This window comes from Cuculus canorus, chromosome 16, assembly GCF_017976375.1.
Source record: "Cuculus canorus isolate bCucCan1 chromosome 16, bCucCan1.pri, whole genome shotgun sequence".
Lineage (NCBI taxonomy): Eukaryota > Metazoa > Chordata > Aves > Cuculiformes > Cuculidae > Cuculus > Cuculus canorus.
Window position 1 is genome coordinate 17,863,419 of NC_071416.1, and position 117,612 is coordinate 17,981,030.

The following is a 117,612-nucleotide window of genomic DNA, read 5'->3' on the forward strand; positions in this document are numbered from 1 at the left end:
AACTACAGTGCGACATGTGCCCACAGGAGGTTCTTGGCTGTCAGCGGCTGTCACCTCATATGAAGATGGAGACTTGGCTGCGTTCCTGCCTCTCATAAGGCTTCTTCAGGATTGAGCTGCAAAGTGACAGCTTCTTGGGGTGAATGTAGTTTGCTAGTGCTGCGTCAGGAACCTGTCCTGCTCCTGCTCCTGCCTGCTTTTAGATGATATTAGAACATCCAGATAAAACGCTGTGCCTGTCCTGACTACTGACGTCTCTTTCAGCAGTGCTGCCCACACCCTGGGATAAAGTCTTTATCCCTGTGTCTGTTGCTTTGGCTGCAGAAATGAGCTTTCTGTGCATTTTCATTAGACTAAATGAGAGGAATATTTGCGTACTGGACCCATTTGCAGTAGAGGCTCAGAATAGCCAGAGATGCAAATGACAGGATTTGATTGAATCCATTTCCCAGGCAGGGTGGGATACTGTCCACTGAAAGTGGTGTAGACTTGCCTCTATTCTTAGTCAAAGGTCATTAAATTAAGATTTCATGAGACCCCATGCTGTTATAAATGTTGCTGAGCTCATTTCCCTCACTGGGCAGTAATTTATCCCACAGGCTTGATAAAATGACTAAGCTAAAGATTGTCACCCAGCACCACGGAGTTGTAAGTAAGATAGAAAGAACAGAAGGACATGATGGATTTTCCTACCAAGGGAAACATTAATAGATGGCTTTTTCCTGATGTTCTCATTAGTCCTCTCTCATTCATTCTCAGGACCTGCTGAGCACAAATGACACCACCCATTCTGCACCAGAACAGACTTTCCTGCCTCCAAACCCCCTTCAGATATCCATCTCTATCTCACTCTGCTTAGTAGCTGATGTATTCAAGAGGGATGAAACAAGAGATCAGAGTACTTCAAGAACCTTATTCTACCACATTCAGCCTTGTCTCCCAAACTTTTTGTACCTTCTGTCAGGGATGGTTTGGAGGAGCCAAGTGGCAGCACCACAGTAGTAGGACATGGCCCTTTTTCCCTCCTCATTCAACAGTGCCACGGGTAGCTTAAAAAATTATGTCCTATATTAATTTGCCTTCCTCTCTGTCTGTGGGTAGGTTGCAGACTCCTTTACTTTCTCCAATCTAATCAGGAATATGGTTTTTTTTCTTTAATCCTTACTCCCAGGAACGAATGCCAAAAAATCAGCTTTGTTGCTTAATTGTGACTGATCATGAATCACATTGAATTGCTTCTGTTCCTTTATTGGACATATTGGCTGGTTCCTGGTATGTGTTATTGAATTATTACTCTGGCAGAGAAGAAACAGGGACTGAGTGGCAACTGAGTCCAGAAGATCCAAGAAAGAGGCAGGTTTGGGTATATCACAGGACCACACTCTTCCTGGTTCCCCTAATACTCAGAAAAAATCAGAGGGTTTATGTGTGGGAGTGTACTTAAAGCAGGAAGTTGAGCAGTGGGATTTTGAGGCTTCTCTTGATTTTTCCCTGACAGATCCTCTTTTCCACTCAGATATTTCAGTATAGTGGGTGAAAGTGACTATATGCAATTTTGCATGGTTTCTGAGCACCCCAAAATCCCAACCATGTGTTAAGGGAACATTCAGAGCAATCCCAAGGTACGTGTTCAGCCCATGTGCCAGATCCCAAAAAGGAAGGGTTGTATCAGATATACGATGAACCGGCAGAGACCACTTGCAGGAAAAAATGGAGAAGAGAAATAGGGGAGCCCTAACACAATGCTCCAGCATAGTAGAAGGCTTCATACAAGAAGAGATATGATTTCAAGGCATCTATCACCATCAACATTGTTCAGAGGAGAAGAACTAGTGAAGAATGGAAGAGTAGAGGCAGTTAAACATGGGCTGAAGGAGGCCTTGTGGGCACTAGGACATTGGAAAGTTGTTTGTTTCTAAAACACTTTTGTGTGGAAGGATCATGAGGCATGCTTGAGTCATTTTCTGGTTCTTTCCTCTTAGGAAGCTGTTCACAACTTTCTCCTGGGTTGCATGCAGATTCATAAAACCTTCAGAACACTACAGCAAAGCAATTGAAGGGGAAACAGCAGGCACAAGATGGTGTGTATGTGTATAGGAACTGGCAGCTTGCTGAGCAAAGCTACAAAACCACAAATGAGGAACAGGAAAATAAAAGCAGCTTGACATTGCCCCTTTATATGACCCACCACATGCAGATCCCATGGTTACACAAGAGCAGAAACACTTCTGTCTTCTGCTCGTCCATATTGTTACTCTGAGGATCTTATAAATGCTGGTTTTCCCATCTCACTTTGCTTTCCTCGTGGTAGTAGTGTTGCTCTACCCCAGTTTAAAGTAATAATAAATGAAGCCAGACCAACTTTGGGATGCAGAAGCCCCTCTTCAGATTGATATGTCTAGATTCCTTTTTTCTTCATACCATCATAGCTACAATACCACCAAGACAACAAGAGCTTAAAAAAAGGGCATATGTGCTCAAAAGCTTGTCATGTGCTTCCAGCTAGGTCAGTTAGTCTGCTAAAAGGTATTCTCTCTCCTGCAAGGCTGAATTTGCCGTTCTGTGTCTCTGCAGCTGATGGGTTCGAGTGCAGCTCTGGGACATGTAGTGGCTGCTAGCACTTGCAGTACCGGGGCTCACAGCAATTTTGCAATGCTTCCTGCAATAAATCTGGCAGAAAACTGATTTAAAACAAAAAGACACACTCTGTCTCAGTTCCTGGGGCTACAGCTACAGATGACTTGACTTCATTTCTTGGTATATTTGTGTTTGCAGACTGTTTAGGTATGTGTTTATGATGGTTTTGTTGTCCCTTTGCATCTCAAACTTGCCCAGCTTGGGGAGCCATCTTCTGCTATTTTCCTTTCATCATTTCTTTACCACAGTCGCTTCTTTATTAAGGGCTTTTTGTGTTCCAAGACAGCTGGCATAAACACAGATAATTAGATGTTTTGGCAATCCAAGGGTAAATGCACTGACACATTCCCATGTACTGTCTTGGCCTTTGGCTGATCTGTGAGTATTCGATAAGTGAATCAGGCCTGAAATAAAGCTGTTTTGCAGAATCAGGCAGATCTTTAATATGAACAAGGAAATATCAACTGGGTTTTTCAAGAAAGCCTAAGGCTGTTATGGGCCCCAATGCTTATTCCTGTGGCATGAACTTAACAGAGTCAAAAAAGAAGCAAAACTCCTCATGTGTTGTTCTGAATCTGGACAGTCTTGTATTAGCTGTAGCCTCGTGGCCAGGAATCTGGGGACAGCTGGTGGCTTTTGGGGAATTTGAGAAAAAATGCAACTATATCTCCTCTTCAACCAAACTAACGGCACATTAAATTCCAAGGTGTCCTGTGTTCTCCAGAGCACGCTTTCTGAGGGAGTAATACTGTTTTGCCCACGCAAATGCTAAGAAAAGGATGAATTTTCTGTGATTCTTACCTAGGAATGTTTCAGTGTGTTCCTGCCAAGGAAACCCAGGTGGCCCATGATCAGGCCCACCGACTTTTTGCTTGCTCTCCTCCTGGAAATAGGGGCTCACCCATGCTGGAGAACAGCACTGATGGTGTTAAGCAGCTTCTTAAAAAGGTGAGTGTCAAAGATGACTCATTTGGAGAGTTTCTTCCAGAGTCAAAGGGTAGCTTAAATTGTTTCTTAAAAAGCACAAGTGAATTTGCAAAAGGCTGACTTGGACAGAAGACAACCCTCAGGCCACCTCAACTGCCCACGTTGCTCTCATCAAGAGACCACCATGAAGAAACTTTCTGGTCACAGTGTTCTTCGCTTGTGCCGGAGATAAAAATATCGTCTGTGCTTGGAAATCATACACTGATTTCCAACCGCTTGCCACTAGGTAAGCCTCAAAACCAAAGTGAAACTTGGTATTACGTTCTCTTTTTTGGTTTGCCAAATCAGACAGTCTTACGGTTCAGCAGGGAGACGACATTTTGTTTTGCCAAAATCCATGGACAGAACTTGAGATTTCCCTGGAAGGCGTTACAACTTTGTGGAAAAGTAGATCAAATCTAGTAACATATTGAATTTGGTTACTGAAGTGTCAGGAAGATCAGTATGATGGAATGTCCTTAGTTTGCCCTTGGGAGAAACTATACCCTCATTATAACAAAACAGCTTTTTCATATGGAAATAGCAGGTGGCAGGAGTAAAAACAGACTTCAATTTTCAGAGAAACAGACGGAACAATTCCAAGAAAAGTGGAATAGCAGAGATAGGTTGGAATTGTTCACAGTTTTATTCTGCAAACCTTGTCTACTTTTGCCATGGTTGAAGAGAGGAGGTGTCACCCCATACCCTCTGCGTTTATCAGTCCAATAGGTATACCTCAAATAAAAGAGTTTGCTGTAAGGACCACAGTTTAAACACAAATTAGGAAGAAATCTAGTTCAGCTTGCTTGGGAAAGCTCTAGAAAGCCTGTCCCAGAGCTGCACACAGAACTTCTGGGAAGAGAAAGCAATTAAGAGCACTGAATATATGAAATATAGCTCTCGGTGCTGTGATTTATTAATCCTTTTATCAGGCCTGTGCCATCCTCAGAACTACTTTCCAGCTCTGGCTGCTGGTAAGCATTTCCTTGGAAGCTGTGGACTGCTAAACTCTTAATGGTTTAGTGGAGGTTCTTATTAAGAAAAAGACATCCTGAACCACAAACCAGAATAAAGAACAGATATCCAGCTGGAGATAGGCTTCTTCAGGGCTCTCACTTCGAATTCCCTGAGAAAAGTGAAGACTTTAAGAGTCATTTGTGTGGGGAGGTGGAGGAACAGTCACCTCCTCTTCTCCAACTGATTCATCACACACCGGAATTTGAGATTTGGGGCAAAAATTGAAGGGGGGAAATTATCGTTCTATTTAAGAGCAGATAAAACTCCACCCTATGCTGTAAATGTTTTGAAAGTCAGTGTCTGCACAGGATGACGGCTAAATATTTCACACATTTATTCTAGGTATAAAGAAACTTCAGAACTCTAGTCAGCTTGTGTAGTTCTTTAAGCTTCAGGTTTTTAGGCCTTCAGATAGTTCCAGTTTAAAAGGGGACAAACAAACACCAAAACCCTGGGCTGGGCTTGAAAGCATGGCCTGAAACAGATATACACTGCTGTGAGAGAAGGTGTCCTCCCCCAGAGACATTCAGAGAAAATATCACACCAGACTCCCCTAGGCTTTATACCAAAGAAGCAACTCCATCACTCTCTGTATTAGGGAGAAATTTCTCCTATATTTGCCATACAAGGTCCAGACTTGTCTAAGCTGATCTCATCAGACCCCAAAGGACCCATCTTCCTGCCAGCTGGAGGTTTCTCCTTTGGCTGCATCTCCCCATGAAGAAGTCTAGCTTACCTGCACCCACTGAGGATGGAAACACTATCAAAATCTTAACAGACTTAACAAACTCTGGTTACAACAGGGAAGTATATTTTTCCACAGCTATTTTTCCAGCAGAAATCACACTTCAAAGGTACATGGGAGATAGCCGGTTGTGAGGGAGCTGAAGTTCTGCAAGCACCAGGCAGCCAAGCCTTGGAACTGACACGGGCTTGGAAGATCTGCACAGCAGACTGGTATTAAACAGCAAGGGAGAAAAAGAATGAGAAATCAGGAAAGTTAGTAGTACTGGTGTTTCCTAAAGATCAGAGTTTCCTATAAAATGGATGCTTGCCATGTATTTTCAAAATATCAAGACATTTGTCTTTCTTTAGAGCTTGTCAGAAACAGCTAACAAATAAAGATCAAGGCTTGGAAAGCTACCTTTTCAAAACTCTCTTAGTATGTTGCTTGGAAAATGGATTATCTTAAGGTCACCGAGTTGGCAGCTTTGAAGGGCTTGCTATGAGTTTCTTGGCTTGATTTTTTTCTAGGCATTATCTGGCGTCAGATGTACATGAGAACTCTACAGGTTTTGAGGGCTGCAAAATTTACAACAATATATTTATTCTCTTACATTTCTACTTGGTTTTTTTGCACTTTCATTATTTATGAACCAAACATAAATTACCTTAGTTTAATGCATGACCCAGAGTTTAGTGCATTTCCCCAGAAATAGCATTCTCAGTTTGGGACACCACTGACAAAACCGCATTCCTAGAGCTGAATTCCTATCCCATCCAAGACATTTGTTCTACCCATATTCCCCACCATAGTATTTTATACTATTTAGGTTATTTAGATTCTCATGCTTTCATAGTTTACTTCTTACATGTTGCCTTGTTACTTTGCAATTATGTTTTTAACTCTGCTCTCTGAAGTCACCTTCAGACATTTAAACATGTTCAAATTAAAACAGCCATTTGACTTCATTTCAAATTGCATTTAATAGAAAAGCTGTACCAAACCACTTGCATTCCTTGGACAGGATGAAGAACTGAAAGATGCCCAAACAAAGTATTATTTAGTCTAGCATTTAGCTGGCAGGGACCATGAGGAAAACCTGCTGCTCTTTGCTTTAAATGTTGCTTTAATTAAAGTTAATAATAATGCTAATATTAATACTGTCCTAGGCAGATGTTTATCCCTAATCCCAGTTTGGTTGCAAATTTAATTCTGACTAACATAATTCTAGATTTAACCTCATCACAGCTGCCTGTAATGTCACAAGCAGCTTAAGTACTAAGAAAACATAAAAACATAAAAACAAAAAAAGACACAAAATGTAGAAATTCTTCCCTTGGGGCTTTTTTTCTTTCCTGTTGCAGAATTATTCATGGAAAAAAATACTGATTGTTGTCTTTTTTTGTGTTCCACATTGCTTCCTTACAAGCCTCCTTCTTACCTCCACCACACACCATTCAAAGCAGCATCACAACAGCACTGACAATAATGAAATCCTTAATATACTGAGCAGACTTCAGCTGGACATCACAGCCACTGGTTCCAGCCGAGCAGCCATGATAGCTGTCATCAACCACTGCTCTAATCCCATTTGGGATCTGTCACCTAATACATTATTTAGTATATTCACTAAATTCAGCTCTGGAATGAAACATTCAGGCTGTAGACTCACATACATAGAGCAGAAAACAAAGAAAATTAGTAACAGAAGAATCGAGAAATAAAATGTACTTAGTAGGTAATGATTACATTTTGTGAGTGTTTTTCTTACATCATGGAAGTGCAACACCTTCCCTCTTGGTTCAGAGACATTCAGAGGCAGACTGCTGGGTAGCCAGGGAGACTTCAGGAGCGGTGATGATGATCGTGTAGTGCCATCAGCCGTTTGCTGTAGGAACCCACACCCTCTGACACCAATTTCTTGGGAAAAAAAGACCGGAAAAAAATACAAAAGCTGAGCAACTCACCAGGATTTTATTTCTGAATGAAAGCTTATCAATTTAAATACATTTTTTTCATTCTCCTTGTGCAAGAAGCCAGAGCCCTGAGCACAGGCATCTTGCTTGGAGAGCAGCAACTTAAGCAGCTCAAGCTCTTGTGCTATCTGCTGGGAACAGCCTCAGCATTGCTGTTGGCACAGGGAGCAGACCAGCACTCCTTGTTGGGCAAAAGGCCATCTTTGGTGATGAGGCTGTTCCGCTTCTTTCAACAATTATTGATGCTAAGTAAACCCAGTGCTAGAGAAGCATTTTGAAGACTGAAACCCTCTCTCTGTAGCAAAAGCAGTGGCACTGCAGGACATAGTTTAGTAGGCACAGTGGTGTTTGGCTGACAGTTAACTCGAGGATCTTAGATGACTTTTTCAACCTCAATATTCTATGATTCTATGAACAAACTGCCCTTGCACACCTCAGCTGCCTGCAGAGAGGCTTGTTTCAGTGCTGAACAAGTAATATGTACTGAAGGAAGAGCACGAGTATCACAGTTCTCGTACTGTATCGCTTCACTAACAAGGGAACTCCATTTCAGCCATGGGTTGTCTCCTTTTTCAGAGCAGAATCCTGTGATTTCTATCCTTGCAGTTTTACTCTACACCTGCCTGCAACTCGTCATGAGCACATCAACAAGTGTACTCTCAGCACAGCCGTTTTGCCATCCCCAGAGCAACAACCAGCGGCTAAAACTTTACAATGCTTGTCTACCTGAACTGCATCACTTTGGGAAGACACAGGACAATGTGTTTTCTACTGGAGAGCCAGGCAGTCTGGTCTCTGCGTTGAGCTTGTTTATTCATAGATCGAGCCCGTCTCTGAGATAAAGGCTGTGCTTTCAATGTTTTGGATCTCCTGTCTAGGATCCTTCAAGATATGTCAAGCTGATGTGCGCTTCCTCCTCTGAAAGGTCACACTTTGACTTGCTGCTGTTGCAACATGTTTCAGAGCTGAGGTTTGGTGTTAGTTCCAACCTTCACCCTTCTGCACCTGGAGAAACTGCAGGATGTATCACTTACCTCTTCCACTGAACTAGGCATAGAAGGAGTAGGAAGACCCCAGGGTACAAAGAGCTGGCAGAGGAATCAACTGTGTTATTAACACAGTTATATCTTGGTAGTCTCTGGCCATGCAGGGGCCAAGCCACAGGCATGGCAGCATGCTCTGTCAAACAGAGAGTGGTACTTCCACCTCTGTGACTATATGGTGCTGAATTGCTGCACCCAGATAGTGCAATGGAGAATGCACGGTCCAAAACCACCACCCATGCAAGCACTTCAGAGGTGATGATCGGAATTTGACCTGGACAAACTGGAGGAGTGGTATGAAGGGAGCTGGGTGCACAGTGCTGGAAGTAGGAGTGATGAGCTGTGACAACACGAGCAGGGCAGTGATGAGCGTGAACGTGGACAACACGAGCAGGGCAGTGATGAGCGTGAATGTGACCTTCCCAGCAAGGTGGGAAGGTTGAAGGAGGTGGCAGCAGGTGACTCAACGAACAGGCATCAGCAGTAACCTTCTACAGACCAAGTATTATACAGGATATATGTGAACTGAGTGTTGAATCTAAGTAATTCCACCGTGAAGGCCTCAGCAAAAACATTGGGAATGGCCTAGATGGAAAACGGGAAAATAGAGGCTATGGAGATCAGAAGAAAAAGCAAGTTCTGCCTAGAAAAATAAGCAAGAGAGATGACAATAGCTAATCTAGCTGAATCAGTGTTTGCAGCTTAAGATAACTTGCAGGTGCCAAGCAATTTTCCTCATGACTTTCCAAAGTAATTAACCTTTGGACCGATACTAAGGAAGAAACTAATGAAGTCCTCCCGTCACCGAAAAGGAATCTGACAGTGACTTTGACAGGACCAGAACTGTATCTGAAACTGTAACAGAGAACTGGGCTCCAGCATAGTGTAGTTGCACAGAGTTGCTCTCAGCCCCAGTAACTACCCTTAGTGAGTAGTGCTGCTGTAAACTTGAGACTTGGGAGCAGGGGGTTGTGTGTTCAGTTACTCCTTATCCAAAAGGATTACATAAGTGATAAAATTGAACTCATAGTAACATAGTATAGTTTGGGTTGGAAGGGACCTTCAAGATCATCCAGTTCCAACCCCCTGCCACAGGCAGGGACATTCCACTAAATCAGGCTGCCCAAGGCCCCATCCAATCTGGCCTTGAACACCTCTAGGGATGAGGCATCCACAATCTCCCTGGGCAACCTGTGCCAGTGTCTCACCACTCTCACAGTGAAGAAATTCTTCCTAACATCCAGTCTAAATCTGCCCCTTTCCAGCTTATACCCATTCCCCTGGTCCTATCCCTACAAGCCTTTATGATAGCCCTTAGCCAGCTTTCCTGTAGGCCCCCTTTAAGTACTGGAAGGTCATTATAAGATCTCATCTGAGCCTTCTCTTCTTCTGAACAAGCCCAACTCTCTCAGCCTGTCCTCACAGGGAAGGTGCTCCAGCCCTCCAATCGTTTTTGTAGCCCTCCTCTGGACTCGTTACAACAGCTCCGTATCCTTCTTATGTTGAGGATTCCAGAACTGGACACAGTATTCCAGATGAGGTCTCACAAGAGAGGAATGGAATCACTTCCCTCAACCTGCTGCCCACACTTCTTTTGATGCAGCCCAGGATACGGTTGGCCTTCTGGGCTGCAAGGGCACGTTGCCGGCTCATGTCGAGCTTCTCATCGACCAGCACCCCCAAGTCCTTCTCTGCAGAGCTGCTCTCAAGCACGTCATCCTCCATGGTGTACTGAAAACACGGATTGCCCCACCTAGGTGCAGGACCTTACACTTGGCCTTGTTGAACCTCATGAGGTTCTCACAGGCCCACTTCTCCAGTCTGTCCAGGTCCCTCTAGATGACATCCCGTCCTTCCGGTGTGGCAACTACACCACTCAGCTTGATGTCATTGGCAAACTTGCTGAGGATGCACTCTATCTTGCTGTCAATATCATTGATAAAGATATTAAAGAGCACCGGTCCCAGTACGGATCCCTGAGGGACACCACTTGTCATGGATCTCTATCTGGACTTCAAGCCATTGACCACTACTCTTTGAATACGACCATCCAACCAGTTTCTTATCCACCTTACCATCCACCCATCAAATCCATATCTCTCCAATTTAGAGAAGGATGTTGTGGGGGACTGTGTCAAAGGCTTTACAGAAGTCTAGATAGATCACATCTGTCAGTTTACCCATGTCCACTGCTGCGGTTACCCCATCATAAAAAGTCACCAAGTTGGTCAGACAGGACTTGCCTCTGGTGAAGCCATGCTGACTGCCATTAATGACCTCCCTGTCCTCCATGTGCTTTAGTGTAGCTTCTAGGAGGATCTGTTCTGTGATCTTCCCAGGCACAGAGGTGAGGCTGACAGGTCGGTAGTTCTCAGGGTCGTCTTTTCTACTCTTTTTAAAAATGGGCACAACATTACCCTTCTTCCAGTCACCAGGGACTTCTCCTGATTGCCAGGACTTTTCAAATATCATGGAGAGTGGCTTGGCAACCACATCTGCCAATTCCCTCAGGACTCTGGGATGCATTTCATCAGGTCCCATGGACTTATATATGTTCAGGTTCCTCAGGTGTTTGCGAACCTGATCCTCCTCTACTGTGGGATGGATTTTCCTTGGATTCCTTCTTGAAGACCAAGCTAGACTTTTCCTCATGCCCCAAAAATGCTCTCGCTAGCCATTTCTCTAGTAATGCCATTTATTACAGTTGCATAAAACTTACCTAGCTGATAGGGATCTTGGGGTTTTTTTGGTAAAAACATGCAATTTAAATTGCAGGGGAGAGCCACTACTAAAACAGCATTTAAAAGTGACCTTGTAATTCAAAGCATTTGTGAACTTTGATGGCAGTGGCCAGGATAGCACCCACTGTCTGTGGTGTGCAGAGATGTCCCTTATTGTGAGGTTCAGCCACAGAACAGAAGTAAGAAATGTCGAGGAAACCCAAAATGCTGACTTCTTGTTGCTTTAGAAGTTACTGTGCTTTCAGCCAGAGCTGCTCACTCCCTTGGATACCCACCCCACTTATTTATTGTGGTCAACTTTGACTGTAGACCTTGAGGCCATGAGCAGCCTGGTCTAGTGGGAGATGTCCAGTACCTGAAGGGAGCCTACAAGACAGCTGGGGAGGGTTTTTTTTACAAAGGTAGTGATAGGACTGGGGGGAATGGCTATAAATTGGACAGGGGCAGATTTAGACTAGACATAAGGAGGAAGTTCTTCACAATGAAGGTGGTGAGGCCCTGGGACTCAAGCGTTGAGGGGCTCACGTGGCTCAGGGACTCATGGGCTCAAAAGGCTCATGGGGCCAATGTCGTGGGGAACACGGACCCAGAGGCCAAAAACAGCGCTAGCTCCTACACCCCCCCACAACCCCGCGCGCCGCCGGAGCCTCTCCCTTCTCCCCGCCCAGCGGGCGGGGCGACCCGGCCCCGGAAGGGGCGTGGCCTAGAGCCGGAAGCGGGGCTGCAGCACCGTAGGGGGTGTGTGCGTGCGCCGAGAGGCCGCCGCGCTACCAGTCGCCTCGCCCGCCGGGATCCAGGCCGCGCCGCCGCCCCCGACAGGTGAGAGAGGGTCTTTGGGCCACCCACTCGTTTCCTCACCCCCTTCCCTCCGCCGCGGGGCCGTAGTGGCCCAGCCTCGCCGGGGGACGCCGCCCCCCGCCGGCAGGGCCCGTTCCCCGCCGTGGCGCTGGGGAGGGGGCGGTGCAGGCCGCACCGCGGCGCTGCCCCCCCACCTCCTCCCCTCAGGCCCGGTAACGGTGTGAGCCTCCCTCGGCCGCCGCGGGGCCCGAGCGGGCGGCGCCGCCCCCGCCCCGCCCCGGTGAGTCAGTGGCGCCCCGGAGGGCCGCGCACACCTGCGCCCCGGGGCTCTGGGGAGGGACGGCAGCTGGCCCCGCCGCCATGTGGGCCGTACCGGCACGGCCCGACGCTTCACGGAGCCTCCTGCGCCTCCGACCCCGCACCGGGAGAGGGGCTGGGGGCTCCTACGAGCTGCCAGAGCCCTGTGCCCGGCCGAAATGCCAGGCCCTCTGGGGCTGAGAGGAGAGGTGCCGGTGATGTGAGCCTGCTCACGTAGGAGCAGAGGTCGTCACCGAGGTGTCGAGAGCGCTTCAGAAGGAAACAGAATTATTCCAGTATTGTTTTCCAAATTTTATTATTTCTGCCCATTTGAGAATAGAAATGGGTTTAGGGAGGGCTCCAGAGAGAAAGAATCATAGAATGGCCCATCCACTTCCAGCCCCTCTTCAGTGGGCAGGGACACTGCCCACTGGATCAGGCTGCCCAAGGCCCCATCAAGGCCTAGCCTTGAACACTTCCAGGGATGGGGCAGCCACTGGGCAGCTTCCCTGGGCAGCCTGTTCCAGTGCCTCACCACCCTCATCATGAAGAACTTCCTCCTTATGTCTAGTCTAAATCTGCCCCTGTCCAATTTATAGCCATTAAAGGTTGCATCAAACCAGTCCCGGCCTATAAAAAGGCTGGCCAGTGCCCCCAAGCTAACAGTCATAGGTTTTATTTGAGGTATGTATAATGAGATATTAATTGGAGTGATCAAATGTCAGTAGCACACAGTCACTGTATCACCATATGGTAGCAAAAATGTGTCAAGGTGTCCCAGCCCATGGGGGAGGTTGTAACTGCATGATCTTTATGGTCCCTTACGACCCAAACCGTTCTGTGATTCTATGAAATGCATGTAGTACAGGGATCACAATATAAATTGGTTGTTTGCAGCTAACCTCGTTTTTAGAAGGTAAAATAACTTTTCTGGTGTTAGGAAGACAAACTGCACATCATGCAGCACCACAAAAGCTAAAGTCCTGCATAAAAATATCAGAGACTCTGAGAACATTTGTAAGGGTTTGTAAAGTCAGTAGCTGTGGGATCATTTGTGTATTTACATGTTTACTGCTGCAGGACACCTCAGTCAGAAATTTTAATACTTCTTTATGAGAAGAAAGACTTGCATTTATTTTAAATTAAAAAGGGACATAAACTGGTCTAGAAAAGGAAACAACTAAGAGTGCCAGTGTCTTTTTTGAGACATTTTAATATGTCTTCATATTAAAGGACTGCAAAAATATATCCTGTATAATACTTTGTTTATTAAATTGGTACTGATAAAGTGATAGACTCGCTGCACAGATGGGCCTTGCACAGTTTTCTCATCCTCATTATGTCAGTACCGCATGTTCTGATCTCTGCTATTTTGATGTTGAGTCTTTTTTTTCTTTTTCTGAAGCAAGCCTATGCCATTATGCAGCTTTTTGTGCTGCATGTGAATAAACTCCGATGAGGAGGAGTTAAGTAAATAATGATTTGAATAATGAGGTACTGGTACTCTAATCTGTCTGGTATCCTGATATGTCCCAGTAACACTGGGTGTTACAGTAGTGGGTCTTTTATACAGCCACACTTTTCGCCCCACCCTGTAATATAAATACTCTTAGTTTATTATTAACAAAAGCGATTTACCTATGATATGAGTACGTTAGTTTGGCATGAACTTTATGCCCGGGGAAAGACTTTTTGGGATAACTCACTGTTTCCACCTGGACTCTCGCCAAAACCAGTTCTGCTAGTTGGAAGAGAAAGGTGTTACCACGTAAGTATGCTGTACTTTGGAACTGCGTGCCTGTCTCCGCCTGCAGCTGTCCTGTGTGAAATGGTATAGGTACCGAGCATTGCTTTGCAGCCTGCAGCCCCTCATTTAGATGACGTTAAGAACAATAAGGCTACTCTCACTGTATTTAAGTTGTCCAGACAAAGTCAGTATCCCTGCACGCTATTGGTACTTGCTGTAGAAGCTTCATAATTGTCTCTGGAAATTGAAAAACACTGAATGTCATTGTATTCAAATAAGCAATAAGAAATTATGGCAGAAGATGGCCAGAGCAGGTTTAGGCTTGAGTGTTAATTTTATCTGACCATTTGCATAAAGATTTGACCTGAAGGCCAGGGCATATGGTTTATCAGTAGATGCAGAGGAAGCTAAAGTTATGTACTGCACAAGGTCAGCAAGAATATCTCAACTAAGAAGTAATTTTCTTTTTTCCCTCGCTATGATTGCAGTATATTTTACTGAGCTTGTTGTTCTACCCAAGGTTTTGACAGCTGGGGAAGATTTCACTGTTCGGATCCTACCAGTAGCGTTCATTTTCTAATTGGTTATTTAACAATACATTATAGCCTTTGAGGTAACCAAAATAGAGAAACACAACTAATGAAGTCAAGTGCCTAACACTGGAGTAGAGCAAGGGAGGCTCCTTGAGCTCCGTTTAGAGAAAGCTGATTCCTTTCCTATAAGGAATATCTATTTGGAGTGATGTCTACTTGACAGTGAATGCCATTAACATCATGCAGATACTTGTGTCAGCATGTGTGTACCTGAATTATGGAAACGAATTTTCTGTTTTCTTTAGGAATAGTATCTCCAAACTCCATATTATCTGTAATTATGGAGCTGTAATTTGAAATACCACTTACGTCTTGTGAATGTTTAATTTTGAAATGAATTGCCCATCAAGAAATCAAATAAAGTACGTTCACATATTGTTGGAAGATTGAACTATAAATTCTGTACCAGTCTGCTGCCTTTCCTGTTACAATTTGAGTGGACTTAGTTTGTGACTGAGAGGTACAATTGCATCCCACTTCATCAACCAGGTTTTACATTCATTTCTCACAGTGATATGTGCAGGTCTGTTACCCTGCCTCTCTACTTGACTCATGAGGGACCAGTACAACGAACCAGTAGCCACATTGCTTTCTCACCCATTTTTTCACAAAGCGGAAGTGTTTGTTTGACAGATTCCAATGCTTGCAGTACAGACAAAACCAGTGCACACAAATCAATTACTAATTAGCGTCAGAAGAACTGGTCATCAGGAGCAGCAGACTTCAGGCCAATGTAAGCTTATTAGTATTGTCTTGTCAGTTCAATACATTATATAAGCCAGTCTTTTTTTCAGTGTCAGTTTTCATTTGATTTCTATAGACTTTAAACACAGTTACTTCTTGTCTGGGTTGGCTTTGTCCTAAACAGCTCATGGAGACTGGGAACAAAGCAGATGTAGTAACTGCTGAGCAGTAAGATGTGGTGATCAGGCTTCTGCATTCTTCTGAAGAACATTATCTCTGTGTTTTACTCCTCAGCTGTTAACTGCGATGTAAACCTCCAGTTCTGGGTGTCCATACTCTCTTGAAAGATCTGTGGGTGCACTGACCTCAGGTGCTGTTGCCAGGATGGTCGCACCATCCCCTTCTTACTGCATCTTCCACTAAAAGTAGCAAGGCAGTTACAAACTCGTGTGTTTTACAGGTTCTGACCTTCGATTCTCTACCTTTGATGCTTTGTAATATGTTTCAGTCTTCTTTAGAGAAGCTTTCTTGGGGGCGGGAAGGAAGCACTTGTAACCTTTAGTACCTGTGTACATGCTATTCTGCATTTTCTAGGAGAGATCGGAAGAGCTTGGGCTGTATGGGAGATAGAGAAAAATAATAATAATCAAAAAATTGTTTTGAGTATGGTTCATTTTCCTGGCAGCTGGTACTAATGGCTGCAGCTGCAGGCTAGTGGTCAGCATTCCTTATGCAAAAAGTGTTCAGCCACGTCTTTTTGGAGGGCTACTAAGTTGTGGTTTGACCTATTCTTAAGAAGACAGAATCTTAAGAATTTGAAATGTATTAACGCATCTAATATGAGAATCTTCTGCTTAGAACGGGTAACTGTCAGGATTCCTCCATGGCTGTGATCTGCACATCTCTATTCCTTTTTCCATCTTCTCTCTCTCCCCCTTGCCAACATGGCATGGCTTCATTAGTGCTAGAACAGATCATTCCTCTTGGTCTCCTGCTCATCCCCTTTGTGTGTTTTGCTCCTAGTTGCAGGTAACCTTTGTTAGATGGCTTCTGTTTGTGACCTAGGATTATTTTTAGCTGTAGGCTTTGCTTGTTTCGGACTGTGGCACACTGATCCCTTGTTAGAGCGTGGCTTTCATCTCCTCTGTGGGAGGAACCAGCTATAACTGATAGTTGCTGCTCTGCCTTTTCAAACATCACTCCTTTCCTTGTATCTTTTTTCCTTCTGGCAAACACTTACCTCTCTTGGAGCTCAAGCCAGCGTAGCTCTGCCAAGCTCTCTCCAAGCTTCTACAAGGTAAGCAATGGAGAATTAAATAAGGATTTTAAGTGTTCCTTTGTGCGGCACTCTGAACAAAATAATGATAGGCTTACTGTCAGTTGCAGATGTTTTGGTGTGGGAAATGATTTTCTTACTGCATTTAAATACTAACAGTATAGGTATTAAGATAAATTAACTCAACTACTCAAACCCCTGTATACAGAATTTATATGTCAAAACTAAGCCAATGACGTTCTGAGGAACTCTATCTTCAGTAACCAGTTTGAGTTGCATTTATGATGTGCATAAATTAGTTACATTACTGAGGAAAGCTGTGTGATGATGAAGATTGAGAAACAACATTCTAATGCTTTGTGCTGCTATTTTGCCTGTGTAGTTGATACATTAAACTGGTTTCTGGATGTCTTTTATTCACTAGGTTTTTGTGCCCTTACAACTCCCTCTGTGATTTTCTTTATATATCCTTACATGAACCCATTGACTGCTGTGAACTGACTTGAATCTAAAGATAAATATGTCAGTGGGCTTGATAAAACAACCTCTGCACCATTTCTAAACTGAACTCTGTATTGTTTGTAAATGGAATTCTGTGCTAATGACTTGTCCACAAATTAGACCACTGTTGGCAAAGTGCAGATCAAAGATAAAATTGACCTTGCAGTACCAAAATGTAAATTGTTGGAGCTGCTTGCCTCTGGACTTCAATAAGCAGGCTTTTTCTACATAATAATCACATTCCATTTGAAGAAGGGGAAAAGATAAGACTGTTGCAGTAGTAATGCTCCTAGAAGCTATGCAAGCTGAGAGGAAACTGGAACTGCTCGGAAACTGTTTTGTTTAAGTGACTGTTATTTAAAGCTGGCTCTTGTAACTTAAAAAGCATTCTTCAGGTGTACTTTGCTCATGTTCAGATTTTAGTGAATGGGTAGAGAAATGCCACCCACAAATTACTTCCTGTGTTGAGCTCATAGTCTAAATTTAGTGCTGAGTTAGGGAATGGTTTACAAGGTTTGATAGACTCAACAGAAAAATGTGGGATGGGTTCTCAGTGATCTGGTGATTTGCTTAGGTGTCTTCTGCATTGGGACTGTGATACGCTTCAGAGCAGGGAGAGAAAAATGCACATCACAAATTCCACTTATCCCTTTCCATCCTCCAGAACTATCCTCTTTATAAATCTGCAGATGCCAGTGGTAATGCAGTGTATCCCACGTGAGGAAGAGAGGGAGAGATTAATCCTGCCTTACAAGAACTTGTCACACTGCTACCCACAGCCAGTCTACCCTGTTGAGGCCTTTGATCTGAAGTCTATGTGGCACCTTTTAGTAGGTGCCAGAGCCCACTAGTTTAACCACAGTATTTGAAATGGGACTGAACTGCAGCCGAACTTCACTTGCAAGTCTGCAAGATGTCTCTTTCCAGGAGGCTGGTTTTAGCATCAGGTGTCCTTCCTGAGTGCTTGATGTGTATGAGTGTAATAGGCTTGGTCTACAAAGGACCACATGCAAGTAGGAGTGTGACTTGCAACTGTGTAGCAGGTAGGACTTTTGATTGCTGGGTTTACTTCACAAGCTGTGAGGTGAGATAACATTATTTGATTTGATATCTTGGGTGGATTTTTTTTCTGAAGTTTATTATCTTGAGCTGGAGCGATTGAATACAGTTATCCCAAATTTTGTAGTCATAACTCCATCCTTGGCAATAGGAAATTTTGAAACTGCTCATACACATGATGAGAATTTAGATCTGCATCTCATTGTCCTGGTTGAGGATTTAGTATAGGGACCAGTTTCCCTGTGTAGCAGTGTGGTGGGTGATAATTGGATTAAAAAACAAATGGAGCAGTGTTTGTGAGATTCTGTCCATCAGGAGCCTGTCAGACTGAGAGACAGGGAGAAGGCTACAGCAATCACTTTCAGCCTGTTTTTTCTAATAGTACTGTACACGCTTGTCTAAACAGAAGCCTGTGAGTGACAATTGTAAATTTATTGTTCTTGTTTGCTTTTTTAGAAGTCGTTTTTAGGCTGTTACGTTTCTGCCTGAAAACTTCTCATCTGGACAGTGAGTGAGAGTCCTGATGGGGATTTAGGGAGTAGGAGAGGGACGTTATTGCTCAGTACTGACAAGAGTAAGAGATCTGGGTCTGTCCAAAGGTCTGTCCTATGCAGCTGGAGAAATGTTATAGATGAACTTGCGGTGTCTGGGAGTTTGAGACATTAAGGCCCACTTGCTTTGGTACCTAGCCCTAGGTGGTTGACTATGACTTTGGTAGTTCAATGTCTGAGTTAACTGTGTGTTAGCATTGTCTCATAGCAGCAAGCGAAACTCAGGCTGCCTCATTGACACATTCCTTACCTACTTCATTTTCCATTGCTTAAGCTCTTCAGAGGCCTTGTGGTCATGTGATGAGGTTTTCTTGGCTTCAGTTGCTAAATGCATTATCAGAAATGATATAAACCAGTTGTTTCCATATAAGCAATTAGTTTTGCAGTAGTGACCATCATGTAGGCCACATACTATTCAGTTTTTGTGAATATCGGTGTTATTTAAAAGGTCTTGAAAACCTGAGGTTGCAGCCACCCTTGCTATGTAGAATTGTCCAATACATTAGATGTATACGTTGTTGCATGTATAAAGAAAACAATTTTATGGCAGAACAGTATAAACGTAGTTTCCATAGTTGCTAACAACTATGGTTTTATTTGGTATGGTTTATTTAAACCCTCAGAATCCTGTCCTGTAATGTGCAAAAACTTCCCTGTCAGGAGGAGCTCTCCAGTCCTTCGATGCTCCCATGTCGTAGATGTTGTGTAATAGTAGGGGGAAACAAAGACCACCCCAAACCCAACCGGAACTGGTGGTTTCTGGGTTAGAACATGCAGCATCTCCCAGGCTGAGCTAGCCAGTAGAGGAAAGGGAGAAAGATTTACAGAGGGAACATATTGATGTGCTGTGCTTAATGCTGATATGAGTTTTGCTGCATTTTAACGAATAACATTTACATGTCTTCAGGCTTGTAGTTAGTCATTTACACATAGAAATCTTACATATTTGGTAAAAGGTCAAATAATTTTTTAAAAACAAACCCTTGGTATTCCTTTTTAGAGTTGATAGATTTCCCACTTATTAGTGACTGTACGTTCTGCTTCACCCTTCAGCATTAACTTCCACAGCGCAGACAATAAGAGATTTTTTAAGTTTATTTTTATTCCTGCTAATTACAGGAGAGCCATGGATAAAAGTGAGTTGGTACAGAAAGCCAAACTGGCTGAACAGGCCGAGCGTTATGATGACATGGCTGCTGCTATGAAGGCTGTCACTGAGCAAGGACACGAACTGTCCAATGAAGAAAGGAATCTACTCTCAGTTGCCTACAAGAATGTGGTTGGTGCCCGTCGCTCATCTTGGCGTGTAATTTCCAGCATTGAACAGAAAACAGAGAGGAATGAGAAGAAACAGCAGATGGGAAGAGAATATCGTGAGAAAATTGAGGCTGAATTGCAGGATATCTGCAATGATGTTCTGGTAATAATCCAACAGCAAAAATAACAGTAGTTAGTGCTGCAGCCTTCTTCAGAGAGGCTTAAGGAATCTTAGCAGTAGACACTGCCACACCTTAGCAGGAGAGTAATTTTGCATAGCCACATACTTGGGTCCAATCCTTGCTCCTAAGTTATCCAGTTTGTTTCTTAGGGAATTTGTTATAAAGAGCATTTGTTTTTTTAATAGAAAGAAGCAAACAATGCAATGTTGAAGACCACTAGGGGTTACTGTGAAAAATGTAGATCTGGTGCACTGGTGTGAGCTCTGCTAAAAAGCCTAGCATTTAAATTCTTTCATTAATGAATGCCAATGTTCTGAGGCTTGTTTAGTGCCTTTTTGGGTTGGAGGAGATGCGTATTTCTTCCTCCCAGCTGGTTTCACTATTTCCTTCACTTAGACAAGAGGGATTCTTTTAATTGCTTTTCAGTTTGCTAAAGCTCTGTCAAGAGCAGTTGTTATCGGTACTCTCAGGCTTTGCATCTCTTTCAATGCGCATGTGCTGACTATGCCACTACTCGGCTTTCCAGCTGGAGTTGCAGATAGGATCGGTTTGTTGTGAATAATTTTACTGCTCTGTGTAGAATTCAAGTTTATGGCAGCAAAAGCGACCAGACTTGTGCCAACGTCAAGCTAGTGCTTTTCCTCAGCTTGGTTGTGGACATAAGTTTGCAGTGTATTTCAAGGAAAATCCTTGTGGCCTTAAGCCCTGATAACCATTGGATTCTGCAGGAGTGAGCTGTGGAGAGCCTTAACACAGCAAGTTTACTTCTTTCCAGACATTAGGATACAAGTAGTTTCTCTTTTTTTTTTTTTTTTTTATCTCCTGAGTTTAGACAACAGTAGGCAAAGTGATTAACACAAAGTGTTAATAAGTCATTGTTAGTGCTTCAGCAGTTCATCCTTGCCATTGTAACAGAAGTTTTGTGTCAGACATTGTTTTCATGACTTGGAAAATAACAAGTGATGCTTCCTTTCTCAGGAACTCCTGGATAAATACCTTATTGTCAATGCCACGCAGCCTGAAAGCAAGGTCTTCTATTTGAAAATGAAAGGCGATTACTACAGATACCTCTCAGAAGTGGCATCTGGGGACAATAAGCAAAGTAAGTAGGGATGAAAATCTCTTATTCTGCTGGAGGCCAAGCAGGATAAAGTATAAAATAATATTGTGTTCTTTTCCCCAAATTTGAAGTATTTATTTTTTTTGCTACTGCTCTGTAGTATTGCAGACAGGTGCAGTGCAAGTCACTTTTAGAGGACTTCACTGGAATGAATAGAAGTCATTGACTGCCACTCATCAAACCAGTTAAATTCAACTTGCAGCCCTTGACCCCAGTGGCTGATTTCCAAGCATATTTGGCAGCATAAAATCCTTTTTCCAGAGAATGTGTTTTTTCTCATGGAAAATGCTTTGTTCCTATCATCTCTTGTTTAAACTATGAATTTGGCTCACAAGGCTTCATTGTTTGCAAGCTTTCTACATGCAAATATAGGAGTGGGTCCTTAGCCAGTTAATCCTGAAACGTCAAAGCAGTGCTAAATTGTGCCTGAATTCCTGGTGAAGGTCTAATGTGGTCCATGTCATCTAAGCTTAGTTTGATGCCATTCTGGAGCTTATTGTTACCCATTAGCCAGGAAGGGACTATTGTCTTTCTTTTTTCAAACACCAAAATGAAATAGAGTTCATGACCTAGCTGGCAATGTTTCCTTCAGTTTAAATAAGTAGTTTAGATATCTCTTCTTCCCCCTGTGCTTTTGTCTGAATTTATTATTTCGAACTGCTGTTGCTTCAAATAGGCTGGAAGTGAGTGTTTAATCACAGTACACTTTGGCTTAGAGTTTGTCTGTATTCAGGTTGGTTGGAATTTATTTTTAATAGATTTTGTTTTAAGGCTATTAAAATGTTGAACTTAATTTCTGTATGTCATAGCTCTATCTGAACAAATATTTTTGCCTTAATAGTTCAGCACTGGTAGGCTTTTACATCTCTAAACACTGAAAGAAGCAGTTGTGCATATGTAATTGTGCCACCAGAAATTTATACTGTATTCTAGAGAAAGAATAGTTTACCCTGTGAAGTACAGTAATGTGCTGTGCATTAATATGGTTGTAATTGCTTCTTGCAGCAACAGTAGCAAACTCTCAGCAAGCTTACCAGGAGGCATTTGAAATTAGCAAGAAAGAGATGCAGCCAACACACCCTATTCGACTCGGTTTGGCTCTAAATTTTTCTGTCTTCTACTATGAGATACTAAATTCTCCTGAAAAAGCCTGTAATCTGGCAAAGACGGTAAGCAGACTCTTTGTATTACCAATTTTTGTGGAAGATAAGGACATAATTACATGGTTGCAGTAACACTTTATTACGCTTTTTCATATCAAATTCCTTAAAAGTGCTGTAATCTTGAAACTATTATCATTGTAGTATATTTTCAGGTAAGTTAGCTCGACAAGCTTAGCTATAAGTAAAGCTAATTTGCTAGTGCAGTTGATCTAGTGAAAGGGAAGACAAAGTGCCTGTTCCTGTGTCCATGTAAATTCAGTTAGGTTGTGCTTGCATCAAATTTGAAAACAGTTGGATCAATTTAGCTCTTCTAAAGTGAGATATTTGTTTAAATTTGAACACTTAGCAACACGTGAAGTGTTGTCTTTGTGACTACAGTCATAGCCCAAAGTGTCTTTGTGTATCCATGTGTGCCCCTCTCTCTGGAGACCAAAAAGAGCTTGTGTGATGGATTGTGCCACACGAATAGCGAGTCATTTTTTGTTTTAGCCTTCTCCCTGAAATAGGATTAGAGCCTTCTAAATGCAGCCTTTTGCATCTGTGCAAGTTGTCTGGTAGTAACTTGAATAATATGGCATTAGGGGAATCTTTGTGTTCTTAATACCTGCTTCAGTAATACTTTGTTACAAAGTGTGTTTTGCTGCTGCTTATTTAGTTAATATGCTTAGCATCCGTTTGAAAAACAAATAAAAATAGCACTTATTCATGATGCTCAGCTCTCAGACTTGCAGCATGAGCTTTCATGTGTAACAGATTGATAGGAAGAATGGATTTATTAATCTCTAGTGGAACTTGCCTGATTTCATGTGCTGTTTTGAAAAGAAACCCCTCCCACTATCAAAAAACCCTTGTATTCCATTTTCTTTCCTACTTACATGTAATACATGTATCATTTTAATGGTGCCTTTGTTTTTTACTGCAAATTTTGGCCAGTGAGGCCTTCATTTTTAATGAAAGTATTGCTTATAAGTGTTGCTGTTAAACCTGACTGCAAGCTGTGAGAATTAGTCTTCAGTATGACAGAGTGCGCACTTGCCTCTTCAGTACTTGGTACTGGCATGGCAGGAAAGTTGTTCTGGGCTTTCCTCTTGACCCTCTGAAGACTTCTGTTTTCCCACTGGCTGTCTAGTGATGTGGTGCTCACTTGGTCTGTTTCTCCTCGTGTTGGAAAAGAAAAATATTGGAAGCTTTTGTCACAGAATTTGAATAGTGGCATGGCAAATTTGTAAGCTGTATGTAAGCAGAAGTGAATTAGGAGAACAAAGTGTGAAAGTGCTTTTTCTTGCCTATCTTTAGGCCTTTGATGAAGCGATAGCAGAGCTGGACACGCTGAATGAAGAGTCTTACAAAGACAGCACTCTGATCATGCAGCTGCTTAGAGACAACCTCACTGTAAGTATCGCAGAGCAAACTGCTGTTCCTGAGGCTGTGGGACACTGCTAAGTGCGGCTTGACAGCTGAGGACTTAGGTAGCCTGTGCCATTAAAAGCCTTTTTGAGGCATTCACTGCATGCCTTAACTGCACTGCTTTTTCTAACCAAACAAATTAGACTTGCTTGTTTAAACTAGAAGTCACTTGTTAACCATTGTAGCAAACTCAGACTTTTTTGTAACACAAAGTGGAGTTTGTCTGTTCTCAGCAGCCAGCCTTATGTTGAGTTTGCAAACTTGTGTTGACTTCTCACTCGTTATCCTCTACTCATTTCCTAGTTCATTATTCTTTGGCTTTACTGTGAAGTTCAGTTTTGTATTGCTCTTAGCCAAGAAAATGGCACAGCTACTGCTAATTATGCTGTCTTCCTTCTCCTGACAATCCAATTGTCATTAACTGTGTGTTTTCCGTATAAACATGTGTTCATCTTTTCTTACAGCTATGGACGTCGGAAAACCAGGGAGATGAAGGGGATGCTGGGGAGGGAGAGAACTAATGGCTGTCACGCTTCACTATATGTTCAATGTCACCCTGTATCCTACACATATATCCCTTTGTGCGACGAGCAAAAAGAATAGTACATCGACTTTCACAACCTCAGCGTAGCAAAAGCTGTCTATGGGTTAAAAACGGTTGGTTGGTGTTTTGTGTACTTAAAGCGGAGGTCTGTTATTATAATGGCATTCCGAACTTTCCTATTATGAACATTTACAGTTACGATTACCGTGTTTATATTTTTAACTGAACACTGTGATTATGGGTTTTGTGATTGCAATTGACTTTACAAAACTCTCACCGGTAGAAAAGTAGACATCAGTTATGTAACTCTGAGCTTAATTTGGCACCAAAATAGTCGAAGTACAATTCTGTTGTAAAGTTGTACAGAAAGTTATAGTGATTCTATTGTGACACTGGGGCATGGAAGGAAAACAATCCAATATATGGCATTCCAGTTAGTGACACTGCTATGAGTTAGTTGAACAGGCACACTCTGTAGACATTTGTAACCCAGTCTGAGGCACCGCTTTCAGTCAAAAGCTCACTTTGTCAATCCTGTCAGGGAATGGGGTTTGTTTTGGGGAGGAAGGTAACGAGGGAATTAGCAGCTTGATTTCCAGACTCTTTACACTGGCAGGTAACTGGGATTTGACTTCTCAAAGTGCATTCATCCTCATACAACATGCATGATGAAGCCCCTTCCCACAGCAATAACGTACCTAATTACACCTTAGATATTCTTCAGTAGTGAGAATTTTGGTTCACTACCATGGACTTGCAATAGGAGAAAATTCAATTTTTTGAATGGCCTTATTAGTTTGGATGATACCATGAAGTGGTCTGCCACTTTCATATTACTTTACTCTTAGGTGAATCAACCTTCATGGTATTCCCATTTTGAATTGATCTTGAAAACTTCTTAAGTAGTCCACTGAGCCACCTTTAAGTTCACTGTACAGAAATTTTTCTCCCATTGGATTCTGTTCACCTTTGACCCTCTCACCTGTTTAAACTCCATTAAAGCAATTCTGGACTCCCACATATGCATCATCCTTTCTTTGGTTACGGGTGATATCAGGATGGTGGGTGAGACCCAAGTCTGCTTGAGGCCAGGTTTCTTGGATGTTTGAGAGTTGCCAGTGCTGTTGCTGTCTTCAGCTCTTGCCTGCCGTTTTGGTAGCACCAGGATCTGGCTTAAATATTCAGGATTTCCCGTTGATTGTACCGGAATGCAGACCATTTGTAATGCTTGTAATATTTGAGCTCCAAATGTCCTCACCCAGTTATGTTTCAAACATGTCCCATTAAATGAAACCTTATAAGAGTTGCGTGAGCAATGCAGTGGAAAAGATTAGGAAATAGTCACCTATCAGTCTCGCAGTATCATCCCCCTGCCTTCACATTCCACTTAGGTATAGGATCCATCTGTTTGTCTGTCCATCTGTCTGCTGAAGAGAATTTCATGCACTGATTTTAAAACTCCCCTCTACTAGCTGAACAAATTGTGCAGTTAATACTTGGCGCTTGATAAATGCAGTAGTGAATGTGGAACCGAGCCTGTCTGTATATCTGGTAGCTCTTTTCGCTTTGTTTTTACTGACCAGTATTCTGCCTAAAGTTTGCTTCTGTGACGGTTATATTGCCTAGCACACACGTGGTTGTGAGAATAGTATAGCAAAAAGAAATACCTGGTTATTGATGTACTAGATTTGTGTATGTCTTTTAAACAGTTCTAGTTTCACCTTACACAAAATAATCAGGAGAGTGTAAAAGAATTCAAAAGTGAATAATAAAAAAAAATTTTATCAGTTGTTTGTGTCTGTTATCTTTGCCGTACGAGTGGCAAAAAACTTGCAGTAGTAAAATCACTACTTTATTAAATGCTCAGATCTTGGACTGTGTGAGTTGATTCATGGTTTCCACATGGTACGAATACGTACTCATTCCTTTGCATAGAGGCTTCCCCCTACACCCTCCCAGATTTGCAGCAGAGAACACTTGTTCTCTGTATTAAGGGCACGCTTACAATGTACATTGTCATGGCAGGACTTAAATAGATATTTATAGTTGTATTTAACTTGCCATGAGTCACTGCAAGTGGTGTGGTCAAACACCATGTAGGTGAGAACAGTCTGTTGGTTACATGTAAAAGCTTTTTCCTCAGGGAAATGCACACTGAGGGCAGGGGTAGCTCCTCAGGTGGGCTGCTGTTGTTCACTCACACATGCCAGATAATGCCACTCATCCCAGCTGGTGCTGTGCAGAAACACTACTGGGAGTGCAAACACGGTCTAAGTGGAGGTGGCTTCCTGGAAAAAGAGCATGTGTCGAGGCAGAGAGGAGGTTGGCTGGGGCCAAAGCAAGCACCTTTCCTGCTCTGGGAGCTTCTTTCACTCCTGCAGTGTGTAGGTACAGAAATGTGGGTAATGTCACTGAGCGCTGCACAGGTGCTGGGCAAGCACTGATCTGTCCTGTGCCCTGGCTTTAAGTGGTGGTCCCTCTGTTTATGTCTCGTTGCTATTTGGTCATTTTCTTCAGCCTTCATAGACAGCCTTGCTCCTAAGCGATCTCAGTCTACACCAGCTCCCAGCTTCTAGATATTACCAGCTTCTAGAACAAACCCTGGGTCCTGCTAGTTGCTCCTGTTTACAGAGCAGTTGTCCTGCTCAGCTCTTTCAGATCTCCTATCCTTAGTGTCTCTTTCTGGGGAAATTACAAGCCTAAGAGACCAGGCTGCAGCAGTGATGAGTTGAGAGAATACCTTAATTTTTCAAGTAATTGTACAGTATTGCAGCTGGCCCAGCCACAGTAAGTCTGAATGTACTCTGCATGTTTGAGCTGATCAAATTTGTGCACTGAAGCTCACCTGACCTGTGGGTGAGGCAGTTCAGTATAGGAAATCACCAGGAGGCTTTTGGGAAGGCAAGGTGTCTCCTGACCTGCATTGAGACTACGCGAACAGGGTGGAGGTGAGCAACCACACTTGGATGAGCTTTGGGTTCATGTGTGGGGCTGTGGTGCTGCATGGTATGCACTGCCTGGAGCAGGCTGGTGTGTCTCCTGAGCAGCGTTCAAGGACTCCACAGCAGCAATTGCCTTTTTTTTTCATGGAATCCAGCTGAATGTTCAGCTGAAGTCAACATGAGATACCTGGCCTGCTGCACTGGCTTCCCTACTGAAACATGCGGAAGCAGGGGGAGTATGGCCATGAGGAATGGCTCTGGCAAAGACGCAGGTGCTGGTGACTCCAGCTCAGCACAGTCATGCAAACACAGTCATGTTGTGCAGCTGCTGGTGGAATCACCCTGCTTGCTGCCCTGGGCTCCTGCACTTTCTCATCCCATGTTTCAGCTGCACCACAAGCTGTCTAATGACAAATCACCTCCCCTTATACCTAGAACCATAGAATCATTAAGGTTGGAAAAGATCTCTAAGCTCACCCAGTCCAACCATCAGCCCAACACCACCATGCCTGCTAAACCATGTCCTGTAGTGCCCTGGCTGCACATTTTTTGAACCTTTCCAGCAGTGGAGACTCCACCACTTCCATGGGCAGCCTGTTCCAAGACTTCACCACTCTTTAAGTAAAGAAATTTCTCCCAAAATCTGATCTAAACCTCCCCTGGCTCAACTTGAAGCCATTTATTCTCATCCTAACAAACACTTAGGAGATGAGACCAGCACCTATCTTGCTCCAGCCTCCTTTCTGGGAGATGCAGAGAGCAATGAGGTCTCCCCTCAGCCTCCTTCAGGCTCAACAACCCTGGGTCCCCCAAACTTTCCCAGAACCCCTGTGCTCCAGACCCTCCCTGTGCCATTATGGCCAGCTCAGAGCACTGGGATCACTGTGGATGCAGGTGCGTCACTTGGTGTCATCCAGACTCAAAGCGATGGCAGAAGTTCTGGACTCTGCAGGATGTGGAGGGAGCTCTGGAGTTTCCCTCAGTGCCTGATGATGAGGGACCCATACTAAGCTGTGCATGGCTTACCTCCTCCAGCTTGGATTTCCTAGCTTCAGGGAATTCCTAGCCAGAATGTGGGTGAGTTCCTAAGGTGGGTGGGCAAGAGGTGGAACACCATTCCCGTCCCAGGACCGGGAAACGCGGGCAGCTGCCCCAGCTGCACCTTGACGACATGAAATGCGCTGGGTTTTTTTGCAGCTCGGGGGGCTGGGGCTGCCCGGGGCAGAGGGCTGGGGTGTCAGAGAAAGAGTCCCAGGGTTGGAGTGTTGGGACGGGGGTCCCAAGGCGAGGTCTCGGGGCTGGGGCTGCCCGAGGTGGGGATCCTGGTGCTGTGGTCTTGGAACTGGGGTGTTGGGATGAGGTCCTGGTGCTGGAGTCCCAGGGTAGGGATCTCAGGGCTAGAACCTTGGGATGGGGGTCCCGGGGCAGGGTCTCAGGGCTGGGGTCTTGGGATGAGATCCTGGTGCTCAGTTCCCGGGGCAGGGTCCCATCGCTGGGGTCTCAGAACTGGGGGTTTGGAGTGGGGGTTCTGGTGCTGGGTGTCTCGGGGCAGGAATCCTGGCATGGGGTCCGGGATGGGGGTCTCGCGGCTGGGGTCTCGGGATGGGGGACCCGGGGCTGGGGTCTTGGGACGAGGTCCCAGGGCTGCGGCTGCCTGCGGTGGGGGTCCTGGGGCTGGGGTCTCAGAACTGGGGAACAGGAATCGCGGTGCTGGGTCCTGGGACGAGGTCCCGGGGCAGGAATCGCGGTGCTGAGGGTCCTGGAACGGAGGTCCCGGGCAAAGGGACCCGCGACTGAGGCTTCCGTGATGGGGGCTCCCAGGGCGCGGTCCTGATGCGGGGCCGCTCGGCAGCTGTCGGGGGCGGGGATGGAGACAGCGCCCGTCCCGCCCCCGGCGCCGAGGCTGCAAGAGGCGGCGGCACCAGTAGCAGCGCTGGGAGTCCCGCGGCGTGAGTGCAGGACGGGGCAGAGGTGAGTCGCTCCGTTCCTCGCTGCTCCTGCCGGAGCTCGGGGGACGGGGCTGCTTCGGTCGTGGCCGCTCGCCCCCGGGCTCCTCCGATGCAGGGTCCCCGTCTTGGCTCGGTCCTATCTTCTTTTAACCCCTTCCCTCTCTCTTCCCCCCACCTCCCCGCCGGTGCAGAGGGTTGCTGTGTTTGCACAGCCTCAGTCTGTTTTGCTGATAGTGCTGCTGGGCGGGTCTCGGGAGGTAACGGTTGGTTGCACGGGGGTTAGGGATGTCTCGCAGGGCGGCGCTTCCATCTCTGCCCTCGGGGGCGACTCGCCTTGGGCTGAGGCATTGCTTAGTGCATTTGTTATAGGCATCCGCAGGGTGTCTTAGCAAGTGTCTTGGGTCTTTTGAGCTGTAAGGTAAAAGCCCCAGTGATGGGCTTATAAACTTCTAGGGCAGGAGCTACGTTTCTGTTATCCCAGGCCGTGCCTCGAAGAACTCAAGCAGCAAACAACACCTTCGCACACAACTTTACTGAAAACAATGGAAGAGTGACCATTGCTTTTCCTGCTTTGGGGGTCTGGTCAGCAAGCTGAGGCTTGTTTCTCTGAGAAGGGCTGGCTAAAAACCTGTGTTTGCTGTGTTGGAGATAAAGGTGGCTGCTGGGAACGCTGGCTGCAGGGCTGCTCCAGGGAAGGCACCTCTGGGCATCAAAGCAAATCCCTGCTCTTTTTTGCAGGTTTGCTCTGGCTGAGGAGCTGGCTGAAGGGGGGTTGTCAAGAAGGATTTAAAATGGAAGTCTCTGGTGGGAAAGGGCTGTTTACCTCCTGAGAAATCAAATTCCATTTTATTTCTCTTGGGGTTTGAGTGTTGAAAGGAACAAATCTGTGCGTGCACTGTGTTGTGTCCCTCCGGCTGCTTCCCAGGATTGTGGGGGGACTCTCATGTTTGCAAATCACCCCAGATTGGCTTTTGCACACTGAAAAATCTGGGAACTACAGCTTTGGATGTGTTTTCCTCTGCAGCTAAGCTTTGTCGTTGACCATGAACGCCAGTGGCCCTGGCTATCCATTAGCCTCTCTCTACGTGGGGGACCTCCACCCAGATGTGACCGAAGCCATGCTGTACGAGAAGTTCTCGCCCGCTGGGCCCATCATGTCCATCCGAGTCTGTCGAGACATTGCCACACGTCGATCGCTGGGCTATGCCTACATAAACTTCCAGCAACCTGTGGATGGTACATTCCCTGTAGTGCAGCCCTGAGGAGCCGCCTCCCAACGGAGGCTTTGGGTATACAAGAGAAGGAAGGGCAGGCAGTGGAAAAGGGTGAAGCTGTTGTTTGAGTGGATGCCTCAGGTGTTATAGCTTGGCAGTATTCTGCTGATGTTGGGTTTTGGTTTTAACTAATTCCAATTTGCTCTCTTCTGTGGTGGAGGAGGTAACCCATCCCACTTCCATCTCTGCTTAGAGACTGGGGGAGGATGTGGCGGATGCGCTTTGGGCTTGTAAGGGAAGAAAGGGGCTTGCAATACTTACCTTCTTCCGTGAGCTGATGGAGAAGGGCACCAACACCCTGAGGGTAGCCGACTGGCTGGTGGTGTGGGTAAGCAGGGCCACTTCCCGGCAGGCATTGCTGTGCTACAACACTACAACCAAAAGATGCTTCATTTTGAAGCAGCAGTGGTGGGAAGGTGTTGGGTTAGTTGCCCTGGAGACTAAAATCCTTACTGGGTAAGTGAGTTGGGCATCTGCCAAACTGGAGTTTGTGGTGAAACCAGTGATCCCACAGGAGTCAGACACATTTTGGAGAGGGGAAAAAACATATAAAAAAGGAAGGAGTGGTGTGGCTGGAGGGGACGAGAGCAGACCAGCCCCTTGCCTGGCCCTGCTGCCCTGGGAGGCAGAGCTGCCTGTCTCGTTAGGGTTAACAAGCCCGTGCCCAAGAGTATCCCTGATTCCTGTGCCCACCTCAGCTGCTGTCAGACATGGGAGGGGATCAGTCTCTTACCCTTCTCTCTCCCTCTGTGTTTGCTTCTTTGCCAGCCGAGCGAGCCCTGGACACCATGAACTTTGAGGTGATCAAAGGCCGTCCCATCCGCATCATGTGGTCCCAGCGGGACCCCGGGCTTAGGAAATCGGGGGTTGGAAACATCTTCATCAAGAACCTGGATGACTCCATTGATAACAAAGCCCTGTACGACACATTCTCCACCTTCGGAAGCATCCTGTCATGTAAGGTACATATGCCCATGGGCCCTGCAGGAAAGGGCTTGCTGCAGAGCTGCCTCATGCTCTTCGCAGCCTGCTGCAGCAAGCTGGAACTCACTTTCTTGTTCCACTTCCCACAAAGTTTCCTCTAAATTCCCCTGTGCTTTGAAGCCAGAAGGCCCTGCTGTGTTTCCCTGGGAATGGGGGCTTTTTCACCCTGCCCCTGAAAAATAAGTGTGGGTTTTCTGCGACTTAACTGTGTGCAAGGGTAGAGAAAACCAGTGTCTGTCTCTTCCCCTCCTTGCTCTGTTTGTAGGTGGTTTGTGATGAAAACGGATCCCGTGGCTATGGTTTTGTTCATTTTGAGACTCAGGAGGCAGCAACTCGGGCTATTGAGGTCATGAATGGGATGTTGCTCAATGACCGGAAGGTGTAAGTGCCAAAGAGGAGAGTCTCCTCAGCTCTGTGCTTGGCTCTGCCCCTGGCTTGCTTTGGTGCGTGCTTGGGAGCAAACGCCTGCCAAAGCGAGCAAACGCCTGCCCTGCTTTGGCTCCCGCCTCCTGCTGCTCTCTTTCTTCTCTCTTCCTATCCATCCCCTCTGGGCATGGTGGCTTTGCCACTCTCCAGGGCGGTGAGTCACTTGTGGTCAATGCTGTTGGAAGTGTGATAGTGGTTTGGAGCTGTTTGTGATGGTGAGGAAGGAGTCCAGCCCAGGCTGTGTTTTGTTGTTGAGGCAGTGTAGCAAGTGCCCACAAAGCAGGGGTGGTCATTGATCTCTGCTGTCAGCATCAGACAACCTGGGCAGGAAGAGGTTTCATTGTTCTTCAGCTCTCTGCTTGCATTACCTACTTCCCTGCCTCAGAAGAGACAAGTGGCTCCACAGGGGGCTCGGGGATGCCTTGAAGAAAGAGAGTTGGCCCTTGGTCACATCCTTTGGGGTCTCTTGGGGCCTCCTGAGGTGACACCCCAGTTGCACTCTGTCTTCCCATTTCAGTGGTGCCAAGTGGGTTCTGGGTAGGGGAACAAACAAGTGGGAGATGCTGAAGTTGCTGGATGTGAAACACAGGGTGGGTTTGTGGGTGAGTTTATGGCCTAGGGTGAAGGTTTCTCTTGGCTTGTACCAATGCAGATGTTTCTCTGTCTATCTCTTCTCTGCACTGGATGTGGAGGGTTTTCGTGTCCCTTTCCTTGCTTCCTACAGGTTTGTTGGCCACTTCAAATCTCGCAAAGAGCGTGAGGCAGAGTTTGGGGCTAAGGCACTGGAGTTCACCAACGTCTACATCAAAAACTTTGGGGATGACATGGATGACAACAGACTGCGGGAAATATTCTCCAGGTTTGGTGAGTACAGTTGTTGAAGCAGAATATCCTCATAACTGGTAAACTGGAGACAGGGAATGGCAAAGAAAGCTGGGGAGAGTGCTTGTTTGAAACACTGAGCCCCTTCTCTCAATGGGATCTGACTTGCTTTTAAAAACCACCTCACCAAAGGACTGCAGTGACTTAATCATCAGGACACTACGTGCACTATGTGGTGTAGGATAACTTGTATTAGATGCTGTCCTGAAGAAAAAGTTTTTTTGGTTTTTTTTTTGGGGGGGTGATAAAAATGAGGAGGGGGTGTTTTGTTAGTTTTTGCCATTGTCTTGAAACCAATGAGCTGCCTGGTGGTAGGAGCCTTGGGAACAGGAGATGCTGAGTGTGAATTGAAAGCAAAAAAAGGCTTTTCAGTTCAGTCCGTTGCTGGAGGATGCACCCTGTTGACAGGGTTTAGTGTTGTGCCAACTGTTGGACTATTGTGTCTGTGCTTCACCAGTGTTAGCTCAGGTAATTTGTGAATACCCTTCGAACAAGTGCAATATGTGTTCGTATATAAGAGGTTAGAACTCCTGGCCAAAGAAACTCTGTGTATTGACTGGAGAAACTAAAAAGCCAAGAGCAATGTTAGCAGCATCCAAGGTGGCAGCAATTGCCCTCACCAACATGCACAGCCTCCTGTTCCCACCTTGCAGCAGGGATCTTGCTGTCTTTCTTTTTTGTGTCTTCTATGCTGCCATGGCCATCCAGTCACCTTGCACGGTGACTCCCAAGCACAATGATGCATGCTATCAGCACTCCTTCACTGGGCACCCTTTTTCAGATGGATACTTTCATTTCCTCTTGCAGGAAAGATGCTAAGTGTCAAAGTCATGATGGACAGCAGTGGCCGCTCAAAGGGCTTTGGGTTTGTCAACTTTGAGAAGCATGAAGAAGCCCAGAAGGCAAGAGGCTCCTCACTGCCCGTCTGCTGTCTCAGCCCTGAGCTTGTCACCTGCTAATGTTCCCACCTCTCCTTGGGGGAGAACTTCATTAGCTTCATACTTGCCTGTCTGGTGGCACTGGCAGGCATGCCTGGATGGGCAGGACCTGGCACAGGGGAGCAGAGCTGCTTCCCTGCCCTTGTCCAGGGAGCTCCCTGCTCGTGGTGGGGCTGGACTGGGATTGTGGGTGAAGAGTAGAGCCATGGCCACTGGCTTCTTGCTGTACTTACAGCCCTTCCCTCCACTGCAGGCGGTGGCTGACATGAACGGGAAGGAGATCAACGGGCGGATGGTGTATGTGGGCCGAGCCCAGAAGCGGCTGGAGCGCCAGAGTGAGCTGAAGCGGAAATTTGAACAGCTCAAGCAGGAGCGAGTGAGCAAGTACCAGGTAAGGGGAGAGTGGGATGCTCTGTCTTGCAGGTCCACACTGGAGGTGTGCCCAGGGCGTCCAGGGACATCCTTGGCTTGGGGACAGAACAGGACTCTCCAGAGTCCATCAGTATGATTGGTTGCTTTTGTAATTAAAAGACCTGCACAGTCTGGTAATGTCCTGGGAAGCGGCATCAGGAAAGGGGAGAGAGATCTAAACCCAGGATGATCTTGGCAGGTGAACAAATGGGTCTGCTCTTTTCCAGAAATTAAAATATTGGTCTGGAAATTAAGTGGTTTCCTGAGGTCTAGGAGCAGCTTCATAGTGATGGCCTGGGCACCCTCTTCGCTTAGGGTATCTCGTCTGTGAGTGAAGTACATGTGTGGTCCTGGTTCCTCTCCATGTTGCCAGTCCCATGGTGGCCCTGGAGATGACATGTTTGTGGGGTGTTCCACCATGCAGCCAAACTACTTGTGAAATGCTCATCCAGCTTGAAAAGCTGCTGTAAGCTTTGGGATCCCGAAGGCCATGGTCTCTTTCTGCCTGTTTGCAGGGGGTCAACCTGTATGTGAAGAATCTGGACGATGGGATAGACGATGAGAAGCTGAGGAAGGAGTTCTCTCCTTATGGCACTATCACCAGTGCTAAGGTGAGGGAGTGAGGCTGTTGCTGGGGCTCCTGGGGTCAGCCAGCCAGTGCACTCGGCACTTGGGAAAGAATCCAGGTTACCATCCTGTTGAGCTATGGCTCCGTGCTGATAGCTTGGATCTCAAGACAAGTGTGAAGGACATGCTACTTGTACCTTGTGCTGTTCTGAGGAGCTTCTTGATTCAGCAAATGTTTTATAGCTTTGCTGAGTTAACCCAGCCCTGGTGAGGTGCAGGGTATGGGACCTTAAAGCCACATCATTCTGTACAGTGTGCTGCTGCTCCATGGTTGGAGAACAATGTGATGTTGATATAAATGGAAATGACCGCAAGCCACCTTACTCTGGGGAAAACGGGGTTTGCCTGGCTGATAGGCGAATCTTTTGCCTTTTGGAAAAACATGAGTGTCAGTCTTGCCACTGGTCTTGGTGTCAAGTTTCTCTTGAAGGTTGTGCATATGGATGCAGAAGGATAGTCTGGCTTTAAGGTCAGATACCTGTAGTCTGCCAGCTGCCAGGGACAGATGCTGCCTGGCCCTTGGGCAGGACACGGTGTCCCACTTGTCCCCAGCCCTTGCTTGCTCCTGAGGCACTGGACACTGGAGCATCGCCTGGTCCTGCGGGACTGGGGCACAGGCCCCCTGGAAGATCATGAGCTGCAGATATCCAGTTGGCCCAGACTCTGCCATATTCATTTTTCAAACCTGGGTTTGCCTGAGTAAATCTTCCCCTTTCACAGAAAAACCTGTCCTCGGAGCCCTATCGGTAGAGCGCCACCTGTCCCACCCTGGCCATGGGGGCTGCAATGGAGTACCTGCAGCTAGCAGGTCCTGCATATCCCCCTGCTGCATTGTGGGTGCTGCAGTGGTCTGTAGACTTAGCTGTTTTGTTCTAATTCCATTTTAGGTGATGACAGAGGGCGGCCACAGCAAAGGGTTTGGATTTGTATGTTTTTCCTCCCCAGAAGAGGCTACCAAAGCCGTCACAGAAATGAATGGACGGATCGTCAGCACAAAGCCTCTTTATGTTGCGCTCGCTCAAAGGAAAGAGGAGCGGAAAGCAATCCTCACCAACCAGTACATGCAGAGATTAGCCACTATGAGGGCTCTGCCTGGCCCTCTCCTGGGCTCCTTCCAGCCCCCTCCAGGGTACTTCATACCCCCCATCCATCAGGTGAGTCTCCGTTCCCAAGCAGCTTTGTACAGGGACGCCAATTTGCCCTGAGCTGGAGGAGGTGGGTGGCAGCTGGGCTGAGAAGCATGTCTCAATTTGCACAGACCAAAGTGCATGCTGGCGTGGGATCAGTGCTGCGCTCCTGTGTAGGTAGCCAGGCTTGTCAGGTGCAGGTGCAGATGCTGGGGTTGGCCACAGAGGTGAGGCGCTCCCAAATTTTCCCCAGCCACAGGTAATGAGCTAGGTATTTAAGTAGCCGCTGACTGCTCCTCAGAGGAGGGAACCAAGGAGTTTGGCTGGGACAGTGAACATGAAGAACAAGTCTCCAGAGGAAAGGAGGGGAAGGAGAAGTGTTGTAGAGGTGCAAAAACTTGTGGGGAGGATAGAAGTGTTGCGGCTGGAGGATGCACAGGCAGCAGACTGGTGGCCTTGAAAGTACTCTGGCATGCTGCAGAGCCTGGTTTTGGCTCACTTGTCTGCGTACAACAGCCGGCGAGTTGTTCAGGGTTAGATCTGGCTCAGCTCCCAAGTCACCTTGGATAACGCATTTTCATTTTCTAGCCACAAACCAGAGCTGCCTTCTACAGCCCCAGCCCAGTTGTCCCAGTCCGTCCTGCCACTCGCTGGAGTGCGCAGCCCTCCCGGCCTCCCCGTGAGTCAGTCTGCCCCTCCCTGGCACTCTCAGCATGAGCTGGGCCCTGATAAGGGACTGAGTGTCTCTAACAGCAGTATGAAGCATGTAGCCACAGGGAGCTGTTACCTAGAGAAACATGGTGGGGTTTGGTGCCGGGGTCACGATGGTGAGCACCTGGGGATGAGATGTTGGGGTTGGCCACAGAGGTGAGGTGCCCCCCGATTTTCCTCAGCCACAGTGACTCACCCCCACATTTCCTTCCATGCCTTTGCCACCAAGAAGCTTCGTTAATTGTGCTCCATCTCTACAGCAGCGTATCCTGCAGCTACCCCCATGATGAGGGCTGCTGTACCACCCCGGCGCCTGCTGTCGAACATCAGCACCATGAGGCAGGCCTCTACCCAAGTGCCCCGTGTGCCCCCCCAGTCCCAGAGAGTGGGTGAGTAGGAGAAGAACTTGTCTTGGACATCACCATAGTGGCCTCATGTTAGCAGGGGTGCTTGCTGCAAGTTTGGGTCTGCCTCTGAAGATGGACAGGTTTGTGGGATTGCTCATGAAGGAGTCCAGATGGACTGGATGTGACGGGACTAGAGTGTTATCTGTAGTAAAGAAGTATGTAGCTTTGAGGAAGCTTGTGGTATTTCATATAGCGGGACAGATCTCTGATGCGCAGATTGGTCTTGTTGGCCACTGCTCCTTGAATGTGTTCATTAAAGATGATGACGATGATAGTGCAGTCACAGCAGCCTAATCTTAGTTCTCATACTAAGGTGGAGGCTGGGACCTGTTGGGAAGAAGCAGAGGTTCTCACCAGCTGTAGCTGAACTGCTGCCAAGGTCAAGCCTCCAGCGAAACGCACTCCTGTTAAAGGCTTTTGGAGCTACGGCCTGAGAACCAGACCTTGCTGGTACCCTCAGTGCCTTGCTGTGCTGGAGCTGTCCCTGTGTCCCATCTGCCTTGCCAGCATGACACAGATGTGCTTCTGGTGGGGAGGTGACCAAGCTGCTGTCCTGTACATGGTGCCCAGAACACACCTCATCCCAAGAGTGCTTCAGCCCAGTGTCTGTCCCATCACCTCTCTGCATTTCATGTTGGTGAGGAGGAGGAGGATGCTCACAGCATAGCCCTCTCTGAGGCTCCTCCAGGGGTGGGCTTTGAGTAGAGGCATGAGTAGCATAGGGTGGAAGTTGCCCACCTGGTGAGAGTGGGTGAAGGTCTGAGGTCCCCCAAAATATGGGACTGTCTGATGGGGCAGCGTCTACCTACAACCTACAAATAGCATGGCTTCATGCTGTTTAGCTGAAAGTGGTCTTTGGCGTTGAGTGTTTTACTGCTGAAGTGAGCAGGAGGGCTCTCTTTGGCTTGTCACCTCTGTTTGTCCTGTCCTCTCATTCCTCTGCCCTGGCTTCCTGCAGGAGGGGAGCCAGGGTGAGCCAAGTTCTCTTTTTTTCTTGCAATCCACCCTCCCCAGTGCTGCGCCTGTCCGCTGCTGATGCAGACAGGCATTTCTGGAGGAGAGACAAGAAGGCATATGTGCCTTTGCCAGCTCTCCAGCCCTCTGCACAAAATCAGACAACCCCAGCCCCGTGGGCAAGCTGGCAGTGCCCTGCCTGTCCCAGCAGAGCTGCCTTTGACCTGGAGGCTGTTTTGAGCCCATGGGGAGATTTTTCAGCCCCTTGTGGCTTCAGCCTTACCTATGTTTTAAAAGGCTCCTCCTTACAAACGTTCCCATTCCTATTGCAGCCAACATCGGGACGCAGACGGTCAGTGCTCGGGTGCCCTCCTCGCCCACCCTGCCGCGAGGTCCCCCACAGTACAAGTACTCCTCAGCTGTCAGGAACATCCAGCCAATGGCACACATGCCGTCCATGGTGGCCCCACAGGTAACTGCTTCCCAGGGTCCCAGCTTCAGCGTGGCCACCACGACGTGCATCACTCCGGGGTTAATGCAGCCGCTGGCCGCAAGCAGCCCCATGGCTCCGTTTATGACAAGCGCTATGGGGAATTTTCCTAGCAACTGCTGGGGTAACTGGGGCTATGGATCCAGAAGCCACACAGCTGTGACACCTGGCTCTGGCTTTTCTGGAATGTGGTATTTGGATATAAACAGGCAATGCTAGAGTCTGCATCAGCATCTCGGAAGGATGAAACGCCCTGCTGTGTTCAGACCAGCACCATTCCCACAAGCCAGGTAACTTACACATCACTTCCAGCCTTTGATTACTGCTCTTCTCTGGTTTTGTGTTTTTTTTTTTTTTTTTTTCCTCCAGATGAGAGAAGCTGCTGTGCACATCCAGGGACAGGAGCCGCTGACTGCATCCATGCTTGCAGCAGCCCCTCCTCAGGAACAGAAACAAATGATAGGTGGGTGTCATGGCTGCTCTGCTGGATTAAACTCTGCTGTGGACCTGTGTGTGTGGACTTGCATGCACTGGGGAAAACTTAACTGCTAGAAAAAGTTGTGAGCATTTGTGGGATGGCTCTGATACTGTGCAACTTTAAAAATAAATAATTGGAGTGGTATTGAAAGGGTGTAGAGGTAGCAAAACCGCTCCATGGTATTAGCTGCCTGACAGCGTCAGCATCTGGTGAAGCTCTGCAGGAGAGGCAGAGCTCCATCCTGCCTGTGCCACCAGGCTGCATCAGGGCGTTTGCGATTCCCCTGAACTCTGAGCTGTCCTGCATCGCTGCTCTCAGGTGCTATGAACCAGCTCAGTGTTTGTAGGAGCTGGCATCAGCTCTGCCAAGGAGAGGGCTGGGAGCAGAGTGATTTGGGGAAGGAAGAGAGAGGCATGGGCACAAGGCTGAGGCTCCCTGGAAAAAACTGTGGTGGGGCAGTGAAATAGTCAGTGTGCTGGAGGATGAGATGGAGGAAGGAGGGCAGTTAGCATTGTCCCTGGCCAGTCAAAGGTGGCTTTCTTCTTCCACACCAGTTTCCTTGTATGGCTTTCCATCCAAGTAAGCATATCCCAGTTGTATGGAGGCTGCCGCAGTGGCACTGGGAGTGCTTTGCCTGCTAACACTGTTGCTGTGGCGTGCTGGAGTAGTTTTGCTTGTGAGCAGTGATTTTTTTTTTTTTTTCCACCACCACTCTTTTATCCCCTTTCAGTTGAACAGGCAGAGCTGGGAGGGGAAGAGGGGCTTGCACTGACTTTGAAAATGCTGGAGGTCTTGCATAGTGGTGATGTCCTCTCTGGTGTTCGGAGCAGGTGAGCGCCTCTACCCTCTGATCCACGCAATGCATCCCTCGCTGGCTGGCAAGATCACTGGAATGCTGCTGGAGATAGACAACTCGGAGCTGCTGTTGCTCCTGGAGTCCCCTGATTCCCTGCACTCCAAGGTAGAAGGAACCTGGTGCCCACGTAAATGACATCTGAAAGGGCTAACTATCTGCTGCTGCAAGGGAAGGCCATGATGGCCGAGAAGACAGGGCAATGTCCACAAGGACATTGATAGCCATGAGAAGAGCAAGTAGCTGCCTTATTTTAAAGTGAAAAATGAACAGAAAGGGCCTTGGGTTGCTGGCACCACATCCAGTGCCCCAACACTTGCCTGTCCTCGGCAGAAGAAGCCTGAAAGGACAAGCCAATTTCTGAGGTGGTTTGGAGGTGTCTGGAGAGAGGGGAGAAGCAGGCTGTGTCACTCCCCAGAAAGAGATGGGGGAAATGCTCTTTCCTGACAATAGAAACCAGATAAATGCTGTCTCTTGGCAGCGTTTTTTGCTGTTTCCTCTTTAATCCTGGTGAATATTTAACTTGGTTGCCATTAAAACAGTGAGTTGATTGCACCTCCTTGTTGCTCATGGAGGCAGGATTCACTCTTACCCTTTCACTGACATTATTTGAAGGAGCCTGGGCTCTGTAGGTGGAGCTGCCTGACACCACCCAGCAGTTTGATTTCTCTCTAGTGAGTTCAGAGTACTATAGAAAAGGAGCAGTGCCCTAGCATCTCTGCAGGGAAGGGACAGAAGAGGTCTGTGTGCTGATCAGGCTCCTGCAAAAGCAGCATACTTGCATGTGTAAAAGCACACTTTTAAAATTATTATTATTTAATTCTTTTACCTCTTGGAAGCGGGTTTGTACCAAGGCCAGATCAGGACCTGGAATACTGCATTTCTTGTTCAGTGCACTCCTCTGTTGAAGCAACACAACTTCTCCCCCACTCTCTGCTCTCTTTTGTTAGATTGAAGAAGCAGTTGCTGTTCTTCAAGCACACCAGGCTACTGAGACGTCACACAAGAGCAGCGTTGCAGCATTCCTGCAGTGACTCTGGGTAGGTGTGCAGAGCTACTGCAGGTGTCAGTGTGTGTGTGGTGTGCTCAGGATTGCTGGTTCCTGAGGCCCTGAAACTGGAGACTGGATTTCTTGTCCAAGTGAGGCTTAATGAGCAATGTAAGAGTCTTTGACTGCAATATTCCATTTCTTAAATTGCATCTTTCATTTTCCAGACATAATCGTACTACAGAGGCATGGTTCTATGTGGGGTTTTTTCTTTGTTGATAGGGGAAACTAGATGACTGTGCAATTGAAAAGGAAGATAGGAAAGGACCTTGCTTTTCTGTAGGTCTGTTGGGCACTAGTGCAGTCTTTCCTGGGACTTTCCAGTGTGTTTTGCAGAACCTTGTCAGTACCCTATGGAATGTTAGCGGTGCTGTGTGGGCTTGATCAGGAGAGCTGGCCTGGCTGCTAAGGCTGGGACAGACCCATTAACAAGCAATGTAGACTCTTACCTGCCGCTTTGAAGATAATATTTTCTTGACATGTGATCTCAAGGAAACAGTTAATCTAAGTCCTGGTGAACTTCATCTTGCCTGGATGAAATTCTTCCTCTCGCAGCTGAAAATTGCATATGTGGGTTCTCTGTTTCTTGTAGGCTTCAGGACTGAGAGCAGGCCCTGAGAACACTGCCTTTGCAGAACAGCAGCAACCTTGCCCACTGTGCTTTTGAAATTGTGCCCATACAGTGACCTTGGCTTGTCTTCTTTGCCCCATCCTAGGTTTTCTGTCTATTGTAAACCTTGCAGAATTGCTTCCTCCTGCACTTGTGAAACCCCCCATGTTAATTCTCTTCTCACCACTGAAAGAATCTTGTGAAATGTAGTGTGGAACCCAGTCTGGCTTAGTTGCCCAGGAAATGACAAGTGTTGTTGAATTGTCATTTTTAGTGAATTTATTGGGTTCTGTAGTTTTATTTGTTCCTGTAGCTGACACTAATAAAGAATTGATGCTTCCACCCCCAAAGAATGGGCTAGTTCCCTTTGCAGAAAGGTAATAAATACTTCTTCTGTTTTATGAAGGTACAGGGATGGACTTGGGTTGGGCTGCTGTGAGTGGTGTTTGCAGCTTGTGGTGCTGGCAGGGTGGCAGTTCTGAGTGCTGGTTCAGGGGCTGGTTCAGGGAATGTACAGGATTAAATGAATAAATGGGTTCTCTAAGCGCTTTCCAAGTCAGGAGGATGGCTTTATGCAAATTTCACACCACTTACCTGGATTTTGTCCTTCCTAGCTAGCCATTTTTAACTTCCTTTGAAAAGGCATCACTTCCCTGTGATTCCTCTTTTGTAATGGGCTTTGTATGCCTGCAGGAGTAGTGGCCCTGAGTGTCTGCTGCTGGTCACCACACTGTGTGTGTGTGTGTGTGTCTGTGATGGGCAAGACGCAGCTTTTGAGGTGTTGTGGAGTAGCTGTAAATGGAAAGCCGCTTTTCTGATGCGTGTTCCTGATCAGTGTCTTCAAAGAGTTACCTTCATAACTGTATTGTGTGCTACTGGGACACTCCTTGCTCACAGGAGTAGCTGGGACCCATTATTACTGTGTTCTGTTGTAGTCACCATGGCCTCAATGGTCCACCCTTCCTATTTAGGAAAGGGATTTCAGTCCCTAGAAGCTCCTCGGTACTTTAGACTGGCATGTATTGACCTTACTTCACTGTGTCCTCGAGCTGAACTGACAGGTGCACCCCTCCGGCAGCACCACCTAACTTCTTTCCTTCTAACTGGTGTGCTGGCATTGCTGTCTCGATCTTCCTTCTGTGCCGAATCATCTCTCGCTGCAACTTGCTGCTGAGTCATCCCTCCTACCTCTTGTTTTCCTTCCAGCATTTTAATAGAATTGCTTACACATTTGCCCCTGATCAGTGTCTGCTCTGCTCAGCTGGGAGTCTTCCCTGGTGCTTTGCATAATTCCTTTTTCTCGCTTATTTTTCTTGGCAGTTCTTCCTCTGACCTCTTTTCCTCCTAGTGGATGCCTCAGCCTGAATTGTGCACTATTTAAATGAAATGCTTATAAAGGACTTAAAAGAAGGTCCTGTATATTAGCTGGATTAAAGTTGCTATTTCTTCCAAAGTGTTTTATGCTTTGTCTGTAGAAGAAAAATGTATACTTGCACGAGTGTAATGTGTACAAGATGCTGGAACAGAACGGTCTGGGTAAACTTCATTCTGTTGTTGGGTAGTTTGTCTATAACCTTTTCTCAAGTTAACAGGCCAGTTTGAATGTGCCTGTGACACTACCTACAATGCCAGATGTCTTGGCTTGAGAACGCACTGTAAATCTAGGGGGAATTCAGAGTGGGGCCGAGGACCACAGGGACATCAGCAAAGCCTGAGAAATGACATGAACCAAGACGAGGGTCGTCAAAATCTGTGTCAGGAAAGGTGGATTTTCATCCCCAAATATGCTGGAGGATCCTGGAAAGTTTTCAGAGTAGCTCCCCAGCGGAACTCCTCAGGGAAGTTACCTAAAGGCTCAGACTTCATGGCTTTTGAAAGGGGTGGATGAAGATGTGCCTCTGACAAGCACTTTTCAGCTGCCCAGGTGGACAGCATGATCTTTGCATGCCTGGCAAGTGTTCTGCATGGACAGCAGCACCATTGCTGGAACAGAAGTGACCCCAGGGTTGAGGGACTGTCTTGTTGCTGTGCTTGATCTTGCTCTACCTGGTGGTTTTGCTGGGGAAAGTCTTAAGAGGTAAGATACAAAAATGCATTGTTGCTGCAGAGAAGTGTTGTAATGAATTGTAGATGAACAGTGCAGGCATCTGCCACTCCATATAGCAGCAGGGTTCTTAGTTAAAAGCTATCCTTTTGAGTGAAGTCAGTCTTCCTCTTGAATTCTGTCACCTTTCTCTGCTTATCTTTTTACTGCTGGCCTGTGCTCCACCCTGAAATCCATCACACGTGCTAAGAGCTCAGGCAGTGCTGGCCACAGGATCAATGGAGCTGCAGTCATTAAAAGTGGGAGTGGAATGAATAGATTTCATACCCCTCAGGGAGTTGTTGTTTCAAGGCCTGACCCATTACAGCTGATGAAGTACAGCCCTGGGACCTACAAAAAACTACTTAGTGTCAACCTAAGAGAGGAAGTCTTTGTCTTCAACAGCATTAGAGGGATTGTCTGCTTTCTAAATTCATTTCAGTCAGGTACCCACTTGAAACGCTGCCTGTTGGGAGAAGTAAGGGGGGGAATTTGAACCCTGACTTATGGGGCTAGCTTCCGCCTCCTGGTCTGTAGTGAAAATTGGCTCAGGTCTAGTGTCATCCAGCATCTTGACTCACTAGTGAAAGCACTATACCCCTGTACAGCATGCAAGGGCGAGCCAATGGTTAAAGACCCTGATGTATCATCACTATCTAACAGCTGGCTTCCAAAGCAAGGCTTTGTACAGCAGTGCTTGAAATCCTCTCACAAAACTAGAGGGACACTATGAAGTAGAGTGGTTAAAGTGTTCTAGTTCCCCTACACCATCCATCACAGAAAAACCACAGCTCTAAAGTGAAAATAAACATGGCTTTAATGAGAACCATTTTTAACGCTCCACAGATTAACTCCAACTATCTCTTCATCTCCCTTTTAAGTCAGTGCCATCAATACCAGACAAAGAGGAGATCAAAAACTATAAACATGCATTGAAGTAGTAAGCCAGACCTCAGCTGCCACATCACTGAATACCCTCTGCCCAGTAACACCCTGTAGCAACTGCTCCAAAAGGCACAGAGGAGCTGAAGTGGTTTTTAAAAAACAAACCAAAGATAAAAAACCAACACAAAAAACAAATGTAAAATTCTTAAGCACCCAGAATCTGAAAGAAGTGCACAGTGTCACAAGGCAGGCTTAACTTGCTGCTGTTTTCTTAAATGTGCAGAATAAGTAAAAATAAAAGAAAGCTGCTACTGCAAACATCTGCCCAGTCTCACTAATGAGCAGAAACTCAGCTAAGAGCCAGCAGGCATCCAGGGAGAGAGGGAACAAGTTGGGCCCTGTGCAAACAACTGCCTCTGATGCAAGAATGGCATGTGGTGCCAGGACAACTGCAGCAGATCCTGCAGCAACCTTAGTTAAGTAATAGCAACACAAATGCAGCAAAACAGTCACTGGAATAAGGACAAAAAAAAACCCTCTAGCTCTTCAGAAAGTGAAACCAATGTGGAAAGAGTCCCTGAGACGAATAGTTACAGGCAAGTTGACTTCAGCCAGGGAAGTTTACCTATATGCCTCTCGGGGAGGGTCATTAAAACTGAATGATCTTAGAGCCAGGTAATAAGAGTTTGATACAGATCGTGTGTTTTAACATCTATTGTGCTGGCATAGAACCTCTTACATCTTAGCAGCAGTGGAAGATAGATTTCAATACCACTCCTGCGTTAAGATTGGTCCCTGTTAACAGCATCAGAAGGGAACAAGCTTTCTTCCATGGTGGAGAACAAAGCTTTCCTTGTTGCTTGGTTACCCTACGTTCTGTTCAGTTCTTGCAGTAATCTCAGTGCAGCTGTGTTCTTTGGTTCAGTTTTCAACAAGCTCTTGATATCAGCAATACTTGATTTGTAATCCTAGAAGGAGAATATTTTTTAAGCGTTAGTGCATTAGTAATAGTCTAAGGCTGTAGAATTACTACCCAGCAACAGAGGCAAAGGAACACAAATAAGCCTGTGACTCCCTCTCTATAATTGTTTAAGCACTGGCATTGATGTAGCTGTTCTAAAACATACTTAAACTAGGGCTGAGAAGACAGTTTCATCACTCAGGTGGATTCTGAGTCCAACACCAAGCCACTAAGTCATCCAGTACTGCCTAGAGAATCTCTCACCTGGCACAAAAGGATAAAGCTCAACACGCCACATAGCTGCTTTGAGCATCTCTAGAGACAGAACCCAGTGCTGAGAAACTCATGAGATCCAAAGAGCAAGCAGTGATGTGAAAGAAAAATTTCCCCTCAGCCCAAACAGTTCTCAGCTACCGGATAGCGGATGTTGTCTAGAAAGAAAAACATTCTAAAGGGCATCTCTCACCCCAATCATGCATGAACAGACTTCAAGTCCTAGCCTAAAACTATTCAAAACCTCCTGACTTACCTTCAGTTCTTTAAGTGCTTGAGCACGTCTGTAGAGCGCCTTAACGTTTTTAGGATCTAACCTCAGAGCTTCTGTGCAGTCCTGTACTGCTTCCTTGTATTGCTTCAGAGTCAGGTAACAGAAAGCTCTGCAACACAGACACCTGGTGAGAGACCTTTAGCTAAAAGCAGCATCTACTGCTGCAACATGCATTGCAGATCTCAGCCACTCCCTGCACAGCACAAAGCTGGACTATAAAATCAGTCTTACTCCTTCTATGTTATGTGATCTTACTTCTGGAGCTCAAACTTGTTTCAGTTATAAGGGAAAAAAAGAGGAAAGAGTTTTTCAGACTGACAAATAAAGAGGATTTTTAGAGAAACCTGCTCTGAAGCTAAAAACCTGCACTTTAAGGACACAGGTTGCTAGCTGTACCAGTCCATAATATGCTCTGCTTGCTGCAGTTGCTTTAGAAGTAAGTTTGAGTCTTTAAGAACAGCAGTCTGCCAGTTGTGGTTTATGGGGCAGCAGGCACTACTCAAAACACCCCAGTCCTGGCAGACAAGCACTAAAGGGAGAAAACCTTTAGCAGCCTCAGCTGAGTGTCTGCAAGAGTTTTTGCTGTACTTGATCAAAGAACATTATACAAACTACAGGTTCATTTGGTTTGGGAGCAAACACCAGACAGCTCTGTCAGGAGTACAACGGTGGCTTGTAGAAAAGAGCAAGGAAGTACTTGGGCAAAAAAAGAAGTAGTACCTGTTGGTGTAAGTTGCACATTCCTGATTGAGCTTTAAGCTCTCACTGTACTTCTCAACTGCTTTTTTATGGTTTCCTTTCTTTACAAGTTCATTTCCTTCTTCCTTCAGGGTTTGAGCTCTCTCCGTGTCAGCAGCAGTCTGGTCTGGAACAGGAAAGAACAGAGAATGCTATAAAAATGACAAGATTTGTACAGTCTCTGAGAAAGCAAATATCCCCACACCAGAGACAAGACACAAAAACATCAAAGGATACAGAATTAACCAAAGAGGCTGTGGCAGAACCAGGCCCAGGCTTCTCCAGGCTTCTGCCCCAGCTGCAGACATGCTGAGCAGGCATGGCAGCTACCTTGTTCATCACCCTTCTGAGCTACAGGGCTCTGCCCAGCCCAAGGGCAAGCTCTCACCTGATTCTCCTGGTGGTGCCGTTGCAGGAGTGTTTGCCCAGGGCGCTCCAGCAGAAGGAATGCTCCACCTTGTCTGGGCAGAAACAGGGACCTTGGGGATTGGTGGGAGCTTCTGGCGCCAGTTCACGCCATCCTTCTCCAGCAGAGCTTTAGTCATCCTGGAAGAGACAACTGACAGTCACCCTGCCTCCTGTTTGGACGGACCATGCCGTAGCCAGTGGGGTCACTTGTTAACCCAGCTCATGTATCAAGGACAGCATCTCCCCACTAACGCCTTTATATACGTCTGAACTAAGTTCTGTCTGCAGACAGGACATTCATGAAAGGATCTTCTTGTCAGCAGGGCTAAAAATACCACAGGACAAGGGCTGGAATTGTGAGTGCTCAGCTGAGCGAGAAGTGTGCACATCACTCCTCAGCTAGGCAAGCGAAGAAGGGAAGCAGACAGCTCTGGGAGGAGGAAAGGACTATGGCAGCCTGTAAACCCAGTCAGCACAGGGAGGACAAGGTTCTACAGCCTGTGGGTTGTTATTTGTTTGAGAACAGGTACTGAGCAAAGCAGAAAGAGTCCAGGGAATTCATTCCCAGCATCTTGATAGGAGTTGAGGGTGCTGGCAGCCCAAGGGAGCACGCCTGGGCCTGTGCCTGGCACGAAGCACCCAAGCCCTCGGCTGCTGCAAACAGGGCTCAGCAGCAGCTGTGTTCCCAGCCTTTCAGGGTGACTCTTACCTGTTGACACCGTCGTGTGCTGCCTGTATAGCGCAGTCCACCTGCAGCACTGTCTTGTAGTCCACATAGGCCAGCGGGTACCTCTCCAGGGCCTCATAGGCAGCGGCACGCCGGAGCAGGGGCTTCATCCCAAAGGGCACCAGCTCCAGGGCGCTGTGGCACAGGGAGAGAGCAACCGGGAGTCAGCCTGCAGCGGGACAGGTAGCATCAGTCCAGGCCTGGTACCAGCCCTGCCGTGACCCTGGCCCCAACCTAACGGGGGAGACGGAGCCCCCTGGCCCCAGCACCGCTCACCGGCTGCAGTCGTTGATGCAGAGGCTGCAGGCGCCATCCTTGAGGTGGCAGGCAGCACGGTTGGCCAGCAGCACACTGCGCTCCTCGGAGGTGGCCTCCCCTGCACCGGGACACAACGGGAAAGGCATTCAGACTGGGGCTGCCCGCCACCCACACCATACCATAACTTGCCATACCGTACCGTATCAGGCGATACTACGCCATACTGTACATTATGTGCTGCACTGTACTGTGTCACGCCATAACGTGCTGTACCATACTGTGCTGTACCATGCTGTGCTGTATGTTCTGTACCGTACCATACCATGCTGTACCATACCATACCATACCATACTATACTGTGCCATAGCATACTGTGCCATGCCATACTGTACCATGTCATATTATATCATACCGTACCGTGCCACGTAGCATCATGTTGTGCTGTGCCACAATGTACGTTCTGTCTGGTACCATACCATACCTTACCTTGACATATCTTACCGTTCCATACCGTACTGAACCGTGCCATACCGTACTGTGCCGTACCTGCGGCCTCCAGCAGCTCTAGGGCGCGGGTGTAGAGCGCGGCGGCCGGCCCATACTGCCCGCGGCGGAACTCCTCGTTGCCGGCCCGACGCAGCGACGCCGGTGACGCCGCCATCGCGCTGTCTCCGCGCCGGGCCGGGCCGGGCCGCGACCGGAGACCGCGCCCCCTCCGGGCGGGGCTGCGCTGGACATGCCCCCTACAGGCGGAGATATTGTGACTACGCTCGCCGTTTTTTGCGGGGCCGTGCTGGACGCGCCCCGTGCGGGGCGGGGGGTGCTCTGGCCACGCCCCATCTGGTGCTGTAACTTTGACCACGCCCCTTTTTGAGGAGTTTGCTCTGGTCACGCCCTGTTTGCTAGGCGGGGCTCCTCTGGCCACGCTCCCTCCATCGGGCGGGGTCGCGATGGCACCCATGCTATAGGGTGGGATTGCGCTTCCCACGCCCCCTCGGTATAGGCGGGGATACTCAAACCACGCCCCCCACCAAGAGGTTTGCTCTGACCACTCCCCCTTGCTTGGGGGGAGACGGGGGCGCTCTGACCACGCCCTCGTCGATCGAGGCTGCTCAGACTACGCCCCCTATGCAGGGGCGGGGTTACTCAAATCACTCCCCTATCGGATGGGGCTGCTCTGGCCACACCCCCTTTAGGGCGGGGGCGACTCAAACCGTGCCCCTTCCTTCTGCTGGGGCTGGTCTGCCCACGGCCCCGCGCTCGCTCTCCCCGTTGGCTTCCGGCGGCGGGCGGAAGTGGCGGTGCGGCGAGCTGCCATGGAGGAATGAGGGAGTGCACGGCCAGCCGACCCGACCGCCGCCATGGAAACGGTGCAGCTGCGGAATCCGCGCCGGTGAGCACGGGGGTGGGGGATCCCCGGCGGCGATCCAGTCTCGCCATCCTCTCCCCGGCGCGTCCCGGACTCGACGGGCGCCGGCGGGATCCGAGCAGCAGCCGCGCTGGGTCCTGCCCCGCCGCCTCCCTGGGCCCGTCCCGCCGGTGAGGGGCGAGCCCGGCTCCCCGAGGCGCGGGGACAGCTCTACGGTGTCAGGGTTGTCCCCGCGGAGCGCAGCCGGCGGCTCCGGTCTGCGGCGGTCCTCCCCCCGGTGGCTCTGGTCTTCTGTGTTCCAGCCTTTTGCTGGCAAGCAGCAAAGTGGTGACGTGCCGTCCGTTCACGAAAAGCCTGATTTGTTATGTCATCGCTTGTGACAGCGTTGGATAGGAAGGTGGCTTCTGGGGGTTCGGGATTACGGCTTAGGGGAGCTAAGTTTGCGCTGCACTGTGCTGTACAAACACACCGTGCAGCAGCTGCGCCTGCCGGTGACAGTAGGGAGTGCTCGGGGAGAACGGTGTGCTGAGAGGTGATTATGCTCCTGGGCTGCGAGGGGATCGGATGCAAGTGTGCAGTTATTGTATTTGAATATGCAAAAAGCTTTTTTTCCTCCTATAGGCTCAGTTCCATTCTTAATTTCAGCAAGAAAAGTCTGCTTCTTGTATCACTACTTTTTGGGCTCCTTGGAAATGGCAGCTTGTGTGTCACCGATAATGTATTTTTCCCCTTTTCTCTTATTCACACACCTCCCTTCTCCCCGTGCTCACAAGGACAAGTGACATGTTGTTGGTTAATGCCTATCTTTGCAGAGAAGCCAGTGGCTGCTCTCGGTATTTCACCACTTCCTGAGTCTGCTTCTTTATGATGTTTCCTCTGCTTCAGGAAGCCGTTGTATGTGCTATATGTGTGAGCTGCTTCTTCTGTACAGCTTTTGTGCATAAACATAATAGCCAGGGATTAGCGAGTGATTTCTCACTCTTTTCCTGAAGAAACTGTGAAGAAAAATATATGTATCTTTTTTCTGTATAGAAGTTAGCATGCCTGTGGCTGGAGCCGTGGTCTAAAACAGCAGCAGTAAGAGCTTTCAGTAGTGATTTGCAGTTGCAGGCGACCATCCACGTTTCATTTTAAACAGCTGCTGGTTGGGAGATCAGTAAGTTCTGAAAACTCCCAAGATTAAGAAGATCCTGTGTTTCAAAAATTTGCTTAAGCTGGTTTAGGGAGTTTGGAGTTTTTTTGTTTGGTGTTTTTTGTGGTGGTGTTTAAGATTTTTATTTTTTTTATTAGGTGTGAAAATGAAAGAGCACTTGTTTGTGGGCTGTTGGAAGCTGTTTGTTCCACAGGGAAATGTTTTGTTTTCAGCCTTTTTTTTCACGTAGTTCTTAGCTGTTCCAGAAGGTTTCTTGGTGGCCAGCTCTTAATGTGGTTCAGGTAGACTGAAACAAATGTCATTGATCTTGTTGCTTTCTGTATGGAATCTCTCTGAAAGTTGCCCAGGGCTGAGGGGGCTTAAGTGAAAGATCACAATATCCGGTATGGATTTTTTCCTGTAGGAAGTGTTTCAGCTGACTCTTACTAGCAGTGCATTTAAGAGGGAAAGACCAAGCAGCATTAAAATCCTGAAAGACTCAGATATCAGTTTCCTTTCATCTTTTTTTCATAGTCTATGTCCAGGCCCACAAAGTTAAGATCTGATGTTAAAAATGTACAGATGAGATCAGTATTGCCTCATTCCTCCCAAAAAATGTATTTCATGTGTACTCTAAGGCTGTGGGAAGATAATTTTCCCTTTCGCACGGTCTTAGTACGTATCCTTCCATTCAAGATATTGAAATTTAGTAGGTATATTCAATAGCTGCAAGGCTCTGCAATGCTGTGCTGGACTTTGACCACCAGTGTATAGATCCTGAGTTGTGCTTCCACCAAGAGGAACTGTAGATTCATGTGCCTGCTCAAATTCTGTTCCCTGTAATCCCCCGTCCTCTTTTGCTATTTGATAATAATAGTATTCAGCCTTCTATCAGGTGAAATAAACTGACTTCACGATCAGTTTACTTCATGCCAAGTCTCACATATGTTTAAGTGGTGCTATCATTCTGTTACCGCAAAGATCAGACTGCCATAAAATTGAACGTAATCATTTGTCTGTTCTTATGTGTGCAGGCAGCTGAAGAAGTTGGATGAAGACAGTTTAACCAAACAGCCTGAAGAAGTATTTGATGTACTGGAGAAGCTTGGAGAAGGGTATGTGTTCTCTCACAATGTCCCTGTGTACATCTCTAGGAACACATCTGTGTAATGGACGTGTGCTCAGTGGAGTCTGATTTTTCACTTTTGTCACAATCCTGTTACTGCAAAGGCATGTACTGATAGGGAACAGTGATTGGTTAGTAACAGAATAATGAATTTTCCCTAAAGTATGATATCTTAATCCAAACGGCTCAGCAGCAGGGAATTTAAAAATGCCAGTCTGGAATTGACAGGGCTCTGCAGGAGCTGGAGAGAGTTTGTAGTTCATCCCTGCTACCTCTTGCAGAAATGAACTTCTGTGGCATTGTGCCACGCAGAAAGCCAGAGCAGCGTGGGAATGCTCAGCGAGTGACGTATTTGCTGCCTTAAGCACTTCATGTGAAAAAAATTATTTGTAAACCTGCCTGGCTGCTATAAGTAAAGAAGCTGAAAATAGGGTAATATCTGACAAGAACAAACAAACTTCTCTGACCTGAGCTGTAGTTCTTACTGACGCTCAACTGCTACTGCGTGCTGGAAGAAGAGAGAGTTACATTTGTTGGATGTGTGTAAAAGGCCATTCCAAAGCTACAGTGGTGTAGTAGTAGTTTGCTCTAAGTGTGCTGTGACCTATTTGTATTGTTATATTGTAGTGTTTAGGTGTTAGTGGACTGATTATTTACATTAAAATACAAAATCTTTTTAGCAGAAGGGTGGTTAATTTTTTACTTGATGGCTGCACTTAGTAAAAAGCAAAACCATAATGTTTGCTTTTTTAAAATGTTGCTTTATTCAGTGTTTGTTTAATATTTTGTTTCGTAGCTCCTATGGCAGTGTGTTCAAAGCTATTCATAAAGAAACAGGTCAAGTCGTTGCCATTAAACAAGTTCCTGTGGAATCTGACCTGCAAGAGATTATAAAGGAAATATCCATAATGCAGCAATGTGACAGGTAAATGTATATTGCAAACCCATTATCATTATGGAAAGTAAAGTATTGTCTGTGATGTGGCATTTAATCAAATAAAAGCCATGATGTTGCCTTAAATGTTTTTTAAGAGGCTGGACTTTTATGATCAAGTTACCTCGTACCAACTGAGTCATGTTAAGTGACCATTTGGGTAGTGTTAATCCAAGCAAAGGTAAGTCAACAAGAATGTAGCTTGCAGCAAGGCAGCATTGAGCTAAGATCGAATAACCTTGCACTTGCTGCCAGCAGAGCTCCAAGCTTCTGTGCAGTTGCTGCGGTTCTCCCCGTGCACCATCATGTGTTGAACAGCGGTAACTTGATTGGGCGCTGTAATAGCAGTTCCCATGCCCGAAGTGGTCACAACTTTTTGGCAAGTTGTGATGAAGACAAAGAAATCTCTTAGGAGAGGATTTTTTTGATTGTTTATTTTTAAGGAGCATAGGGATGAGAGGCACTAATGCATGACTGCTCTTGCATGTGCATAATCTACGTGCTGTCACCTGCTTTGGTGGCAGGATTGTCCTTCCCGGCCACTTTCTGCTTGTGCAGGTTCTGATGCGATACAAGCTGTCTGCTGATCGGGGCATCCCCAGAATAACCGGCTGGCAGCTATACAAGCTGATGGGTGACTCTGTGTGTCATCAATGGGGAATGGGTATAAACTGGAGAGAGGCAGATTTAGACTGGCCATTAGGAAGAATTTCTTCACCATGAGAGTGGTGAGACACTGGAACAGGTTGTGTGGATGCCCTATCCCTGGAGGTGTTCAAGGCCAGGTTGGATGGGGCGTTGGGCAGCCTGATTTAGTGGAATGTCCCTGCCCATGGCAGGGGGTTGGAACTGGATGATCTTTGAGGTCCCTTCCAACCCTAACTATTCTATGAATCACTGGAGCATCATGGTTTCTGCACAAGCATTAATGGACAGACTTGTAGTTTTACAGATTTTCATTAGAAAATATTCCACAAAGTAATTTAAGTGCAGTTTTGTTCCTTAGCTCTGTTCCCACAAAATTGGGAACAGACTTCCTGTTAGTTCCCAGCTTTTCCTTTTCCAGAGGACAGATTGTTATTGCAATCAATGTACTTCACTGGGATGTTTGTATTTTGGGCAGCCAGACAGCTGACTGTGAGGGACAGCCCTAGGTTGTACCGGATTCCTAAGATCAGTTCTGGATTCAGTTGTAGAAACATGTAGATGCATGTGGTAGTGGGGGAACCCTCCTCTTATTGAGCATGATAGCTGTTTTCCAGCAAACTTTGGGCCTTATTTGATGTTTCCGTTTGGTTGCAAATGCTCTGCAGCAACTTCACCAGGTACTGCCATGGTCTGTTTCTAGTTCCCTTGTCCTGCCTTCTTGCTTGCCACAGTGTTGACCTTGTTGTAATCTGGTTCAGGGAGCTTAACCGGATTGAAGGCCAATCACTCTTATTTCTACAGGCTTTGTTTTCAGGCATTGGAGTTCCCTGCACTGACTTACTGCCAGGTCAGATGAGTACTGCTGTGAGAAAGAGGCTTGGCAGGGCTACGGTAGCCCTGTGCAAGTTCAGACTGTTTTGGAATACTTTTGATCAGGGTTTCAGTGGCATTTCAGATCTGAATTTCTAAAACATACTTAGGAACTACACAGTGTATTGTGCTTGTTCTGTTATGCTGGTTACTGGTATTTGACCCTTTCTTTTCTCTTTTTTTTTTCCACATTTCACAGTCCTCATGTGGTGAAATATTATGGCAGCTATTTTAAGAACACAGACCTGTGGATAGTCATGGAATACTGCGGTGCTGGATCGGTGTCTGATATTATTCGATTACGAAATAAAACTGTACGTCCTTTCTCCTTTGAATGTATAAATGGGAAATACAGGTGTCCAGCAGCTCAGGGAAGTGGATTAGTTTGGGTATAATTCTCATGGTGTTCAATGCCTGACACGACCGTTTGCCATAACTTGAGATGCAGGTCCTTTGTTCCTCTGAAAATTAGAAAGCCAATTACATTGATTGAGTTTGGTTATCCAGGTAATGTAATTGGGGGAGCAAATTTTTGCTTGTGAGCTTTCATGAAGACCCAGGCTGATTCTGAATAACAGACTCCACGTTACTTTGGTTATTGCAGAATAAGAATTACTAGTTTAGAGGAAGAATAATGATATGTGAAATGTGCTATGTGTGCATATGCGTGCTGGTTGTAATCCAGTTCTACTACATAATGCTGTAAGTTGCTAACTACCCATTAGTATGGCAACCTTTAATGAAGACAATTAAATGACAATTAGTGAATCTCAGGAAAACATAGACTGAAACAACAGTTTTACATCTCAGCTGATGAGTTGGTAGTAACACTTCTCTTCTTTAGCTCACAGAGGAAGAAATTGCTACAATAGTACAATCAACACTGAAAGGACTAGAGTACCTGCATTTTATGAGGAAAATACACAGGGACATCAAAGCTGGAAATATATTGCTAAATACCGAGGGGCACGCTAAGCTTGCAGATTTTGGAGTGGCAGGACAACTTACGGTATGTAAACCAAGCTAGTCATTTATGCTTCATCTTTTTAACTTGCATGCAAGTATGATGTGCGTGTGGAGACTGAGAAATTGTTCTAAACTGTTTTTTACCATTTTACATCAACATAATGAGATGGTAAAGCAGCAACAGATTAGAGCAGAGCTCTGTGGTAGCCATTGTACCTAAGCAGTGGTTTGCAATGGCATTTGCTCTTTCCTTCAGGATATTTGTAACTTCAGTAAACACATTTTGATTCCTCTTTACAGCCCTCCATATTCCAATTTTGCTGACTGTAATAAAGTCCACGTGTACAAGTGGAAGATAGTTTGTGATAATAATTGATGAGTGTTTGTGGCTAATAAAATTGCCGTTGTCTGGATCTTTATGCTACTCTTCTCAGGACACTATGGCAAAGCGGAACACGGTTATAGGGACCCCGTTTTGGATGGCTCCAGAGGTGATTCAAGAAATTGGGTATAATTGTGTTGCAGACATCTGGTCTCTGGGAATCACTGCAATAGAAATGGCTGAAGGCAAGCCACCATATGCAGATATTCATCCTATGAGGGTAAGGACTGTGGTCTTTCAAAATGTGTTGCTGCATGGAAAGTTTTTTTTCTGTTACAGCTGACTGAATAACATATCAACATGCCATCTTGCTTGTAATGTAAAGTAAATTATTTGTTTTCTCTTTGCTCTTAGTGTGGTTGATTGAATAAACGAAAAACAGGTCTTTGAGAAGGAGAATCTGTGGGGGGAGGAAAATCACGATCCTCTTCAGTTGAGACATAGCTGCAATTCCCTGTACTGGGAAAAAACATTTTTAGCTGTGTTATCCAAAGGGATTTTTTTTTTTAATGCAAGCATAAATTATTTAGTCTTAAAAATGGCAGATTCACACCATTCAGGGCATATAATGGCTCAGTATAAGTACCTAGTGAGAAAAGTCTGATTTCTTGCTACTTGATTCCTGTGAGCAAATTTGTGTATGATATTGGCACAAAATCTTCAGAAGCAGCAAACTTGAAATATCTGTAGTTCTTGGATACTAGGGTGTATTTGTGTGTATTTATGTTGTACTGTTGGAAAGCTTTAAACTTTGTTTGGAAATCTGGAATATTATTCTATTTTCAGGCAATTTTCATGATTCCTACCAACCCGCCTCCAACGTTCCGGAAGCCAGAGCTTTGGTCAGACAAGTTCATGGACTTTGTAAAACAGTGTCTTGTCAAGAGCCCAGAGCAGCGTGCCACTGCAACACAGCTTCTGCAGGTCTGCCTTTTCTTATGGGAATGTAAGCTCCAGAGTAGGCTTGCTGCGGTAGGCATCTACTGCTGTGTCTCTGCTGAGATGTTGGTTTCATTTCTTGCTGCTCCTGCTCGTTACAGATTTTACTGATTAATAACTGATTTTTAAAATCTTACACTCTATTTCAACTTTTCAGTTCTTCACCAAGAGCCAGTCTAACATCAAGTTCATACTTTTGTCTTCTCTGGGTGTTTTTTTTGTTTGGCTTTGGGGACTTGTTTTACTTTCAAGTTCTCACCAGGACTGCCAAAAAACAGCCTCTTAAAATGCTAAAAAGGCGGGGCTAAAGAAGTGGTCTTGTCATGGTGATGATCACTGTAATCCATTCTCAACAGCTAAGCTGTTAAGGAAAGAAATAAGTAGAGTTGTGGGAGGGGAATGAGCCCAAGGTCTCACAGCAGTGATGCCTTTGGAGCATGATCTTGTTTGGAGGGTGAGAGGTCTCCCTCCTATGCCCAAAAGAAGTATTGGGGTTTTATTTTAGTAATACATTGAGTTACATTCCAATTTTGATTGGAGGTATGTTGTAGTAACAATCCTTTGCTGTTATATCTTGATTCAGTTGTGGTTATATATTTTTTTAATACTTCTCAGCATCCATTTGTTAAAAGTGCCAAAGGAGTATCAATTCTGAGAGACTTGATTAATGAAGCAATGGATATCAAGCTGAAACGTCAAGAGGCACAACAGCGTGAACTAGATCAAGAAGATGAAGAAAATTCAGTGAGTATTTAATAGCAACAGTGTACAAAGTCCAAACTCTTGCTCCTTTCATAAGGATTAGCTGCTTTTTTTGATTTTGTAATATTTTGTCCAATTGCCCATGGATTTGAGTTTTCTACTTTGACTGCTTGGTCTCTACACAGTCTTTATATTTAAGTGGAATAGCCAACATGTATGGCTTACTGTTTAGCTTAGAGTGTAACTAGAGAACTCTGACTGAATAGGTCTACAAAGTAGTGTACGTGAAAGACTTGATACGCTTTCCCAGTTGGATTATATTATTTATGCGTTAATGAGAATTTTGCATTGTATATTCAGGTCTTAGACGGCTCTCCTCGTATCAAATAATAATATCATCTGTGGTGCACTAAGTTTTAAGTCTGTTATGTTGTTTTACCGTTGTTGTGCTTTAGAACCTCCCTTACAGAAACTTTCTGCTACACAAGAGCCACCGACAGAAACCTGAGGTGAGGCCATGACAAGTGTTCAGGGGTTTGCTGTGAATTTAAGTTCCAGCTCCTTGTTTCAGTGGTTACAGCATGTCAATATGGGAAGCATGTCAAAAGCTGGTTTTTGAGCCTCTGCCTTCTTCAATTTGAATAAATGAAATGAGCAGCAAAAAGCATTGTATGCCAGTCTTCAGACTTAGACTCGAACTGCATGCTCTGCGGTATATGTGCTGAAGACATGGCTCATCTAGTTTTACACTTTTGGACCGACTATTTATTTAGCGTGGAAATAATTTTATTGGTCATGTTGCTATGATGTTGACTTGAAGAGTATTGTCCTTACCCTCTCTTTTTTATTTCTGACTGATCTGGAGTAATGTTGCTGGAAGCTGGTGTCTGTAGTGGAGTTGGGTGGTCTCCTGTCTGTGTGTTTTCCTGAAGCTTCTCTACTCTGTGTCTGCTAGCAGAAAAGTGTTCCCAAGCACTTCCCAACTGCTGTGGAAGTTTCTGCTGTAGTCCTGTGTTAAATGGTGTGTAGCTAACAAATTTATTATTTCCGCTCACCCACTCATCTCCACCTAAAATTACTCTTCCTCTGTTAACGTGTCACATATTTTTTCTCCTCCTCTTGCTATTGCTTTTGAAGTTGAGAAGTAAATCACGCAGGCACCCTTGACCAAACAGATAAAATGTATGGAACACCACAGTGTGGAGGGATCTGTTTCTGTCTTTCCGTGACAGCGAGATTGAGTATTACAGCTTCATGTGCAAGACCTGTGTTTTCCCTCTGGCACTAATGCAGATCAGTAAGCCCCTGGTTACACAAAGCTTCATCCTTATCACAAAACCTAGGAATTCTACTGTAAACCTAGGAAGTGACTAGCTGGATACCTAGTTCACATTTCTAAGATACTGGATTGTGGGAATTTTGACCTTGTTCTTCATGAAATCCTAGTCGTGATATATACTTAGTGACTATTACACCTGATGGAACTGCTACCTCTGGCTAATGTAACTATCTGCCAGGAAGTTGTCCTGCCAGAATTTGTTTCCAGAGCTTGTGTTTTCCTATGAAGTCAGTTTCTTGGGCCTTGACAGCAATAATTGAAACTTCTTTAGTGTTACTACCTGCTAATAAATGGGACGATAAAGAATTTTCAGCTGAAAGATTGACTAAATTTGTTAATTTCATTCCTTTTTAAAGGTTTGCAAAGTCAGTTCATTTTTCTTCAGTCCTTCTGAAGTTTATAGCAAGTAAAACTACCTAAATGTTAAACACAGACTCCTAAAAAATAGGGTGGACACTTTTCTTCGGTGCCACGTGCACTCCAGCCTTAGACCTGTTGCTGTCTGATAACTAATGACTCTTCAGTGAGACTGACTTGAGAACAGGGGCTTTAAGTCAACTGTTTAAACCAGTAACGCTATTAGAAGCACTAATGACTGAATGAGTTTTGTCATCTGTTCTTACAGACAGATCACCAGGTCAGAAATGAGATAGAACTTGCATTGAGAAGCTTCTGCTGATTATTTATCTGTTCTCTTATTTATCATGCCAGCAGAAAAGTATGAAGACTTTTCATTACCTGTTTGGAGATGACAGGGAGAGAACTAAGTGCGTAAAACAAAATGGTGTTTCTTTGTGTGGTCGTAAAAAAAATCTCTGGATCAGTAAGACTTGCCGGTGTCCTTGAATGCAGACATTCTTCATGGGGCTTCACCACCATCAGTAAAAATGTATTTATGGCATCCTTCTACAGGAAGAAGATGAAACAGATTCAGGTACCATGGTGAGGGCAAGTGGCGATGAAACTGGTACCATAAGAGCTGTCAACACAATGAGTGGTGGAGCCAACACAATGATAGAACATGGTGGTACCTTGGAATCCCAGTTGGGTACAATGGTCATAAACACAGAAGAGGAAGAGGAGGAGGGCACCATGAAAAGTAAGAAAACATCTTTAACTATTGGAATACTACCTAGGACCTAATGTGAGCCATGATATATATTCCCAACCTGCTTTGATATTTTTGGTAGCTTATTTTGATGCCTTTTATTATAGGGAGCTAAAACTCTTCGGTCATTGCCCTCTGGCAGTAGAGAGACTCTTTCTAGGTTAAAATTTCAAGCTATTTTGTTTAGTCTTGCACTTGGTATAGCTGAGTTGTGCACAAGTTTCTGTGCTGATAGGACATGATCTACTTCTAGCTAGTTGGTTTTGTTTCTGTCTTTTTCAATGAATATAGAGGAGGGAGGCTCTAGCATAGACCAACTTTGTGTTGCTTTAGGTGATCAGGCTGTAACCTGGCATTCTCTTTCAAAACTGATGCCTCAAATTAAAGTTACGCTTATGAGAAATACCTCACACTTTTTAAAAACAAGACACACAGTGGGTGGAGCTAACATCCCTCTAGACTTGTGTGTTTCTTTAGTGTTACTTTAATCGGCTGAATAAGCTGTGTATTGCTTTTCTGAGACATTCAAGTTGCAAACTCTTCTGCCGGAAAGTAGAAAAGCTTACTAAAACTACAACCTTGTCATGGGTTGTCAGATTTTAAAATGGTGTGACTTTGATTCCTGATAGTGTGGAAGACCTCACAGCTTGACCTGGAAAAGGGTTTAAAGTCTTTTTTTTTTTATTAAAGAGGTGGCAGGGAGGGCCTCCTTGGTGAAGGAGACTAGAAGAAAAAGAACATTCTCGGTTGTAGGCTCTCATAGAGATCAGTTACCAGTGGTTGGGTGGGAACAGCGTTGAGGCGGAGGTGGTTATGGTTGACTCAGCTGGCCAGCACAAATGTTTGTTCAAGGACCGAGGAAGGTGCTGAGTGGGGACTCAGCATTGGTAAAATATGACCATTATAGTCAAGGCTTGTTCTTTTGGCTCTTGCACTGCTTCTAAATACTTCCGTGGCCATCTGATCCTTAACCTTTAGCCATTGTAGGAGAAGGAAAAAAAAATCTCAACAGGAGTTTGGAAACCTTCTTCTCAGGAATTCCTGTGTTGAGAGCTTTTTCCAAGTGGGGGCCCTCTAGGATGTTTGGAAGGATCCTATTTTCCCCTAGCAGACAAGTGTGGAATTTCAGTAAAACCTGTTTAAAAGAGTTTTCTGAACTTTGGCAGACATGGATTCAGCACATTAAAAGCCAGAAGTGTCAGCCAACATAGCAGCTTGTGGCAAGTAAGCTGAGGGGGTAACGCCGTCAAGTTTTGTGGAACAAGGTAACTCTAGCAAAGAGACAGTGGATGCTTGGAGAGGCTTAAAATATCACCTAAAGAGTGGGAGAAGCCGCCAGCTTTAATAAACAAAGTGAAGTTGTGGTTGCTTTACAGATAGACAGCACTGTTAGTTTCTCATCATCAGTGTTTGCTGTTCCATTTCATGATTCACCATAACAGATTAACACCTTTGGTAGCCAGGGCAGGACCAAGTAAAACACCTCTTTGGTTTGTCTTCCTGTGTTTAACATGCTTATCTTCTTGCTATCTTTTTAAGATTGCAGCGCTTGTAACTCAGAAGCATCTAATGCTCTCTACAAACTAACATGCACGGTTTTGAGGTGATGCCTTTGATATCTCTTGACATACTCTCGTTTTGAGTAGAATCAGTCATGAGGATATTACAGTGCCTTTAGTATAGACTGTATTATCAAACCTCAAGAGGGAGCTCCAGAACAAGCTCTAAGAGCTCTGGATCTCCCGATCTTCATGACTAGAAAGTCGAGGTCTTATTTTAAACCCCTCTTAGACCTCAGACTTCTTACAAACACTGTTCTTCAGCTGCTGATCAGTGTCTGATCAGTGCTGCGTGTGCATCAGGAGGGCTTGGACAGTTGTGGAGGAATCTTCTTCAGATATTGGGTGAAAATGATGTTTGACACTGGTGTCGTTCTCCTGTCTACAGGTTCAATACAGCAGTATCTAGTGAAACAGTGATGCACGCGGTGTTTTCTCTGCTGCAGGTTGTGCTGCATTTTAATAACTTTAATTCCAAGAAATCTGGTGTTAATGAAAATGATTGTACCAGGCTAAAAGTTAACTTTTTTTTAACACTTTACTCTCTTTCTTCCCCAGCAGGACAATGCTGAAATTCTTGCTGCTGCACAGTGCAGTTTGTTTGTTTCTTTGGTGCCCTGCGAGGCAGTGTTTTTCAGCAGCCTGCCCTTCATGGGAATTGCCTATAGCTCCATTTCTCAGCTTACCATTTCCATATTCACGCTCTCTCAACATTCAGTTGGATTGATTTAACTGTAAAGCTCATCAGCCTGCTGCAGAACTCTCTAGAGGAAGCTCTTTTTGTAATCTTAAATATAAATGTAATAATCCTATTTGGAAACCTCTGGGTCTGAAGAAGCTTCATTGATTCAGTTTTCTAAAGAAGTCTATATTTCCCTTGGCAGCTTGTGTTATGGCTCAAAATAAAGCCTGTTTTAAGTCAATAAATAAGTTCTGATTTTTTTCTTGCGTGGCATTAGTAGGAGGGTTTAGCTTTCCTAGCTGTCTTGGGCTTTTTCACTGCAGGTTTCTGAGCTTGTGTTCTAGCCCTTCCTCCTAATTTAAACAAATAAATTGGTCTCTTGGCCGATGTTTATAGGACATTGAAATACAATGCTTTAGACAGGGTTGTCTTCACGATCTCTAGTAAATTTCTAGGAGCCTTGAAAGTGATTTTTGCATGAATCAATTTGTGACTTTTCAGGCTCAGAGGAAAAGCATTCTTGAATTCTAGTATTTTACATTATAGAGGAAGTTTTGTAGTCTATTGAGCTGTAATTCTGTTTTCTTAAATTCTTTCATTTGATTTTCTAGACACTCAAATACTCAGATGGCATTAAAAATGTTGCTTTGACATTCTATTACACGTTTTGATTGCACTCAAGTGATTGTCTGAAATTACAGATACAAAATTGCGCTGCGTCACATTTTACTTATAAATCAATTGCTAGCAGATTACTTATGGATTGCAGTTAAACTGATCCAGGAGAAATTTGGAAGCAGCTGAAGAACTATAGATGGGCAGTCGTTCGTAATAACAGACATTTCCATTGTGTGAGAGAACTGGAATAAATTTAACGGTGAATATATCTGAAATCATCTTTTCCTAATTTTTTCAATGAGAGAATGTATAGCATCAGTAAATAATGCAGCACTTTTTACTCTTTTTTGCTTTTTCTGCTTTATTTGCTGTAGGTTTTATACAGTGGAAATTTGGCATGAGTTTCTGTCTTCAATTTTAAGAGAAGAACATGTTTATCTGCTTTATTATAAAATTATTGCTTTCCTTGGACTCTGCATTAGGATCAGATCCAAGTGAAGTAGGATCTAGTTTGTCTAATAATATAATCTGTCCTAGTTTCTATGTTCATGTGCTTCTTGCAGTACCTTTTAAGTACCGTTAAAATGACACCAGAGAATGTAGAACTACCAAGAGTGGTGTGAGTTGGGCTGTCTGGTTTTTGGGTCGGCATGAATGAGGGATCTGGAGAGAGTGGGGGAATTGTGGATATGTGGTTTTTGCTAAAGCGCATGTTCAGTAGAGCATCCAGTGTGGAGGCAGACCAGAAGGTCTGATAATGCTGTTACCTGTATCTTGATCATGTAATGTGCAGGTTAAAGCTCTTAATAGTTTGTGAATGTTTTAAAATAAAATATTCTAGGCTTAATTCTTATTATAAAGTTAGGAGTAATTTTGGATTTGTTATGCTTTAACCATGGCTGCACTGCTAAGCGTGGTTGTGTCCTTTTTAAAAGCTGTTTCCCCTTTTGAGAGGAGATTGGGTTTTATTAGCAAATTGAATGAGCTAAGATGCAAACGTGGCAATTTCCTATTAGAAAAATGATTCAGGATAAGCTCATTAGCCTTTATGGCTTTTTGTGGCATCCAGTGGTTGACACAAATTGCCAAGACTCAGGAAACTTTTTGTCTTCACTAATTAACCTCTAATTATTTCATGTAAAGCAATGACTGTAAAAGCTGTAATGTGACCAGAGTGGATATGGATGGCAGAAGGTTTATATGACTGCATTACTATTATAGTTGAATAAAGTATCACTGATGTTTAGCTGAGGTGGCTATTGGTGGTGTAATATCATTGGTTGTCAAAAAAAAGTGGAGATGCGTGTTATCCAAATTGCTGATGCAGGCACTGTAGAGAATAGCTCCACATCTTGTCAGGATTTACGTCGTGTGTGTCAGGGGAACTGGCTCTGTTTTGTCTCTCTGTAGGCAGTAGCTCTTCGTAGCAGCTTCCCACTACTTAGTGTTATTGATGTCCAGTGGCACAGTTCTGTGCTTAAAATGAATTCGTCCATTTAGGCATAATTGGACCATAAAACACTTTTAGCATCATGCATTTAAATGACATGCTGTTTATAGAAACACCTACGTTGATTAAATTCTTCTCAAACTGTAAGCAGCATTTTGCTGCCATTTTTGAGGTGTAGAAAATATAAATCTCCACAGATAAGTCTTCTAGCTGTGTTGCTTTGGATTTTTATCTTAATGGCAGCCTTGCTGGCAAAATTCACCTGAGCAGCAGCCAGCCTGGTTAAGGATATTGTTGTGTGTGGCCATGCACACGGTGTTGCTGAGCGATGGGAGATGTTGTATGTGCTGGCATTTTGTTGTTGGGCTTTTGCAATGGGTTTTGGTTTTTTCTGTTTGAATAGTGGGAGGCCGCTGGACTTCTGTCTTAGCAATGGAAATAGCGGTTCTGTGCAGGGTGAAGCATGAAGAAGGGTTAAGTCTGAGGTCTAAGTTGGATGCTTGTCCACCTTTGGTTGTCCTGAGTATTTGACAAAGATTTAACGCTTAGACAAAGTTAGTCATCTGTTAATGTTTCTATTTTCAGAGATGCTTAAATTTGTAAAAGAGGTGTATGTGTTAGTCAAGACAAAAATAGCTATGTTAAATTCTTTATTAAGCACCCCTATATTTGTGACGGTACGGGATAAAAAAGTAAGGTTGGGGTTTTTTTTCTGGACCAAAGCATTGTCTTGAGGAAGATAGGAAGTGGAAGTATACTTGAGTCATGCAGCAGAGGCAGCATGTTTCAAGAGACTCAAGCAGGAGACAGTAGTAGTGAATCAGTAAGTACATCTCTGTCCCATACACATTCGCACAAACACGCAGATTTTAACCTATGTGTCTCTTCTACAAATAGACTCACTTCTTACTGGATCAAAAGAAACCCTGGAGAAAGCTTTTCTTCTGAGCGAGAATGAGGAAAACTATAAACTCTTAAGTTCTTTAAATGCAGAGGTTTAAAACCAAATTCATTTTTACCAGCAGATTTTCAAGCTTCAGGAAAAAAAATGATCATTGCTCTGGTGCTTTCTGTTCTCTTTAGATAAGCACATGAGTTTCTGGGTTATGAACAGAAAGAGTGTAAGCAAATGCTTGCTTGATTACATGCCATTTAGGGAGCCTGAGCTGCTAACCACAGGATGCTGGACCTGTCCCTGTTGATAAAGTGGTTTCTTGTTAAGATTCACCAGAACCTGAGCCAGATGATGCAGGATATGAAATGCTCACTTTTTTTCTTGATGCATCTTCATTTCTTGCAGCCTGTGTCATATGTTGTGATTGCCACACTAAGTTAGCAATTCAGGCAAATGAGGTGAAAGATACAAGGTGTCCACTGAAAACTTGTGATGAAGGAAGGCACTAGGTATTTATAATCTTTTCTGAGGGTTTTATGTAGAAGAGATACAAAAGGAGGTAATCTAGTCTTAAACAGCTTTCTGTGAGGATTTCCTTCTCTTTCAGAAAGAGTCCTCCATTACATACCAACAGTCATCCAAAGCTGTGGTGTACTCCTCTTTTCGGATTACTTGGATGTCTAATGTTCATTAAAAAAGATTAGTTAGGATACCTAGCATTGATTTTTATGGTCATTTAGGAGCTCCCTCTTAATAGCAGGACATGTCAGGTATGTTCTGCTTTGATTTAGTTTGAAATAGACCATAATTATGGGAAGATTTGTCCTCATAAGCTTCAATAGATATGAAGTGTTAATGTGGTCTGATTTTAATGTGAGGAGATCTCAGCTTGTGTTGCCATGGGGTGAATTCATTAATGATGGAGCACTTTTTGCTCTGGTTGAATAAATTGGCATCTCTGCTCTGCTGCATAAAATGACAGCCCTGTTCATACTGTACAAATTATGCTGTCCAGCTGCTAAAGTTCATCTGTGATCTTTAAGAAACAGCCTGAAGCGAGTAAAACTAGAATTCCATTTGAAATTTAATAGTAATGAGGTGTTGCTTGCTCATAATCATCAGGCACTGTTCTGTGCATCCTAAATACGTGTGCATTTTCAGTCTTAAAGCTAAATAATTCAATCTAAAGCAGAAAAGTGCTGAGACTACTGGGGACTAAGTCTCTTAACATGAGAAGTCAGTGAAGATCTATGCTTATTCAGACCATTAAAGTGAAAGATGACATTGGATATGGGAACTCCATAAAAAAGAAAAAGAAAATTATAAAGGGCAAGGAGGGAAAGTGAACACTGCAGAGGATAATGGTTTGAATGCCAAAGAGCTGAGGCTTGCTCAAGAACAAGTGCATATACACTAGCTGCCCATAAGCCTCACACTAGGAATGAGGGGGTTTATAATTCTAGAAGAACATCAAGCCTGTCAGCAACGAGGACAAAGCAAACCAATTGTTTTACAATAGATTTTGATACCTCTGTGAAAGGGACTATATAATCTTGCATATGATAGCAGAAGACTCTTCTGCTTGTCCCAGGGGATCTTTTCCAGCGTTACATCTGACTAAGGCAGCCCTAGCTCTGCTTTCTTTAGAGTTAACATGCGTGCTCCTGACTGCATCCCTGCAGAGCTGGTCTGCTCACAGGGGTGCAACTTCCTGAGCTTCATGCAGGGCATTTGTGATGCTTTCCTAGCACAAGTCAACTTCAGAATTTTTGGTTTTGTTGCTCCTGACACCTCATTGTCATGAACACAAGTGCTCTGCAGAGCAGAGGCCAGCTGTATTTCTTAAGATGGCAGTCTCTTGAAATCTTGACAAATACATGTACATGTCCCAAGTATCATGTTTTAGTTTGATATTGCTAATATAGTAATTGATCGTTTCTTTGTAGAAGGCTTTGTATAGTAGCATGATCTCCTGATTGTTCCCAGCCACAAGTCTAGCTCAGATTTTTGTGGTGGAAGGCAGGAAATCACTCACCATGGATTCAGGAATAGAAATTTGAAGTATGAACTGTAATAACGTAACTGACTTGAGTAAAAAGCACAGAAATCATGTTTCTGCAGTTATCTTTTTCCGTCATGGCAAGCTTTGTGACTCTGAAATTCACCCTGGATAGATAATAACAATGTCTTTCAAGAGGAAGGGATAGCAAAACAAGTATTCTTCTGCTGTTGAATTTGAGTAAAGAAGAATAACAGAGAGAAAAGCAGACATCCTAGTTTCATTACTCAGCAAGCTTGTTCAGATACCCAGAAGGACATTTAAATCCCACTTTCCATTTGAAAGGGTCCTTTAAAGCTCATGAGCATCTGAAAATTTTCAATTGTGAGAGCTAATTGGACAAATCAGGAAAATGAGTGCTTTGATTTCTGTGACTAGGTGGCACTGAATGGCCTGGGTTTGTGTATTCTCTGTACTGCTGGGGAAAAAAAAGTAAGTCCGTTGCTAGTTTAGTTGACTGTGCTCTTCCTTTTTTATCATTCTGCTTTCTCTGCAGCATCAGATGGAAATAGAAGTATCTTGAAGGCTCTCCACACCTTCTTTGTCATCTCTTGCTTGGTGTAATGGATCATAGAATCACAGAATGGTTTGGATTGGAAAAGACCTTAAAGATTCCAGCCCCCTGCGATTGGCAGGGACACATCCCACTAGATCAGGATGCCCAAGGCCCCATCTAATCTGTCCTTGAACATCTCCAGGAATGGGGCAGCCACAGCTTCCCTGGACAACCTGTTCCAGTGTCTCTCCACCCTCATGGTGAAGAAATTCCTCCTTATGTCTAGTCTGAATCTGCCCTTCTTTAGTTTATAGTCATTCCCCTTTGTCCTATCACTACAAGCCTTTGTGAAAAGTCTCTCCTGAGCCTTCTTGTAGGCTCCCTTCAGGTACTGGAAGGACGCTATAAAATCTCCTCTGAGCCTTCTCTTCTCCAGGCTGACCAAGCCCAACTCTCTCAGCCTGTCCTTCTATGGGAGGTGCTCCAGTCCTCAGATCATCCTTGTAGCCTCCTGTGGTCCCGTTCCAACAGTTCCATAGCCTTCTTATGCTGAGGATCCCAGAACTGGACACAATACTCCAGGTGAGGTCTCACAGGAGAGGAATAGAGGGGCAGAATTGCCTCCATAGTCTGAAGTCAGTATGCTGCAGTCAGCCACTAATGCTTACCTCTTCCATTCCTTCAAGTATTCAGACAGGTGACTTCTTTGGGATGCAGCACATTGGCTTAGTTTCTGCTTAAAAATTGTCATTGCTGTAGCCTAGTAGAAAAGAGGATGTAGTTTGTTGAAATCAGCAGTGAACTCCTTTTAAAAATCAAAATATAAGGCAATACTTGTTGTTCACAATGAACAGCATTCTCTGACTTTGGACCCACCAGTTTCACATCTTTTTATATTGTAACACACCCCAATACTGATATTTTTAAGCTAGTCTAAACATGACTTTATACCAGGCACCACTTGTGAGTTTTTCGTGGAGAGCTTCTGCGTTTTACCACGCGGCAGGCTTAAGGACAATCATTGTTCTCCACACAGCTGTCCCAAACCTGCAGTTCTGCAGTTGGTTGGACTGGCTCCAGTATGGCTGTGGAGTTCCATTTGTGTAATTAATACAGCTCCTAAAAAGATGACTGCGTATCGAAATGGTGTACTGTTAATGGCTCCAGGGAGCTCTCATGGCTCATCCTTATAAGCATCGTTAGGTTCCAAAATGAATGCATGGAGAAGCCTTTCTTGTCACCACAAAGTGACCTTCTAATAAAAGACTTTTCTCTGCCACACTTGTGATCTCACTTTCTGTCAAATGTTCATATTTTAGGCTAACCCTATAAAACTAGGAAGTTAAATGCTTCTTGGCACAGACACATTTAGTGTGATGCCATCTTTCAGCAGTATCTGCAAATAGCAGTGATCGATTTTTGTCTTCAGCTGCGCATTATCAAAATCTTAAAGCTATAGCAATGTGATTCTTGTGCTGAATTAATAGCAGATTGTCTTTGGAAAGGTGACACTGTTGTTAAGGGCCAAGATTGATGAAAAGAAATGCGGTCGTGCTGGGCTGATAATTGATTTGATGTAATGTCTTTCCGTTTCCGGGAGTGTTCCTGTCGGTCTTGCTGCATACGCATGCTGACTGAGATCATAGCAGCAACTAACGTTTCAGATGTTTTAGTTCTGTATTCCTGATACTTTTCACTTTAAAATACCTTTTTTCCCCAATTTGTTGTTTGCCACTTAGCAATCTGTATATTTATCAGTTTAACTAAACCCAAATTGCTTTGTAAAGACACAGTGTTACAAATTGATGTGTAGAAGTGAACTAAAATTGGGGCCTAAGCTGAAAAAATCTTGCATGCTTTGGAAAGGCGTAAGGTGACTGTGAGATTAGTGGTGTCCAAGAGTGGGTGTGAGGAGCACGGATCGCAGGAGCACTTGGCTTGGCAGGGACCTATGGAGGCCATCAGTCCAGCTCCCTGCATGATGGCCAGGACCAAGTGCAGTGTCCAATCCAGTTGGTTGGGGACTCACGCAGTCGCTGCAGCCCTCCTCCATTGCACAACTGTCCATGTTGTGAAACCTTTCTTCCTTACATCTGGCTGGGTTGCCCTTGCTGTAGTTCAGACCGTTCCTGTCATCCTTTTGCTGGGGAGAGCAGGGCTTTGATGGCCTGTTGGGGTGGGAGACGGTGGCTGGAGCCTTTTCTGCTCTCCTCAGGCTGAACAAACCCCCTCCCTCTCTGCGTGGCGGAGACCCCTTCAGTGTCTGGCAGCCATCTGCTGCAGCCCTCCAGCTTCTCTGTCACTTCGGCTGGTGGGGCTGATAATCCAAGATTGTAAACTACCACCAGCACTTCATGTGCTTCCTGCTTTGTCTGTTTCACTTCTGCATGAAAACAGTTTTATGAAACAAAGCTTGGCTTTGGATCTGCCTTTTGATAACTCAGTGTTGCTGCAATAGGTGGTTGTTCAGTAAATGTGACTGGCTGTTTGCAAATATCACAGTTTTTGATGAAATACAAGCTGTGGGGAAATGAACATGACTGTTGTAAGTGAATTAAGCTCTGGTATGAGCAAACAGTCTTTTGTAAAAAGAGAAAAAACATAGAAGGGAACTTAATAAGCCAATGTCACTGGAGTGAAACACTTGCTTTTGAAGTCTCCTGTGCTGCAAACAGTTGTTCTCAAAACGTACGATCTAAGCTTGATTTAGTTTGTTTTGGGTTTTTTCCCCTAGGAAGCCTGAATTACTGAGCCCTTGCCTGGCTGTTGGGAGCTGGGTGTAGGTTGGCCTGGGTAGTTATGGGTTCCTCTTATTTCTACCAAATCTGTTGTAGTTAAGCATTACCACCATTGCCCATAGCAACATCCTTCCTGCTTCGAACAGGCTGGACTGCCGCAGAATGCAAGGAGTGTATTTGATTCCTTATAAATGAATGTTTTATCACTTAGCAGTACTTGTGTTGCTATTGTGTTTCAGTAATTGTTCTCAACAGCAAAGCTGTTATCCATTTCACAGCCATGGTTTCCGCCTGACCTTCACGCAGCCTGTCCGAAGGTGTCTGTCTTGAGCTAATTCAGTATGATGAGGCTTTTGGTTTTGTTTTTTAAAAACTGGGGAACTACTGCCAGGGGTAGAATAATTTGTCTTTGCTCCAGTTGTCATAATGCAAAAGTGTAAGCACTTTAGCTCATGCTTGAGCTTTTAGTTGACCCCAGAGAGGCAGGACGATGCAGTGCTTTTACAAAATGCATCGTGACATTTCCGGCTGTGTAGAACCACACTTCTCTCCAGATCACAACCCAAATATGCTGCCAAGATTTCTCATACTTTGCAGAAATTTGTTCTGAATTTAACCTGTCTATAGACAAAGTATCTCATAGCCGACTAAGGAATTTGTACACTTGTCTGAGGATCAGACAGCATCTGCCAGGGAAGTTCTGGATCACTGGATGGCAATTTTATATGGAAGACTAATACTTTGTGATTAAATCTTAATGCGTTTCCAGAGTAGGTAGTGGTTTTTTCAAGAGAAAAGCAAAAGCGCTGCAGAATGTCCTTAGTGAAGACTGTCTTGTGACAGCCTGCCATCTGTACAAACTCCTGTCGGAGAGGCTCTACGTTACACAGACCCCACAAACCCATCAAAGGACAGCTTCACCTCCTCTGTGTTTGTCTGAAGTGCCTAACTTTTGGTTGATTGCCTACCTGACAAATGATATCATTTCAAATGTATGGCATTCGACAGTGAACTTATTTCCACAGTCCAGAATTATTCTGATGCCATTTTCTGTCAACTGTAGCCCTAATCCTGCTGTCTGAAAATTATAGTTTCTGCATTGATTAAAACATGTTTCAAATATTATTAACCTACCTCAGTGTCTAGAGAACTATATTTTATCAGAACAGAAATGTTTTATTAGGAACTGTTATAGTGCTTACTTCCACTATGCTCACAGGTTTTTGTGAGGCATTTTATTACGAAGAGCAGCACAATGGCATTCTGCTGTGAGCAGTCTTCGGCTGCATTTGCAGTTGTTGTGATGCAGTCCTGTTAAAGCACATTTGCTGTGCAAGCAAACTGAGACTCTTTACAAGATATTAGCTGCAGTGTAACTCACAGTATAAGACACTTCACATCCATCTGATGCTGTCCTGGTTGCACTAGTGAGGAAATATTCCTTTGGCGATACTGAAAGTCTTTTGGTCATGACTTGCTGTGAAGTTAATTTTTGTGTTTTGTTCCTGTGTTGGCTTTTAAGCAGTCTCTGCTAGGAATTGGTATTGTCAGCTTCTTGCTTATCATCATTTTCTTCCCTACTGCACCGTTGTCACCCTACAGCTAAAGTTGCTGCCGTTCATGAACTCCACCTCCTCTCTCTCCAACCAGTATTGGGAATCTGCTTGGATCTGGGGACTTGTGACCTTGTATTCCTTCCTTCAGTGATGGAAACCTGTTTGCAGAATGGGTTGCTACATTTATTTGTATAGAATGGTACTTAAATCACATGAGCAGGGATTTGGATGGTGCAGCAGCTGAAGGAGGAAGGGATGCATTAGTGCTCATGTCCTTAATCCTGCCCAATATACCTGGGCACCCAACAAGACTGGTTTTTACTAGCTCATTGTTCTTAACAGATACACACCGTTCTTCCTTATCTTTCAACTTCTGCTTGTTCTAAAGAATGATTAGTCAAATAGGATAATATAAATATAGTTGTGTAAGTTTTGTGCTCTTGGCTATATCCTTTCTTCTCCTATCAGTATGGGTGAACTCTGTTAGTGAGAATGGTGCTTGGGAGACTTATAAGACCTGCTCTTAAAAATCCAAATATTAATACTTGGAGAGTATTTTAACTCTACTGTTCTGTTGTAGCCTTGCCAATTTCTTATTACCCCAAGTTTCTTAAATGCAGTGAAAACTGAATGGTTAATCTCTGTATATGGCTTATTCAAGTAATCCACTAAAAAGGTGTGTTCAGAGGAATTTACTTACAGAAAGAAAAAAGTAGGGCATTAAACTTGAGAACTTACTTAATGTTTATAAAAAGAAAAAAAGAAGCTTTCTAAATGAATTACACCTTTTTACCCAAGAAATTAAGAACTTGACTACTTCTGCCCAAGGCAAGTTATATGATATTTGTATGGTAAACGTGGTCTTTGAAAGCCTCACTTTTGTACTATTCCATTCAGAAAGATAAAGATGGGTTTTTCCTTGTAAAACAACGCTGTTTAGATTTGGAACTTTGTATATTTTGCAATGCATGCAGCCCAACTGGGATGGAAAAAACCCACCTCTCTAGCTGGTAGCAGTTTAGTTCTGGCATTCAGTGCATGAAGCTCAGTTACCTGGTAGGGTGCTTTGATGGCCACATTGCAGGTCTAGAGGCCAGCTTTGGGGGTCTTTAAGCTTCCCTTTTCCAGTTTTCTCACTGTGAAGTCAGTTTTATAGTTGAAAAGCTGATTAAAAAAATAGTACTTTAGCAGTACTATGTGATTTAGCATGTGCTAAAAAAATGAAATCACTTTTAGGCCTGATGTGAGGCAGCATAACTGAAAATATAGTTTTGAAAACAACTGGGTTTTTTTATTTTTTAATATTTCCAGGGAAGGATGAAACAATGCAGCCTGCCAGACCATCATTCCTTGAATATTTTGAGCAGAAGGAGAAGGAGAATCAAATCAATAGCTTTGGGAGGAATGTGTCTGGCCCTACAAAAAATTCATCTGATTGGAAAGTACCACAGGATGGAGACTACGAATTTGTAAGTCTATACTTTGAAATTCAATCAATGTGACAGTCTTTAAGAGTTTTACTCAGACCTGCTGTAAGACTATTTCTTGCTTTGACAGACTAGTGGAAAATTCAGGAGATTCTGATTGCTAGTGCATTTGGATTGGGGCATTTTGAAAAACTCGTTTTCTTTAGGTATTTCTCAGTAATCGTAACCAGTCACTATCTGTATACATCCCTTGTTTAAAAACAAACAAAAAAGCCTGAGGACACGAAGGTACAAGCTATCTTGCTTTACGTCCGTATTAAGCATTTAAAATAAAAAAATACAATTCCAAATGGCAGTTGGAAACTGGAAATCCTGAATGTGTAGTGTTAAAGCATTTGAATTATCTTGTTTTTCTCAAGCTTTGACATTGAGTTTTGTTTTATTATATAAACATCAAGCTTGTCTTCATTTCTCTTTCAAATTCTCGATTTCAGTCTTCCTAACTAAGGTTCACATGCTCAGAATTTCCATGAACTGTTCAGAAGTCCAAAGGAAGATCTGTTATTCATAAATGTTAGGATTTTATTGTCTCTGTGAGGGTGGAAAAACTGTTTTGAGTTCAAAATGTCAGCAGGTGCATGCTAAGCTGAGCACTGTTCCCTTTCAATGATACTTCAGTGCAAGCACATTTTTGCATTAAGTGCACTGTGTGCCCTTATGATGTCTGTTCATGTTGCCCGTGATTCAGGTTGTCACCCTGCATTCAGTAGTTAGTGAGATTAACTCTACCTTCACAAAGCGGTATGGAAAGCAATATCACCCTGCTAGTCACGACTCGAGGAGATGCTTTGCTTCAAGGCTGCAATAATAGCTTGAGCCTTTCATTCTCTTCATACAGATTGTATAGACTACTGCTGCTACATATACTTTATTGTCTTTGCTGCTGCAACTCAAATTTTCTTCTTTATGCTGAAAAGGATGTCTGCCAAGGGGACCTGCTGCCTTTTCTCTCTCACAACCATTTAGCCTGAAGGCTTAAAGCCTTCTGTTTTGCAAAAATAGTCTGCAAGTTGACTTGTCATGCTGTGTGTCACAGGGTCTGGTCCAAACACACAGTTCCAGTCAAGTCAGGTAGTCCGTTTATCTCCTTCACCTTACATGCTGTAACTTCATTTAATGATAAACAATCATTTTCCAGTGTGTGGTATTTCCCAGGAAAGACAGGCTGGTTTGGATTATCTTAGAAGTCTTCTGTAGTCTCCAGAAAGTGACCCAAGGGGAAATTTGCTCTAATTATTTTAATTTCTAATTTGCTTGATAACGATTTTAGCAACTACCCTTATTTCCGCTGAGTAAGATGTATTCCACCCTGCACACTGGGAGCTGTAGGCACAGGCTACACCCAGCAAGCAGCACAGGCAGCGTGGATGATGTGAGGCAAGGTCAGTGCCATTCTAGCAAACAGGACCTACCAATATTTTTAGAATGTGCAAAGCAACTGTTTGACACGCGTGTGACCTTGTTTATTCATTTCCATTAGTACTGAAGTATTGCTGTGTGCATAGATTACCAGTGCACGGGAAGCAATAACAGAAAGCAATAAAAGCTAACAATAAATCGGGCTTTGGGTCACCTTTGTGTAGTAATTCATGGAAATTTCGCTTCCCAGCTTTATATTTCTCTCCTGCTCAGCTGTGTATGAATATACCAGTCTGTCTTGCATGCAGATTTTTTAACAGAGCTACTTGCTTTTCTGTGGGGTAATAAAAATGCTTGAGAGCAGCCTTAACAAATAGATATTTCAGTAGTGCTTATCTTATACTGCTTATCTGACTTGTAACCTCAGGTTGTGTAATGTAATCATAGAACGGTTTCATTTGCAAAAGACCTTTAAGGTCATCGAGTCCAGCCGTTGATCCAGCCATGCTAAGTCGAAACTCATGCAATTTGCCTTGGCTTGTTGATCCAGCCTGTCCAGATGCCTCTGTAGAGCCTGTCTATCCTCAGGCAGATCAACACTCCCACCCAACTTAGTATCTTAGCAAACTTCCTGAGGGTACACTCAATTCCCTTGTCCGTGTCATTGATAAAGATACTAAACAGAACAGCACCCAATACAGAGCCCATATCAAAGTTTTAGTCAAAGCCTTAAAACTAAAATTGATTAATTTGGCTAGCTATGGGTAAAAGTCATATTTATTAATGCTTTATTATTTGAAAGCATCAACGCAATAAGCATTGTAGAATAGAAAAATATACATTCACTGACAGGTATATAAAGTACATCTGTCCTAGCCTTGGCTGCAGCAGTAACATATTTCTGCATTGTCAATGTAGGCAGGTTTGAGCAGACTTTGTCCATAGAGTTTGCCAGATTCCAAGTAAAAATGAGATCAGCAAGATGCTGGCCAAATACCAGTTCCTCCTGGACCTTAAGAAATGATTGAAATATTATTGCTTTGTGCTTCTGCAGACCTGATAAATACGCCTTGTCTTCTCTTCTGTATTCCTCTCTCTCCCGTGTGATTTGGACCTAGAGTCTCTTGTCTTCAGAAAAAAAAAAAAAAGGGCAGTATTAAATTACAAAATACTCTTTGCTCTTGTCCCTGAGGCAAAACTATTTGACCTTTTCTTGACTAACATTGTTCCTCTGAAGCAGGCAAATAAGACTATTTACATCGCATTGGCAATGTCACTTAGATGAAGGTTAGATCAAGTCAGCCATGTCTGCTGCTGAAAACCTAGAGATCCTGTTCTAAAAGGTGAAGAACTCCATTCCTCGCAAACTTGATGCTTTGGCTGTTGTCTGAGGTGGCAAAACTCCAGCATATTTCCAGCTGTGGATGTCAGAGGCAGATTTTATTAACTGAAGTCAGTGCCCAACGGTGTTAGTGTTTATCCCCCCTCATAACTGAAGAAGGATCTCTAAAGATTAAAGCCCTGCTTGATTATTAAAAATGTTTTTGAGAACACTGCAATTTATTTAACACGGGGTGGGGGGGAGAAGTACTAATTATGGGCAGAAATTCTTTTAGGAAGAATACAACAAGGTTTAATATGGAAATACTGCAGGGGTAGCTGTTAATGGGCAAGCTGTGTTGTGTGTAGGATTCCTAATTGCCATAATCGGATCTCAAAATTTCTGTAGTTGAATTTAATTTGGCTCGTGAATATCAGTCACATACTGTTGCACAGGCTTAAATTCATAATGCTAGAAGATTGATTTAGACAGTGTACATTTTTTCACTCTAATCTTTCAGTAGTACTGTAACATGGGGCAAAATTGATTGTGCAGTGTTTCTTGCACACAACAACCCCTTTGCTTATTCTTGTTTGAAAAGCCTTTTAATTGCTCTGAGCAGGTCACTATTCTAAATGTCACTGGTGGCTAATGTGGGATTACTCATTTTTATTCTTTTGGCCCTGCTTGACAGCCTTTCAGTCTTGCCAAACCTATTGTGTCAGGTGTTTGTGGATCATCCAGTCATGAATGCGGTGCGTTTTGTCTCTGATCAGTTTACTGAAAGCCTGTCACGTTAGCAAACTGGTGTAATTTCCCCCAGTTCTGAAACAGACTTTATGACTTCTCAGTGCACAAGGTCATCTGTTTCTCTGCTGCTGGGGAAGACTGTCGTGCAAGCAGTAGAACTATTGCTTCTGAAATTCTTGCATGGCAAAAGAAGGAAGAATGAGCACAAGGCATTAATTGCTTCTAATGGGGAGAAGTATGCAGGTACTGATCACTTGCCACTTTTTTCAGGGCTGCTCAATCAGACCCCTCATGCATAAGCAACAGTTCTTGTCTCCACCACACAATCTGCTGGACAGAAATGGGCAGTGAAAGGACTTAGCATTTCTAGGAGTTGGAGGAAGGCACTGGGTTTAAATCCCACAGCTACAGATCTCTTTCCAGTAACCAGGTTGTCTGACCTTGCTTCCGAAGTGTTTGGGCCGCAGCTTGCTGTCAAAACCTGACAAAAACCTTCTCTGTGTATTGTGCTCCTAGAAATTCACTGATTTTGAGCTGAGCTACCTTTGTTTCAAAAGTGTCCTTTGGTTTTGTTTAGATGCTCTTGCTCAGTGTTCCTCTTCCTTACACTGAGCCCTGCCAGGGGCTTCTTGGCATAGGAAGCCGCTAGAGCCGGATGGTTCACCGGGCCAGTGGGACAAGGAGTGAGCAACAGAAACATTACGCTCTGGCAATTGTAGTTTGTTCAGATGAGAGACAAAGCAGTAGTCTGGCAAACTGTTGAAGCAAAAAATGGAGAAACCCCTTAAATTTTAATAAAGTCCAGTTTCTAAAACTCTATTCACATCTTTTGGAGTTCCTGAATTATCTGCACTGTAGAAGTTGATAGCACATCTGCAGCTTCCTTTCAATAACTTTGGATAAGTGTACGTGCATTTATACTTACATGATGTTCTTTGTCTGTAAGCAGCTTCTAGTCAGAGCTTTTAACAGCTACTGCTTAGACCTCTCTTTTGTACAAGTATAATGTAAATGAAAGCGAACCTTCCCCTTGCCCAAGTGGAGGTAAAATTCTTTTTCTTGAAGTAGAAAGAAAAATGTTGTTTTCTGTTTATGAATGTTTCATTATGTTGCTCTCATCTGGCTTATACTATTTATTAACATCCTCATTTCTATGCTTTCACTTAGTAGTATGAAGCCTTACAAAGGAAACAGATTTTAAAATAAATCAGTAAGCAAACCCATTTCTGGTATCTTTACCAGCAGAGAAGAAGAGTATGTTAGTTGAATGACATCCTCGACTTGTTCAGTTGGACAAATGGCTTTTGGTTTGCAGTGAAATGATGAATGTGAATTCTTTTCATTCCAGTTAGATAACTTAAGTATTGGTGTGATAGGAGGAGACTGCAGTTCTTACGGAAGAGTATATAGAAAGCTTAATTCTTTCAAAGCAAGTCAAATCACATTATGATTGTATTGTATTTCTGCCTCTGGTGGTAGACACCAGCCTGACAGTGTCTGCAGGTCAGAGTCTACTTACGCATATCAGGTGTGATGTAGGCAGTCCGGATGCCAACCACGACAGATTACTGCAGACTGCAGTTCAAAGCAGGGAAGTGCAGCGACTGATGCACGCTGCAGCTGGCATGCCACGGTGCACAGTGGTTCGTTTCTTGTGGCCCCTTGCTGCTTCCTCTGCGCCACTGTAGAATTACTATAGTTACAAATGCATAGCACTTAGAACAATGTATTTCTTCTCCTGCCTCAGGACTGTGGTGAAGAATGGCTACATACTGAAACTGTCTGTTTCTTTCATTAGAAGTGATTTATAGGGAGGAACTGTTAGAGGGCAGGTGATTTATTGTTTATCAATAACGGTAAACACATTCTGCTTTACAGTGACCAGAGTGTCTAATTTATTGTATTCTGTCTGCGAAAGTGTCGTTTGTCTTGTGAACAGCTTGTCGTCTACCAGTGCCTGAAACATTCAATGTCTTTGGTTCCTCTGAACATTCATTTGGATAGCATTTATTAGCAATCTAATATTGATGGTTTATAGCTTTACTACTTTTTGTCCTTCTAAAAGTTCAACCAGTTAAAAACTTGGGAGTATTTTTTGTGCAACTGTAGGCTTTGAAAATGACGGCAGGCTAAATAATTGGCTCTCATTTTGTCAGAGCTAGTCTTTGGGTCTTTGCTAGCTGTAGGAAGAAAGCATGCTCAGCATACATGGATAAGGCAGATGCTGGAATGAAAGCAAGCTGCTGTTTCATAGTTTATAATTTTATAGTGATTCCTGACTGTACTGTGTTCCTCTAAGCTTTAGCGTCTTTTAGCTGGTGGATGTGATGGTTGGAGGACGCCTGGGACTAAGCGATCATGAGATGATAGGGTTTTCAGTTCTAAGTGGGATAAAGAAGGGAATTAGCAAAAGTGTCACATTAAACTTCCAGAGGGCAGACTTTGGACTGTTCAGAAGGTTGGTTGGCAAAGTCCCATGGGAGACAGTCCTTCAGGGCAAGGGAGCCCACAAGGGCTGGACGCTCTTAAAAAATGACATCCTAGCAGCTCAGGAGCAAGCCATCCCTATGTTCCAGAAAAGGAGCCGGTGGGGGAAAAAGCCAGCTTGGTTGAGCAGGGAGATCTTGAGATGCATCAAAAAGAAGAAGAAGGTCTGTGAGCTTTGGAGGAAGGGGCAGGCGTCTTGGGTGGACTACAGGGAGGAAGTGAGATGGTGCAGGGAAAAAATCAGGAGGGCTAAGGCCCAACTAGAAATCAAATTGGCTAAGTCTGTGAAAGATAATAAAATATCTTTCTACAAATACATCAACAAGAAAAGGAGGACTAGGGAGAATATTCAGTCCCTATTGGATGCAGAAGGAACAACAGTGACAGGGGATAAGGACGAGGCTGAGGTACTTAATGCCTTCTTTGCCTCAGTCTTTAATAGCAAGGGAGGTTGTTCCCTCTGTGTACAAACCCAGGAGTTAGAGGAGTAGAATGAGGCTCCCATGATCCAAGAGGAAGCAGTTAGAGACTTGCTTGCCCAGCTAGACACCCACAAGTCTATGGGGTTGGATGGGATCCACCCAAGAGTATTGAAGGAGCTGGCTGATGTCCTTTCCAAACCCCTTTCCATCATCTTCCAGCAGTCCTGGCTGACTGGGGAAGTTCCACTAGACTGAAGGCTGGCTAATGTTGTGCCCATCTACGAGAAGGGTTGCAGGGAGGTTCTAGGGAACTACAGGCCTGTCAGTCTGACCTCAGTGCCGGGGAAAGTCATGGAACAGGTAATCTTGAGTGCTATCATGAATCACATGCAAGAGAACTGGGTGATCAGGCCCAGTCAACATGGGTTTACGAAAGGCAGATCTTGCCAAACTAACCTGATCGCCTTCTATGACAAAATGACTCGACTACTGAATGGGGGAAAGGCTGTGGATGTAGTCTTCTTGGACCTCAGTAAAGCCTTTGACACAGTTTCTCACAGCATTCTGCTTCAGAAACTGTCAGCCTCTGGCCTGTACAGGCGCACACTCTCCTGGGTTGAAAACTGGTTGGATGGCCGGGCCCAGAGAGTGGTGGTCAATGGAGTTAACTCCAGCTGGAGGCCAGTCGCAAGTGGGGTTCTTCAGGGCTTAGTACTGGGTCCAGCCCTGTTCAATGTCTTTATCAATGACCTAGATGAAGGCATTGAGTGCACCCTCAGCAAGTTTGCGGATGACACTAAGCTGGGAGGAAGTGTGGATCTGCTGGAGAGTAGGTAGGCTCTGCAAAGGGATCTTAACAGGCTGGACTGCTGGGCCGAGGCCAATGGCATGAGGTTCAACAAGGCCAAATGCCGGGTCCTGCACTTGGGGCACAACAACCCTATGCAGTGCTACAGACTGGGGGAAGAGTGGCTGGAGAGCTGCACGGAGGAGAAGGACCTGGGGGTAATGGTTGACAGCTGACTGAACGTGAGCCAGCAATGTGTCCAGGTGGCCAAGAAGGCCAATGGCATCTTGGCTTGTATTAGAAACGGTGTGACCAGCAGGTCCAGGGAGGTCATTCTCCCTTTGTACTTGGCACTGGTGAGACCGTACCTTGAGTACTGTGTTCAGTTCTGGGCCCCTCACCACAAGAAGGATGTTGAGGCTCTGGAGCGTGTCCAGAGAAGAGCAACAAAGCTGTTGAGGGGGTTGGAGAACAAGTCTTACGAGGAGTGGCTGAGAGAGCTGGGGTTGTTTCACCTGGAGAAGAGGAGGCTGAGGGGAGACCTTATTACTCTCTACAACTACCTGAAAGGAGGTTGTGGAGAGGAGGGAGCTGTCCTCTTCTCCCAAGTGACAGAGGACAGGACAAGAGGGAATGCCCTGAAGCTCCGCCAGGGGAGGTTCAGGCTGGATATCAGAAAAAAATTCTTCACAGAAAGAGTCATCAGGCACTGGAACAGGCTGCCTAGGGAGGTGGTCGAGTCACCTTCCCTGGAGGTGTTTAAGGAACGGGTTGATGAAGTGCTTAGGGACATGGTTTAAGGGAGTTTTGGGAATGGTTGGACGCGATGATCCAGTGGGTCCTTTCCAACCTGGTGATTCTATGATTCTATGATTCACTTTGGTCTTTTAAGCACCTTAGTAAAGGTGTCAGATGCAGGCCTCTGCACTAATCTTTCTGTTCCTCCTTTCTCCCTTCCAGATTACTCAAGTCTCCTTTGTCCCATCCAAAGTACTCAAATGAATTATCTGAGCTGGTTACTAAGACTCAGAAAGTCTATCCACTTGGACAGGAGGGAAAAAAGGTTTATTATAGTGTGCACATTTACAGGTCTTTTAAATGGAATTATTTGACTATCAAATAATCTTGAGACTTATTAACTACTATGAAACTTCGTTCTTTTCTAAGAGAGCGAGTATCTCTGACCCTTGTGTGACGAATGAAGATTGCTCCAAAATATTGTTTGAATAGGTATAGTTCTGTGTAGAAGAAAAAAATAGTTTGGTTAAAGTAGGGCTTTTTTTCAATAATGTTTTGCCAAGGCTTCAAACACTGAGTGAATATTCAGGGATTTCTCTGTCCAAAAGTTTCTTCCCTTTATCTATCACAAACTCCCTTTTCCCAGCAATGGCTGGAATAAAAATGATTTCTCGAGCACTAATTGCTTCCAATAGTCTTACTTTGATCATAAAGTGAACTTACTTGCTCTCATCAGCTTGAGAGATGAAGCCTGATCTGGGATGGCTGACAGATATTCCTCTCTAGGTCTTGTGAACTGGAGCTGATTCCTAGTTGAGAAACAAGTTAAATTGTTTGTGCTGAATCTAAACTAAAGCTGTCATTCAATGGGAGAGCATTAAAACCATATATTTTTGGAGGGAAAAAACAGATTCTTAATAAAAAGAATATCTTTCTGATAGCAGAAAGCAGTCCAGAGTAGACAACTATTAATTTCCAAACCTGAAACCGTACCCCCTGGGTATCTCCTGCTAATTGATGGAGATCTTAAACTGTAGTATCTAGCTGTAATTTCCACTGTGAAATATGATTTATAAAAAGAGACAGGTTTTTGTGATGTTTTATTCATTGGTTTTAAATGTCACCTGCCTTGATTCATAACATTGATGTCCCTTAAATGGATTTCTTTTTTTTCTTTCCGCCATCTGCCAAGAAGTTTTAAAGCTCTAGTAATGGTTTATGTTTCTTTTAAGCATTACTTTTCAGCATATTTAGAATGTTCTTCCCAGCAAATACTTTTAACTTGTGACATCTTTATTAAGGAAAAATGCTTCATTTTGTCACCTTGTAATCAAACATACAGTCGTTTAAAAATAAGCTCAGGAACAGCTTGTTTATCTCTTTTATTGTTTGTTAAGTGATCTTGAATCTTCTGTAACATTTGCGTAGGGAAGACACTAAACCTTACTGCAAACCTCATCAAAATTTATGGCTGCTTCCAACCACCAATGTGATTAACAGCAGCCTCCATGTATGCAGGTTTTATAAACCTGTCTAAATTCCCTTAATAACAACAACAAAAAAATCAGAAGAAGCCACGTTCAATTTTATAATTTTTTAGCAATACTTGAAATTGGAGAAGGTAGTTCAATGGGGCCTGGCTTTTTTACTGGCTCTGGAAGACAGTAGACTTCTGCTGTCTTTCCTTTGGTAACAGGGTCATTGCTCACCACCTGCTTTCATGTTGGTGCATTCTGACACTGATTGCAAAGCACTTACTGCCACAACTTGCTGTCAAAATTTCGGTTTTGGCTTTATTTTTGTATATAGCAGCCCTTCTGTGACGCAAGGCTTTTAAATTAAACTTGGCGCGAGTGGACAGTAAAAATGAGTTGCTGTTGCTTGCGTCGAGTTGCTTAGGTCATAGCCCTTAATGGAGACTGAAAGAATATAACCTGAAACCAACTTTATATCAGAGTATTCAGACTTGTGAATTTGACATCCTGAACTATGTTTGAGGCCTCTTTCCTACTGTAGAATTTAATCAGTTAAGACATTGACTGAACGTTTTGTGGATGAACTAACTGACTAACAGAACTTCAGCCAGGGTCTTTGATCATGGGATTTGTTCCACTACTGCGGTATGTTTAAGGTCAGGCTGCTTTGGGAAAAAGGAAGGAGGAATTAATAATTGAAGGGGTGACGTTGGGAAAAAATCTCTGACCCTACTGAATCCTTTAGAAAAAAACTGTTTGAGCCTTGTTACGCCTCGAGATCTGTTTTCAAGGCTGGGTATGTTCTTGGCACAGCATCTCCTTTAAAGAAAGAACACTGCTGCTCAAGCAAGATTTATTTGAAATGCTTCTAAAATATTCTTGCAACTCATCTGTCAGTACAAATGTTTGTAAAGGGTAATGTAGCTTAAGAAGACAAATTTGTTCAGGTTTTTCTCACCTGTAGCAAAAAAGAGCTCCTTTTGGGGACTCTTTGCATCAGGAGCCTAAATAGCTGCCTCGTGAAGGATGGAGTCTGTGGATAATAAGGGAGAAGCCTGGTGTTAAAGTCTCTGTCAAGCTTCTGTGAGTATTTTCCAATGGGCTGGGTCTTATCTGGGCCCATTGAAGTGATGTACCGTGGAGGAGCAAAGTTACATCAGCTCTGACTTCTGGACCTGGTGCATTTGTCTTTGTGCACCCTCATGTGTTACTGTAAAACCTGCAGAAAAGTCTGGGTTGCCTATTGCCAGTGTTATTTGGTGCACCTCATTACTGAGTGTCTCTTCTAGGAGACTCTGTCTGGGGGAGTTTCATCCTGTGTGAGACATGTTTTGAGGTCTTATTTATACAGAGAACGTAATGAAGTTTGCAGTGGACTGTGGCTGCTTGCTATGGCCTGGGTATTCTGGGAGGTTTGCTTTAGCTTATATTTCAGTTACCTCAGTGACCAGATGATTTCAAAACCTAGGCTTTGACCTTCAAGAAAGAGTAGCCTAATAAATAGACTGATACAATCTGAAAAGAATATTATTCAGACACAAGTTGCTTAATTTCTTGGGTTTGTGTGCAGGATCATTATAAATAGATGCCCAAGTAATAGTGGACACTTGGGAAAACTTTGCATTGTGAGGTGTGCAGGGTCATGCAATGTGGATTTTATGGAAATGGCTCATGAGGAGACTGTTCCAAAAAAATACTTGTCTATTAGATATTAAACGTTTGCCTCTGGTTTGGAAGATGACAGCCTCTCCTATGGCCATGCAGCTATTAATTTTTCAAAATGCCCCAGAAATCTCTGTCGTTCAGTCTTTCCTCAGAAAGTTTTTAATTCCCTTTCTTATTTTCCTTGCCTTCAAATTGCAGCTATTGCTTTCTTTCTCTTCATGAAAGAAGGAGGCAGAACAGCACTGGACTGGGGCTTTGTGATGAGTCTCACTTTTGGGTACACAAGGTAGGGAACTGCTGTGGGCTTCCTGGAAACAAACCCCATTCAGCAGTTCTCCTGGAGTCAGAAATAAATGGGGAGACTAAGATTGCGTTCAAAGACATTTGTTGAATACCGATTAATACTTCTAACTGTTAAGATAGTTTTAAACAACCTTGGGCTATATACAATGGCTATTGACCATGGATGATGTAGTCTTAAGCCTTTGAAACGGAAACTGTGTGCCTCAAGCCTTTGTTGCGCATTGCAGATTTAAGTGTGTGGAGTCTCAGGGAAATTAATGATGCTAATATACTAGTAGCAAGCTTTTCTCTGCACGTTATTACCACTGACTATATTCACGTACTGATGTAGTGGTAACCAATTCATTACCACTTCATTTAAGTTTGTGTTTCATGGTTATAGTGCACTGAGCAATATTGTATAAAGGAATCACTCCTACTTCAGATATTCTTACTCTTTCTTCTTCAGCAGTTCTGTTTTATTCAGGGTAAGTGATCCAGAATAAATAAATTAATTGCTAATCCTTAAGTGAGCAGAGCCACTGGGGGCAAGGGAGAGGAGGAAAGCGTATGTCGGGTTAGAGGGAAGCTCCATTACAGATCCATGAACCCTTCCTAGCACAACTTAGTGAAATCACTCAGATTTGTAGCAAATTTTACATGGTTTGAAGGAATCAGCATTTTCTAACAGATTATCTTTCTTAAAATTAAAAAAGAACAAAACCCCACACTGGTGAGCTGTGTACTTTAGAGTTGATTTGTGCAGCTAGCCAGATCTTCAAACCCAATGACATGATTTATTTTAGCATGTCCAGAAGTATTTTAGTACTCTTACTTAAGAAAATTAGAGCATAATCACTTAGGGGAAAGAATCCTCTGCTGTGCTTTTCCTTAATCAAATCTCTGGCAAGCATTTTATTATAAGCAAGTATGCTCCTTTTTTGCTCTTTTTCTTTTTTTTTCTTTTCACTCATCCAGACAGTTTGACCTTTTAGCTTGGTTTCTAATTCAGTTACTAAAAAAAAAACAGTGAGATAACTTGTCTTTGTGGTTGTAGGATTAGTCAGCCACTTTCTAAGTCCCTAAGGAATTTTAACATTTGGACTTCTTGAAGTTCAGTGCTGCAGAGTAATACTGACACAATTTGTCATTTCCTTTGTTTAGCTTAAGTGTGTATGGTGTTTGGGATGATTCTGGAAGTGAATAAGGTTATTCATACTCATAATTGATGCTAAGACTAAAAAAGGAAATTTAATCTTGGAGCTCAGGAGATTAAAGTGCATTACTGTTCTTTAAAAAAAGACTTTTTTTTTTTTTTTTTTAAATGACCACTCATATCAATGAGTAGAGCTTTGGATGGATTTTCTTCCTTAATATAATCTGTACATTACTGAGGGTTATATGGTTGTGCTGACTGTAACACATAAACATTCTTGAGCCTTTTAGGGATTGCATTAAAGATTGATAAAAGACAATTCTTGGCTAAGAGTAGCTCGGGGATGCCAGCATTATTGATGCAGGCTGTGGTGTTCCCGCAGTTGTGCAATCTTCCTTGCTCTGTGGGTAACCACTCTGCATAATCGCTGCGTAGTTACGTCTTGGTAGCCAGAATACCCAGGGAGATTGGGATGTTTGCTGTAGTTCTCTGAAATTGGTTTCTGTATTGGGTGTTTTCTGAGATCGTGCCAACAGCAAAGCTCTCCCCTGGCTCTTAACAGGCTTTCAAGAAATGGAGAGGAACCTCCAGACTGTGAAGAGGGTGAGAAAGCAAAGCAAAGATGCCTCTTAGCTGGTGAAGAAGCAGTTGTGTACCTAAAGCATCTATATGTGTCACTTCCGTAGCAGCCACAGGGATTAGGTAATGACACTACATTTAGGGAAGGTCCTTGCTGAGCCAGCAGAATCAAAAGTTACAGATGTAAATATAGTGCCAAATAAGAGAGAGTTGATAATGAAATGAAGGCAGCTCTTGCTAAAGAAGAGCAGTGGTGAGTGAGGCTCCATCAGGGAAGTGGTACTGAGCCCATTGGGCCATGATCATGTGGCAGCTTAAGAGAATTCTTGCTAAGCTGAAAAGAGAGGCCTTGGCAGTAGTCCTGCCTGCAGGTGCAGGGCAGAGGGAAGTTTCCAGTGTAGATATGAGCTTCACAGCATAATCTGGCAGGGAACAGGGCAGGAAGGAGAGTGGCTCACATCACCTTCCCGTATTTCTATAGGAATAGCACAGACACAACGGCCTGGTATCGTGCATGTTTAGTTTAATCAAATAAGTAAAGCTACATACAAGATAACTGGGATCCTTACTAGCATTGTAGCAGTGAGATGTTTCACTTCCAGTAGCTGTAACACTCCACGTTTGTGAAAGTAAGGTAGAGCTTGCTGAAGCACATTGCCTGAGGAGCCCTGAGTGTCCTCTGCTGTAACTATTAAAGCAGTTGGTTTCCATTTCAGTTAGGGATCAAATGCGGGGGGGGGCGGTCTGTTGGCGTCTGTCTTTCCTCCACAAAAAGTGATGTGATTGTAGCCATTTAACTGTTTCAGCTGCTTGACCTGCCCTGGCTTAAGTTGGTTTACCCTCCAGAGCATATGATGATCTAGCTGAAAGTTGAGTATTACTTTGTGTGGTAAGTGCTGTCCTGATGTGAAGTGGCCTGAAACAGCTGCCTCCAGATGTGTACTGATGGCAGATCCTGTTCGCTTTCTTTGGGAAGTTCTAGCTGCAGTGCTGGTTTAACTTGTGCTGGATACTGCAGCCCGTGATATGTTTTGCTAGCACATTGCCTAAATAATTAAGATGCATTAAAAGCAGAAGCTTGTGCTGCTGAGACTTATTTTTCAAATCCTTTGAAAGATTAATATCTGTATTTTTAATCTTGCATGAAATCTCACAGTGAGTGCACTTCATCCACTAATTTCATAACAGTGAGAAACTTCACTGATATGCTAATGCTAAAAGGGGGGGGAATGGAGATAATTAATCTTTGTGTAGGCGCTGGGGTTTGTTCTGATTTACTGTAGGCCTTCTGTAGCATGGGTGGTTGGCAGGTGTGTGAAGTCATAGGGACCCAACAAACATGACGAGAAGTGGGCAGTAAGTACCTGGAGGTTCTTAGATTCTTGTATCCCTTGCGTTGGACAACTTACAGTGAATAAATAGTTAATGCCTGCTCATACATTACATCAAGGCCTCCTTATGCTAGAAGCATAAATAAGAACAAGACACTTAATTTTTAGATCAGCGATTGAAAGTATGCCAAGTGGTTTTGAGCCAGCATTTCAGGAAAAACGCTAGGGAAAAAAATGGCATGCTAGTCCAACACCAATTTATATCGTCGTTTTCAGGACCTTAAGTCTGGAGCACTGCTCAGCATGAGAAATCACCCTCTTAATTTAATTTTGGCCACAGAAATTGACTGCTTTTTTTCTGGTTTAAAAAAAGTGTTTGATACCATTCAGTAATCTGTTCCCTCAGCGTATATTTGATACAAGCATTTAATTGATGCCACGTTTAACCAGTCTTTCAAGTTACAGAAGGCTTACTCCAAAGTGGTCTCAGATCTTACGCTTGTCAGTGCTCACATTCATGGGTCTTCGACATTTTACACCTCTCCTTAGCTCCTGGTCTTCTCTCGCACCCATGCACACTCGCATGCTGCAGGCTGAGTTACGCTCCAAGGTGGTTGCTACAAATAGTCACAGCAAGTGGCATCCAATGGGTGATCGCCTCTCAAAAATAAAATACTGCTTTAGGAGGTGAGAGAAGAAAAGTTCAGAAGTTGAGGTTGGATATGCATCTAAATCATCTGCAGGATCCTGGAAAGGAAGCACAGGTGTGCCCTTGGCTTTATCAGAAGGGGGCATCTTGATAGCATTGCTGATAGCCAAGGTCAAGTGAAGCAAGGTTTTAATTAGTCTCTTCCATGAAGAGCCTCCCTTCCTGAAGGACATCTGAAGACTTAATAGGCCGTGTGTAGGAATACTTTTGTATTTATCTCTGGTGTGTAGCGACTTCCCATGTTGAGTGTGATAATTGGTAGCCTCCTGTAAGGAGCTCAAGTGTGCTTCCATACAGTTGTAGTGCTGGTTTGTTGGATTTTCATTTGTTTTTCCAAAGTAGCCTGTTGCTGCTGTATTACAGTGGTAATAATTTTCATTACTTCTAACAGCAAGTTGCCATCTGACATTTAATTTTTAGTGTAGCGTGGATGACTTGGTTTGGATAAAACCCCTTTTCAAGCCATGTTTAGATTCTGCCTGTCTGCATACACAGAGGTAAATGAGTTGCGCTCTCTATTACTATGATCCAAGTTGTTTCTTTGTAAGTTTCTTTGGGGGGCTTTGATAACTGGGGATGCAGTCAAGAACTGTTGAATTGCACTGTAAAACTAGGCAGAAGAGGAAGATATAACAATAAAAGCTGTGCTAAATAGACAATTCATTTCTTTTTCTTTAGTTCCCATCTAGCTCATGTCTTTCCCACTAAGAATTTATTTCTCTGTGTAGCGTGGGCAGCTGCAATTTTATTACTTCTGTATTTTAGTCTTCAAACTCCCACTGCCCCTTATGAAGTGATAATTGCTAAAGCCAGTTTTTCTAAAGGCTATTTAAAACTTAAAAGTTTGACATCGAGCTATGTTGAACAGTAAATGCCACCTGGAATATCTGGGTTAAAGGCAGAACAAGTGCTGCAGTGGAGTGTTCCCTTTCTAAAAAGCCACAGGGTAACGGTGGTGAAGGTGGGAGAATATTCAGAAAATACTCTGTGTGAGCATGTGGAAAACAAGTGTTTCAACTCACGGAAATTATGTAGAGGGGCATGGCCAGAAGGCTAAGAAAGCAGAGAACAACTTCCTAATTTTATTTGTGGGGTTTACTGTAGTATCGAGACTTGAAAATATCCTCATTCTGTACAGCTGCTCAAATACTTTCACCATGAGGAAAATAACCCCAACTTACCCATGTCGTGTATATCCATGTTTTATTCCAGAAGTTAGGGTTCACCAGTATGTTTGAGTGATGATGACAGAACAAGTGCATCCCCTTCCTAGAAATAGAGGGTTCATGGATGGTACAAGCTTCGGGACTTCTAAGGCAGTCTTTAAAAAACAAAGCCCATTTAGCATGAAACATTGCAAAGATGCAAAGAAAAGGCTTTGGGCTAAATGTAGGGATCAAATCCAGTGTCAGCAAGTGAAAAGAAAGTTGCAGGAGGAACATGTCTCTCACTTGTCCTGAGATAATATTTTTTGATTCCTGTGCAGCCAGTGAGTTAGTGCTCTGCCAAAAGTCTTTGGGGGAGGTGTGAAAGCTGCTGGGAAACAGTTCATTTCTGTTTGATGCTTGTAATTCCTGCAGCAAGAGTATTTTTCTGGCAGTGCTTTTGGTAGAGGAACAAATAACAATGAAAGCTGAAGCGACTCAGGGTTACTGGACTTCATCGTATTTATGTCAGTGCTGCAGACTGGCCCGAGTAAGTGGTGGCCTTGCTGAAGGGCGTTCAGGGATCAGAGGAGCGGGCTAGGTCCCAAGCTTGTCAAGCTGCAGAGCCTGCTGTAGGACACCCAGATGCTCTTCAGTGTAAGGGCTATGAATACCAAGAGAACTGTGATAAATCTTTTGCATCAGCTTCTAATTCAAGAAGTTTGCACGGCGTGGGTTTTTTTTTGTCTGGGTTTCTTTGAGACTGAGGAAAGGGCTAAGCTAACTCTCCAGGCTTTGTGTTTTGCAGTAGGTCTTGTGTAAAATACAAGTCCGGCATAGTCTGTTTAAAAATATTGTAGTAGGTTTTCAGACCGCGTCTTGCTCAGGACAGAACTGCATAGGTATAAATTTTAGACCGTGATGCCCTTGAGTATCAAGCCTGTGGCTATGTCTAACGTGTCTTCAGAGAGCCTTTGTTTATTCTCTTTTGCTGCTTGGATTCATTTACATTCAGTAGAATATCATGTTGCAGCAACACTTTACTTGACTGTAACAAATGCAAGTGGTATTTTTTTCCTATTTTTATGTCCTTCTGAAGGATGTAATTATAGCTGACCTTCTGAATTATATAGTACATATAATCACCATAGTAAAACAAGATGTTGCTGCCAGCGGTGTCTGCAGCCCAAGGAACAACCAACAGCAGTGGCCATGAGTGAGAAGCTTCCAGGTGAGCACTTGCACCTCTGACATTTGTCTTCAATTGGACATTTTTACAGCATTAAGATCATTCTCAAAACCTTGAGTAAAAATGCAACTGTTAATCAAATGGTTAAAAATCAGTTTTATGTACATACAACCTGTTTGGACAGTTTTGCTGTGCTGCTGCCTCTCCTGCTCAATAGATATTTGACCAATCTTAGAATAAGTGTCTTTACTTTTGAAATGAGATTCCTTCCTTTAAAAGTTTGTCTTAGCTATTTGATCACTCAGACAAAAATAGATAGCATTTACAAAGACACTTAGACTTCTTACAAAAGAAGAATTACTGAGGAGAGGAATGGGACTGAGCCCGTGGCTAAAACCAGCTCTAATTGCAGCTGCTCAGCACTGAGACTTTACCTTTAGTAACCACCTGTCATGAGATGCTCTGTCCTTGTCCTTCTTCTCTTATTGTGCTTCTGGCATTTCTCTTAAGAGAATAATGTCAGTATCCCAGGAGTCTGCCACTAGAGAGACAGAGATGCTAGAGTTTAAAAACTTCATTTCTGGGAGAAAGTCTGTCTGTGGCATTGGCTTGCAGGGAGATGCCACACAGCAAAGTGAAATGGGGGCCATCACATTTTAAGCAGTTTCAAGATGGAAGGACAAACATAGTAATAGCCCAGCCCAGGTCCCAGGGCTCATGTTAGCACAGTGGGGGTAGAGGGCTGGGTGTCCTCTGCAACTGTGTGGGCACTTGGTGTTCATTCGCTGGTCACGGAACTCCTGTCAGTCTCTCGTCAGCTCATCCATGGGTGAGCAGTCACGTCCTGGACCTTCTTCTGGTGTTACCCTTTAGCTTCTCTGCCTCTTTTAGGAGTAGCATCACATTCACAGCCACGCTGACGTTATTTGAGATGAAAACTCTGTAATTAGTTCATCCTCAACACACATAGCATCGCGCACAGGATGTATTTCTGTGCTCTTGAATTTTTGAGCTGCGTCAATTTGCCTCTTTTCCTTCTCCTCCCGTCTCCCTTCTGTTCAACCCATGATCAGTCTCCTTAAGTAGCTACTTTGTTCTGCATCACATCTGGGCAGATAACCCAGTCCCCAGTTTGTTCATGTTAATATGTATCTGTAGGCTCTTGTCCACTCCAGACCTAGCTGTACTCCAAGCATCTTCCATACTGTTAACCATCTATCCTGACAAACCCACAGTCCTGGGAGCAGTCAAAGCCATTGCATCCCTTGGCCAGCAGTTGCTTACACTTAGCAGAAAGACTGTGTGTCACCATCCGTTGAAGATGTCCCATGATGCTAGATCATGTTCAAGAACACCCATAGGGCGCTTCTTTCTTTTAACTGCCATGTCCTCAGAGTCTGGAGAGATCCATTGCTGTAAATCTGCTCTGCCCTCTGGTTTGCCAACTCTGGCAATGTGTTTCTGGGTGCAAGCAGCACCCAGCGCCTTGGGAGAATAGTGGCGAAGGCTCACAGGGCATCAGTGGAAGATTGTAGCCCCAGGATGATTTCTGACACCTAATAGTTGGCTTAAGCCATGAGTGGGGTGTTTCCCTCACTTGTTTAACTTGTTTAGCTTCTGAGTATTCTGTGGGAACTGACAGACAATTGAGTTGCTTTTGACTGTTCAGTTCCCTGGGCTGTGAAGAAGGGGAATACTGAAGAATTACGTGCTCCATAAAAAATTAGTGTGAAAAGGCAACTGATGCCATGCGTCAACTTAAACTGCTGCCTGATAAAGGTGTATTAAGGTGTATAAATAATGTATATCTTTGTGGAGGAAGTGCTTTCTCTTTTTAATGAACAGTTGGCTGATTGGAGAGGCTGAAAGACTGTATACTCTTGCTAAAAAGGCTTTGTTTCACTTGTGCCTAGATTATTAAAGTGTATTGGTGGTCCTGTAACTGCAACAAGGAAATACCTTATTTTGTAGAGGATGCTAAAGAATTTCAAAATCCTTTGTGGGGAAATTGGCTAACAGATGAGTTTGTGGTCTGGGGACTAGTATCTCCTCCACCTTAGGAAGAAGGATCAGGATTTCCTTATTTACACACTGTTTAAGGAACGATGCAATCTATACAACTGCCATTAAACAGTCGATAATTCAGTTGCTGTCTTGTAATAGGCAGCAAGCGTTTCACTGGGTGCTTTGGTTCAGAAATGGCTTAAGAATAACCACGATAATTGACTAACAGCTAAACCCAGCAAAAGCACTTCTGTTTAACTGAAGTGAAGATAAAGTCACTCAATTATGACATTTGCTGAAAGATTAAAAATTGACACTTCTTTGTTTACAAAAAAAATCAGGGTTTTTTGCATGTTCTTAGTATCCACAGCAGGCGGTCGCTGCAAGCAGGTGGTGCCAATTGTCGTTCTCATCTTGCTGCGGTGTCTGTAAAACAGAGTCTCCCTGTGTTTCTGGGGGTCACTTGGTCTTGGATGGGAAAAGGACCAGTGCTTTAAGTGAATGTTGGAAACACTTCCGGTGGTCTTGGGTTTTAACACTATCCTAAAATGCCGTCTGTTCTACATGTTATAATGTAACAGGAAGAATGTAGCTATGGACAGTGTAGTCCTCAGCTACACTTGGCATCTCAAATCATAAGGTAAAACTTCTCTGCCCATTTCTCAGCAAATTGGCATGCACAAGAGAACCAGTTAAACAAAGGGCAGGCAGACAGGGAATTTGGCACAGGGAAGCTTGGCCAGGCTGGCCTGACATCTTCACATGTAAAGTACGAATTGTACTTGCATTATCCATTGTACAATTGTATCAGTGGGAAGATTACCCAAAGTGACCTGTTGTGTGTGTTCTGGGATTTCTAGCTGAGAGGAGTCTGAATTTCCTCCTTGTGGTTGAGGTTCAGCCTGATTGTACATAAATGTTGTGTTGGGTTTTTTTCTCAGATGCAATTTTTGACAATGATTTTTTCATCCTCTTCCCTTCTGTTTCCTTTTGTTGCTCAGCGGAAGGGAGTTTAGTTGCAATGAAAGGGGAGGGGGAAGAGAGCTTTACTTCTGTTGCATCTCCATACCGTATTTCTGTTCTAAGCCTGCAAAATGGAGCATTAGGAAAATAACTCAATGGGGGAGACATTTCACTGGTTGTTTTCTATGTTCATGCTGTCACTGAACAAAGTGTGTAATGTATCAGGAAAATGAGTCAATGCAGCCCAGCATCCTGAGGCTCATTGAGAGAGGAGCCTGGCAACCTGGAGCAGAACTCTTCCACCTTCTATTGGAAGAGGTATTGTGACCATCGGATGGGCAACAAAATCCCTGTAGATGTGTGGATGGTGACTGTACTGGTGCCAATGTCTGGTCTTCTTTTGTCTCCCTGCTAGCTAAAGACGTGGAGTGTCGATGAACTGCAGAGGCGGCTCTCAGCCCTGGACCCCATGATGGAGCAGGAGATTGAAGAAATCCGCCAGAAGTACCAGTCAAAGCGGCAGCCAATCCTCGATGCCATTGAAGCCAAGAAGCGGCGGCAGCAGAACTTCTAAGCCACTGGTAGAATATCCTTCCATCCTCAAACAATCATCTCTTTGCTTTTATGACTACTAAACAGGTTGATTTCTATTGAAATACGCTAGCAAAATAGAGGGCAATACTTCTGCTCATTTATTTTTCCATAGCACCTTTGTGAACTCAGGAATGCCATTAAGTGGAAAATCCTGATGGAATGTTTTAATGTTAGACATATTTAAAACATTGTTCCGAAGGAGTTTTATTACCTTTTTTTTAGGGGGGTTGTTTTTAATTCAGAGCAACAGATAGAAATAGGCTGATGGAAATTGGCTCATTCTCTTTTCAACTGAATTTTCGGTAGTCGATTTTGGTTTAAGTTAGTATGGATTCTAGTATTTAACAGCTGCGTCTTTTGTGGTTTGTTTGTTTGTTGTTTTTTTTTGTTTGTGAATGCACAGACTCTGTTTCAAGCTCTCAACTGTATCTTTCTACTGTTAAGGTACTGATAAGTTTTAGCTCACAGAAGAGAGCAGATGAGAAGACATACAAACTGTTCCAGCCTTTTGAAAGAAACTTTAAATCTCATTTTTTAAAAAGCCTATAATAAGCCCCATGCCTTACACCGTGTGCTTTAACCAGGTGTGGTTTCTTCAAGATCTCAGTTTTGTCCTCTTTTTGTGTACCTTACAAATCAATAATGGTAGATGAAGCATGTTGTGCCTCCATCAGAAATTACATTCTGCAGTTTAAAATCAACACCCACTTGAAACAAAAAGCCAGTTCAATTCCCCTTAATCTCTCTGATTGAAAATGTCCTTCAGGGAGTCCCTGCTGACAGTGCAGTACAGGAAAAGAAGACAGTATTGGAATGGGTAGAAATTGTGTGAAACTCTCTCAAGATCTAGATACTTCTGTGTCTGAGAGGACTTGAAAATCTCTGCAGTTTTGAGATAATTTATAGGCTTCATTTCAGATTTATATCTTTGGATGCTTAAATGAAAACTAGAATTTCACAATCCTTCACATTTCTGCAAGGTTTAGCACATCGGAAAAGTTGAACTAGGAGTAAAGACTTCGTTGAATTAACAGAGATGTGTATTCATGGTGGTGGGGTGAAGGCAGAATTGTCTGAATGAGCAATTACTAAAGTCCTCCTGAAAGAGATGCAGTCTCTTCTGCTTCCTCTTGTCTTAGTTCTTTAAATTTCCCTGCCATTCCTGCCCAGTATAGCTCAATCAACGACAAGGCCCCAGCGTGTACAATCGCTGTGATGATGGTGCAATGGACTCACACTGACAGAGTGGAGAGTAAAACAGAAGAAGAAAAGAAGTGAGCCTAGTTTGCAGGGCAGAGACCAAGTGATGCCTTTGCCCCATGGGCTGTGACAGTGGATATATCCAGCATATGATGCAATATTTGGATAAAGTAGGTGTTTCTACCGATTTATTTTCATTTTGCTCTGATAGAGGGAACAGTTGCCACCTCATTCTTCTGAAATAGGCCTTGCACATCACCTAGATAATTAAACTATAGCAGTGTCTCCTGAATCAAATGCTGCTAGAGAGATGAAGTGTTCATTGAACACCTCCACAGGCTCCTTTTTCCCCTTTTCTTAGCTGCTGTTAACAGGTATATTCCATTGCTGTGAAAGGAACCAAGCCATTCTTGCCCCCTCTGTAGATCTGGTTGCATCAGTTTGTCTCAGTTCGATATGGAGTGCAAACACAGACATTTCAGTGATCAGCAAACCAGCTGTCTCTGAGGGAGAAGAGAGGCAGCAAGCAGTGTATCTAGGGTGCTGGAGTTACTACATCCTGGGAAAACCAGCTATTTGATGTCCTCAAGTACTGGGAAAATTTTGAATTGGGAAAGCCTGGTAAAGAAAAGCTTCATTGTTGTTTGAAGATTAAAATGCTTTAGTCTGGATGCTCTAATGAGGTCTAGTGAAGTGCTGTGTGAACACCAGGGCTCATACAGTGTTCATCTGAAATCTGTGCAATACATTTTGCCCTAGATGTGTTTATTCTGAGCAATGTTCTTGAGCCCTTCGCATCAAAGGAACCCGACAACTTAGAAGGGAGTTCTGTGATCAAGTGTTGATCTTACATTGGGTGTTTGGATGGATCCAGCCCAACTCCTCTGGTGTGATATATGTGTGAATGTGTGTGACATGGGGAATGGTGCACTGCATGCATGTAGCGTGGATCAAGCAGATTCTGCTGGAGCAGTTTTACCTCTGCACTGTGTAGGTAACTTTCTAGTGATCAGAGGGCATTAGAAAACCCAAAGTTTAGGTGAAACACCACAGGGTGGTGTCTGCTTACAGAATGTGCAACCTGTGACTGCTGTAACTGAATGTAAGCACTCTTGAAATACTCTGCTTTGCTGATGCGATTGTCTTAAATTACAGCAAATGAACCAAAATAGGTAAAACTGGTCCAATGGCTTAACTGTCTTAGAACCTTTCTTAAATGCGTGCAGCGGCTGACACTGGATGATGTTTGCACCTGGAGCATTAATGCAGAGGAATTATTTTCTCCTTCACTGATTTTCAGTCTGTTAGAGAAAATAATTCCTTTTTCTGTTCCTTTATAGAGTCTCTGGGAACACAGTACCTGCTCATTTTTCAGAGTCACCAGACTAAGACCAAGGCTCATACCTGAAGGGAAAACTGTTCTAACGAAGTTGTAAAGCAAAATATTTGCTGCATTCATGTGCTCCTTGGGTCAGCAATGTGCATTGCTGAAAGTGTTCTGGACAATCTATTGTCTTTGCTTCTAAAACTCAGACATACAGATGATATCAGTCATGTGAGACTTAAAAATGTGAAGTTTGTAGCTTTAACTTCTTTTGCAACAAGTAGCAACACTGGCATAAAGTGCTGACTTGAAATGCTATTTTGTGAGATCTGGCTGTTTGTATATAAGTATTGGGTCATTAGTTTGTATATGTATGAAATAGTAACTTTTATTGCATTCCTCTGAGTTTGATACAGGAGATTTTGTTTGATCTTTCTCAAATATCTTGCCTTATTTGTTCAAAGGGGCAAATAAACTGTCCTTACCTGAAAGCATCAGTGTCGTGACTCGTATTGGTGCATTGAAATACTCTGGTGTATTTCTGCTTATCAGGACAAATTTTAACGTGATGTGTCTCTAGTCATCAAGTACTTTGCAAAATTCCGAAGAGTCTTACAAGCTTTAGTAAACACAAGCAGTAAACATGTCAGATACACATTTTGGAACAGGCAATTCTTTAGCCTTAAAATATTACAAATTCTGCACCTCAAGGAGAGATTTGCTTTCATGCAAGGGCAAATCTGTGTGCTGCCAGTTCTGTGGCCATTCAGAAGGATGTGTGGTGGAAGTTGATGCTGTTTCCCCACCATGAGGAGCGTTGGCAGCCCTTCCTTGAGCTGCAGTAGCACAGAAGGTCTGTTTGCCCCAAGGAGTCCTCCAGCAGACAGGCACAGTGAGTTCTGCTGTGGATAAGTGCTATCTCTGCTGTGTTATTTCACACCACAGCAACTTCCCAGAGCCTGCAGTCAGGTTTGGGACTGGGTGCATATTGAGTTATCCACCTTCCCACACAGCAGGTGAGGCTAGAGGCTCGCTCTCCTAATCCTGGCTGACTTGCTGCACTTTCAGCTTTCTAGCTCAGAAAAAGATGAAGTTGACAGTGAGGGGGAGCTGCCTTCCAACTGTGAACTGTTGGCTTCTACGTGGTTTCCCTGAGCAGTTACTAAATCTGTCCTGAAGGGATGACTAACTGAAGCGGAGACAGAATTCATTCAGGAGTCAGCTTTGGTTAGCAATCCCAGAAGAAATAAAACAGATCTGAGCTTTTAAATGTTTGGAAGGAGTGTAGAAATCAAAGGGAAGGAGACTGCAGGCATTTCTAGTAACTGGGAAAGCCTGGAGCTCTTCCATACTCTTAGCAATGTTATCAAGATATTGTGACCCTGGGCACAAAAGGTGGGTTGCACTCCCTGTGCAGCGGCAGCACGGCAGCTGAAGCAGGGCAGTGTTCATGTGTGTTCCCTTCACGCTGCACAAATATTAATTGCATATAACATAGAAAATTCAACAACTGACAAGTAGCCATGAGCCGAGGCTGATGTTTAGCTGGGTTTTTCCCACCATGTGGGGAAAGTCAACTTCCCAAGAAGCCGCAGCATCAGCAGTTTTCCTCCTCCCATAATGATTATCAGTTCTAAGGTACAGATGTTGCTGTGCTGGTGTCCTTTATGTCCTACTCTTTCCTACACCCTCATTTTGTCCCATTTCTTCCTGTCCACAGGCCAAAAGAGTGAGCACAGCTTTAGATAAATGCTTTGAATGTTGGCTGACAGCCCTGGCTTGAGAGGTGACGATTTTTCATTGCATTAATCACTCTAGCAAAATTTTAGAGTCAAACCAGGAAATACCCGTTAGCTCTTTCCAGTCTGAAAGTGACTTTAATTTAACACTCCAGAAAGACAGCCACCTTGTTTAAAAACTTGAAAACAACTCGATTCCATCTATGAAGCACAGTCTGTTCTGCTCCCCTCTAGGTTGTTGCTATTAAAATCAAAACAACACTGGAAGTGGAGGGAGCCTGGAGTGCCTGAATCCCATCCAGAGTGGTCACAGCAGCAGAACAGCCTCCTGCAGACATGCCTCTGCACAATCAGCAATGGCTGAGCTGTGGGGTGGCCTTTCTGCAGCCCCAGGAGGCTCACGATCTCTGGATCATCCCTTGTTGACTCTAAAGGGGACGATCTTGAAACAAAGGTGCAGGACAGTTTTCCCTCTCTGCTTTCCTCGCCAGCTTCAAGGTCTGGATGTGAGCATGCGATGCTGGTGGTCTGCTTTGCAGCACACCTAACCTGCGTTTCATTTCCTGAAATTTGTGACCTGTCTAGGCATATTGGGTTAACTTAATTCCTGACTTTGAAGACTATTCATTTAGCTAGCACAAACAGAATGAAAGCCTTGAGTGCATGCGTTTCCCACAATTCAGTTAATAGCTGTTCAGATAAAGGCTAAACACATGAGTATATGCAGACTGTGTGGCTTTCTTACCACGAGGAGAAAGTTTTAGCATAATTTTGCCAAAAGAAAAAAAATTGAATTACAGCACTCTGTCTTTACGGATTCAGCAAATACAGAAATTGCAAGTAATGCTGATTTAACATACACATACTCAAGAAGCTGGCTCTGATTTTTGACTCCTTGAACTGAGATCAGCAGAGTTGTAGGAGTCTATGAGCAGGAGAGATCCCAGAAATGCTGCTGGCTCGGAGTCTTTCCTTCCTACAGATCAAGCCCTGATTCCCCAATGAGAGCTGAGTGTACAGACCATGTGCAGAGAAGTGGTGGATCCGAAAGCTGGGAAAGGAAAAGAAGTTTTAAGCAAAAGTAATAAAGTTTACTTTGTCTCTTTGAGCTGAGTTGTCTTAATTCTCAGCTGCATGAAGCAGCTTAATAAGGTCACTCCTTAGTCACCATTCCCTGGAGGCAAGAGAGTTGCTCTTTCATCAATCATGTTATGAGTGTGGAGAGCAGCTTTTGTAGAAATAACCTGATAATATATTTAATTGATTTATCCACCATACTCAATGGAAGTGAAGTCACTCTTGGGAAAACTAGTTAGGGCTTAGCAAAACATCACGAATTTCCTACTTGCCTTAGAAATAGTAAGTCAGGCCAGACCTGGCAGCCCATTGCTGCGCAGAAGTGTCTCACTGACACAGATGTGTGCTGGGCACTTTCCTGCACCCTGTTCGCCCCTGCTATGCAGAGCTTGAGCTCTGCTAGATCTGCCTGCACAGCAGTGGGAGGATTTTCCCAGTGCAGTACAAATCCTAATGTCTTCAGAGAGAGCAGGAGGCTAAAAAAAGAAAACCTTTTTTGTGGCTTTCCCAAACCTGATCTTGGAGCTCCTGCACACCAGCCGCGTTCTGAGAGCAGCTGCTGTTTGCAGTATAGCAGAGGGACTCACAGGAGGGTCCTGCCTTGCTCTTAACCCCCAAGTTGGGGGAGCTTTTGCCTTCGAAATGTTAACAGCATGTGGATTATTTTTTTTTAAACGGAAAATCTCCCAAAGGAATAAAGATTAAACTGTATTTTTAATCTTCCCTTCCTATCACATCTAGCAGAGGAATGAACTTGACGCAGGGAGATCAGCAGTTCGTCTTCCCTTCGGAGTCAGGCAGCCTGGAGACACCCCCCTCATTTCAGAGCATCAGAGAGGCCACTTACAGCATCAGGAGCCAGCTCAGCCTTTCATGCTGCCTTCAGAATAAATGAGGATAAAGTCCAAGCAGCATCGGAGCACAAACTACACCTCCTGAAACACGAGAGAGACGGCTCCCAAAGAGCAGCCATTCCTTTGAAGCAGCTGGATGTGCTGGGGTGGGTCACCTGCTCTCTGGAGAAAGGATTGGCACGGGGCTCACTCGGCTTGGCTAGGGATGCTGCTCCTTGTGTGCTCAGCCTCTACTTGGAGGCTTAAAAACCTCTGCTGGTGTGGAGGCATTTCTGTGGGCAGCCTGGTCCTATGTGCTGCTATCTTTAGGGCTCTTATAAACCTCCCAAGGGGCTACTGAGTGGTTCTAAGTCTGTAAGCAGTGTTGGCCGGAGGCAGCCTGTGAAAACATAGCTTAATTAGTGATGGCTCTCATCGGCTCATGACCGCAGTCCCTGTCGTGGGCTATTTGCTGGGTGGGTACTGGAGCCAGTCTGGGCTTTGCCTTTGTAGCAGGGAAAGCGGTGGAGGCTGGATGTAATTAGGGCCTCTAAAGCCAAGGGACCATTCTCCATGCCAGGAGATGGATTTAGATAGAGCTGTGGTCTTCAAGCAGCTGGATGGGCTTCACACCCCTCTCCCCGCCCCCCCATCTTTAATACTTGGGGCTAATGAGGGATGAAGAGGAGATGAACACAACTGTCTGTGTGATTGACAGGCTTCTCTTGGGTCTCCAGAGCTGCAATGGGCAGTATGCCCTCTGCATCCCAGGCACTGATCCCTGCCCTTGCTAACAGCCACAGCCCGGCCGAACACTGGGAAGCCAGCAGGTAATGTGCACACACCTTCTCCTGCCTGCTGCTGGCACAGTGCACCTGTGTTTAACCAAGTTAAGCAACAAACACCCTCTACTGGAACTATATTTTCTGTATTCGGTCCAAAACATGACCCACAAGCCTGGGATTAATTTAGTTTCTTAAACAGGGGAAAGAACAGCCGGCTGCTGCTCCTTGGCTCCCAGCCAAGGAGCCTGGTTTGCTCAGGCTGGTTTTTCAGCCCTTGTGCCTCTTGGTGCTGCCAATCCCAGTGTGTGCATTTCTGCAAATTTTTGCTCCTCTCTGCTTGCTTCCCAGATTTTCTGGGTGTTTAACAAATGGGATGGAGGAACAAACCATGCTTGGATGGCGCAAGCTCTTTGTTTTGTGAATTATCCTGGATTTTTAATGTTAATCGCAATCCTCTCATCTCCTTCTGAAAGCTAATCTATGCTTCCCTCCCTCCCAGCCACAACACCCAGCTCCCTGTGCAGCTCTTCCCAGAGCCCACTGGCTCCAACCCATTCCCTCACACGCATTTATTTGGCCTCCAGGGAGATGGGTTATCCAAGATGCTCCAGCTAGGATAACACCTGTAGTCCAGGCACGAGGATGAGCTGCCACCCACCATGGGGTAGGGATGACGTGGGCTGTGTATGGGAGCTCCCTGGAGCTCTGAGGCAGTGCTGGAGCTGCCTGATGGGGCTCTGCAGTTGCTCCGGGATCAGCCTGGCTGCTCCTGCTCCCCAGGGCTACTGCACCAACCCACTGACCCATTCCCAGTTCAGCCGTTCTGCTGGACCAGGCACACCGAGCTACCGCAGAACAGAAAACCAGCCTCCAAAGCGGGTCACTTAGGTCTTTAATAAAATATTCAGTATGCATCCCATGCATAGATAGAAAATTAATTTACATGCTCTTTTAATTATTTGCATAATTCTTTTAAATTAATACATGTAATTTAGTCTTCACATTTTAATACGTTTTGCTACTGGAATATTTATGGACAGAAGGGGAAACTCCTTCCTTTATTCAAGTAACAGTGCAGCGGGAGCTGGTTGGAGCACATGATGGAGCTCACTGGTCCTTGCTCGCAGTAAGAAGGAGCACAGAGCAGACCACAAACCATCAATACTGGAAGACTTGATGATGCCAGGAGCATGAGCACTCTCCCATCCTACATCACTGTTCCTTTGGGACACCGCCCCCCCCCCCCCACCATGTCCCACTGGGGTTCAGAAAGGCTGAACCAGCACTACCACATCTTTTGTTCCCTATGATCAGCAGATCACTAGTCAGAGCCAGCACCGGCAACTGTGGCTGTGCCAAAAGCCAGCAAGAATAACCTGCGGCAAACACCATAATGCATATACCTAGGGCCATCCTGCAGCCATCAACATATTTTAGAGCTGATGAGATGATTGCAGGGTGCATATTTCCCCTGCTCAGAACAGGCATTGCTGGGTGTATTCCTCTGTGAACAAAGGAGCTGCACAATTTCCAAACAGAGAACTGGGGGGCAAGGAAAAACACTGTGGGAATCAGTGCTGTGTGGAGACCAGCCCTGAACGTGCTCAGCTAGTTGGGGATCCAGGTGCTAGGGGTGGACCTCCCTGCCTGGCTGTGAGGTGCTCAGAGGCTGCCGTGATGAGGAGCAGTGTGAGGTCCCCTCTGTCCCTGCAGAGGGAAGGTGAGTGCATTGACACCTGCCCTGTGGGGATGGATGGGATGCCTGGGGCAGTTTGATCCCCTCCTGCCTCTGCCTGGCCCGAAGGCAGGGAGGGACAAGGCAACAGAATGGGAAGGTTGTGGTGTGGGGCGCCAGGGCACATGCTGAGCTGGCTGGCTTTGGTCATATCTTCTGTCCCATCCTGGGCTGCTTCAGACCCTGGGGCCCTTGGCAACTCTTCACGCAGTGGAAATCACGAGCACATGGCAATCGCAGAGGCAGCTTCTCCATGCCCAGGAGCATCCCCCCCATGTCTGACAGCCCTTTGCAGGGACTCTGCTTCCTCTCTGCAGCCACAAGGAGCAGCAGCTCCTCTGAAACAAATGTCCCATGGAACAAAGAGCTTGGGGAAGAGCCCCATCGGGAGCCCCCCTGATCCCCTCCAGATGCTCCTGCCTCAGAAGACAGTGTCCCTTTTGCCTGGCCATCCCTGGCTGGTGTTCCCCTGCACAGACTGGGCTTCTGGCTGTGCCACACTCACAGCACAAACCCCAGACCCAGATGCCTGGGAATCCCAGTGGTGACAGCACAGGAGCATGGTTAAACCCCACCTGCAATGGAAGGAAAGCGAGGGCCAGTCAGTCCCACTGCAGCAGCTGGGGACAGTGGGGCCCACCTTGAGCAGGACACTACATCTTCTCCCACACAGATTCATTTCCACCCCACTTTCCCCCATGGCCAGTAGGGCAGCCAAGCCTTTCAAGGCTGTTCTCAGTTGGCGCTGCACTTGATGCTGACTTGGCACAGGACCTGCAAAGGCAGCCAGCCTGGTTGGGTGATGCCTCACCTGCAAGCTATTTAACCTCACCCTGGACAACACAAAACCTCAGGGCAGGGGAAAATCCTCTCTCATGCAGCTGCAGCAGTGGTTGATCAGAGGTTACCTATATTTCTTTTTTTCTCACTCCCTTTCTGGCAGGGCTATGGCCAGCGCTGCAGCCCCTGCCTGCACGCACAGGGAGCGGGGCTGTCGCTGGGTGAACGCTGAGACATGTCCAGGCAGACCTGCCTGCTGTGTTCTGGGGGCTGGAAGTGGACGGCACCTACTGAGCGTCTCCTCCAGCCCCTCCCGTCCTTCATAGGGCAGGGGTGACACTAGGAGTGGTGTGAGACAGGGAGAGCCTGGTTTCTCCTCTGTGTCCCAGTGCAACAGCTGTGCCGTGCTCGCAGTGGGCAAGCAGGTCCTGTGTGCGCCCCAGTGCCGCAGCGCAGTGGGGTCAGGGTGTGGGGTGAGAGCCAGGGGTCAAACCATGGCAGGCAGGACTGCCTCCGCCCAGAGAGGTCTTGCTCAGGACCTCTGAGTCTTGGTCACAACTGGAGGTGCTCTCCACATCCTCAGGGTCTTTCTTCCCACTGTCCCTCACGGCTGCCTCCAGTGCCTTCTGCTTGCGGTAGAAGTGGGAGAACTTGTTGAAGATGATGGTGATGGGCAGTGCCACTACCAGGATGCCCCCTAGGATGCAACCTGAGGCAGCCAGCTTACCCGCCACAGTGACGGGCACCACATCGCCATAGCCCACAGTGGTCATGCTGACGGTGCCCCACCACCAACATGCTGGGATGGTGTCAAAGCCAACGTCTTCCTCCTTCTCGGCAGTGTAAGCCACTCCAGAGAAGACAGAAACGCCCACAGCCAGGTAGAGCAGCAGGATCCCCACCTCCCGGTAGCTGTGCTGGAAGGCAAAGGAGAGTAGTGGTCAGTGGGCGCCACCACACCCGGCACAGCCAGTACACTGGGGTCCCACAGCACAGAGACTTCCTGCTCGCCTCCATCCAGGACCTCAGTGCCCCTGTCCATCTCTGCCACAGGATGTCCCACTGTGAGGCCAAGCTAAGACAGGTTGGGGTGCGTGGCTGGTCCACTCTGGAGTGAGTGGGGCTGCCGGGAAATTAGCCGTGTCACCCACAGCCACCGCTCTGCCCTTCACTGTACTATGAGGGGGAGGCAGTGCCAGGAGGGAAAGGGGACCTGTGCTTCCTAGCCAGCCTACTCCCCTTCCTCCATCACTCGCTCCAACCTGATTTCTACTAACAGTATCTCAACACTTTTCCCTTTTATCTTGGCAGGTCCTCAGAAACCACCTAAGAAGCAGCCTCTGAGTGAAGGGATTTGTGTTTTCCCAAGATACTGGCAATGTGCTCGACAGGAGGACGTGCATCTCTGCTGCAGGCTCCATCCAGCTCTTCAGCCCCAGGCTCTCGGGGACCCCACAAGCACAGCCTCAGGGCCTCACCTGCTGCCTCCTGTACCCCAAAACCACCTACAGTCCCAGAGCCCATTTAACCCTTTGTTACACCTCTGGGTAGGAGGGATTGGAGTGCTCCAGCTGGCAGCATTTCAGGGAAGGAAATTGCACTCACAGGACACAACTCGGGGGGAAGCAGAAACTGATCCTTGCCCAGGCTGCTGTCACCTGAGGTCCATTTCTTAGGATCACTTGAACCCTGAGGTTCTAGATGACTTTAACCTGTGTTTGAGCTGGCTGTAGGACACCAACAATCCTAAAGCATCACAAGGCAGTCCCTGCTGTGGCTCACTGTGGCGGTGAAGTTCTGACCTGACATGAAACCAAACAACCCTGGTCATCCTGTCAGTCCAAGAATCCATCCAGAATTAGGTGGCCTGATGTCAGCACCCACCCACGGGGTGCTGCACCCCCTGCCTCGCCAAGCCCCACGCCAAGGAGTCTGAAAGCTCTGGTGAGAATGGGGCCATGGGACACCCAGGTGGGGTGGATTGGTGGCAGAGGTGTGCAACACTCCTTGAGGAAGGCTTCATTCCCCTAGTTTCAAACAAAGCATGGGCAGTTAAGGGACATGGCAGCAGGAGATGCTGGGAAGGAGACAGCCATGGGACAAGCTGGGACGGGACAAATTGCCACGGGCCAGTGCTAGGCCAAACTCAGCATTCAGCTCCAGTCCCTGCCCTGCAGCTGGCAAGACATGAGCTGAGAGCCCTGCAACACTGCAGACATGGGGACCCCCCAGGCCACCCTGCTTTTAAAGCCACACAGACCAGGAGGAGACCACAGAGAACCTGCTTTCTGCCAGCTCCAGGCTAACGACCCACCAGTGCCACTGCCCCTGCCATGCTAATGTGCTGGGTCTTGTGGTGTGGCTGGTCCAGTTATCTTTTGATTGCCACAAGCAAATTTCTTGGATGATTTTGCTCACTGATTCTGAGCCACCTTGCTCTTCATCTTTTAGAGGAAGAAAAGCAGAGCTCTGATTGTGTGGGTTTTCCCCCCTAGGCTCCTAACAGACAGAGAATTCTTTATTGGAGACCACATGATGACTCAACAAAACAACATTCGAGCAAAGCAAACAGCAGAAGATGCAGGAAAAGAGCATCCATGGTCAAGATGAGACATAAAGAAAGTGGATTCGTGGCAAGGAAAAAGAAGACTTTGCTCAGACTGCTGGCAAAAGCTGCTCAGCTAAAGCCAGTAATGCCAAGGGGAAATGATTTCCTCCTCCCCTGCTCTCACCTGTGGGTGCAAATGCTCTATAGCAGTTCCAAGGGAGCTCCTTGGGAAAGAGAAACAGCTCAGAGCCACTGTGTTTCAAGGATGTATCACTTGGCCATGAAAGGCTGGCTCCTGGCTGGAGCATAACAGCATGTGTGTATGTCCCAGCTGGGGAGCAGAAGAGCCAAATAACCTTATACGTTTTTAAAGAGTATCACTTATGGCACTGGGATGTGTTGGAGGGTGAGGTGAGGGGCAAGTCAGGCAGCTCGATAGCTCCTACTGCTTTAATTTACAAGCAGGGTCAGGGCTTGTGGCTCAGGAGAGGCCTCAGGAATCTTCCAAATGATCCTCAGGCACTGGCTGCCACCTATTTGCAGCCATTTATCCTAAAAACATGTGATCTAGGGTCAGGCAGCCACAGCTGGGGTTTGGGAGGGGATGCAGGCTTAGCTGTGGTTCAAGAGGGGATGTAGTTTTAGTCATGGTTTGAGTGGGATACAGGCTTAACTGTGGTTCAGGTAGGATGCAGGCTTAGCAAGCAGCCAACCTAGGGGGAGCCAATGCTGGGTAATAAAAGGCTCCAGCAAAACAGCCACCCCAACAGCAGTCTCTTTGGCTCCTTGGGGCAGCCATGGGCTCCTTCCCCTGCTGAATGCATGTCTTTTCTCCAGGACAGCAGAAGACAAATGAAATAGAAGAGCCCAGCTTGAGCCTGGCTGGAGATACCAGTGTGGAGATACCCGCAGCAGCAACAGAAGGATGATGCATCTGCTGTCTGGGGATGCACAGCTCCGGCTCTTCCAATCTATTTCTGTATTTAGGCCCCTAAAGGGACAGACCACAACTCCTGTAGATCCCTGCAGATGCAGGAATTACTTGGTGCCTCACACCTATGGACAGTCAGTGGGAGATGGGCACCAAACCTGCACCTGGGAAGCTGCAATAACAGCAATTATGTCTTCCTCAGGGAGGAAGAGTGGAGCCATGTGGAAAGCCTCTCCTTGAATTAAATAGACCCTGGATCAGGCCCCAGGCAATCTGAAGACCATTCAGGATCTATGATGCATAAACGGCAGAAATCCTTCTGTTAGCACTTTCATGGCAGGGGAACAATTACTTGGCTTGCCAAAGCCACAGCTCCCGCTTCCTGGCTGTTAACAGCCTTTACTTCTCTGCTGCTGCTTTATGCTCTTGCAATAGGAAGTACATTATGACTAACAAGATGGTTGTAATTTATGTGCCCAGTAAATCACAACGCCAAGCTGCTGCGTCAGATTCATGTCTTCGCTCATTCCCATCTACAGCTGGCTCCGGAGTCCCTGGGAAGCCACACTTTCCACCGCGTTGCTTGGTGAATCAGTGGCTCAGCAGAAGCTGGAGCTGGGATGCTGCTGGCTCCTCGGATCTCATCTGCTTCTTAATAATATGCAGATGAGCCCATCAGTTCCTGCTCTGCTGTAACGTGTTGTTCACACTTAAATGGAGCACAGAGAGGATTCAGGAAGCCCTTCCCACCTGTACAACTGAATTGAAATTCCACAAGCAGTGTTACGCAGGTCTGTCACTTGCTAATTGCTATTTCAAGGTGTGTTCAGAAGTAAGTATGATGCAGGTAGGACTTAAGGCATCTTCATTTTAAACGGTTCCGCCTAGACCTGGTTTTCAGCAGGCTTTGAGGATGCCAGGAATTTTCCCTCCCACGCTTATTCTGATCCTCTGTGGGCTTTGCAGGATTAGTGCTGGGCTAGTACTGCTTTGCAGCAGAAATTGGCAGAAGACCTTTCCTGCTGCCCATTCCCACCCAAGGGTTGTTTTCCTCCATGGCTCACACACGGGAATGGGTCCAGCCCTGGCAGGTGAGTCCTGCTGATGCCAGGATGTCCTATGCTGGCCCTGCCACCACCGCAGCAGTGGGAATCAGGCTTTCCCCAGCCCTAGCTCTGCCCCCTTCATCCCTATGATGGCCCTTCAGAGGGAGCAGCGCCAGGAGCTATGGCTCTGGCCCCTGCCAGGCACTTAGTGGGAGGAGAGCATCCCTTTGGTTGAATTTCAGGCTCTGTTCTGAAGACTGCTTTCTTTGGCCATTTGTTTGGCATTGCCTTTGTTTGAAGCAGGAGAAAGTATAGGGATATTTCACAAGCAGTGCTAATGAAACAGTCCTCTGGTTCAAACATGGGGACCAGAGGCAATGCCACCAGGAGAGATGTTTGCCCTGGTGACTTCTCCCCCGTGCACCAGTCCTGCACATGGTGAGGCATCGGGAGCGTGTGTCTCTGCGCCTTGGCAGGCTCAAGGATCGGCTTTAGAATTTCTCTTGATGTGGTTGCCAAGAATCAGAGACAATTAAAGGCTGAGTTTAATTGGCATCTGCAGCAAGCTACATTTTCTCTGTGAGAGCAGGAGGTGACGGGCCAGTTTCACCCTCCCCAGATCTGGGCACACGGCCTTCAGAATCAGGAAGCTGGAGGATGGAAAGATTGTGAGGGAAAGCAGAGAGCCACACAAGGCATGGTGGCTGGGCTGTGCAGCTGAGCTGCAGCTATGGGGGTCTGGGCTGCAGCACCGGGCTTGTGAGGATTTTATGATAGCTTCATGCTTTGACTCTTGCCACAGCTGCTCTTTGCTTGGTCCCGGAGCCTGGGGATACAGAAGAGGGGGTCTGGAGAAACACAGTTTTGGGGCACAGTACAGAGGATGTGCACCATCTCTCACCAAACCTGCAGGGCTGCCACCTCTCAGCATGCCTGGATCTTAATCCTTCACTGTATCAGTATCTCCCCATGCAGCTATTCCTGCTGAGGACTGTGTGGTGTCGGAGTCAACCTCCCCCAGCCCTGCAAGCAGTGCTTTCCCCAAGCTTTTCCAGCACACTGAGGGGCAGCTGTGGTAGCACCAGCTCTGCTCGGAACACAGACCCTGCCATGGGCTGGTTGTCTCAGGCCCTGCAGCTCACCCTTTGCTTTTCTATTGCTGCTTTTTGCTACCCATGGTGAGCCATGTTCCAGTCCCAACCTCATCATAACCTGGAACTTCCAAGTGTCAGCTCAGCTGGACCAGGATTTCAATGTCTCTCTAGATGGGCAGACAGCAAGCGTTGGATACTGGCCTCCAGCCAGCTGCCAGCATGACAATAGGAGGTTCCCCCTTCTCCCAGACTGGGGACAGTCTCTCTGAGTGTGTGTATGAAGAGGATTCATGCAGCACTCCTCACACTTGCTTGCTTCAGCAGTCACACAAACCAACAACCCAGTCCACCACCCCAAGCACGCTTGCTAGACAGTACCCAGAGCTGGTAGTTCACTGGGAATGGGAATGTCCATATCCCCCAGCCATAGCAGAGGTCTCCTCCTTACCTAGAGACTACAGGAGCAGATAAGGAGATAGAGAGCCGATTTACCTTCAAGGTGGCCCCCAGTGACCTCAGTCCAGTGGAATGCCGAGCTAGCTTCAGCACCCGGAATATCCTCATGAGCCGAAACACCTGCACGACCTTGCCCAGGTTTCCCAACTCTGAGTCGCTGCCCATGGTCACATCCACCAAGAGGGTGAAGTAGAAGGGCAGCACTGACACAATGTCAATCAGGTTCAGCGGGTGCTTGAAGAACTTCCTGGGGTTGGGAGAGAGCAGGAGGCGGGAAGACACTTCAAAAGTGAACCAGGAGATGCAGAAATACTCTAGCTTGTGCAGGATAGGTTCATCAAGAACGTTGCCATTTTCATCCACTTCCTGGTACTCAGGCATGCTGTGGATGCACATGGTGGCTATGGAAACTAGCACCACACTGATGGACACGAAGCTGAAGAGTTTGCTGGGGATGGAGTAGCCGGGGTTCTCCATGGTGAGCCAGAGACGTTTGCGCACATTGCCACAGCGCAACGTGCTGTAGCGCAGCAGGTCATGGTTGATGTCAGAGATCTCATCAGGGGTTGTGTCCACACTACTGACCTCACTCTCCTCATCCCAGTTGTGGTGCCGGCTCTCCAGCTTGCGCTCATGGTAGCGGTAGCTGCAGCAGGAGTCCAGAAAGAATTCATTGATGCCCCAGTACTCGATCTCCTGACAGAAGGAGAAGACGCATAGCTCCTCCATGACATGCAGCTTCCCCGTCTGGTAGAAGTGGAGCACATAGAGGAAGAAACCAGGGTTTCGGTCAAAGTAGAACTCCCTGGCACTCACATCGTAGTCATCACAGAGCTGTAGGATGGACTCCTCTGAGTCACAGGAGAGCAGGCGTCCCAGGCGGGTGTCAGGGAACTTGGAGAGGGCGCTGGAGCTGAGCCGTCTTCTCAGACCCCCCACATTGATGTTGATAACATCCTCCTCAAATCCAGGACCCCAGTAATTCAAGGTCTTGTTGACCATGATCAGCAGAGCAGGAGCCAGTTCCACCTGTGGGCGAGACACAGCGGTGCTGGAGGGGATGCAGGGCTCTCTCTGCTCCAGGTGCCCCCAGCAGGGAGAGGGCCAGAAGCACTCTGGGGAGTGAGGTTTGCATTTTGAAAAGTGAGGAGCAGGGAGAGAGAAGGGAGAGAAACAGCTTTGGGCATTTGTTCTTCAGTAGTGTGGAAGGGAAGAAAAAGAGCCAATGATTTCTCCATGTCAAATTTTCCTTGCTTTTTTTTCACCTTTTAAAGTTTTTCCCTCTGCTAATAGCCTAAGGAAGGCAGTTTACTGCACCTCCAGCTCCTCATCCACTGGGGCTTTCCTTGTTCAAACAGGTAATTAGTCACTTAAGAGAGGATTTATCCCCCAAAGAGCCTCCCTTGTCAAATCACTGCCACAGTGATTCTGCCAAAGAGAATCTGTAACAACCTATGTCGCTAATTAGACCTGGTCAAAAAGTCCACGGATGGAGCTACTTACCCAGCAGAAAAACAGTTTTGCCAAAATCAATGTATTTTCATAAAAAATGTCAGATTTAGGGAGAAATTCAGTGGAAGAATTTTCAAAACAATTCAACTGCCTGCTCTGTTTCCTCTTGTGTGTTCTGCCATGTAAAATACTGAGATTATTTTTACAATGTTGAAAATTAACAAAAAACATGATTCAGAATCTTTGATGACTGAATTAAAAACCTGTACCTTGGTACGGAAATAAACCTCAAAGTTTTGATTTCTATTGTGGTTCAGGATTTTAAAAGTTTCAGGGAGCTGAGCTTTTCCATCCAGCAGAAATTCCATTTTCTAATGAGCAGCAGTTAAAGCATCTAACAGAAAGAATCATTCCCACACCTTTAAACGCCTTTATCCATCTTGATCAGAAACTGAGGATAAAAAAGGCAAATAAAATGTTTGTGATCTCCCTATGTCACCTTGAATGCAGACTTCTCCACCTAACTTAGTCATCAAAACACCTGGGGATGCTCAAAGCAGCCCAGTACCCACAAGTCCCCCTTTTCCCCCCTCTTGGTTGAGGAAATTACATTTTGCCCACACACACTGGCTATTTTGGAAAAATCCTGCTATTAGGCATGACTTGCTTCTAAGTTCTGCTCACACATCAAGGTCACTGCTGGTACCAACACAACTTCTGCAGCCACTGCTGGTGCTGTCACAACTGCTGCAGTGGTCACTGAGGCGTCTGTGACCTCCAGATTGGCCTGTCTCCCATCTCAAAGGCTTCCCTCCCTGGTTTATATCAGCCAGCAGCAAATTAGAAAAATCCCTCACCTTCTCTGTCTTGTGTCACCCACTAAAGTTTTCAAACTTTTAGGTGATGCAGGGACAGAGGCCACAAACAGGCGGCAGGAGCCAAAGGAAAAGCATGCAGCAGCCCCTCTAGTGACACCAAAGTGCCACCAGACCCCATCCAGCAGTCCAGTCTGAAAGAAGCCAGCAAGGGCTGAGGCTGAGTTTCCCTGCCCAAGGGAATCCTGGTTCCCCTGCAGATCCCATCGCACCCTAGCCCCGTGTTGCTCACCAGATATCTCATGGGGTTTATGGGGGAAACACCAAAGCAGTGGAAGAGCTCTGTGTGTTTTCCAGTGTCTGAGAAATGCAGCGTAAAAGGTTTGTCAGCCCAGGAAAGAGCTCTGGGACATGTTTACATCTCAATGTGGAGGTCAGAGTAGAGCTGGAGAGGAACAGGTAGTGGAGTAATGGTTAGAGATAAACCCTGGAGGCATGGTTTTAAGCCAAGCAAGGCTGTGGGTGCAGCAAATGCCAGATTTGTGTGAAATAACCTGGCAAAGGCATCTGCTAACTTCATTGCATCTCCGAGCCAGGGCTTCTTAAAGACACAGACTTTGCACCACAAAGCCAGCACTTCCCATTACACCATGTCCGAAGGAGGGTAACCGGCCTGTGAGGAGCCAAAGAGCTTAAGGAACTCATTGTCTTGCCTTTCAGAGGGAAAGGGAGAAAAGAAGGATCAACTTTTTTAATGCTTAAGACAAAAGAAAGGGAGAAAAAAGGGATTAAAACACTCCTTTTCAGGGATATATTGGAATTTCTGTGACAGATTAGCTTTTCCAGGGAAGACATCACACAGCCCATGTGTGGGGTGGAGATGACTAATTCAGGTTCCTTCCAGAAGCATGCTCATGTATTCAAGCTACAAACAGGCACACAGGGGCCATGGGGATTGGTTTGTGGGATCCAGTTTATCCCAAATATGTCTGCAGCCTCTCTCCAGGAGACCAGGTCAGTCAAATGTCATCGAAATCAATGGAAAGGTGGCTTTGTGGCTGGGCTGGAGAATGGAGTAGCCTCCGTGGCTACCAGGGGCTGTACTGGGATGGCAGGAGACGCCTAAAACAATGCTCCAGTTCAGCAGGACCATCCCCAGTGTATAGCTGTGCTGTGCAGCTGTGGATCTGGGTGTGATATGCCAAACCCTGAAAGCAAGGAGGAAGCCAGCTGCCACTTCTCTCCCAGCTCAAAAAAATAATGTGGGTGTCAAGACCCTGGAAGCCTTTGTACCCCAGAGAAATCCCTTCCTTCCTCCCTCCCTCCCACACAGAATGCAGAGCAAGGAAAAGGGTCGTGAACTGTCTGAGATGCTCCGTTCTGATGTTCACTTCTGAACAGAGCAAATTTTTTCTGCCCACATACAGCTTTCATCTAGGAATCGAAAGCAGCAATTAATAGTTTTATAACACTCTTGCCTACTTGTTTCACCACCAGCTAAGCTCAGCTTTAGTACAAAAACTGCGGTTTGAACTAAAACGTAGCATGATGTGATCTCTCCCTTGCTGGATCATCAAAGTATGTGCCCAACTCGCATTTGCAGGAGTATGTGCTGCGAAACAGAAGCTTACTTTGGGAAGGTTGGGTGTTGTTTCTTTTTATTTTAAAGCACAATGGACAGACAATACAAATATGCCTGTCTGGAATAATGTGAATTGGCAAAATTTTCCTTTAGATGACTCAAAATTTCCATGAATGACTGGTAAAATAGAACAGATAAAGCCAGTCTCTTTCTGGCAATTTTTGAAATATGTTGTAAGCTGTTTCAAGCAGACAGCCATCAGAATTACACAAGCCCAATGAGAGCTGGGTGTTAGGTGTTCATATGAATATGTATCTTGTGGAGAAAAAAAATCTCTGATCTATGCATTTATGACAGTAAAAAATATAAAAGCAGATCAAGCGTATCTGTAAGAAATGCTAGAAGAGTTTCCCTTGACAACGTATTTTTCTCTTAAAGGCTTTCAAATGGAAGTTATGTATATTTATTCTAACTGGCAGAGGGGACCCAAGGGAGTGGGAAGGAAGATGCTAATAGACATCCAAGTGAGGATGCAGCAAGTGCAGGGAGTATTGCACACAGGGCCTTTTCTAACCAGGTACAATGGATTTAGATTAACAGTACAAATAAAAAGCCCTGCACTTATAGCTCAGGGATGCTTCCCAGCAGGGAGTCATGTGGCTTGTCTCAAAGAAGCCATAGAAATGTGTAGAGAAGGAGGAAACCCTTCACCCTTTGCCTGTAGCCCAGTCCCTAAATGCCCTGTCACCACCGGGCTTGTGACCTCGCAAGTCGCAGGCATGCAGGGTTAGTGGCTGCAAACCCTGGAAGGGGCTTGCGTAGGTCCCTGGGGCCGGGGAAGGGCTGGGTGTCCTTGCTGGGTACCTGGTGGGGCAGTGTTCTCACCAGCCATGCATTGGGGCACAACTGGGGAGACACCTGCTTTCTGGTCATAGAAAAGTGCCCATGAAGAGCCCCATCCCCATCGCTGAGTGTCCCTGTCTCATCGGCTTGAAGATGCTCAGGACCAACCCTTCCTTGGGCGGTGGCAGAGTTTGCCAGGCGGGCAGAGGGGAGGATGCAAGGGAGATTCCCACTACTGGCTGCTCCCTGCAGGCAGAGCAGAAGCTGCTGCTGTACACTGAGAGGCCACCAAAATGCCAGGGGCTGGGGATGCTAGTGACGGGAACTCCCTGCCTGCTTCGGGGGGTGCAGGAAGGGGTGATTACCAACAGCTCAGACTCACAGGCAATGAGTGCAAAGCTCTCCGGAAGAGACTCCCAAGTCCTGTCCTGCTCCCTAGGGATGCAGTCATGCAATGTCCGTGGGGTAAGGCTTCGAGGAAAGGGACTTTCCTACACCTGCCTGCAGAAGGGCCAGGTGGAGCATCCCCGTGCCCCGGGTCCCAACAGCACCCCGGGATCGGCAGCTCCCTGCTCATCCGAGGGTGCCGGTGCCTCGGTTCTCGCTCATCCCGGTGTGCCGCTGCCCCCATCCCCGCTCACACCCACATGCTGCTGCTCCGGTTGCCCTCTCACGAAAGGATGCCGGTGCCTCGGGTACCAGCCCCAGGGTGCTGATCCCTGCAATGCCCGGGGATGCTGGTACTCGGCGTTCCCGGGATGCCCGTCCCCAGGTCCCTGCTGCTCCCTGTGTTGCCGATCTCACGGTCCTCGCCTGCCCGGGGATGCCGGTGCCCGCTGTACCCCGCGATGCCGGTCCCTGCAGCACCAGGGGATGCCGATGCCCTTGGTCCTCGCGATGCTGAGGATCGCATCCTAGTCCTTGGGATGCGGGTGCCCGCTCTACCCGGGGTTGCCCAAGCCCCAGGTCCCCGCGATACCGATTTCAGCCGTACCCCAAGTGCCGGAGCCCCGAGTCCCCGGCGATGCCGGTCCCTGCAGCACCTAGGGATGTCCGAGCCCCAGGTCTCCGTGATGCTACTGCCTGCCGCACAGGGGGATGCCTGAGCCCCGAATCCCCGCGATGCCGGTCCCTGCAGCAACCGGGGATGCAGGAGCCCCGGGTCCCCACGATGCTGGGGTCCCTGTTCCCCTCCCCGCCCGTTCCCGCTGCACCCGGTAATGCCGGTGCCCGCCCTACCCCGCGATGCTGACGCCCTAGGTCCTTGGGATGCAGTTGCCCGCTGCACCCGAGGATGCAGGAGCCCCGTATCCCCGCGCTGCCGGTGCCCCGGGTCCCCGCTCACCTGCCCGGGCGCCGCCCCCGCCGCAGCGTGCGCGCCCGGCGCGGAGCCGCGGACCCTGCGGGGCCGGAGCAGGGTTCCTCCCGCCGCCCCACCCGGCAGCACCGCCCCCGGACCGCCCGGGTGTGGGCGAGCCTGAGCCCCGCTCCCTGGCGGCTGCGATGGGGCGGGAGCCGAGCGGAGTCTCCCCTACTCGGCAGCCCGGGACAGCCCAAGAGCCCTGTGGAAGGGAGAGGGCTGAGGGTGCCCTGGGGAGCTCACCGCATCCCCTGGGGAAGCTCTCCTCATCCTGCAGGGAAGACCACCTCATCCCCCGGGTGAACCCACTGCATTCCCTAGAGAAGCTCTCCTCACCCTGCAGGGAATCCCACCTCATCCCCCGGGGAAGCCCTTGTCTCCCCGGGACGCCCACCGGGACTACAAGACAGGGGACCCGATTTTGGCGAAATGGCTGGTGAGTGGGCACAGCTCTGGTGCAAGGTTTGCCCTGCAGCAGCCGTGTGTGGGGAGAAGCTAGGGCTGAAGCAGGATGGGAAGCCGGGTCTAGGCACGGGTACACCTGTGATGGGACCTTACCTGCTGGAAGCACCCTCAGCAGCCAGGAGAGCCTGCAGGATGGCTGGTGGGAGCCACGGTGGGAGTGGGAGCCTCATCCAGCCCTGGCCTACCGCAGCTCTCTGTAAAGTTGCCGAGTGGCAAGTGCGGCCCGTGGGGAGCTGAGCCCCTTAAGCTATGCGGGGTGCAGCATGCTGCTTTGTGCTGCCAGCATTCAGGCTGAGCCGGGCCCCAGCAGTGGTGCTGCCCTGCTCTGGGCAGGTGATGCAACTCTGCTCTCACAGTTGCCTTCCATGTGTTCCAGCTCCATCTTCCTCCTTCGGACAGGGAGTGCATAAGACACCAGGGTGGTTTCCCAGGGAAGAGCCCCTCTGGCTCGCTGAGCTTCCCACTGTCTCTTTAAAGGCTTGTCAGGAGGTGGGTGAAGGCAGAGAGTCCCAGGCATGGCACACGCTGTGTTTCAGGTCAGCGAGCTGCCGCTGCCACCCAGGGCCACCCCCACATGGCCCAGGGCCTGCTACAAGTACAACCCCCCGAGAAATCAGCTGCTGGAACAGAGAGATGGGAAAGAAAGGATGGGAGACCTTTGCAGGGTGACAGAGGAGGCTGCATGACTGCACAGTGTTGGCTCATTGCTCCAGCAATGAGCACAGAGCAGCTGTGTCACATAGGCAGCTCGCATGGGGCAGGACTTCACGCCATCTTCCAAATCAGATCCCTTGGCTTCTGATTCCAGCCCTCAGCTGGAGCCTGCAGGGGCTCATCCTTTTCCAGGCTTGCATGCAGCCATCTGAGAGCTCTTTTGAGGGGTCAGCATCTTTCCCCCCACATGCACACCTGTCTCCTGAGCCACACATGCTGCCAGCTCATTCCTGCGCCAGGCAGTGCTCACCGCTGCGGGGCCATCAGTGTGTTTCCATGTGTGTGATGTGTCAGACTGTGTGCTTGTCTACATGGGAGGGATGCAGCAGAGGGAGGGGGAAGGGACGACTTGGAGGGAGGCCTCAGTAAAGAAAATAAAAATCATGAATCGAGGAAAAAAAAAAAACAAAAACAAAATAAAAAAAAAAAACCTGAGGGAAATTCCTCTGTTCTGTGGTATGAAGCAAAAAGCATTCATTTTTATGGCAATTAGGGGCGGCTGAGCATCCCTGGGAGCTGCAAGATAACCATGCCCAGCTTTGCTCTGGGCACTTGCAAGTGCAGCTCTCAGTGGGTGCTGAGCCCCAGCAGGGTGCAGCCCACGGGGTGGGAGGAGGGCCGGCTCCCACATGGGGTTTTCTCTGTCTGTCTTGGCCATCCTGTGATCTGAATGAATTTTCTTTTCCCTTCAGAAAATATTTCTCAGCCAGCTGCTTTTCAGAGAAGGAGCCATGCCTTGTGCTGTGAGGGTGCCCACTCCGTCTGGCACTTTGTCTCTACAGCAGGGTATCATTTACACCTTGCGACAGGGCAGACCTGAG

General features: G+C 45.6%; 5 protein-coding genes across 20 annotated transcripts; 3 read left to right on the forward strand and 2 right to left on the reverse strand.

Annotated features, from left to right (window-relative positions):
• The first annotated feature begins 11,782 nt into the window (after window positions 1–11,782).
• Window positions 11,783–26,070, forward strand: YWHAB (tyrosine 3-monooxygenase/tryptophan 5-monooxygenase activation protein beta). 2 transcript variants are annotated; one of them, XM_054081586.1, is made up of 6 exons: window positions 11,783–11,923; window positions 19,730–20,030; window positions 21,028–21,151; window positions 22,175–22,338; window positions 23,629–23,724; window positions 24,204–26,070. In XM_054081586.1, exons 2-6 carry the CDS (start codon window positions 19,737–19,739, stop codon window positions 24,258–24,260), a joined length of 735 nt encoding a protein of 244 aa, XP_053937561.1. In that variant the 5' UTR covers window positions 11,783–11,923; window positions 19,730–19,736; the 3' UTR covers window positions 24,261–26,070. The 2 variants fall into 2 exon arrangements, with proteins under 2 accessions (XP_053937561.1, XP_053937562.1); XM_054081587.1 differs by lacking the exon at window positions 11,783–11,923 and adding an exon at window positions 15,604–16,520.
• A 3,620-nt stretch (window positions 26,071–29,690) lies between these two features.
• Window positions 29,691–43,056, forward strand: PABPC1L (poly(A) binding protein cytoplasmic 1 like). Its single transcript, XM_054081920.1, is given in 15 exon segments — window positions 29,691–30,410; window positions 31,217–31,410; window positions 31,698–31,813; window positions 32,583–32,722; window positions 33,548–33,642; window positions 33,932–34,069; window positions 34,605–34,700; window positions 35,604–35,844; window positions 35,847–35,870; window positions 36,815–36,943; window positions 38,248–38,387; window positions 38,775–38,868; window positions 39,714–39,844; window positions 40,687–40,776; window positions 41,377–43,056. Coding segments are annotated over 14 exon segments (1,815 nt in total). The 5' UTR covers window positions 29,691–30,217; the 3' UTR covers window positions 40,771–40,776; window positions 41,377–43,056.
• Window positions 43,057–44,276: 1,220 nt separating this feature from the next.
• Window positions 44,277–48,731, reverse strand: TOMM34 (translocase of outer mitochondrial membrane 34). Its single transcript, XM_009567585.2, has 7 exons — window positions 48,548–48,731; window positions 48,020–48,119; window positions 47,726–47,878; window positions 46,997–47,154; window positions 46,591–46,735; window positions 45,853–45,979; window positions 44,277–45,330 (listed from the first exon to the last, which is right to left on the reverse strand). Exons 1-7 carry the CDS (start codon window positions 48,660–48,662, stop codon window positions 45,232–45,234), a joined length of 897 nt encoding a protein of 298 aa, XP_009565880.2. The 5' UTR covers window positions 48,663–48,731; the 3' UTR covers window positions 44,277–45,231.
• Window positions 48,732–49,222: 491 nt separating this feature from the next.
• STK4 (serine/threonine kinase 4) lies at window positions 49,223–100,232 on the forward strand. Of its 10 annotated transcripts, none has more exons than XM_054081281.1 (13): window positions 49,226–49,394; window positions 51,537–51,617; window positions 52,425–52,553; window positions 54,280–54,394; window positions 54,925–55,089; window positions 55,481–55,648; window positions 56,215–56,400; window positions 56,983–57,111; window positions 57,525–57,578; window positions 59,321–59,507; window positions 72,881–73,038; window positions 93,834–93,999; window positions 100,094–100,232. In XM_054081281.1, exons 1-12 carry the CDS (start codon window positions 49,363–49,365, stop codon window positions 93,990–93,992), a joined length of 1,563 nt encoding a protein of 520 aa, XP_053937256.1. In that variant the 5' UTR covers window positions 49,226–49,362; the 3' UTR covers window positions 93,993–93,999; window positions 100,094–100,232. The 10 variants fall into 10 exon arrangements, with proteins under 10 accessions (XP_053937259.1, XP_053937260.1, XP_053937261.1 ...); XM_054081280.1 differs by lacking the exon at window positions 100,094–100,232 and adding an exon at window positions 96,553–97,033; XM_054081279.1 differs by lacking the exon at window positions 100,094–100,232 and having other exon boundaries at window positions 93,834–97,033.
• Window positions 100,233–100,333: 101 nt separating this feature from the next.
• Window positions 100,334–116,581, reverse strand: KCNS1 (potassium voltage-gated channel modifier subfamily S member 1). 6 transcript variants are annotated; one of them, XM_054081275.1, is made up of 3 exons: window positions 116,171–116,581; window positions 109,597–110,589; window positions 100,334–104,402 (listed from the first exon to the last, which is right to left on the reverse strand). In XM_054081275.1, the coding sequence occupies exons 2-3, from the start codon at window positions 110,560–110,562 to the stop codon at window positions 103,947–103,949; spliced, it is 1,422 nt and encodes a 473-aa protein (XP_053937250.1). In that variant the 5' UTR covers window positions 110,563–110,589; window positions 116,171–116,581; the 3' UTR covers window positions 100,334–103,946. The 6 variants fall into 6 exon arrangements, with proteins under 6 accessions (XP_053937250.1, XP_053937249.1, XP_053937251.1 ...); XM_054081274.1 differs by lacking the exon at window positions 116,171–116,581 and adding an exon at window positions 115,598–115,701; XM_054081276.1 differs by lacking the exon at window positions 116,171–116,581 and adding an exon at window positions 115,492–115,601.
• Window positions 116,582–117,612: the final 1,031 nt, after the last annotated feature.

Excerpts from the sequence above, each read along its gene's own strand:
- STK4 (XM_054081281.1), top strand. The coding sequence starts at position 49,363 with ATGGAAACGGTGCAGCTGCGGAATCCGCGCCG. Across the intron at positions 52,554-54,279 it reads ATAATGCAGCAATGTGACAG|TCCTCATGTGGTGAAATATT; the intron begins GTAAATGTATAT and ends CACATTTCACAG. Across the intron at positions 55,090-55,480 it reads GAGTGGCAGGACAACTTACG|GACACTATGGCAAAGCGGAA; the intron begins GTATGTAAACCA and ends TACTCTTCTCAG.
- TOMM34 (XM_009567585.2), bottom strand. The coding sequence starts at position 48,662 with ATGGCGGCGTCACCGGCGTCGCTGCGTCGGGCCGGCAACGAGGAGTTC. Across the intron at positions 47,879-48,019 it reads TGCATCAACGACTGCAGCCG|CGCCCTGGAGCTGGTGCCCT; the intron begins GTGAGCGGTGCT and ends CCTGTGCCACAG. Across the intron at positions 45,331-45,852 it reads AAGCACTTAAAGAACTGAAG|GATTACAAATCAAGTATTGC; the intron begins GTAAGTCAGGAG and ends TTCTCCTTCTAG.
- YWHAB (XM_054081586.1), top strand. The coding sequence starts at position 19,737 with ATGGATAAAAGTGAGTTGGTACAGAAAGCCAAACTGGCTGAACAGGCC. Across the intron at positions 20,031-21,027 it reads ATATCTGCAATGATGTTCTG|GAACTCCTGGATAAATACCT; the intron begins GTAATAATCCAA and ends TTCCTTTCTCAG. Across the intron at positions 21,152-22,174 it reads ATCTGGGGACAATAAGCAAA|CAACAGTAGCAAACTCTCAG; the intron begins GTAAGTAGGGAT and ends TGCTTCTTGCAG.
- KCNS1 (XM_054081272.1), bottom strand. The coding sequence starts at position 114,883 with ATGGGGGCAGCGGCACACCGGGATGAGCGAGAACCGAGGCACCGGCAC. Across the intron at positions 110,590-114,634 it reads GAGCTTTGCACTCATTGCCT|GTGGAACTGGCTCCTGCTCT; the intron begins GTGAGTCTGAGC and ends TCTCGCCCACAG. Across the intron at positions 104,403-109,596 it reads CACTGGGGGCCACCTTGAAG|CACAGCTACCGGGAGGTGGG; the intron begins GTAAATCGGCTC and ends TTTGCCTTCCAG.